We start from the raw sequence: 144179 nt of genomic DNA on the forward strand, positions 1-144179 counted from the left end.
ATTTGTGTACATCCCATTCCATTCTTCTTAAAATGTGCTCACAGTGTTTTTAGAATACCTTGTTCCACCCTCTCCCGGGTTTTCTATTATATTATTTAAAACTATGCTTTTTAATATATTGTATAATAATTCTATTACCTTGAGTTCCTCCGGATCTCATTCTATTTTTTGTTTTATGAGATGACTCACTCACTATGGCTGTTTTATTATGTTTTAATATATTTTATATGGTATTGTATTGTGGCTCATTTCACTATACACTATAAAATACTGAATTGTGAATTTGAAGAAAGAATTTTTTTTGTAGAAATCTAAAGTGGAATAGTTTGAGGATATATTAACTTATTTGTTTGTGATTTTCTAGAGCATAATAAGAGAGTTATTTTAGCTCTAAAACCTGTGTAGGGCTAAATCTTGGAACTTTAGTGTTCTTACATGCTCCTCAACTGATTCTATGGAGAATTATGGAGTAGTTTGAGAGCCACTGCCATAGGACTGAAAAATCCAGTTAATTCAGTAGAAAATATGTCATTCTTAATCCTTAAAAAGTTTGATAAACTCTTTAGAAAGAATAAAAATAAAGCCCAGCATTATTTCATTTTACTCTCACCCATTAATTGCATTAGTTCAATATGTTCCTGTGGAAATTAGCAGAGTCAGCACATTCTTAAGTCAAATAATGGGTGATCCTTGGGAAATCTGTTTTCATGGAGATTAGTCAGTAAGATAGATGTCCTTTTATAGTCTTTCATTGTCATGGGTCAAAAAGTTCTGTTAATAAGAATCTAGCCTATTCTTTGAATAGAGATATAAAATAGGGCTTCTTGGAAAAGGATATACCCATGAAGAAAATCATTTTGAGACAAGAATTTTAACAGAGTAGGCTGGACTGAGTAACAAGAATGGAAGAACAAGTAGCTGGTGGTTCTATATGTGGTGTGAGCTGGGCTTGACTATGGGTTCATTGTGGTTTCAAGCTATCTAAAAGAGCTTGAAATAACAGCAAAAGTATAGTAGACAGGAAGGAGAGCCTGGAGATGAGCAGCATGGATAAAGCAGCAGTGGAGCCATTATCCTACCTTCCTGATTCATATGTCAACAATTCCACTCTTTGTCCTCATCACAGAATTTCATGGTTCTTCCCAGTCATTTTTGGAAGAACTAAATGGTCTGGCTGTTATAGGAAAAGACTGAGCTTCATGCTGCTGAAACAATTAAGATATAATGACATTAAAATCTTGTGGAACATTTTACTCATTAATGAATTAAACCTGGAATATACTGATTAACAACTTGGATCTTGTTAAGGCTTATTCTGAATTTTGGTGTGGTCCCTATGTATATCAAATCTGAAATCACTATCCTTAGGAAATATTAAGGCTGGTCAATACCACCTATTGTGCTCCTTCCCAAATCACAGTTTCTCTACATTTTTACACATTGTCATCTTCTATTCAGCTATTAGATGAGAAGTTTGTTTTTTTCTCCTTTTCAGGAGGATATTCTCTCTTGTCATGCCTTCCCATTTGCCTCTTATGGGACTTTTTCCTATTAATAATTGCCTTTCTCTTGGACATTAAATGTTTCCTTTTTTCTTTGGCAATTCTCTTCTGCTTATAAACATGTTTGAAACTCTAGGTCCTAAAAGCGAACAAAAGACCAAAACTAAGTGCTCATCTACTCACATAGACTCCTCAGTTTCTTGGATACTGATAACTTAGTTAGTTATTCATTCTGCCTATGGTTTTCCTTCTTAAAAGGACTAAGGAGGTACCCATACCAGTGGTAAGCCATGGGATATAGGGAGGGATCTAGAGTGTTCATGCTTTTTATTCACTATTATCACCAAAGCTAAAAGTTGGTACAGAAATTAAGCCAAATGCACACCAGTAGGAAGTCCAATAGACAGGTTCCCAAATCTGAAAGAGCCCATTTTAAATTAGGGAGAAGTTCAAGTAAGTACCTTCCAGAAAGCCCAGATGGTCCTGTGGGGTGAAGCTCAAGGGAAAATACCAGTAATTTTGGAACCAGTGAGGAGCTACTGTACATGATCAGTCACTGGTTTCTGGGGTTTCAGGTGCCGATCCCAGATAATTATGGGTAGAACAAGAGACAGTAAGAAAATACTGGAACTTGAACTTTGAGCTTTTGTTGTTATTTCTATTTTTCTATTAGGGCAGACTCTAACCTAAAGCCTTGGTGGAGGGTTAAAGGTTAATCTGGAGGGTCGATAACTTGTAAATTTGATTTTTTCCCCCCTCAACATTTTAATCTAGATATTCTCTCTAGAATCAAGTAAAATTTTCTTTTACCCTGTCTAGTGGCCTAATGGTTCCATTTTATGGAGTTCCTTCCTTTCTTTCCCATTAGAAGACATGAGCAAAAAGTGCTAATGTAACTGACAAAGATGATGATATCTGTGAAGAGGAAGGAAGTTAAAGACTTAATCTGGTCACTGAAAACTAATATCTTATGAATATCCCTAAAATTAAATACATTTTTAATTTTGCAGGTTAAAACAAACACACAAATAGAAATAGTATTCAAATTCTACTCTGGGTAGTTCTTATGAAGGTATAATTTTAGTTCTCAAGGCTGGCTCAGTCTAGGAAAAACAACCAAATGTACATATCTTCTCTCTTTTTTTTTAATTTTTAAGTGATCATCTCTATTTTTCCCCAGTCAAAATTTCAACAAGCTACCGTTCTTCTAAACATACTTATCTGTCAGCAGTGAGCTTTGATTCCTGTGGTGTTGATCTTCAGCTCAGACACAGGCTTATCTTTGAAAAACAAAATTACCTGCTAGTGCATTATAGCTGTCAAGGTTTCTGCTCATTTTCTCTGAAAGCAGAGATTCACTCACCTCCCTTGACTCGGCATCAGACTCACTCTCAGCAGGCCTTATTATTCAAAAATGCATAATTTCTTTCTACATTACCGGAAACTTGTTTGGAGAAAAACAGACATCTTTAACTTTCTAGTTTCCTTGCAGCCCCACACAGCTTTCTCCATTAATAGTAACTGAAACTTCCTGGAGCTCCAGAGGCCTGAGTCTGTTAGTATAGGTGACAGAGGAGCTCCTTTAAGCACCTGCTGCCAGGTGTGCTCACTATGCCTTTGTGAGGTGATCTGATAACAGTGGCATCTCAACACTTACTCTTCTTTAGTGAGAAGCCAAGAGTATCTCAGGGACTCATGCTGCTTCACAAAAGTTAGCAACATGAGATAGTATGGACTGAAAAGCACAGTGCTTCTGGAGAGAAAATTGTAGGAGCATAAGCAGTATAGAAAAGAATTTTTTTTAAAATGTTAGAAATCACTCTCTCTCTCCTCTCTTCCTCTCTCTCTCATTCTCTTTCTTATTTTCTACCTCCCTCCTCCTCCACCACACCCAACATTATTTCTTTTTCTAAAACCTATCAATCTGTTGTACATAGATGCCAAGAATGGGTCAGAACCCACAATTAAAACTTTTTAAACACCCTCCTTCCTCACAGCAAGATATAAACTTGTTAAAAATCTTCCCACGGATATGCTTTCAATCTCCTCTGGATCTCTGGACCCAGTAATTTGTACGAGAGCCTTTCCCGCTTTTACTCATCCTATCTACCTAATTTTTCTGATTCTCATCATTGCCCATGACCAAATCAAATGATAACCTCTGCTCACCCTAACTTTATGTATGGCTGTGAGTATATGTGTGTGTGTGTGAATTCTGAGGTTTAAAAAAGAAGTACAAATTAGTAGTTGATAGTTGGTCACGGGGATTGGGAGCACGGCAGAGGGAATGCAGTTAGCATTAATACATTGGCTAAGTAGAAGGGCAGAGGAGGAAGTGAGCAATTTGGGGGATTGTTTTATGAACTGTATAGATGTCTAACCAATGTACTGTATACTTGAAACTAATTTAAAGAAATAAATTAAAAAGTACAGAAAAATCTTTATTCCCAGATTTTTTTTCCCTAAGTTTAATGAAGAGTGATTATATGAACTCATTCTTAGAGAGAAGGACCATTATCATGAGAAAATTGAAGCTCAAGCATTATAAGGGATGTGTAGCTACTTATATTTAGAGTCAGAATTTAAGTTTGGTGATGATAAAATGTTTACTTTTTGTCAATTCGAAATAAGAAATAGCTAATGCTATAGAAAAACACTTGATGAAATCCTTGTCTCAACAATTACAAACTCAAGAAACAGAACATTTCCGAATTGGTTAATTTTTCTGATAACAGAGTTGAACCATTCACTTGTTGGGGCTCAGATGTGTACCAGGGGATAACACATCAGACATTGGGACAGAAAGAAAATGGGGGAAAACCAGTTGACCTTCTTGAAACAATTTTCAAGCAAATTACATCAAATTATTAATTATTCAGTTACTGGGTGATACAATAGTCAAAAAGGCAGAGATGGGCTAGAGTAAGTAATGATCTCCCAAAGATATCTATTATCTAAGCCCTTATAATTGTGTTACATTTCATAGAAAAGAGACCTTATAGATATGGTTAAGGGCATGGTAATGGGAATACTCTTTTTGGGCTGCATTAGCAAGATTCCACAGACTTGATGGCTTAAATAACAAAAATTTATTTTTTCACAGTCCTAGAGGTTAGAAATTCAAGATCAAGGTGCCATCTGGTTTGATATCTGGTAAGACCTCTTTTCCTGGCTTGTAAATGGTTGTATTCTTACTGTGTCTTTACATGACCTTCTTATTCTCTGTGTGTGCATATAAAAAGAGAAAGGTCTCTGGTGTCTCCTCTTTTTTTATAAGGACACCAATGCTATCAAATTAGGGTCCCGTACTTATGGCCTCATTTATTACTTTAAAAGCTCTATCTACAAATATAGTCACATTGCTGTTTAGAGCTTCAACATGTGAACTGGTGGAGAAGTGGGCACAAATTAGTTTATATCAAATAGTGTCCTGAAGTAACCAGGTGGGCCCAATCTAATCACATGAGTGCTTAAAAGCAGAGACTCTTCTCTGGTTGAAGTTAGTGAAACAGGATGAAAAAAAGAGGCAGAAGAGATTCAAAGCATCAGAGGGACTCAACCTGATATTGTTGACTTCGAAGATGGAAGGGTTCACAAGCCAGAGAATGCAGGTAGCTTTTAGAAGATAAGAATGTCCTTGGCTGACAGCCAGCAAGTAAACAGGAACTCAGTCCCACAATCACATAAAACTGAATTGTACCAACAACCTGAATAAGCCTGGAAGTGGATTCTTTCTTAGTGCCTTCAAAAAGGAATAGACACCTTGGTTTCAGCTTCTGAAACTCAAGCAGGGAAACCAGCCAAACTCACTGGATTTCTAACAAAGAAAACTGTGAGATAATGAACTTTGTTGTTATAAGCTGCAAAATTTATGGCAATTTGTTATAACATCAATGGAAAACTAATATAGATACAATCCCCTCTTTCCTAGAGCTTATATACTAGTGGGCCAGAAAACAAGACAGCAAACCGAGAAAATAATTTCCAAGTGTAAAATACTTGCTATGTGTGAAATAAACAAACAGATGAAATGAAGAATGTCATAGGGGACCTATGTATTAAAAGTTGTTGGTAAAAGTGATATTTAAGCCGACCAAAAGGAAGAGAAGGAGCTGGTTGCTCAAAGTAGAATAGGAGAATCCCATGCAGAGGGAACAGGCATGCAAAGACCTTGAAGTGGGAAACAGTTCAGGGTACTCAAGAAAATGAAAGATGTTCAGTAAGCCTGAGCATAGCAAAGGGCAGAATTTATAAAAATGAATTTGCAAAGTAGGCTGACTAGAGAGCTTACAGTGGTTTATAAAATGAGATTAGAAATTTGGATTTTATTCTAAGTGCAGTAGAAAATCCTCATAAGCTTTTAAGCAGAAGAGAGCTATGAGGATTGGATTTTGGAAAAGAAAAAGGAAATTTGTAGAAAGACCAAAGAAATTTTAAAAATTTCCTTAGCTTAGTTAATATTATTGTATCAGTGTTAATTTTTTAGTTCTGGTAATTGCACCATTATGTAAGGTACTAGTATTGGAGGAAGCTGGATAAAGGATTTATGGGAACTCTCGGTAGTATCTTTGAAACTCTTCTACGAATCTAAAATTTTTTCAAAGTAAAAAAGTTAGAAAAAAAAGAATGTCACGACCCACTTTCTAATTTAGGGAGATCGTTCTTACTTCTCAACTGGAGTATAGGTTGTTGAGGCAGAAGAAAGAGTGTGAATACCAGTTAGGAAATTTATTAAGTGATCCAAGTGACAGACAGTGGAAAAGAACTTGCTAAGAGGCAAGATCATAATCTGTTTTGAAGTAGAATCATCAAGACTTGGTGATAAGTGAGGGGTGTGTGTATGCGCATGTGCACACACGTATACTCTCAAGTGAGTACAAGTATTCATTTTTGGCATAAGCAATAAAGAAAAGGGAGAAATTAAATTCTACGTTTTTGGCCTGAAAAAATAGGCAGTGGCTTTACTTACTAATTGGAAAATTGCAGAGAGTGGGGAGAAAGGAATATGACTTTTTGAGGTCCATAGTCTTCTAAATGAAGACCTCAAGCATGCTGAAACTCAAAGGTGCAGTCTGGGCTGGAGATGTATGGAATATAGCTGTAAGCAGGAGTAAGGTATCTAAATGTCACTCCCCTGAGGTAGTGAGTAAGAGGCATCTATTCCTAAACAACCAGGAGAGTTAACATCCAAGAAAGAACCTCAGAAAGTCAAACCAGTGTATCTGTGTGAAAGGGTATAAAACTGTTTACTGGAAGGAGAATGCTTTTAAGTTTTCACTGTGGAAAAGAGTGAAAAGAGTTTTCCTCTTTCTTCAGAAAGTTCTTACCAGAAATGCCATTTTACCACAACTGGACTCAGCAGAACCAAGAAAGTTAATTATCTGTTTATGCTTGAGCTGAAGTAAAATAGAGAGAGTAATAACAGATGAATCAAGATTATGAATCACCTATGAAAAGGACTCTGTGGACAGAAATTTGGTCAGTATTTTAAAAGAGTGAGAGGGTAGACTATATGGAATATATAATAATTTACATGTATAATTTTACACACACACACATTTATAGTTATGTGTTCATAAACCAAACCAACTATTTCTTTATACCAGACATATTTTTGGCACAGAATTTTTAGGATCTGAAAATCATTGCTGAGTTTCTTATTAGAAAATCTATAAAGGAACTTCTGGACAGCATATATGAATTTAAAGTGCAAGAAAGTTTATACTATTCCCCTAAATCGAGGATTAAGATTGAATGCTTCTCAATGAATACTTCATTGAGAAGCATTCAATCTTAACTATTCATCTTAACTGAAGTTTCAGTTAAGATGACAGCCTCATGAGAGGACATAAAAATGTCCACACCTAACAGACATATAGTGTATCTGAGCCAAGGGTAAAGGAGAATTTCCCTCATTATCCTTTTAGAATTATTGTATAAAACATTCATTTTATTGGTTTCTAGTCCAGACCTATAGAGTTCAATTTCTATATAATGTGTGGACTGAAGTTTTACTAAGAGTCTAATCCAGAGACCAAAGACAACGTCTGGAGCACGATCTTCATGTATCTTGGATTATTTTGCTAAAATGGATTGCCTGAACTTGGTTAGTATGTTCAATTCATATATCAAAAACACCTTTTCATTAATTTAAAAAAAATTTGAATTTTAGATATAATAAATATCTATAGATATATAACAAAATAATATTATATGTATAACATAATATGCCACAAATAATATCTATTTAAGTATAACAAATCTTTATGTGTGTGTGTGTGTATACACACACACACATATAATGGAAAGAGTAATCTAATTTCATTGGGATAAATCCAATTTTGTTTTTCAAATGACATTTTTTCCAAATAAATTAATATGTATTCAGTTTGATTCAGGAACTTGAAGATAGGATGCTCTTTATTACACAAGTTTCTTAGTTTTCATTTGAATCTCTTGGGGAAAGGAGGAGTAGCCAAGAAAATGTTAGATTACAACCCCTAACCATGTCTCTAAGAGTTGGTCTCTGAATTTTCCAGTACTGCCTTTCAATGGAGCACTATGTTCTGTTGTGTGAAAGCTAGAGATTCTTACATGTTCCAGTTCACTCCAATTGCTACCACTACTGCTCTCTGCTGTAGACCACTCCTCATTTCCCCCAAACAGTATTCTAGCTTTCTATGTGGTCTGGCAGTATACCCAACCCCAGCTATCAACTACTCCAGGCATCAATTCCTTGGCTATTGACTTTATTGCATGGGCAGATAATAGTGCTCAGACATAGACTCCTTTTCACAAGGCAGTTAACTTCAGCATCATTGTCAAAATAGGGGGCAGGAAAGGGAAATAGAAAAACCTCTTTAATAGCTAGGGAGTTGTTGGCGCAACCTGCTGAGTCTATTGAGAGGAGCTTCCAGACCAAGTTGACCTTCAAGGAAAGAGCGAAGATATCCCATGAAGCAATTGTACAAACCTCTAAGTAGAACTCCATTTTTTAAGCAGATCGCCTAGTGGTTAACATCACTTCCTTGCTTAAAAGCATTACCGTTTTCTGTGTTTTAACTTGGTAATCTTTTTGCAGGCTGAATCCCCTGCTGAACTCTTCAGACATACACTACTCACCCCGGCATACCCTCTCTGGCAGTGGGTAAATGGCAAATAAAAAGGTTCTCTCCATCAAGTGATTGAGGAGGGCAGGTGGCAGGGTACCCATGATGCTTTTTACTCTCCACGCTGCTTAATGTCTCCAAGATCAAACACAAAGATCGTGGGAGGAACAGGTGATCAGCGGGTGACAACAGATGACTGTACTAGGTTCTGGATGAGTTGTACAACTCAAACAAAATGGATGGCCCCATTTAAAATGACTTCAGAAATATCAAAGGAGGTCTCTGTAGTTATCGTATATGCCTTCAGACTTGAACATTATTTTCCAGTCGCGCCGGTGCTACTATTGCAGAGTGAGAAGGAAATGTGAAAAATGATTTCTCATCATTCAGACTTCTTCTCGATATGCTTTTTTCCAAAGAGAAGTACAAATTTCATATATGTGTATTGGAATAAGATTGAGACAGTCTATTCCCATTCACAGAAATCTCTGTGGGATACAAGAAAATTTCTGTGGTCAGCAGATTTTTACCAAGAAAAAATAGATAATTTTTGTATTATTCATTATAAACATTGTATTCTTAGAGAAAGGGTAATCATGGGACAACTTATATATTTTTAGTTGTTATATTCACTGACCAAATTTAATTATAAATACTGGAATTGTTTGTCAATTCCTCCTATTCTGTAATAGAAGTATAAGCAGCTCTTTATGCATATATCAAACTTTTATAGTGGTCAAATAAAACCAAAATTTCTAACAAAATTTTATATAGTAAATATGTTTTGTTTTTATTTTTTTAAAGTATTAGTATTTTCAATTAATATTACAAAAACTCAAATAGTATAAGGGACATGACATGAAATGTCTGTTTTCTACTCAACATTCCCAGGTTTCTCATTTTGTCTCTCAGAAATAACCACTATTCCTGATTTCCAGTGTGTCCTTCCAGAGAGAGCCTGCACATTTATGTATGCATACACACACATACATACATATATATATACACACACATACATATATACATATAAATACATACACACACATACATACATATAAATATATACACACATACATATATACATATAAATACATACACACACATACTCATCCCTTTTCATTTTTTACATATTTTTAACTGAGGACCTGTCATCCTTGTTATTCTTTATCTTGTGTTTTTTTCCATTTAACTATTTCTTGGAAATATTTTCTTAAAGGAATATGTATGTATGTTTAATTCATTTTTAATGGCTACATATCATTTGATAATATAAATGCTCCAAAATTTACTTACCTTAGTCTCTATTTATTGGAATTTAGATGGTTTTATCGTTTTTTTAGTATTATAAACAATGCAACAATAATATTCTTATGCAGATTATTTTGTATATATGTTCAAAGCTCTCTGTAACATTAATTTTTCAAATTAAATTCTAAGAAAAAAGTTGTTGATTTTTTTGGACAGATATTACTAATTATCTTTCCAACATTTGGCACCAATCTAAACAATCAATAATGTATTGATTGATATTGCTTATTTCCCCAGAGTTGTCAACATAATATATATTTAAATTTAATTTACTTTGTCCATTTACAAGACTAAAAAAATGATGTCTTCAAACATGCCTTTAATTAATTATAAATGAGGCTGCTCTTTATGATTTTAAATGTCTTTTGTGAATTGCCATCTTTTTCCCATTGATTTGAGATGTGACCTATGTATTATGTTGAGCCATAAGAAATTTCTATTTTCATATAGGTTACCACACAGACAGACAAACAGGATGGACAAATGCGTACCTAGATGGATGGAGGATATATGTTTGTATCAAAATTTAATTAATATGGTTTAAAAATAGATAACAAGATATCTCTTTATTCTTTTTCAGAAATGTCTTAACTTTCCACCTTATTTTCTGTATGAACATATTAAGGTGTCATATTTTTCCAAATAAATTAGTATTTCTTTTTTGGATTTTATTAAGTTTATTGGGGTGACATTCATTAATAAAGTTATATAGGTTTCAAGTGTACAATTCTATAATACATTATGTGTATATTGCATTGTGTGCTCACCACTCAAAGTCAAATCTCCTATTGTCACCATACACCTGACTCCCTTTACTCTTTCCTACCTCCTTCCATCCCCCTTGCTTTCTGGTCACCAGCACTGTTGTCTATGACTATGAGTTTTTGTTTGTTTGTCTTATTTATTTATTGCTTTCAGTTTTGTTTTCCACATATGAGTGAAATCATATGTGGAAATCATATGACTTCTTTTCATCTGACTTATTTTGCTTAGCATGATATTCTCAAGATCCATCCATGTTGTCACAAATGACAATATTTTATATTTTCTTATGGCTGATAGTATTTCATTTTGTGTATGTGTGTATGTATGTATACACACCAAATCTTCATTATTCAATGATCTATCAAAGGGCACTTTGGTTGTTTCCATGCACATAAGTGTATATATGTCTTATAAATAAATATTTTCAAAAGATTTTTTAAATATGTATATCAAATTACATTTATAGCTCAATTTAGACATAAGATTTTTACAATATTGAATTTTCTTATCTTCCTCTTCTGGAATACTAAAATTCAATCTTTTAAAAATATCAAATCCTTGATTTTCCTCAATAAATTTCCTTTTGCATAGCTCCTATATATTTATATTTTGTTTCTGAATATTTTATAAATATTATGACCATTAAAATGAGATTTTTTCTTTGATTATATTTTCTAATTTTAATTATTTAAAGAAAATAATATTTTTGAACATTAATTTTATAATCTAATAGATAATTAAATTATTTCTGATAATAATTTTAGCTAATTTAATTGAGTTCTCAAAAAAATAATCATACCATCTGCATGTAATCATAATTTTGTCTCTCTTGCATTTTTGTATCTTTTTTATTTCATATATCTAATTGCATCAGTATTTACAAAACTAATATGCTGTTGTTAAGCAAGATTCTGGTTTCTGGTTTGAAACATATATTGAAAAAGCATCCATTTAATTCTATGAGCATTGAGTAAGAGTTTTTATACAATATGCCTGTTAAATTTTATTAAATACTATTTTATAATGCTTTTCGCAAACAGTAAAAAATTATATGGCTTCTCTTCTTGATCTCTATTAACAGCAAATTGTATTAGAGTTACTAAACTTGAACCATCCTTGCATTCCTGATGTAATTGCACTTAATTGCAGAACAGTCTTCTTTCATGTGTTGCTGAATTCTATTTGCTAATGTAATGTTTTATTTCAAATTTTATACCAATATTCATAAGTGAAATTGAGTTGAAGTTTTATGGTGCAATATTATTAGTGCAATAACAGCCGTAAAAGAAGAAAATTGAACGTTTTTTACCTTTCTCAATTCTTTGGAATAATTCAGGCAGCATTTGGGCAATTTGACCTCTGAATATTAATAAAATTCTCCTGTGAAGTTATCTGGGTCTTGGGTTTGGGGAGAGAGTAGGTTTTTGGAAAATGTTTTATTTCTTCTGAGATACTTAAAATGTTTTGTTTCCTCTTGAATATTTTATTTTCGTCATTCTTTTTATATAATATTAATATAGCTTATAATTTTTCAAGTTTTTAATAATATAGGTTATTGACAATATAATAGAATGGGTTCAAGTCCCATCAAAAAAAGTCCAAGTCAATGATTAACTACCAACAAAACCTTGTGTTTATGTGTGACCTCTTCAGTTTCTAAACATCAACAATGAGCAGAATTGGAGGATAAAGTAGTTGTATGTGTGTATCTGTTGTGTGCGTAATAAGTCCCTAAGGGAGCTCTGAAAATATTTCTATCCATAAATAATTTGAAGTCACTATTATATAGTTACATGAACCCCTAAAGATAATTAACATGTACATACAAAATTATATATTACAATTTTATTATCTTATAGATGAAGAAATTTTGAAAGGTAGGTAATTTGCCTATTTCAGAAGTGAATGAAAAGTTAAACAAAGACTGAACACCATGCCTCAGAATTCTAAGATTATTTCACTCTACTATATTCCTTCCTTTTCTCAAAAAGAATAAACTGTAGAATGACTAATATCAGTTCTATAATTTTAGTTTAAATGTGTGAAGCATTTTAAATAGTAATAATTTTTTAAATGATAAAATGCTGTCGGTAAGCCAAAGATTTTTTAAAAATTTTTTCTTCAACATATCTATCAGCATAGATAATTACACTTAAAAATAATATGTGTAAATTATAGTTAAGATATAGTTTGTCAAGCATGATTCTAGCCTCTACAATATGCAAAAGAAATGCTTATTAACATCCAAAGGTAGTGTGCGAAACCATAAGAAAATGATTCTAAAATGTCATTTAGAGCTCAGCTGTTCCTTCAAGGGATCTATTAATGAGGATTGGGAGTGGTTCTGGCCAGATTCCTTGGAGAAGGTTGGAGCCTTCTTTAAACACAATAGAGATTGATGAAAAATTTGAAATTCGTAGACAATTTTTCAATTTTAAAGAAACATAGGTGTGGGCATAGATGTCAAAATGACATTTAAATGACGTAGTGATATAAAGAGTCATTTTTCTCTTAACTTATTTAGAATTTTAAGCAAAGAAAAATTTACATTGGAGAGTGCCATTTATATGATTATGTTCAACCAAATGAAATACGAGACTCTGTCTTTAAACATAAATAGAGCTATATGTATTCTGTTGTATTTTTTGACAACTAGGACCATTTCCTTTTTTAACCATTATGTCTGATATAAGTGGTTGGAATTAGGTTATGTAAATTAAGGCATGTACATGTAAGAGTTTTTGGAGGTACAGAAAGCCCAGACTTCTGTGAGAATTGAGGATGATTCACCCAAGCCTAACACAACTTGAGATATTCATTTAAAATGTTACATAAGCCAACCTTCGCAAACATCTTTCTTGGTAACCACTCCATCTTATGACCACTAAGAAACGTTAAGGTAGGGGAGAAGAGATGAAAAAACTTAACCTAAAATATTCTAATCCTATGTTTTGGGGATTCTTCAATCTTTTTAATAGTTTAAATATGCCATAGTGAGATAGCTCTATTCTTTATACCAACCATCAGATATCAGAATCTTCAGAACGAATCACATAAGAGAAATAAACCTTCTTCACTTTCTTCCTTTTACCTACATTCATCTAGGACCATATGTAATACCAGAACAGGAGAACATTATCAGGGATAGACTCACTTTGTTAACTGTAAATGATAAAGGAAGACATACTTGAACTATTTTCTGTCTGTTATTAATCATTTTTTAACTAATATAAATTCTGGTCTGAATATTAGCAGTTCTCAAGAGTGAACTTACCTGACTATGTGAAACTTAGTTATTATATAGCAAAAGATGAAATTAATCTTACCATGATTTTGCACTAAATTTTGGTGGAGGAGGAAGGTCATGAGACATGAGTAATATAAAAGTCACTACATCTTTCCAGGCCTGTCTCCTCATCTGTGAAAAAAAAGAGGTAATCAGATGAACTTGAAGATGCTGGACTTCTCTTGAAACTGAGGAGGTTGTTCTGTTACTTAGAGCTATTCCTGAGTTTGGAATCTTTCCAAGAAATGTAAGTTTTGTTTAAGAAAAAGTAAAGGAATAATAGTCTTTCAAGATAAAGAAATCATTATCAAGTAATCAGTGTATATAGCAGCATCCAGCATTGCATAATAAAGCAAGAATACCCATTATTTTGAGCATAGTTTCAAATATTCACCAATAGTTTTATAGCTTTATTCCCTGATAATAAAAAGTAATTCCCTCCTACTTTGTATACCCCCTTTATTATGAGACAGAAACTACATTTCACTCAGATCAGCGTGATTCCGGAAATTTCTCTTTGCTTTCTTTCTAGAAGTCTAGATATAGGTGTATGTGGTAGGAAAAAAAACTATTTTTTTTCCTTGATAGCCTTCATTTTTAATATTAAATACCCTCTCTTGTTTTAAAACTTTAAATTAAACACTAGTTATAGATTCACTCTAATAAGTGATTAACTAAAAAAATCCACTTACAAGGCAAGAGAGCATATTTCTACATTATAATATTTAGAATTGTGAATGCATTCAGCATTAGGTTCTGAGGTGTTAATTGTTATCCATTTACCAGTTAGACAGTGAATGTCAATGGTAGAGAAATGTGGGGAAAAAAAGAAAAAAGAAGTCAATATTCATGATGCTGCAGGAAATATAAATATAAAATGTGTTTTCCACTACTCTCCACTGGGAGCTATAAGTAAAGATGAGTACAGGAGAAGGACAGCTTGTTCAGGTACATGAGCATGGTACTAAGTTGTATGGGAAGGCGAAGTTTCAGGATTTTATAGTTCTTATCTCTTCTAGCTTTCTAGTGTCACTATCTGTGACTTGGCTACAAGTGGTGACAGCCTGCCTTGTCTTGGTCAAAAGGTTATTGGGAATACTGAAAGGCACATTGTCTCCTACCTACTGCCACAATGCATTGGAAATCTCTGGAACATCATGGCAGACAGACAAATACTTCGGGTGGGTTCAGAATTATTGCCATATGATGAGCTAAAATTGTTGTTTGAATCACATACCAATGTCTTCACTCATCAAGGTAGAAAACAGCTCATTGTTTACACATCCTATAATTATGAGGAAGTTCTGAGGGAAAGTTTGCTGTGGAAACTGCTACTAAATTGTGTCTATGTGATATTAAAGTGCAGAAAGTACTTTACAATAATTAGAAGTGTTTATAAACTAGGTACATGATGAGGGCCTTATACAAATAAAACAAAGAGTTTAAAATTTTCAAATTAAATATTATGGCAGGAGAAAAAGGGGATAAGGCAGATGTCATGTTTTGGAAGAAAAGGTCCTATATCATGCTAAAAATGCTTTTTGGTAGCATTACATTTGCATGATTTTTTAAATAATGGTAAGACTACTCTGCTTTCCTTTTTTTTTGAAACTGTAATTATATTTTGTCTGAAAAGTCCTAAGTATTTAAAAGCCATAAAGGAATGGTGAGTGTGTTTTTAATGCTAAGTAGCATTTTAGAACATTTGACCCATAAGGTTACCTGGAGCTACTCATTAAAGTACAGTCCGTGTTTATGCCTTGCTCAGAGTGACTTATGTGGTAAATAAAGTAGGATTCTGGAGACAGTCATTCTTATAGTATTTGTCACTATAAGGTGAGTGATTCTGGGAAGTATGTTAAATCTTGAGGCACAGAGAATTGGCACAATAATCTCTGTACCACTTCATAAATTGATGGTGAGAATAATGGAAGATAATAGCCATTAAAGTGTTTTCATTGAAATATTGCAGAATAAGTAGAATGATAATAATTTATTTATTCAACAAGTGTTTTTGTTAAATGTGTAAGACATGATGGGCACTACTTGAGGTGCAAGAAATTCAGTGGTTAAATAGTTCTGGCCCTTATAGTCTTACATCTTAGTAGAGAGGAAAACCTATATAAATTAACAAATAAATATATAATATCAAATAGTGATAAATGCTAAGAGAAATAATAAAGCAGAGAAAGAAAATGAGAGTGATATTTTTGAGTATAGAAACACTTCTCATGAAATTATATTTGATTAGAAAGCTTAATTACTGGAGAGATGAACCGTGTGAAGTTCTAGAGCATGAGAATTAGTGATTGAAAAAGCAGCAAATACAAAGAAGTGAGACATGAACATATTCAAGAAACAGCAAGAAGTCCAGTGGACTTGAAGAAGAGAGAAGTAGAGTAGTAATAAATGACATTGGAAAGGCAAGCAATCAGGGCAAATTATGTGAGGGGCCATCATAGTGACTTTCGATGTTATTTCAAGTGTGATGGGAAACTATTGGAAGGTTGTGAGCAATAGAGTCCCATGCTCTGATTTCTTCTTTCCAGGGATTATTTTGCCTGCCAGGCAAAAGTAGAAATGGGAGCTTCTGCAATAGCCCAGTCCACAGATGATGATAGCTTGGACAAAGATAGGTACAGTACAGGTGATAGATTCAGAATGTATTTTGAAGACAGAACCTAATAAATTGTGAGAGAAATTCCTTGCATATTAGTAAAGTTGGCCTTTAAGTGAGACTGTGGCTGCTCCTTGTCTAAAAGTATGAAGAACGGTGAACCATTTGTGTTTCTGGGCTCTTCAGACCTGGTAGATGCTTCAGTTCATTCAGGTTGTTTTGAACTGAACTTAGGATAACTCTGGGAAGAACTTGATATACAATGGGCAGCTGTATCTACTCACTTGCAATCTTGACCCTGTTTATGATTCACAAAATTTGTTTGCTGGTGGGTAATAAACCAAAATGAAAGCAAACTACAATTCAACAGAAAATATAATCTATTTTCTTGGTGAAAAAAGGAAAAGAAACAAGGAAATCGGTTGAGAGTAAGATGCTAGAGAGCCTGTTTTGAACATTTAAAGTGAGAGGATATGTAAAATAGTTATTTTGGAGAATGGGAAAGTAAATTGACAAAGAAAATGTAATGAGGTTAATATGCAGGATAAAGGTCAATATGAAATTAGTAGTGATTATTTAACATTAGACCAGTTAGCATGACTGTTTTTATACCCATATAAAGCTGCTTGCAATCAGAAGTACAGTCATTAGAGAGCTAGCTTCAACCACCTTGGGGGTTTGTCAGGGAAGTATGATGCCATAGAAAGAAAGCTGAAGAGACACAAAATATAAGTTGAGTAAGAAGGCATAAGGATGGTGATGGACACTGAAAAGGTGGTTGGGTCAATGGATGGAAAGACTTTTGGAGTATATTAACCATAAAGAATATTCAAGACAGATAGAAAACGTTCAGAGGTGGAATCCTTGAAATTGGTGCTATTCTTGGCAATGATCAGATTTGGGTATGGCCTTGAACATGGTCAGCTAGATAGACTCAAGTTTATATAGGAAAGGAATTCAGTCAGTATTTTGGGGTCATCATTGATTCTAATAGGGGCTTCCATATCAAATTTGAGGTTCTGAATTCTTTGCAGAACACTTTTATTTGACTATTTGGTCCCTTTACTAATTATATAGGTTAAGTCTAAAGTATCTAGGATATCTTCTCTGAGAAGCTGGGATAATAGGGCAAATAGTTTTCTTTAAAGCTCATAGATAATATAGATTGGGATATTTCCGAGAATTTACTCTTCAAGTATAAAAGCATTGTTTATTAGAAATCAAAATTCCATGCGCTATGACAAAGTATTTCTTACAGACTTTAAATTAAATAATTAATTTCCTCCTTCTCTCCACCTTCCTTCTCTTCCTCCTTCTCTTTCTTTTGCCCTGTTACCTTCTTTGTTTCCAGGTAGACAGAGAGATATAGATAAAAGTAAGTCAATTAATTTGGAAATAGATAAATAAATATCTTTGTAATGGACATTAATTTATCCATTGCTCTCAAATTTACTTGAAATCTATACTGTGAAACAAATTATGTTTCAGGAAAAAAACAAATTATGTTTCAGGAAAAAAAACCTGAATGGCAGCAGGTTTTTAGCATCAAAAGAAATAATATAGCTTTGAAACAATTATATTCTAAGACTTGTAAGGTATCATTCTAGGTCCATAAATCCCAGAAATTTTTGAAATAACACATGGAAAACAGAATATAAAATAAGAAGTCACCCTGTGTAATAGACAAAGACAAACAAACGCAGAAGGTATATGATATGATAATATAATTCAATATTTTTTAACCGAACATACCAGAACTTATATATCAACACTGAGAATTTCTCCCTTCGAAATACCCACCTTGGTAGGTTATATATTACATACATACTCATTCCACTGATGCTAACATTGCTCTAGACATTTTGTGAGATACTCTTCTGTGCTCACCTTTAAAGAGCTCTATTTTCAGTATTTTTAAATTAAGCTGAATCATATTTGTTAAGAAAGATTTGACTATTGGAGCCAACTGAAGGCAGTTTGGAGCTGAGGGAGGCAGTTGGCAGTTTTAAGAGATTGGAATCATGAATAATTAGTGACTTTGTTAAAGACATAGACTAGTTTACTTGTGAGTGTTGTAAAGCAACTCTGAATGTGAAGAGTTTGCAAAGAGAGCTAACTAATGTTTTGAGCTATAACCCCACCATTGGCCTAAATACTTGACCTCTTAAAGTGACCATTTTGCAGTAGAAAGTTCTCCTTTGTGGTTTTTGCTTTCTGACCCAAAGAAGCAAAAAGAGTAAGGATGCCTCACATTAAACATTGTTTTTCTAGTTTACAGTCCTACAGTCCACAGAGTCACAATTAAACATTTTATTCTTCAACAAAATTGAAATAAATAGTTGATACCAGAATAAGGCCATGGTTGAATTCCTCAAGAATCACCTGTGGTCTGTCTTATGAAATGCCAAAAGCAGTTGAGAAAGGTCAATGCATTAGCAGTGTCAGCACAGGTATTTCTCCCACAGAATGAATGCATTTGAAGGACATATTCCTTAGATCATGGCTGGTTCATTCCACAACTGTCTGTTCTTGAAAACACAGAGGCGTAAAGGACAGCCACCTGAGTCACTTAGATAGCAGGAACACTGGATTCGTTAGTGATCAAAGCTTGCACTGTGATAGTCCTGATGTTATTTTTAACATCCTAAGCTCCTTTACCTGTGACTCTTAGTAAAGCCATTATCCGGAATGTTGTTAGAAGTTGATTTGATAAAAGTATGGCTTCCGGAACGTCAGGTGTTCTTGCTCTTTGCTCTCCTGTGGGTCAGGAACCAATTCCCTTTCACAACTCCTCTTATGTACAATTTCTATCAGGTGAGTGACGCTGTTTTCCTCTTCAGTGTCTCTGTTCTAGTCATGCTGCTCTTTGAAAAAAAAATAAAAGTATTTCATATATATTATGCCTACCTAAAGTGTGACAATCCTCTTTTGAATAAAAAAAAATGATATACTTTTTGGTCAAGAAATTTTTTTTTCTCCAAGGTCTTTCTATTATATTATTTTATTTCTAGCTCTCTGAAAACATAAGACTCAATTTTTACATCATTGGGAATAAACTGATGTTCTTGGAGAAGTTTTTTTTTCTAATTATAATATCTATTTATTTTTATTTAGGTAATGGGGGATGATGATGACACTGGCATTGGTGACAACCTTGTCGAGATTTAAAAAGAAGACCTTGGATAGTAATAAACTGGATCAAGAGAAAATTTTTTCAATGTCTAGGCATCTATTATGTCCTAGATAGGGCAGTAGCAGTAATGACAATGACAGCAATGAAAATTGATACCTATTGAGAATTTACCTTGCACTCATTTACATTTTTTGCATCTGTTTTCCTCATTTTGAACTTCACATCATTAAATGGTATGACCGACAAGATTTTACAGATGACAAAAGCAGAGCACAAAGAGCTAAGTGACTGCTCATTGTGACATTTAGAGTATGGCAGAATTGGGATTTGAACCTAAGCAGTCTAACTCTATAGCACCCATGCTTTTCTGTAACACTGCTCTGTCTCCTTAATTTGCCTAATTAAAGCAGGTATTTTCTGTAAGTGTAAAACTCTTCTTGGAAACTAATGATAAGAATGGGGAGAGTGATGGAGGGGGCAGAAATAAAGTACAACAGGAAGATATGTTCAAAACTTTAACCCTGACAGACTCTTTAACCCTACAAAAGCTAAATAAGTTGCCTAATTGTTTCCATGGCACTTACTTACTCCATTACAGCCTTTCGCTCTGTTTCAATTTCCTGTCTACTTGACTATTTCCTTTAGTAGACTGTAAGTTCTCTGAGAGTAAGGACTATGTTTTGTTCAAAATTGTGTCTATAATATCTAGAAAAGTAACCAGAATATTAAAATATACACTTGGTAAGTATTTGTCGAATTAATGAATGATTACAAATGAAATGTGGATTTGTAAAACGTAGAAAAATGATTTAAATCTTGATTCTAGGATGCTGGCAGACACATGGATTTGTCGGTTTTCTTACCTTGTGCAACTGATTTAGCTCTTAGCTTTCTGTTCTTCTCCATAGAACAACAAGGCTGTGTAGGATGGGTATATATATATATATATATATATATATATATATATATATATATACACACACACACACACACACACACACACACACACACACACACACACATACATATGTATATACATAAAATATAAAAAAAGACATTTTAAAAATTGATGTGTTTGGCTCTTTAAATATCTATGCTGTACTAATTCCAGTTAAGAAAATAGTGAAATTTAGGATCCTTGATCACTGGCTAAATGAATTGACTCTAAGTAAAAATAATAGGAACACAAGGATTTTAACTCCCTAGTTTTCCTTGTGAAATGGCTAAGTGAATGTGAAGAAGGCATGGATGTTATGACTCACTGCCAGGTTTGCTGAGTTGTAATGAGTAGGCCATAGACTTGAGGAGTACAGGTCAGCTAAGCTTAGTATTAGTTTCCACTACTTTAGGAGATAACTCAGGATTCCTGACACCCAGCAGACAAATCACTTCCTTCCTCCTACTGGTTCTGGCACCTGCTGCTTGGAGTTCCAATAGAACACCCATCTCCATTCTCTTGTCTGAGGTCCTGAGCCCTGCTGCTGAGCACTTATCATTGTTCCTTGACTGCATCTCTTGGCTGTTTTCCATTCTTGGGATACTTCTGGCTTGGGCCACTTGCCATGCCTTTAGCTCATTCCTTTGCCTTGACTTGAGCACTCTGAATTTTTCAGCTTGCCTTATGTTTGACTCACTTCTCATGCTGACCCTGTTTAGATTTTAGGGACTCTGAATCATCTGTCGCAGTGGATACCTGGACCCATCTTTGTCACTTTCAGCCAAGTTGACTCACCAACCCCATCAGCACTGAGCTTAGGTGGTGGCTGGCTGGTCTCTGTCCTCACATCAGTGGTTGTGCTTTTCTCCACTAAATCTCTGTATGCTGACCTCACACTTCCTGTTGGGAAACTTCCTTTTTTCTTCTAATTTCTTATGCTATTTTAGAAACTTTTTTTTCCCTCCAAATGAATTTCCTTTTTATTATTCCTACCCTCTCTGCACAGGTAGGCTCAGCTTAAAACTAAGTTCGTTGTCTCTGAACTTAGAAAACATTTTCTGCTCCCCAGAATAATTGCTTTCTCATCTATGGCCTCATTACAACTATAAAAATCCTAGAGCAGTGGTTCTTAAGAAATGAAGTTTCTCAGAGGAGTGATATCAGCAAGATGGCTGAATGACATCCTTCACTCATAGTCCCCCCTCAGATAAAACAATTTGCTTTCTACCAGGGACAAACGTGTCTTTGTGGGAGCTGTGAGATCCAGGTAGGATATTATGAAACATTGGCACAGTCCGAGAATGAGAATTTTTTGTGAAAACAGGTCTGCACCCAGTTGGCTGGCTCACCAATCATACAGGCCCAGAGCACCATACCCCTTCATCTAGAGTCCCATTTGGATTTGGTTCTGTCACCAGCACCATATGCCACAGGGCCTGAGAGGAGTCTCAGGCACCCTGTATTGCTACTAGGCATACAGACTTATTTCTTGGCAGTGGACTCTGAAATGGCCCGTGAACTAACTCCAGTCCCTCTTGACCATGGTATGGGAGCCTTGGAAAAACAATGGATTAGACAATCACCCATATATGATAGAATATTTATGGAAGTTTGGGAGTCCAGAGAAGTTTATGCTCATGATTGGAGCAAAGAAACCAGAGACTAAGTGAACTAAAGATGATAAGAGGAACAGTTTGACTTTACCAGCATTACTACATCCCCAAGGCAACATGGCTCTGTGCCAAGTGATCTTCTCAGCCCTTGATTTCTCCCACTGGGGAATGTGATAGTGTATGAGTGACCACCTGGCTTCCCCAGTTGTGTGGGATGCTGCCCCAAAGGACCATTTCTCTCTTGCCTTATCTGGAGCACTGAGTTATAAGCTGCACATCTAGGGGGTGATGAGTGGCTGGGAGAATAACAGCCAGAACTCAGAACAAAATGTTACCAGAGAAAGACAGATCTTATGAAGGAACTCCATCAGAACTCTGTTTTCTCAAATCTGGGAAGAGCTTTTGACATGCGTGTTCATGAAATTTATAGGTGCCTAAACAAACTTACCTTGAGATCTTTTCCAAGACATGTTAAAATAAGACTGTCAAAAATCAGACACACATTAAAATAATATAATATTGAATGTCAATGGTAATTTAAAAATAAAGTAAAAATAAAGATATAACTGCTCCCCCCCCAAAAAATCAAAGACAAAAGCAGAGTCTTATAAAAAGCAAGACAAAAGAAACTTGTAATTCACAAGGGAACTTCCATAAGGCTATCAATAAATCTCAAGAGAAACCTTACAGGCCAAAGAAAATAGAATGATATATTCAAACTACTGAGGAAAAAAAAAAAACTTCCAGCAATGAATATTGTGTCTAGTGATGTTATCCTTCAGAAATAAAAGAGAGGTAAAGACATTCCCAGACAGGGAAAGCTGAGGGAGCTCATCACCACTAGACCTACCTTATAAGAAAGACTGAAAGGAGTTCTTTAAGCTGAAATGAAAGAACACTAATTAGTAACATGAAAATCTGAAAATATACAACACAATAGTAAAGGTAAATATATAGTAAAATTCAGAATACTCTAATATTATAATATGGTGTTATATAACTACTTAACTCTAGTATAAGAGCTAAAGGACAAAAGTATTAAAAACAACTTAGCTATAATAAATTTGTTAATGAATGTACAATATAAAAAGGTAAATTGTAACATCGAAATCATAAAAGGAAGAAGTAAAAGTATAGAAGTTTTCTGTATGCAATCAAATGTGTTATCGTTGTAAAACAGTTACATCAGTAAGATATTTTATGTAAGCTTCATGGTAACCATAATACAAAAGTATACAGTGGATAGACTATTATTAAGAGACAAGAGATAAATGGTGGAGAGTATGTGGAAAAAAGGGAACTCTTGTGCATTACTGGTAGAAATTGAAATTAGTATAGCCACTAAGTATGTAAGTTTTTCAAAAATTTAAAAATAGAACAACTATATGATCTAGCTTCTAGGTATGTATCCAAGAGAAATGAAATCATGATCTTGAAAAGATATCTGCATCCCCATGTTCATTGCAACATTATTCTTAATAGCCAACATATGGAAACATCTATGTGTTCATCTGTGGATGAATGGATAAAAAAGATGTGATATAGATAGATGATATATGACAGATAGATGATATATATATATATATATATATATATATATATATATATATATGAGAAAGGATAGATAGATACACACAATGGAAACTCAGCCATGAGAAAGAAGGATATCCTGTCATTTGCAAAAACGTAAATGGATTATTAGGGCATTATGCTAAGTGAAATAAGTCAGACAAAGACAAATACTTATGATCTTACTTATATGTAGATGCTAAAAAAGCTAAACTCATAGAAACAGGGAGCAGAATGGTGATTGTCAGGGCTGGAGGGTGGGGGGAATGAGGAGATATTGGTCAAAAGTACAAATTGTCAGTTATAAGATGAATATGTTCTGGGAATCCAATGCACAGCATGGTGACTATAATTAATAATATTGTATTATATTTTTCAAAGTTTCTAAGAGAGACGATTTTAATGATCTCACCATGTACACAAAAAGGTAATTATAGGAGGTGATCAAGTTATTAACTAATTCTATTGTGGTAATCATTTTACAATAAATACATGTATAAAATCATCACATTGTAAAACTTAAACTATGTTATTTTTCAATTACATCTCAACACAAATGAGAAGAAAAAAAAGAAATGCAAATTCTCATGTTTTACTTCATATCTATTGAATAAGAGACCTTGAAAGTGAGGCTAACAAATGAGTGTTCTATTAAGCTCACAGATTCATTCCGAAGACATTCTAGTTCAAGGAATTTTCCTTATGCACAGGCCTAATCTGCTTCCTCCTCCTGTATCCTTTTGATCTTAGAGCAGACAAACCTAATTTCTATTTACTTTCTGTTTCTGAATCCTTGCTTCTCTATTTGTAATTACCTGAATTCCAGATTACTAACCTGTCCATTGATTTAAAAACTTCTGCTTGATCAGACCCAGCTTGCCTGCTACAATATTGTCTAAGTCCTATTGAAACTGTGTAAACCAGTGTGTATAGTACATGAGTCACATTCTACCAAGTAACAGGACTGCTGCATGCCTCTTGCTATATCATGACTAATCCTGGGTAGAGTCATCCTGCAAAGCAGAAACTGACCTCACACAGCAATTTGTGTCTTGTCATGCCTCTGAGCAATGGCATCTAAGAGGATGGATATTAAAGAAGTTCTGGGGTAGGTGAAAACCTTTGCTTATTACAACTTCAATCATTCCTATTTCCACCCTAAAGATTCCTAAGCAATTGAGAATCAACTTCAGAAATAAATCAGAGCATTTTCCTGGTAAAATCAATACTAAGAGAGTTTTGAAATCTAGTGAGTGTCTTGTTGAATATAAACTACCTCATCATACTGGTGGTAGATGCTTAGTTGAAGCCAGTGAGAGGTATATAAAACCTAATGGCACCCCTGATATAAACAGATAATATAACTCCAGTCATTTTGCATTTATAATTCTGCATTTGAAATGCCAAGGGGAATTGTGTTCCAGGGCCTGAAGGACATTTGTAAATAACACAAAGCAAGTGTGAACCTCTGTGGAGCATATATGAGGTTAATTATAGACACTGTTAACATTTTTATTGTAAAGCCTAAGTTAACAGTTATTTTTTCATTCACTTTTTTTTTAGTTACCATTGACATTCAATATTACATTATATTATGTTCAGGTGTACAACTATACACAGTTGTTACCATATATTACTATAGTCCCTATGCTGTACTTTACATCTCCATGACTATTTTATAACTATCAATTGATACCTCCTACTCCCCCTTTTTCATCCATCTCCACAACTCCTCTCTCATCTGGCAGTCATTAGTTTGTTCTTTGTAAGTCTGTTTCTATTTTGCTTGTTCATTTATTTTGTTCTTTAGATTTCACATGTAAGTGAAATCATATGGTATATCTTTCTCTGTCTGCCTTATTTTACTTAGCTTAATACCTTCCAAGTCCATCCATGATGTCACGAATGGTAAGACTTCATTACTTTTTATGGGCAAGTATTATTCCATTATATATATATATACATATACATATATATATATATCATTCCTTTATCTAATCATCTATTGATCTATTGATCGGCATTTGGGTTGCTTCCATATTTTGGCTATTGTAAATAATGCTGCAATGAACATAGGGTCACATATATCTTTTTAAACAAGTGGTTTTATATTTCTTTGGATAAATGCCCAGAAGTGGAATTGCTGGGTCACAGGTAAGCCTATTTTTAATTTTTTAAGGAACTTCCATACTGTTTTTCATAGCAGCTGTACCAATTTGTAATCTCACCAAAAATACATGAAGATTCCCTTTTTTTCACATCCTTGCCAACATATGTTGTTTGTTGATATATTGATAATAGCTATTCTAACAGTTGTGAGGTGACATCTCATGGTGGTTTTAATTTGCATTTCTCTAATGATTAGTGATGTTGAGCATCTTTTCATATGTCTATTAGCCATGTGTATGTCCCCTTTGGAGAAATGTACATTCAGATTATTTGCCTATTTTTGTCATTGGATTATTTATCTTTATCTCCATGCATCTTCCAAGTAGTCTCATTTTCCTTTAGTGCATCCTCTTCCCAATCAGCCTAGCAGAATTTATTAGTCTAGAGTTTGGTAAAATGTAAGTTTAAGAAATTATTAAGATGTTGTCGGTGACTGACTTCCTCTTAGTCTTGCCTCTTAGTCCTGCAAACCCACTATGGATAAGGATAAGGAGTGTATTTAGAGGCACTTGCTCATGGTGCCGTTAGATACAGGCACATTCGTGGTATTGTATAACTAGGACAAGGAAGGTCTGTGTTTGCAATATGCATAGGTGCAGCAACAGAGAGAATGAGGTAATTATTCTGACCAGGTAGGGTCAGTATCTAAATATGAGCACTGCCTCTTCGGTCTTACACAGTTACCAATCAGAAAATGCCTTATCTTGAGAGCATGCTCTGTAAATACCTGTGTCTGAGCACATTTGATGGATTAGTGGGCAAGGTGTCAGGAGCCAACATGCAAAAGATCTGGAGGGGTGTGTGTGCGTGCGTGTGTGCGTGTGCGTGTGCGTGTGCGTGTGCGTGTGCGTGTGTGTGTGTGTGTGTGTGTGTGTGTTTTGCATAGAAGATTCTGGGAAATGACTGTAAGTAAAAAGCCAAATAGTGTTTACCTAAGACATTGGATCCCAGCCTGGTCTAATCATATATTTGTTGTCATGAGGCACACAGTAGGGAGATGGAGTTTAAGTGAGAACTAGATTCAGTGGGTGAAAGAGGTGGCATCATGCCCACTTCTACAAGTGGTTTTGACATGGCAAGGACAACAGCATCAGCACAGCTCAGCACAGCACCGGAGACAACACCTCCATTAGAGGCATTAGTATTGTTGTGCTGGCCATATTGGCAACAGAAGTAGCTAGGTGCTGCCCTTCCACAATCAAGGAGAAAAGCAGAGCAAATCACCAGGAGTCCAGGAAGACTCAGAAAGAGTATGGAAGGGTGAGGTTCTGGGGAAGAGAACCAGAATATTTGAAATATTAGCCTTATGTGATGTCATATTTTTATAAATACTGGTCAAGCTTGAGTTACAAAAGAAAACTCAGGTCTATGAAGCCCATTAGGAAACCAGTCTTGCTTCTTTTTTCTCATGTTGTCCTTTTGCTCCAAACCTTCTGGAAATTCCACTCCTAAAGGATAAACTCTAAACAGCATTGTAGCCACATATTGATCTGTACAGTGTCCTTTGGTATGTGTCTTCTCTCTTCCTTTCTGCATATTTCTTGCTCGTCAAAGCCCAGGTCAAGCACTACCTTTCGTTAAAGCTTTTTCTAATCACCTCAGTCTACAGTAATCTTTCATGTTCAAATTCTTTCTTAGTCTCATATTTCCTTCCTAGATCATTAATTTAGCTTTTAGCATACATCACCTATTTGTTTGTTTTCTCTTCATGTAGTATTTTGTTCATCTCCTCAGTTGCACCACAAGCCTGTTTAGCTTACTACTAGGCCTTGCCCATTGTTGGGCATATGAAGTTGAAAAGGATCATTGCATGACTGACATTGGTATCTTGGTGTGATCGTCTCATGCTTCATTTTTGTTAAGATATGGGAGCAATAAATGGCTTCTCAGAACATGAACATATTCAACGTACTTTGGCTCTCACCGATTCTTGCCCCTGACTGAGTTATTAGACTACCCCAGAGAGAGGGTGGTTTGAATTATTCTGAGTATGAGTGTGGTGCTATAAGGCAAGGATAAAGTCACTGGGCTCATTTTCATTTTTGAACATAAATTCCCTAAAACCTAGATTTTTTTTTCTTAAAAAAAAGTCATATAATCATAGAGTGTCAGAGAAAAGAAATAACTTATACGTCACATTTTGATCACTATCATCTTTTTCAATGATCCAGATAAACTTGGATTTGAATCACAGTCTTACATTTATAATTGTGTGACTATGGACAGGTCAGTACCTATCCTAAGGCTGTTTCCTCAACTGCAAATTGAAGGAATATTTTTGACTTAAAAAGTTGTTAGTGGAGTTTAAGTGAGCTAATATATGTGAAGTATTAGGAATAACAACTTACATATAGGAGATGTTTAATAGATGATGGCTATAATATCAATTATCCGTAACAACCAAGTGATTAAATTGAGTATATTCCTTATACTAGATATTAGAAATATAAAAGAATTTTCATACTTTTTTTGTAAATGCTATTAAATTTAGTTAGAAGAACTGAACATAATTATATAAATTTGATAAAAAATTATCAAATTTTTCTTTTGTGGCAGGTACTTGGGCATATTCAAGCAATAATAAAATGACACAAATGCTACTTACTCTCAAGGGGATATCAATGCAACTAGGGAGCCATATGTAATTTGTAGCGACAAAAATAGGGAAATTAAGGTCATATATGTTATGTGGATATTAGAGTTATTTTGTCTACAAGTTGTAACTTTGAAAAAGTTCAAATTGCTTTAAGCATTAAAGGTGATATATTGGATATATTGTTTTTAATATCAATTAAGTTCAGACTAAGGACCTTAAGACCACCAGTCGCATCTTGGTCTATGTAAATTAAGTTGTAAAATGCATAAACTACATGCCTCTGTACAGTTGGCCTGCATTTAGAAGGATCCAAGGCTACTGGATTAGTAGCTCAATGTCATAAAGACTGATATTTTTCTGTCTTTCCTTTCTACTGTCTATGGCCTTGGCTTCATACTTGTGATTGATTGCAGTTTGGTTCATGATGGTCAATTAAAGTTTCATGTTTCCTGTTCAGGAAAATAAATAGATGATGGTGATAGATGATTGATAGATAGATAGATAGATAGATAGATAGATAGATATAGATATAGATAGATGAGAGAGAGAGAGAGAGAGAGAGAGAGAGAGAGAGAGAGAGAGAGAAAGAAAGAAAGAGAGAAAGCACATGAGGGAGGTAGAGAATCAACAATCTTTTAGTTAGATTGGGCCAAGATATTCACTTAGATAAGTAAAAGATCATGTACAGTTTGCTTAAGCTTGGGTTCCTAAACCATTAATGATCACGATTGCTTCAGATTAATCAGGGTACTCCTTTGGAGCTAATATCAGTGCCCTAAACTACATGGCCGCTACACAAAGAGGGAATGAAAAATATGTTGGAAGTAAAGCACAATGTGTAGAACTAGGCTTAAGTACAATATGAGACAAATTAACTTCATGGTTTTATTTATAAATTGTTTCTTTTTATCAATAATCTTCATCACTTGGCAGTTTCATGATTTTTTTAGCGAGCTATTATGTCATAATGTTAAAATGTATTATCTCTCATTACAATTATAATGCCTAAATTATGTAAGTCCTCCAAGAGGAAAGGAGGCAGTGTCAGTAACAGAAATGATGGAGGATTGGGGGTTCGACTGACCTACTAGTTAAAAGAAGTTTTGCTATTTTTATTAATGTTTTTCTAAATATCTTAGTATTTCATTTCAGCATTCTTGTTCAGAATACAAGTAGGGCACCCATTAGATATCTAATCATCAATAATGAGAAATTAATTCTAGCAAAAATTAGTAGATCTTAAAATATAAATAATATTTTACCAGCAAATGGGTGATAATAAGGAGTTCCCAGCAAGAGGAAACATCATAAGCACAGATAAAGAAACAAAATTATGCGATGTAATTGTGAAAAGGTGAATGTTTCAGAACTGTAAAAACATTAAGTTTCTATGGAGGGAAAATGACAAGAACTAAATCTAGAAATAGAATTTGAGGTTTGTGACAGTTTCTTAATTGTAAGCAAGAGATACTGTGATGGGCTGATTTATGCCCCAAAAAGAGATATAGGTTTAAACAGATAAGAAACAGCTCACAGAATCTCCTAAAAGTCTGGAAAACCAGGCTCAGAAAGATAGGGAAGAAAGAGAGAAGCTAGGCAGCTACAGCTACCACCAAAAGTATCCCCAAAATTCATCCTGAGATGACAACATAGTCCCCACAGCTTCTCCCAAAGAAATCATAAATACTAGATACTGGACACTGGGCTCCAGTAGAAGTCGTGTCATTGTTGCTGCTGTCCCAGGGCCAGCACAAATCCTTCACTGTGGCCTCAAGACATTCACTCTCAGTTCAGTCAGGGATGGGCATATCTGAGATTCAATGTCAGTTTCTTGCCTGAAACAAAGGAAGCTGGTAAATTCAGGATCATTATCCATGAAGTCTCTCATGTTTGATAATTTCTCTAACATAAAACGTTTATAATTAATTCTTTAGGCAATGGAGAATGCTACTACTAATGGCAAAAATGATGGGAAGACGAATGATAATAGTGATGTCCCCATTTAATGAATACTTTCTTTATGTTTACTCTCATAACAACTTCATAAAGGTCATCATAATTCCCATTTTACAGATAACTGTCTTAGAGACGTTAACCATTTTAAGTATTTAAAGGGAGAGAGGCATGATAAATATGCTCTAGAAATATCTCTTTTGCTGCTGTGTGGAGGAAGATTAGAAGCGAAGAGATTATAGTCAGAGAGACCCAAGACAGGATGAAAGCCTAAACAGAGGATGAGAGGAAGAATTAGAGCAGTTGTTCTGGAATGTCAGTGTGTATCATAAGCACCTGGAGGGCTCATTAAAGCACAAATCGCTGAGCTCTAACCCCAGAGTTTCTGATTCAGCAGGTCTTGTTGGGGCCCAAGAATTTGCAACTCTAACAAGTTCCAAGTTGATAATGCTACTACTGGTTCAGGGACATTTTAAATTGAATAGATTAAATATATTTAAATGAAATGAGTTTAAAAACTGTTTCTCAAACCTCAGTGATATAATAATCCCTTTTAATTTAATACATTAGACTATCAGTACTTCTTTATTTTTATTATAATATTACTTTAAAATACACAGATATAATTTTAGGTATAAACTCCTTATGCTTATAGCTTAAACAACAATAAAATCTGAATAATATTTAAATTAAATATGAACAAAAGTATAAAATCAATAAAATTCAAAGTAGTATTAACTTTAATGTGACATATCATATTGCTCTGCAAAAATTAAAGGACTATTTTTACATTTAGGAGAAAAAAACATGTAACCACAAAACCAATTTTATTTTTAATCTGCATTTGTATTACTTGTGTAAGGAATGATTTTGCACAAGCATGTTCTACAAAATGATGTTCACAACTTCCAAGCTCTGTTTCTAATCTTATACTTAATCAAAACTCTGCAAGTGAGCACTACTATAATGGCAGTTTTAATAAAATGTCACCCAGTCTACTCCTGAAGATAGTTTCTTGTGCATTCTAAGATAATTGTGACATTATTGAAATCTGGATTAAATAGTTACCTAACGCTGTTATTACTGAATTTAGGAATAATAATTTCTCATTACATATTTACTACTATGCTTTTCATGCTACTGGTGTATTACAAGTTGATATGTGCCATAATCTGATCCATACAAATCTTTAATACAGATATGGCACTGAATTACAAGACATATGTGTCATTAGCACTTTTAGTTCAGCATTTCTTACTACCATATGCTATATGATGATCTGATTTTACTTTTGCAATTTTCTTCTCGAAGCAATGCAAAACTTTTACTCTATATTTCATAGCATCTAACTTTATTTGAGTTCTCCAGCGGCAATCCCTAAGACAAGCATACTAATGAATGGAATTTATTAAGAAGAGTTTGCAGAAAATAACAGTAAAGGAATGAAGAAATGAGACAGGCAAAGGAAGAAAGATAAGTGAGAACCTGATAGCAAAGAAAGTTCTTGCAGAGAATAACTTTGACTTAATCCTGCAGAGGAGCGCTGGAAACAGAGTTGGTCATACCCAGAGTTCTCCTGACTAAAGAGAGGGAAGCCTAAATATTTATACTCATGCACTCATCACACCCATCAGTTATTGGATAAAGGATTTCTGTAGAGAGGCATAAATTACCAACCACTTCTAGAAAGCAAGCTCTGGCAGCCTAAGGGCAACCTTCTGACAGATACACAGGTGCTGACTGTTAGATGTAAAAGTAAGTAATGAATCCACGCATAAAAATGGTGATTGAGAAGATATGGACAGAGCACTGATAGACTCTTCCCTATACCTAGAAAGTTATTCTCTCAGGGATGACCATAGTTTACTTGTTCATTTTCTTTAGGTTGCTGTTCAAATGTTACCTTCTCATTGAGGCCTTCTTTGTCAACCCTATCAAAATACACTCCCCATAATTATGTCTTCTTACATTGATATGTTTTACATCTTCTATTGATCAGCAAATAATATACTGTTTATACGAGTATGTGTTTAATGTATGTATCTTCACATTAGAATATAAGCTCCATAAAAATAAGAACTTTGTTTTGTTTACTGCTGCTATATGCCCAGCAATAGGTAGTTACTTAACACATAGTAGACACTTAATAAATATTATTGAATGAGTGCATGAATGAATTAAATGATTAAGCTGGAGAGTCAGGCAAGGACCAAATCAGACAAAGTCTTGTGGTCCAACGATTAGTCTAAAAGCAAAATTTTTCAGGCGGGTAAGCTAACATGATAAGATTGGTCTGTTAAAAAGTTTATTCTGCTAGGAAGAGGAAATATGGGGTACAGAACAATAAATTAAAAGGCAATTTATAATCCTGGAGAAAGATGATACTAGCTTAGACTTGGATTGTGGCAGTAGAGATAAAGAGATGTGAATATACTGAAGAGGTATCTAAGAGTTGAAATCAATTGTGAAATATTGGATATTGATGGATAATGAGGACATCAGATATAACCACAGAACAGGAAAGATAGATAATACTTGAAATGATCAGATTTTACATGGAAGATCATGAGATCATCTTGGACATATAGAATTTAAAAGTAAGACATCAAGATGCCAGGAGGACATTGGTGTCTGAAGCTCAGAGGAGAACTATGAGCTCAGAGGAGAAATCTTATCTGAAATCTACATACAAAATCAATACTTCAAGGCCTTTGAAAACCAAATTTACATTGGTACAGAAACCTATATATTAAAAAAAAAGTGGACCAGGATGCACAATCCGAAAATAACCAGATTGACTGCTAAAACAAACAAAAAATAATCAACCTGTGTAAATAGTTTAAACAGAAATCAGTCTTATATCATAATATTCAACGTATATATTATAACCAAAAATTTTTAATATACAGGAAAACCCAAACAACTCTCAAGGAAAAAAGACAATCAATATATAACAACTCTGAGATTAAGCAAATATTAGAATGACCATACAACTTTTTAAAGCTACTATTCTAACTATGGTCTAAGAAGTGAGGACAAATACTCTCAAAAACAAGTGAGAAAATAAGAATTGTTAGCAAAGAAATAGAAACTCTAAAATAGAACCAAAAACGAAATGGAAATTTTAAATTAAAAATATAATATCGGAAATTAAAAACAAAATACCAGAGGGAATCAACATTAGAATTGAGAAGAGAGAGGGAAGAGCAGTAAACTTGAAGATCGAGCAATAAAGATTATCTAATCTGAACTGAGAAAAAAAAAAGAATATAAGAAGGTAAAAAAAAGACAAGGATTTGTGGGACAGCACTCAAAGATCTAAGAGTCATAAGAGTCCCAGAATGAGAGAAAACTCTGATGTAGAGAAAATGTTTGAAGAACTAATGGCTGAAAACTGTTCATATTTAGTGAAATACATAAATTTACAGATCCAAGAAATATTGAAAACTCCAAACAACATAAACTTTTAAAAAACTTGCCAAGACACATAATCAAATTTCTGCTGAAAAATAAAGATTTATAAAAATCCTAAAAGCAGCCCGAAGAAAATAACACATTACATATCAGAGGACAGAGATTCAAATGACTGCAAATTTGTCATCAGAGGCCAGCGAGTTCAAAAGACAGTTTAACCCTATTTTTAAAGGGTTAAAAGAAAAGAATTGTCCACCCAGCATTCAATAATAAGTGAAATTATCTTAAAGGAATAAAAGCAAATTTCAGACATTCTCGGATGAAATAAAACAGTCCTACCTTAAAAGAGAAGCAAAAAGGTAGTTCTTCAGGTGGAAGGTAAATGATAGCAAAAGAAATAATGGGGAAAAAATGGTAAGAATATGAATAAAGAGAATAGATTATATTTCATCTCTTAAATTTATTAAAATTATCTATGACTATTGAAAACAAAAATTCTGTCTGATGAGATTTTTAGTATATGTATATGTAATACATATGACAGCAAACTCATGACAGGAAGATGGTGAGACTCATATAGTTGTAAAATTTATATATGTTCCTGGTAAATGTTATTTGTAACTAGAATGTATAAAGTTTAGTGTGTATATTATAATCCTCAGATAAACCACTAAAAAAACTATACAAAGATACAAAATCAAAAACTAATAAATAATTAAAATGAAATCTTGAAAATATTCAAATAATTCAACAAAAGGAGAGGAGAAATCGAGGAATGAAAAAATAGAAGGAACAAACAAAAAATTGACTTAAATCCAACCATAACAACAATTATGTCAAATGTAAATAGTTAAAACAAGCTAATTAAAAGACAGAGATTGTTGAATTGGATGAAAAAAAAAAGACCCAGCTATATACTATCTATAGAAACCCCACTTGAAACATAATGATATAAATAGTTTTAAAAAATAATAGAATGGAAAAACATAATTCATGTAATCACTAACTTTAAAAAACTGGAGTGGCTATTTATAACACACAAAGCTGAAATCAGAATAAGAAAAATTACCAGGAACAAAGGAAGATATTACATAATGATAAAAGTGTTAATTAACCAAAATACATTGTTATCCTAAATGTGTTTACACTAAATACGAAGTTTCAAAATGCATCAAATAAAAGCTTAAAGAATTGAAAAAATAAACAATCTAAATCATACTAGGAGATTTCAATATTTCTCTATCAATAATAAATAGAATAAGCAGAAAATCAGCCGATATAGAAAGAAATGAATGTCATCAACCAACTTGATCTAATTAATATTTACAGAACTATGCACCTACAGCAGCAGAATGTGTATTCTTCTCAAGTACACTTAGAACCTTTACCACGAAGATCATATTCTGGACTGCCAAACAAACCTCATTACATTTAAAAGAATTAAAATTATTTCAGTTTCTCTAACTACATGAAATAAACCTAAAAATTAATCATAGATTATTTGGAAAATTCCTAAGTAACACACCACTAAATAATCAAGGTTGTAAGAGAAACTCTCAAGGAAAATTAGAAAATCTGTTGAAATGAATAAAAATGAAAATGCAATAATGATACAACTAATACAGTGCTTAGAGAGAAATCAGTTGCATTCTCTGTTAACATATAAACAATAAAGTTTTCAAATCAATAATTTAAGCTTCTATTTTAAGAAATTTAAAAAAAATAAAAAGCAGGAAAAAAATAACAAAGATCAGAGCAGAAAGAATGAAATTGAAAATAATAATAAAAAAAAAAAACGATATCTAATTCTTCCCAAAAAAATGAATTAAAAAGACAGATAAACTTCTAACCAAATTGACCGTTTTGTTGGTCACAAAAGGAAAAGACACAATGAAAGATGATATATAACTAGTGACTTCACAGATATTAAAAGGATAATAAGAATATACTATGAAGAACTCTATGCACATACATTTGATATGTTAGATGACATAGACCAATTCCTGGAAATGCACAAATAATTAAAACACACTCAAGAATAAATAAAAAAATAATCCTATTTCTTTTAAGGAAATTGAATTTGTAGTTTTAAACCGTTCTGAAAAGAAAAGGACACCAGACTCAAATGGCAAATCCTACCAAATATTCAAGAAAAATAATACCAATTCTTCCTTCTCTTTTCAATAAATGGAAGGGGAGAGAATACTTCAGAACTCATTTTATGAAACTAGTGTTATCTTTGTATCAAAACCAGTTAAAGACAGTATAAGAAAAGACAACTGCAGGCCAACAACCTTCATGAATGTAGATGAGTAAGTCCTCAACAGTATATTAGCAAATTAAATAAATGTGTAAAAAAATAATATGTCCTGACCAAGTGGATTTTATCCTGGGAATGCAGGTTTGGTTCAACACCCCGAAAATTGTATTAATAAACTTAAAAAGAAAAACCATATGTTAGCATCAATAAACGCAGAAACATGTTTGAAAAAATCCAACATTTACTCATGATAAAGACTTTTAGTAAACTTGGACTAGAAGGGAACTTCTTCAATGTAATAAAGTGCACTAAAAAAAAACAATCACTAACACCATATTTCATGGTAAAAAGCTAAAATTAGGAACTAGGTAGAGATATTCACCACTTATATTCCATGTTATACTAGAAGCCCTAACAAATACAACTAAGGCAAGAACAAGAAATAAAAGGCATGCACATTGGAAACAAGTAAATAAAATTATTCCTATTCACAGAGAGCATAACTGTCTACATAGAAAATCTGGAGGAATCTATAAAGAAAAAAGGTCCTAGAACTAATAAGTGAGTTTTGTAAGGTCACAGGAAACAATATCAATATGCGAATGATTTCTATGCACTAGCAATAATTAGAAATCACAATTTCTAAAAATTAAAATAGTTTAAAATATATGAAATGTTTAGGAATAAATCTAAGAAAATGTATATAGAATCTGTGTGCTGAAAACTATAAAATGCTGATGACAGAGATGGAGAAGACCTCATAAATGGAGAGACATGTAAAAATGGGTTGGAAGTGTCAATATAGTTAAGATATTAATTCAAACAAAGTTAATCTTTAGATTTAATGTAATCTCCACCAAAATTCCAGCAGGATTTCTTATATATACAGAAAATCTGCCTCTAAAATTAAATTGATAGGTAAAGAATCTAAAACAGATAAAACAGTTTTAAAAAAGACAAATTGGAAGACTCACACTACCAATTTTAAGGCTTACTTAAAGCTACAGTAGCTAAAACAATGTTGTAGTAATTGAAAGGATACACATATAGACAATTGGGACAGTTAAGAAAATCCAGAAATATGTCCATACATATCTTCAATTTGCTCTGGTCTCTCAGACTATATCTGCTTTTATAAAGTCTGCAATTGCCTGTCCTGTTCTAGCCCTGCCCTGGACTCTGCACCAGCCCAGGTCTTTATAACCTGGGACACATTGCCTTGAACTCCATAAAAAGGAATCAGATCAAATCACCTAGAGAAAATGGCCTTGGCATATGACTTAGAAGGAAATACTGGGTTTGCTGAACACAAGAATAAAGTCATCCTAAGAAATTAAAAAAGAATATGCAAGGAGTACATGATAAAAGAGAGGTGAGGGGAAAATCTTTGTAGCCTAAATGCTAAAAAGCCCAGCAATGATGTTTGGGAACATGCTGTACAAAAAAAAAAAAAAAAAAAATGTTCAGACCAGACTCATGTGCTATAGCCTCTGTTTCAGTCAGCATATCTAACAATATTTCAAATTTTGGCCTTCCCATGCAGAGACATCAGTTAAATAATGAACTTTCAATAACAGCACAAAATGTCATCAGGTTAATAGACACTTCTATTTTCTCCTGTATGTGTTAAATAAATCCATTTACTATTGATCTCCACAGCTAAGTTTGAGCCTTAATGTAATTCTTACCGTCAAAGTAGAGTAAACAGATAGTTCCTGGAAGCATCTAAACATGTTATTTTTTACTCATCAAATGAATACTCTATAGATTACTAGGCAACCTGATCCATTGGGTGTTTCATTACAAAAGTTACCAGACTGGAGGCTTACCATGTCCAGCTGGAGCTGAGCTACAGGGACTGAATAGCAATGACGATGTAAGAAAATCTAAGGGGGAAAAACGGTACATAGAACACAGTCTAGGTTCTGGCAGATTTATGATTCATGATCACTGCTGCTACATAAAGTTAACAAGAAAGGAAGATTTCTTATCCCAGGTTCTGGCATTTGACCTGGGTATTCTGGTCAAATGTCATTCTATGTGGCATTATTTCCACATGAATACATTGTGGCCAAACTACTGGGCATACTGGCCTGTACCAGGGTAATTTTTCAATGGCTGGAGGTTATGAAGGTATGGAAGGATCAGTTTCATGAATATATCATTGGCTTCACTTGGCTCTGGGTCATTTAACATGTTACCCTCTACCAGGAACACTCCTGGATTCAGTATACTTCCTCAGACTTGAGAAAAAGGGACCCTTTTCCGTCTGCATGCTTAGAGCTATGGCTCTCAAATAGTTCCCAGATTAGCAGCATCAATATCACCCAGGGACTTGTTAAAAATATGGTTTTGGACCACACACCAAACCTACTGAATTACTGAATCAGAAAGTTAGTAAGGTAGATCCAAGATATCTGTGTTTTAATAAATCTTCCAGATGATTCTGATTGATCTAAAAGTTTGAGAACCACTGCTTTCAATGCCCTGGTCTGGCCATCTTCTAGCAATGTCTTTCTTTATAGAAAGGGAATCTGAGAGATCATGCCTTCTCCTTCCAGACCTCATTCTTGGTACTTGAAACCCCTAAATTTTCTGTCTTTGTGGCCTCTAGCTTGCTTCCAAGTTCAGTCTTCTCTGGGTCTGTTCTGAGGGTTGGCCTTACCGCAGGTATGTACATCCCTAGGTCTGAGAGTTCGTTAAGAAGGAGCTAGGCAGGTGGGAATCACGTGGGTGGAGCTGTCCATCCACACATGCTCGCACAAGGCACCACATGGGGCCAAAGGATCTGGGGGTGGGAAGCAAAGGGAGTTTGTCTGTGACCAGAGTGGGGCCAGGGATCATCTATCCCTGTGCTATTCCATTTCAACACAGTACTCAGAGTGTCCAAGAATTCTGATTTTGAACCTGCCCTCCCAGGTTGTTAGAAAGGTATATTTTTCAATGTAGGAAAGATAAATCTTAGTTGATTTAACTGTTTGTTAGTGTGGGTCAAACTTTGAAATATTTAGACCTATGATATGTAGGTTTCTATTTGTACACTTTTCCTGAACCCTGAAAAAATTAGAGACCTCTCTGTTCTATTTGTTTACCTTCTGCTTAACTTTGAGGCATCAGCTTAAATAGTTTTTTCTTTGAAGAAATTTTTTTCTCTTATATGCTAATTTATGCTCTTAATAGAAGCCTCTAATTTGTGCTTTCATATTTCTCTATAACTCCTTGCCCTGTAACTCATAAATTGTACCATCACCTCTCGTTTAATTATATGCCTGTTTCCCCTAATAAATTATAAGGTCCCAGAGGGTATGCATTCTATACCCAGCATATAGCATAGCATAGTGTCTGGTACATAGTATACTCAATAAAAAAATAATGAAAGAAAAAATTTTAATAATAACAAAAATAGTAAACTATATAGCCCTCACTATGTAAAAAACACTATTCCAAACATATTTATATATTAATTCATTTAATCCTCAGAATTACTTTGAGACATATATTACCATTATAATCATTTTAAAAGTATATATATATAAAAAAAAACCTAAGTCTAGAAAGACTATGGAACTTCCCATAGTCACACAAGTGGCAAGACCAAGATTTAAATCTAAGGAGATTGGATTTTCTGGACTCTGAGTGAGTGAACGAATAAATGTATAGAAGAGAATACAAGAATTAATATAAGTAATATTCTAAGAAATGTTTTAAAAAACCATACAAGTGAAATTTATCATCAAAAACAAGAAACAAATCCAACATGTTATAGAGTCATCCAGGGAAGAGCTAAGAGAGAGGTTTAAGGTCATACAAACAACAGGGTCTGATGGATGGTTGTTTTTGTTCACTTCCAGTCACATGGTAATAGTTCAGCAAAGTTTCTGAAACACAGAATCAGGCAAGATATTTAAGTATTCCAAGTTGCCTATGCCCCCACATCTAAATTTTTTTAATAGAGTTCTAGGACCTTCTGATCTTGAAGAGTGTCAACCTTAATTTCATATTCATACTTTAGGGATGGAGGGTGTTTGGTAACAAAATGATCTCCAATTAATGTAATGTCATGACCTAAGCACCAGTAGTAGTAAAAGATATGGCGTAGGAAAGTGCACAGCATTGCAGACAACAGAGCACAGCTCTTCCCTGGCACACAGTTCACCTGACTATTAACTCTAAATAAGGCCATTTCTCATATTCTCAGAAGATGCAGTTTTTCTAAAGATCCAAAGCATCTAGGAAACCGTATTTTATAGTGACTGACATCCACTGGAGTCAGACTGCTTAGATTAGCACCCTGGCTAAAACATTAGCAGCTACTAGATGACCTTGGGCACATTATTTAATGATTCTGAGCTGCAGTTTGCACATTTTATTGTAGTGTGAATAACAACACCTATCTCTCAGGCAGGTCGTTGTGAAGATGAAATTGGAAAATACATGCATTCGACAAATATTTAATGAGTATCAACTATGTTCCAAATACTCTTTTAATCTCTGGATATTGGTTTCACAAAGTAAATGTGACCTATCTCCACAGGGTCTGGTACACAGGAGGCACCCACTATTGTGAAACCAAAAGAGACTTCTTGGAGAGATTTATCCTTTTCTTCATAGACTATCCCATATCACATTACAGGGGACCTCTAAGAAGAAAAATGGAATAGAGGCGTGAGAACTGGTATGTTCTTCACAATTCTGCCAGTGTTTGAGCAGCCTAAGGCAGCATAACTTCAAAGAAGAGTCAAAATCACTATTAAGAAAGAACAAAAGCCTCAGTCTTGCAATGGGCCTGCATCAGGTCCAAAGGAGGTGAAAGGGGAAATGGGAGTAAATAGACTGATAATTGGTAAGGCAAAACAAAGCTAATGATTTGGAAGGCTACTGACACTTTATAGATTATGCTCAACAATCATGATAGTAGATTTAAAAAAAATAGATTAATTTAAACACTTCGCAATCAGGAACCTTGTCTTATTTTCTTTTGCAACATCACCAAGTACAAAAAGCATCACTAAAGTAATAACAATAATAATAATAATAATTATAATGGCACTGCCTTTCATTGAGTGTTCATAATGTGCTAAACCCTATAATAAACACTTCTCAAATCTTACTTGATTTTTAACACACTTATTGGTTAACATTTATTTTGACATTTATTTATTTTATTACTAAAAAACTAACAAAGGCTTACATATTTGAAGTAACTTACACAAAGTCACTTAGCTAATCAATAGTGAAATTGAGATTCAAATTCAGGTTCATAGTCCTTCACAATATGCCAGTGTTTGTGAATAACCAAATGAACCTCTCTAGATCTTAGTTTATTCATGTGTAAAATGGATCTAAACTGAATCTGCCTCAGAAGGAATTCTGCATATTTTATGAGTTAATTCATATATAGTAGTTATTATAGTGATATATAATAAGTACCACAAATGATACCTACTATCATTAGCCCTACCATCCTGGCTTCCAGGTGTTTACTGTTTAAATGAATATATATTTATCTTTGTCATAAAATGTTGATACAGCTTAGTTCAAATAATGAAAACACAATAAAAATAAATTACAACTGGATTATAGTGGTAGAAACTCTCAAATTATTATTATTTTTTTTACCTTAAAGAGATTTAACCAAATTAAATTTAGCTAGGTAAGAAACCACTGCTCAAAACTGCCAACATATTTAAATGAATCAATTTTATACCTTTACACATGAATTAGCTTCCTGATAAACATCCACTTAAACTTGTCTAGTGTTTTATACTTTTAAAAGTTCGTTCACAGGCATCATTTTATTTGATCCTGAACACCACCCTGGGAGTAAGTAACATCTCATTTTCACAAAAGAATCCGAGCCCTCCAAAGGGTGATTGCTGCAGATAGTATGTCAAGCTAATAGATGATCTGAGATTAACTCCAGATCTCTCAGCTCTTCATCTACTCTCCAAACCAGACAGCAGCTCTGAAATCGATAAAAATATTGCTGTCCCAATTGCAACCAGTAAAGATAAGGAAATGGCCAATTAAACCCTTGTTGCATAAGGAAAATTAAAGGTGATTGAAATTACCTAGGTCAACTCAGTTACAATGTTTAAATATTCTAGGGATTTTGTTGTATAAGAAAAATTAAAGGTGATTAAAATTACCTAGGTCAACTCAGTTGCAATGTTTAAATGTGTTAGGAATTCTCTTCCCTCCCTTACTTGTGGCCTGCACCTCTCATGGAGGTGGTTGTCAAGACTGCCCATGGCACAGCCAAGAAGAATAGAATAAAAAGCAAGAGACATGATGATTCTGGACCCAATACTACTTGTCACAACTAGGGAGAGTTTCTTTTTCTGTGAAAAACAAATTAACTCTCAGCTGTTAAAGTAACAACGAAATCCCCTACCAGTTTCCATCTTTTTTTTTCTTTTCTTTCTTTTTTTTTTTTTTAAGTAGCACATCAGTTGTAAACACACAGGCACTCAGCTTGGTTACATTAAAATTAAACCTTGCATTGATGAAAACTTTCTAAGCACTTAGTAGGCTGAAGGTGATGAAATCATGAGAAAGAAAATAATTAGTAAGAGTTCATATTTTCCACATTTGGAGAAAAGTCCTACTTATACTGAGAAGAAAAATAATTTGTGAAGGGGTTTGTTAACATTAATTATTATAATCATATTATAATTGTGTCAGTACAGTTTTTCATTATGAGCATAATTACCAAAAAAACAAAAAAAGTCCAATTGAAAAATTATTCTTTTCAAGAATTAAATTCAACCAAAATAATTTTTTGGACTGTTATTACCCATTATATTTTATTAATAATAACAAAAAAAGTTCCACTATCTTAAAACCAAACAATTATTATTTTCCAATATTCCCTTCTAGTCTTGTCACTCAGTTCACATAATTTGTGTACTGTAAAACTTCAGCTTCCACCTTTTTAACTTATTACTAGATTATCGAGGGTTTCTCATTTCTTTGTTTTTGTATATGCCAACTCTCTCTGTATAGAACATTCCCACCTTTCTTTGTCATGACCCTTTTGCTCCTTAAAGAAAATATAGCTCTTTTTAATTTTCTCCTTTGTCTTAATTCCCCTTAAAAAGTTATTCAACCCTTCTTTGAGATTCCCATGACTTTGCACACACAGTCAAGACATATCAGTTATCCAGCAGCTGCATCACAGGGGTTGCATTTTTTCACCTAGGTTGTGTCTTGGCCAGTCATATTGCCAATTTCACTGCCCTCCAGGCTCTGTTGGAAGGGTTTCTCCCATTCTTTTTTTCTGTACTGTCAGATTCCAACACTTGGCTCTTCAAATGCTGCCTCTTGATCACCGTTATTTTTTTTATGTGACTCACATTTGTTGTGTTTGTTACCCCAAATATCTTGTACTTTTCTATTAATGCAAGATAGAGAATACACGCATATATGGCCAAATTTCAGAGTTATAGAGTAAAGAGTGTCTGACTCTCTCTCTTAAAGCTAGAAGACTACCTTTGCAAGGGCTGCTTACTCTTTATGTGCTCTGTAAACACGTACTGAATGCATGAATAAATGAATTCCTGGGCATTTAATCTTTGAAACATTAGAATCAGATGTGACCATGATAGTGAAGATTGGGAAATTGCCAGCAATTTTGTCTTACCCATAGTAAGATCTCTCTCTATTAGTTCAGACGATGGGCAGTTTGCTAAACACATGTGCTAGTACATACTTCCTCCAAGAAAATAATTATTTTTACCCAAAAGATGACTGATGCAGATAGTGCCCATTCTTTCCAACTTGCCCAGGACAGTATTGTTTTGTTCCTATTGCCTCACCATGCTACTCCATCTGGATTTTCCATTTATTTATGAGATATTATTTAATCAATGATAATCAATTAATGATTATGTTAAAAAAAATTAGGTTAGGTTTGGTAAACTTCCATTCTGTATTTCAGCTTCTTTCATGGTCTCGTCTTGTAGGAGGTGAACAGATTTCTGACTTGGACACGTGCTAAAATCTGCGATAACTAGCCATAACTCATGTTTCATTTCTTGGCCCTTTCAGACATAACATAACTAATACCTCACTTTTAAGGAAATCATTCAGAATGCTCGGTGGTTAAAACAAAGGGTGCTCAAACACTAGCAACTGGGGACAGTTAAAGTTGTGTTGAGAAAGGTATTCAAAACTACAATTAGTGCATCGGCCAGTTATGTCATGGCTTGGGACACAGCCTACAAAACACCTCCAGTCATTTGGGTAATTGAGAAACATGGGAAATTATATGATGTAAAATGATAAGTTTCAAGATGTAAAATTAGTACAGGAAATGGAAGCTGAGCACTCCTGTTCTGAAACACATAGAGAGGGCCTGACGCACTTTTGTTACAATGGTTTTGCCATTTGTTATATGGTAGCATTCTACCATGTTTACTTAATTTTATATTTCCAGTTTTTATTTTTATTTTACAATAAACACTTTTGGCAGCAATGAACTAAAAATGTACATTTTTAAATCCTAAACTAAATTCAGGAAATCAGCCTATCCTCAAAACCTGTTTTATAAGTTGATGATGAATGTATAACTAGCATATAACATTTTGACCTCACCACAATAGAGGGAGGGACAAATAGTGATATCACTGACCACAAGAAAACCAGAAACAAAAGTCTGTGTGAAGCAGCAGCATTTATCTCAAAAGTTTATCGTTGAAGAAGACTGTACCCAAAGGCAACTATTTAACATATGCAGAAGCAGACATGCATTTACATATCACTCCATGAAGCATGACTTTTTATTTAGATTAAATAATTGTTATTCTAAATTAATTTTACTCACTTTCAGTTCCAGATATTCTGTATATATAAAGAGATGGTTCTTTTTGCAAAAAATAACACCAAATAGTTCAATAATATCTGTAATATATCCATGTCATCAGCTGCAATTATTGGTCAATTAATTCCAGTAATGGTTCAATTTATTATTCAATTTTTGAGAATAAAGTAAAGTTTTTGGAAGTGTATTTTATTGAAAGAGTAATATCAGACATTATTGAAAATGCTATTATAACCTGAGTTAAAATGTTCAAACTTGAAGATAAAATTATCATTTTATGGTAGAATAATAAGAATGCGATTTTGATAGAGTACCCTGTTGGAGTAAAAAGTATATTCTTACCAATTTAAAGAATCTATGGAACAAAAAATTGTACTTGTTATTAATTGTGGTGCACAAATAATTCATCATCTCATTCAAACTGTAATATTCTACTAAATTTTGTATGTACCTTATTAGTAACTGAACTGCAAATGTTTGTGATGGAATTAAAATTGAATGTCCCAAACTACTTTAGTACATGCTTTCTCTTTCGCCACCCAACATCAATCAGATTTTAGGAATGTTTGAGGCTTTGCAGAAATACTGTGTAAATAAACCTAAGAGTCCTATAATATTATGGATATTTTGTTAAGAAGTTCTCTAAAGTTTGGTTGTATTTTGTTAAAAATCAATTGGAAATCTTTAATCACATTATTTAACAAACAGAATGCCAAAAAAACTTTCATTTTCAAAATTTTTTGTGAATTGAATTTATTTTTTAAAAACGCCAACAGAAAGACTTATCTCTAGTAATGCAAGAAAGGGACTAAACAAATTACATGATGAAAGTTCAAATGATGAGAAAGACCTACTCTTGAAATTATGTAATTAAATTTGGGAATTTCTCCATGTATATGAGGGGTCTTTTGGTGCAGCTCTTATTTTTAGTTGAAAGGAATGCAATTTTGCAACAGTGAAAGTATTGTGATAAGTTAATTGATGAATTTGGTCTTATAAAAACATTTGTCAAAAAATGTGTCTGTTGAAAGTCTGGATGGAAAAACGGTAGTATCTGTGAATTTATCTGAGCTAAAATATTTACACATTTCAAAACAGTAAAAAAATAGAATTAAGAATATATCTCATTTAGCAGAATTTGTACTGACCTTACTAATTACATTAGCATCCTAGAAAAGTATTTTCTCAAATGAAAATATATTGAAAAATATTCTTCAGAAAAATAGCACTGACACAGTATTAAAAACAAATATAGCTAAGAAACTGATTAAGGTATGGGACTATGCTCCAAAAATAATTATTAAGGTACCCTCAAGACCTTTTAATATCCCACCTTTGTATTTTTTCTAAAACTTCAGCAAAGTTATTTCACTTAAGAAATATTCTTGATATCCCTGGAAGATTGCCCTAAATAAGTAACACATATAATATATGTTCAAAGTTATAAATAAATTCTGCTTAATTTTTTTAACCAGTTCACAACCTACTACTATATTTAGGTCATGCAAAAACTTTTTTATTTAACTTTTAAATATTATAAAATAATATTCTAAAATATTATTAAATATCATAAAATAAAAATAAATATTATTTCCGATCCCTATTTCCAGCCCTCTGTATGTGTGAATCCAACATATAGGCATATGTCATTGTATAAGCATGTTTCCTTGAGAAATGCAAAATGTTGTTTTATGTAAAATGAATCTCATCTGGTTTCTTACTTTTGTTGTTTACTACTGCTTCTAAATGTATTATGTTATTATATGTGCATCTAGTTCACGAAATACTCTTGCAAAATAATCTATTATTTATATTTATTATATTTTATCAATTCATTCCCTTGTTAATGAATACCTGGGTTATCTCCAACTCCCTGCTTCTACCACGAATGCCATAATGAACACTTTCAAATGCATCCTTTCAGGGACCTGTGTGAGTTTCTCTGAATTGGATTGCTGGGTCCTAGACTTTCTACCTACATCCACTTATTGCTGTCATTTTGAACTCCCCAATTACTATATCATTATACCTTCTTACGAGCTTTGTGTGAGAGATCCTGCTGTTTCTCACTTTCTCACAGTATCTGGAATTATCCATATTTCTGATTTTTATAAATTTTATTTATATTCAATTACAGTTGACATTCAACATTATTTTATATTAGTTTCAGGTGTACAGCATAGTGGTTAGAAATTTAGATAATTTATGAAGTGATCTGCACCCTGATTAGTCTAGTATCCATCTGGCGCTAGTCATAGTTATTACAATATTATTGACTATATTCCTTATGCCGTACTTTACATCTCTTTGGCTATTTTGTAACTACCAATTTATACTTCTTAATCCCTTAACCTTTTTGCCCATTCCCACAATTCTGTAGCCATCAGTTTGCTCTGTATCTATGTTTCTGATTTGTTCGTTCATTTATTTTGTTTCTTAGATTCCACATATAAGTGAAATCATATGGTATTTGTCTTTCTCTGTCTGACTTATTTCACTCAGCATAATACCCTCTAGGTCCATCTATGTTGTTGTAAATGGTAAAATTTCATTCTTTTTTATGCTTGAGTAATATTTCATTGTATGTATGTACCACCTCCTCTTTATCCAAAGGTCTATTGATGGGCACTTACGTTGCTTCCATATATATCTTAGCTATTATAAATACTGCTGCAATGAACATAAGAGTGCATATATCTTTTTGAATTAGTAATTAGTACATTTTATTTCTTTGGATAAATACCTAGAAGTGGAATTGCTAGGCCATAATGTAGTTTTATTTTTAATTTTTTGAGGAACCTCTCTACTGTTTTTCATAGCAGCTGTACCGATTTGCAATCCCACCAACAGGGCATGAGAGTACGCTTCTCTCCACATCTGCACCAACTTTCATTGTTTGTTGATTTACTGATGATGGCAATTTTAACAGGTATGAAGTGATATCCCTTTGTAGTTTTAATTTGCATTTTTCTGATGATTAGTGATGTTGAGCATCTCTTCATAAATGTATTGGCCATGAGTGTGTCCTCTTTGGAGAAATATCTACTAAGTTCCACTGCTCATTTTTTAATTGGATTGTTAGTTTTTTTGGTGTTGAGTTGTGTGAGTTCCTCATATATTTTGTGTATTAACCCTTTTTCAGATGTATCATTGATGAATATCACCCATTCAGTAGGTTGTTTTCTCATTTTTTTGATGGTTTCCTTTGTTCTGCAAAAACTTTTTAGTTGATGTAGTAGCATTTGTTTATTTTTACTTGTGTTTCCCTTGCCCAAGGTGACATATCAGAAAAAATATATATTACTAAGAGTAATGTAAGAGAGTTTACTGCCTATATTTTCTTCTAGGAATTTTATGGTTTCAGGTTTTACATGTAAGTCTTTAATCTATTTTGAGTTTATTCTTGTGTATAGTATAAGAAGGTAGTCTAGTTTTATCTTATGTTTTTTTTGCATATCTAGTTTTCTCAACATCACTTATTGAATAGACCATCTTTACCGCATTGATATTCTTGTCTTCTTTGTCACAGATTAATTTACCATATAGACATAGGTTTATTTCTAGGCTCTCTATTCTGTTCCATTGATCTATGTGTCTGTTTTTTATGCCAGTACCATGCTGTTTTTATTACTATCACCTTGTACTATAGTTTAATATCAGGTATTGTGATATCTCCAAATTTGTTCTTTTTTCCCAAAATTGCTGTGGCTATTCAGGGTTTTTAGTTTGTTTGTTTTTTGCTTTTTGTTTTTTTGGATTATTTTGGTTCTATTCAGTAGTTAGGTAGACTTTAGCAACTGAGGAATAAAGGCCCCTCCCAAAGATCTCCCTCAGACCTCCCTGGAACGTCTATTTTATAGTTATAAATTACCCTTACATCCTGAAACACAACAGAGGAGTAAAGAGCAATAAAATGGCCACTGGTTTGGCCTGACCACAAGCACTTGAGCATTCAGTACTATCCTAATTTCCATAACCTTAGCTTCATTGTGCCATAATCTATATATATATATATAGATATATATATATATATATATCTATATATATAGATAGATATATACACATACATATATACACACCCTGAAGTTCATGAATCTAATTGTAACAGACTGAATTCTGGGTACTGCATGCACAGTAGGCAAAGAGTTATACAACAGCCAAGTGTTGTATAACCTTTGTAACCTCCCATCATGGCCCTAATATAATACAGACCTCCCAACTTCTATGAGACTGCAGCTGTCTTTGGCATAGCCTGATTTTTTCTTAAAACATACTTTAATAAATCTTACTTTTTCTAAATCTCACTGATCTGTAATTCTTTATTGCATCAACAAAAAGAACTGAGAATGCCTCAGTGCTACCAGAGCAACAAAAGATTTTAGATAGCCTCAATGGTAATACTTCCGCATAAATTTTAGAATAATTTACTCTAGTTTTGTGAAAAATGCCATTGGTATTTTGATAGGAATTGCATGAAATCTAGAGATTGTTTTGGGTAGTACCACATTTCTGATTTTTAGCAATTCGATGAAGGCAAAGTGGTATTTTGCTTTTTATTTTTACTTGCATGTCTTTGATCGCTAATGTGGTTGAGCATCCATTGGTTTTCATGTTATCACTCCAGATTTCTCTCTCATTAACTCACTGACTCATATGCTATACTTATTTTTTTCTAGTGGGTTTCTCATCTGTTCTTTTATAATTTGCAGCCATTCTTTGATTTCTAGATTTAATTCTGTGTTATTTTCAAATCATGCAAACATCTTCCCCCAGCCTGCTATCCTTCTGTTAACAATGTCCGTGGTGCCTTTGTTAAACAGAAATCTTAATTATTGATATAAGTAAATCTATAAATCTTTCACTTTATGGTTTGTGTGTGGTTTGAGGGTCTCTCCAATATATGGGGAGAATATCTTACATTTTTCTCTTAATTGTATAGTTTTACCTTTCAATTTGGGCTTTAATATCTGTGTTGTTCATCTTAGTATATGGTGTTAGTACTTTTCTATAGTATGGGAGCCCATTTTCCCAGCCCAAATCTTTTGGTATTCTAATCACCAACTTCAATGTGTGGAAGTGAGATTCCCCACATCAATAAGCAGTTCTTGGGGAAGCAGCAGGGTATCCAAGAATTCAACCCCATTCTGACACTATCTACCTAGAGATAGTATCAGATTCCACAGTTTAAGTGCTCAGTCCCACATGTCTGTCCGCCTACTACAGATGCCAGTTGCAAACCCAGGTATCACCTGTGCTTCTGAACACCAGCTACTGATTGGAGGTTTCCATGACCCCCCTCCTTGGAGATCAGATGCCAGTCACAAACCAAAGTATTTCTGACCAACTGACCAAAAATCAGACGTTTCCACAACCTCCCAAGGTTTGATTAATTTGTTAGAGCAGCTGACAGAACTCAAGAAAACATTTTACTTACTAAATCACTCGTTTGTTATAGAAGTATACAACTCAGAAACAACTATATGGATTTGATGCGTAAGGCAAGGTATGGAAAAGGAATGTGGACCTTCTATGTGCCCTCAAGCCCACCACTCTCCCCCAAATCCTCACCTGTTCACCAACCTGGAAGCTCTCCAAATCCAATTCTTTTGGGTTTCGATGAAGGCTTTATTACTTATGCATGATTGATTAAATCATTGACCATTGGCAATTGATTCAACCTTCAGCCCCTCTTCCCTCCCTGAGGTCACAGGTATGTGACCAAAAGTTCTAACCCTTTAATCATACAGTTAGATTGCCTGGCAACCAGCTCCCTTCCTTGGGTGAGTTCCAAAAATCACCTCATTGACATAACAAAAGACAACTTTACCACTCTCAATACTTAGGAATTCAAAGTGTTGTTAGCTGTGAGTCAGCAACTGTGAACAAGACCCAATATAGATGAGAAATATATAAATCACAATATCACACCAACCTACTCCTAATTTTTGGCGCCACATTTATCATACATGAAGCTTCCGGTATATGTGTCTATTGTTATCATCTCTATTTTTTTCATTAATGGATTTTTCTACTTCTGCACTTTTATCACATTGTTTTTATCATAATAACTTATAGTATGCCTATGTGGTATAGCAAGACCTATACTCTGCTCTTCTCTTTCAAAATTGACCTAGCAATTTGTGAACACTATTCTCACACAAAGTTTAGAACATTTATTGGTACTCAAAAATTCTTCCTGGAATTGTAACAGTGAAATACTTCTCACTCTACCTTAATTCCAGCCTGCTTTTTTCCCATGGCCTTCAGGCTCATAGCTCTGACTATAGATATGCTAAGTAACTAGAGAAATTCTCTTCTGAGTCTTGAGTATTTTGTACAAACAGCTCCTTGTCAAAACGAACATCTTCTGAAGAGGTGGGGAAACATATGCAAAATAATGTCTGTTTATCAAAGATTTACAGGAGCCTCAGGACTGGACTCAGATCATCAAACATCAATGAACCAACCAGGAACAAAAATATTTAGAGATTTCGAGATTTCACGCTCTTCCTTGGACCCCTGAGCCTCGCCGTCTATGATCCTCAACCATTCCTTGCCCACTTCTCCTCCATTCCCTTGACATAAAATGTGATGGAATTTGGGGTGTTTTCAAGATAAATTTTCAAAAGCTTTAAGACACCCTCATCTTCTTGAGCTAGTGTCTTCTCTATCAATGAACCTTTCTTTCCTTATTCCAAAATGAATATTTTTAATATTGGACTTTAAAGCATTAGGGACACAAACCTTGAATTGGTAACAGAATTTGTACTGGAATTGCACAGAATTTATAAATTAATTCTGAGAGACAACATCTTTACAAGTTTAAGCCTTTCCATCATAAATTCAGTATAAATCTCCATTTATTCAATCCTTACTAAACACTCTTTAATTATACTCTGCAAAGAAAAATGATGAATCCATGGTTATTGTTGTTTTTGTTCTCTGTTGAGAATGCTATTTTGTGAGTTATTTGGTGAAAATGATGTTTGCTGGAATGAAGAGATGCCATTGATTATTCTTAGTATAGCCTGGATCTGACATTTCAGAATTATTTGTTTTGTACTAGTAATTTCTGTAGAATCTATCGGGTTATCAAAGTAGATAAGTATATCATCTTTAAGGAATAAATTTTGTCTCGTTCCTTCCAATATTTTGTTTTTCCATATATTATTTATTTTCCCATGATTTTTAATGCAATGTTAAATAACAATGTTAGCAACATTCTTGTTTTATCTTTTTTTCTGGTCTTAAAAGCAATATATCATGTTTCTCCATTACATAAGATATTTGTATATAGACTTTGTCAAATTACAGAAATTGCCTTCTGGTCATAGGTTTCTAAGTGTTTTTATCACAAATAAGTGTCAGCTTTTATCAAATGCTGTTTTGTTTTGCAGTTCTTGAGATAATCACATTTTTTTTCTTTAGTCCTTTAATGTAATGAGTTGCACTGATAGATTCTCCTAAGGTTAAAGTTTTCTTACATTACTGAAATCAACATATGTATTTTTAAATATGATGTTGTTCAGGAGTTAGGTAGACATGAGCAACAGGGGGATGAAAGCCCCTATCAAAGACCTCCCTTAGGACCTCCCTGGAACCCCTTTTTAATGGTTATAAATTACACCTACATCCTGAGGCAGGAAGGAGTGAAAAGCCATAAGATAGCACTGGTTTTGTCTGGCTACAAGTGTTAGTACAGTTATTACTACCCTAACCTCTCTGTAACCTTAGCCTCATTGTACCATCATTATAATATCATATATATGCTCGGAAGTTCATGAATCTAATTGTAACAGACTGAATTCTGGGTAACCACATGTATAGCAGGCAAAGGGTAATACAACGGCCAAGTGTCAATCAAAATGACTTCACATGTCAATCATCCAGCACCACTCTTGTAACGTCCCCATCACAGCCCTAAAATAATATAGACCTTTCCACTTCTACGAGGCTGCTGCCTTCTTTGGCATGGCTCATTTCTCTTTTGCGTTGTACTTTTCGGTGGGAAAAAACAAGGACTCCTCAGTGATACCAGGGCCATGACAGATTTTAGATCACTCCAACCGTAACAGCCTTTGATGTCATGACCAGGATCACTCTCAGTAAGATTTAGGTCTCGCCTCTTTTGGCTTGAAGCCCTTCTGCCTACTTTCTTTTCTGTGCTCTGATCACTCTTTCCTCTGAAGCTTCTCAGGGATGTGGGTGTCTCTTTCTTACCACCCTCTCGTGACCTACCTTACAATTATTTTCTACTCCCTAATTGGTTTTTCTGCCTATAATCCCAGTTGGCTCCCTAATTGATTTCTTCACCCATGGTCTTAATTCTCTCTCCCATTCCAGAGAGGGAAGCTGATCCTATACATGAGAGGGCTCTCCCATGCTGGAGATGTGCTTCATTTCCTTTCCTATTTCCCACCTTTCCAATTTTCCAGGCAGTGGTCACACTCATATCCCAGCTTAGCTGGAAGGAGCTACAAGGAAGACAAAGGCAATGCTCAGCCCTAGGCACCAGAGGGCACACACCTCTCAGTGAGTGGAATAGCATACTTTTGACTCAGACAGCACAGAAGAAATTGTGTTCTCTGGTAATAGTTTAGTGGTTAAAGTTCAGTTCTTTTTTTTTTTTTTTTTAACCCAGCCTTCCCAGGTTCAATTCCCAGTCAGGGAAAATTTTTTTCCCTCCTTCCTCCCTAGCAGCAAGCTCATTAACCAGCTTGTGCAGGACAAGTTAGGAACTGCGGCCCCACAGCAGAGCTGTGGGAGAAACAGGTGGCCGCACATCCTCACAGCAAGGATCTGTAGGGGCCCTGCCTCCTCCCAAACCAGCTACGGAAGGAGGACTAAAAAGTCTGGCCTGCAAATAGTTCACTAAACTACAAAACTCTCCTATAATTAGATCTTCTTTGAAAGAAACAGGAAAAGTGAGAAGTCCCTTATGTATACAATTTTCTATGTTCCTTAACCAAGACCCAGACTTATTAGATGGCTCAATGATAGGAGCGCTTCCCTGGAAATCTCTAAATAATCAGGAATTTCCTCCTCCCCGTCACCCTCACACTCTAAAATGGAGGGACTGAGTTCTCTAGAATTCCCACTTATTTCACCACTCCCTGAGGAAACTAGATTTGCACTTTTAGGAAAGTTACAAATGCTGATGATAGAGGAATAATAAAAGTATGTGCATGACCTCCGATATCTATACTGGTCGGTGTTAGATATAATAATGTTTTACCTCTCGGTGGTATTACCAGTTTAAAATACTTAATTGATATGAAAGAACATATCTTTTAGAGTTATTAAAATTAATTATCAGAGGAATCTGAGTTCACTACTTTTGGCTTCTCAATGTAGAAAAGCTAAAAGATAAATTAGAATCTGTTAATGAAAGTCATATACCTTATTAAAATGTTTCTTTAAAATTGTACATATATTGCCAACAAAAGCCTATGCTTCTAGGCGTTACAAAATGGATTCATAAATCTGCCAATCTAAAGACGTTAATTACTTACTTTTTAGCTGCTACTAGAAATTGAGGTTTCTAAGAATTAAAAATTCTAATTATAATAGAAAAGAAAATGTATGTTTTTTGGTAACAGAAGGTATAAAACATGAAGATATATTTCGAAGGAAATTGAAGGAAAGGGATTTGTCCTATAGTTATTTCTGAAAGAGTGAGAGGAAGCAAACTGAAGGAATGAGAAAAGTTGTAGGTTTGTGAAGAGAAATTTTGAAAGAGAAAATTTTATATGTAGTTAATCTAAACAAGATTGGAAATTTAAATATCAAAAGTAAGCTGATGCAAAATTAGAGTTGCGTTTTATGTTTCTTAGACTATTAGTCTGCTGGTGATGTTATAGAAAGGTTTTCTGAGCAAAAAACAAGGATTCTGTGCTTCATCAAAATAATTTTCTGTGTTTTATATTGTATTAACCAATTTTCTGAGGCTTTTAGAAAATATACTAACATTGGTCCAAAGTCTGGTGAGGGCTAGATACTCCTGGCTATGCATTTCATAACTCAGGCTGTGCCAGATATTCAAAGGAAGCTCCGAAAGTTAAAGGCTAGACTTCAACCTCACAGGCTGCTTTAGTGCCAAAGATATTTAAGGTGTTCGACAATCAGAACTGGGAAGAATAGGAAAAAAAAAAGGGGGGGGGTAAATTTTAGCTATCATAATATAGGGACCATCTCGAGGTGACCCTAGGCAATAAAAGTCCTTCAGGCCTGGAGAGCCTCGTCCTTGGTTGACATTGCTGGGACTGGGACATAATCAATGCACAAACTGCTGAAAAGAAGGGCACTGGAAGGGCAAGCGTCTACCCAGCCCTGGGAAGCTAGGGAGGGGTGGGTCTCCTAATCCCTCTTCCCTCATAGCTAGTCTCTCAAATGAAAGAGCTGCTTTCTCCTCCAACAAAGAGGCCCAACCAACTGCTTGCTGGCTCCGGTCCTAAAAAAAATCTATTGCAGTCACAACAGTAGAGCCTCAGGTCACCCTCGACATGGCAGAGAAGAAAAGCTGAATTTTTCCAGATACTAGAGCCACCTACTCTGTCCTGACCCATCCCATGGGCCTCTCTTCAATGCTGACTGTATAGTGATGGTTATAAATAGCCAGTCTAAAGTAAGATAATTTATTTTTCCAAAACCTCCAATGATTTGGGTTCCTAATACTTGAGGGGGGAAATGTTAAGTAGTTAGGTAGACATGAGTAATTGGGGAATAAAAGTCCTTCCCAAAGACTTCCCTTAGGACTTCCCTGGAATCCCCATTTTATGGTTATAAATTACCTATACATCCTAAGGCGCAAAGGATTGAAAAGCCATAAAATAGCTACTGGTTTGGTCCAGGTACAAGTGTTCACACAGTTATTAACACCCTGACTTCTCTGTAACCATAGCCTCATCGTGCCACATTATAATATCATGCATAACCCAGAAGTTCATGAATCTAATTGTAACAGACTGAATTCTGGGTACCCACAAGTATAGTAGGCAAAGGGTTAAATAATAGCCAAATGTCAATCAAAATGACCTCGCACTCATCATCTAGCACCACCCTGTAAGCTTCCATCACGACCCTAATATACTTCCACGAGACTGCAGCTTTCTTTGGCATAGCCCATTTCTCTCTTTAAACATACTTTAATAAATCTTACTTTTTCTAAATCTTACTGATCAGTAATTCTTTACTGTATCAGCAGAAATAATTGATGAGGGCCCCTCAGTGCTACTGGGACAACAACGGATTTTAGATCACCGCAATGGTAACAATGTTAAATTTGGTTAGGCGGTATTTTATTTAGAACTTGGATAGCTTATAAAATATTATATTCTAGTGTACTGAAGGCAAAAAGTAAATACAAAATTCATGTGAGCATATGTGATATAGAAGTTGACCAGTAAGTAGTTATAAGAGCGAATTATGACAGCACAACTAGTTTCCTTTCTTCTATGTGGTATGTTCTGCCACAGGCTCTGCACCTTAAATTTATTCTTAAATATTGAGTAGAGATTGTTGAAAAGAGAATCACATTAGTACCTGCTAGAGAAATAATACATTATTCTAAGCATTAATTCACCAGTCCAGAAGTTAGGGGGAAAAATCTCAAAAGACGATCACATTTGAACAAATGCTGTGATGTTTGCAGGCAATTCTATCAGAAACCTAGTAGTTGGACTGTTTCCACTCCTAATGATCTATTGGCTACAGGATTCAAATATAATGAAACATAGTGTACAAAAAAATTTAAAAAGTAATCTGTTAAGAACACTCTCAGCCCTGTTAAGAACACTCTCAGCCCTACTGCTACCCTCCTCTACAAAGGACATGAATTATTTCTGCCTTTGCAAACAAAAAGAGTGTCTTCAGTCACTGGGAAACAAAACTAAACACATGTACATTGAGTGACTACTGTGTATGGGACACCAGCACACAAGGGATGCTTACGCTATAAAAGGGCACCTAGAAAAGAACCTCAGTATGGGCTGCTGTCAAAATTACAAATAGTATTTGGCTGAGGCCCTGAAATCCTTGCTTTCTTTGAGAAAACTTTTTGTAATATAGTGAGATGAAGATTGGTAAGAAAGGAAAGCCGCAAGCAAGAATTAATTGATAATTTATTTAACACTCATTTTTTGAGCTCCAGCTTAGTACTTGCTGATTACAGACTGCAAAGATGATCACACACTGTTTCTAAGATACCCTCTTAAGAATGTATGGGTATACTTTGTTTTATTGTGCTTTGCTTTGTTGCACTTCGCAGATATTGAATTTTTTGTGAATTGAAGGTTTATGGCAATCCTGCATTGAAAAAGTGTCATTTTCCCAACAGGTTCAGATGATGGTTAGCATTTTTTAACAATAAAGTATTTTTTTTAATTAAGGTATGTACGTTTTTAGACAGAATGCTAGTGTACACTTAATAGACTACAGTACAGTGTAAACATAATTTTTATATGCACTGAGAAACCAAAAAATTCACCACTTGCTTTACATTCACTTTATTGCAGTGGTCTGGAACCAACCCAGAAAATCTCTGAGGTATGCCTGTACAATAGAGTGATAGACCTATAGTAAACAGCTAATAATAATGATGAGAATAATAATGCAATGTGATAATGCTAAGAATACACAGGGTCTTATTGGGGCAGAAGAGGTTTGCAGCCTAGACCAGGAGAATAAGCACCCTATAGAAAAGACACAAGCTTATTCCTAAAGGAAAAGAAAAAGTTAGCTAGGTGAAGGCAGTGCTTGTGTGTATGTGCGTGCGAGTGTGTATGCATGTGTGTGTGCTCATACATGTATGATGGTATAAAAGTAGTGGTGGGGAGGCAGAAAGTTTCAGACAGAAGGAATAACATATTTAAAGTTCCAGAGGAAAGAGAGCCTACAAGTGTTTTAGCAATTGCAAATAAATGAGACTCAAGAATTAAAGAAGTCTCTGTATATCAGGCAAAGGTCATCTTTTACTGAAGGGTAGGAAACCCTTTGAAGATGATTAAGTCTAAGAATGACATTCACGGTGAGAAACTGCCTGCCATGACTGTCAGCTTCTCATAAGAACAATTACCTTAAAAAGCTCCCTACCAGCTCCTTCTTGTTCCAGAATATAGAAAGTCATAGAAATCCTCTGCCCAAACTATTGAGTAGCCCTTCCTCTTTTGAAATGTCCCCAAACCACTTGCTTGTCCCCTTGCCAACACAGACAGCCAAATATACCAAAGAATCAATTAGAAAATCTTCCCCAAAACTCACAACTTAATAGACTATGTGCCAATCAGAGTTTGTCTTGTGTTTCCTGTTTTTACTCTAGAAAATGAACTCTTCTTTCCACACCTTTGAAACTCTGCTGAAACAAAAGTGAAAGCAGATGGGGTCCTCTCTGAAAGGTGATGAATAAACAACCTATGTTACTTTTTCTCAGACAAAAGTATTTTCTTTGATATCAGACAAAAGTTTTTTCTTTGATATCAGAGATGCCTCACAATAGAAAGTAGACTGTGAGTGAAAAAGTGGTTAGATTGAAGGCAAGGATGCTGATGCTCTAGTCCAGGTGAGGAATGAAGAGAGGGAGGAGGAAGGGAGAAAGGGAGGGAACCCTAACCAAAGCATGATAATAGGGATTAAAAGATATGAATAGATTCAAGTCACGAAGAAAGAAGAATCAAACCAAGTTTCTAATTTCCAGAATTAATATTCTCTGAATGAATGTGTTAACCAGAACATGCCTGTCCCAAATAATCAAATTAAGCTTTTTAGAACAATAATTGGAGGAAAGATTGTAAACTACTTTTGAAAACAAAAATACTATGAACTAAAAAATAAACCCACAAGGTTTTTAAAGTAAGCCTTTCAATATTAGAGCAAAAGTAAGAGAAATGTAGGTTTCCTGCTCACAGAGCCTCACATGCAGGGAGCTGTCAGGTTATGCCGCAGGAATGCATCCACTGCCCCAGACACGGCTTGAGGCTCCTGGAGCAGAGGGTTCTTCGAGGAAATGTGAGACTCCTCAGCTAGCACCTCCAGCTTCCAGGCAGAGTTCATGACCAGGTCACATGTTATTACTCCTCAAGATGAGTCAGAGTGATGATACTCGGCTTTGGGTTTTCCCTCTCCTCCATTTCAGGGGTTCTACTACAATTGTGTTCACATACTATTCTGGTTGTCTTTTTTCTGCTCAATTGGTTATTTTTTTTTCATGCTTAGTTTGTGAGCTCCTTTGAGGTAGGGACTGAATTTGAATTTTCTCTCTCCCTCTGACTCTTTCCTTTCCTCTTTTTCTGCTTCTCAGTTTCTCTCTGCACTGTCTTGTTTTCTGCCTTCACATCTGTCTCTCTACATGAGCACCCCAAATTCTCCCTTGGTCCCTCCTATCTTTTTGTTGTTGTTGTTCATGTCTGCCTTTATTGTGAGCTGCATTTAGAGCAGCCGGGACACTTCCAGCAATAGTAAAAAATATAATAATTTACAAAATTATTATATTACTTAACCGCAGGGATTCAGTGAAGCTACTTGGATAAAATACTTGGGAGCTCATACATAGATGCTGACCCAGAGCAACAGGAAGGGGACCCCAAAACCCATGAAAAGTGAGGCCACTAAGAAATTGAGTTGCTCTTTGTAGATGGCTTGAGTGTACTTGGTGGAGGTAATCTCATAAATGAAGAACCAGGGAGTGAAGAACATGCCAATGGCCAACAGCACCACAGTCATATGAGGGAAGACAATTGAGTTCACCTGGCTGGTGTATCTGCTCACGGCCACGAGTTCCATTTTGCTGGGCACTAGATAACTCACTGCTCCCTCTGTCCCTCCTATTTTTACCAGCTCTCCTAGAGGGCATGTAACTATTTGGTGCCATGACAGAAAATGACTTCTTAACTCTTTCCTGAAGACAAGCACATTTGTACAGTTCAGGTTAAGCTCTCCATTAATACTCCAGGCACACATATGACCTATTTACTTATTTAGTTCTTTAAAGAGAACCTTAAGGACAAGAGCTCTGTGATTATATTAGTATCTCTAACACATGCAAGTAAAAACAAAAAGCAAAATAACACCCAGCACAGTGCCTGGTGCCTAGGAGTTACTTAACCGATATTGGTTGAATGAATGTTTACTAAAAAAAGAAAATTCTAAACTAAAGAAGAATATGAGCCAGGCTTCCCTGAAACAAGTAGAATAATTAATTACTAAACTGTGAAAATGATTATTGCAGGAGTAGACTACAAATCAGTACACCACACATCACACATCACAGTGAACACGTGTGATCCGGGAAGCTCCTCATTTGAGTGAGGGAGGGCTAACACAGTCCACTCTCTTGTATATGAGTGTAGTGTCCACATTAAAATATGTCAGCTCGTTTCAAAAATATTTAGCAAACTACAGTACATTCAGAGATTAAGGTAGATGAAGTTAGCATTCACTACCATTTATCCCCGCTAATTAAACTCTCTGAGTTGGGAAGAAAAGAGCTACTGTCTATAAGTGTAATCATGCAAGTAGCCACTGCATGTGTGGGCCTCTCTGCAATATTCGCGCTCCTTACAAAAGCAGAAATGAACTGTCTCCCCTGCCCAAAAAAAATATTCAAGCTTTCCCTAGCTATCCCAGTCTAGGGAAAAACTGTACAGGCTCCCTCACAATTTATTCCCCAAAGCCATGATTTCTTTGAACAATTTGAGAACATGGCACAAACTGGAAAGCTGGCTGATGGATGGAAATGTAAATATAAAATTTTAATGAGGGCTCTCCCTTTTCGCTTAAAAGGAAATGGTAAATATTTCATGATCTTCTCAGTGGGGCTTCAAAGGCCTGGTGCCATTAGTGAGATATTCTTCATCTTCTCCAAAAAGCTAACACTATTTTGAGGTATTTCATAATACCCAAACTTAGTCCAACTCTTCCACTCTACACAGCAAACACCCAAACTTCCAGGGTCAAAAACACCACTTAATTATCTCAAGAATATTATATTTTATCCTTTCTTTGGTCCAGTGTTTTTGGCATGTTCGAACAAAGCTCCAATTAATTGGACTATGTAAAGAACAGAAAGCAACTTTGGATAGAATAGATTGAAAATTAATTGAAAGTTTTATTTCATCCAATGCTCTTGGAAATCTATTTTTCTTATAATGAGCTACTTTGATCATAATGACACTCTAAGGCCAGGATAAGGTTGAAACAGTTGTAAGGAGAAAGTGGGTACAGCAAGACACAGCATAGAAACAGAAGGAAAACTTCAGGAACTTACTTAAGAGTCAACAGGGAGTGAGTAGATCTTTCCCAATGTCAAAACCAGAATCTAGAATGATAGAAATCTCACAACGGCCATGTCAAAAAAATAGATTTGGAGAAGAAAAGCAAAGGGAATAGGAGTATTACATTCCAAGTCAGGTCACCCAAAGAATTCCATTCTTCAGGACAAAAGCAAAGAGTAGCAAGGTCCAGGACAGGACAATGCAGAGTGAACAGGAATAAAATAAGAACATGCTTCAGCTGACTGGTGTAAAGTAGGTTTTAATCCTATACACTAATAGCCTTAAGGGGAATCAAGAATCCCCTGAAACCTAAGAAACTCAAGGAGAAGTGTCCTGTAGTGTCCATGAGCATGCTGCAGAGGACCTGTGGGCCATGTAAGTGACTCTAGAGACATTTAGCAAAGTAAATAACCCCATAATGTCTGGTCTCTAGCAATGCGATCTTGGAGAAATGATTTAACCTTTCTAAATCTCAGTTATAGAAGTTAATAGTACCTAACTCATGTGGTATTAGTCTGAATACCTGCCCAAAGGCGTTCAAAGTGTTTGATACATGACTTTGCTTTCAAATAATTTATAATGTTAGTTCTCCACCCCATATATACAGCTCACAAGAACAAATAAGCAAAAACAATAACTATTTCTGAAACTATTGCTTCTGAAATTATATCTAGTTGCACTACCATCCAATTGATTTTGGCAAAAAGAATGAAACTCAACAGCCACCTAGATATTGAAAGAAAAGCTGAGAATGAATGAGAAAATGAACCAGAGATGAGCCTGCCTCCTTTCTGCAACCTCCTCCAGCCTCCGTCTAGGTGGCACCCTCTCCACTTCCAGGTGTGTCCAATGCCTTCTACTTAATTTACTTTCTCCTCAGCTAAACTAGGAAAAGACCACATAAAGGTTATTTACAGCAGAAAGTACAAGTCTAGAGTTACTTCTTTTATATCAGACCTGTGTTCTACGCTTTATCTCAGGTGAGGAATAGAAGACTTTGTCCAGTTCAAGAGACATTAAACATAGAAGAAATGAAAAAGAGGTATAATACTAGCACCTCGGAAGTCACAGCCAATCACCAAAGATTGCTCTGCCTACTGCTAAAGCTGACCCCAATTCAACCTATGGAAAATACTTCAGCCTTCCTTGAATTAATCGGACTCATTCAGAGTCTCAAATTTATCACTCAGAAAAGCAGAGATTATTATAAAGGGAAATGGAGACTGTGTTCTAATTCTAGATCATAGCCTGGAAGTTCCTCTTTAGAGAAAAACTTCAATATTAAATATTAATCTGTAACGGTCTCATCTGACCTTTTCTCCTAAAACTGATAACAAAACAATTTTGTCAAATGGAGAATCCAGTTAAATGGCGTTTTCCTTAGTTTGGGCCTTTCCTGTGATCCACAGCCAAAAGGGCCTCCACCTATTTCTTATTTACAAAACTTATTACCCAGCAAACCAAAAATGATCTCTAGTGAAAGCTGACCTAAAAATCCTTCAGACTTCAACTTGATAAGAAACACTGAATTAATTAAATACAAGCCCAGTGTCTGAACTGAAACACAGCTCCCTCAGAAAGAACTGCAAATACAACCCAGAAGCCTTTTATGGCAGTAACAAGAGCAGCTCGTCACCTCAGCTGCCTTTCAATTAGTTGGGAAGGTGGAAGATGCCCGCTAACTCAGGTCTGGGATACACAGAGGCTCCTCTGGTGGATGTGGTGTGTGACTAACCAGCCCATTGCCAAGCAATTGGTTCTGTGACACGTAGCTGTGGAAATCAAATACTACAGAGCTCCCACCCCCAGCCACGGCTCCTCTCTTCTTCAGTTTGCTGCATCAAACGCAATTCCAGGCAGCACAGGAAAAATGCATAATGGAAGATGGAAAGTGTGTGCCTGCTTGTCTTTATTCTGCAATTTTGAAAATGAGCTCTCTTAATAGGAAGCCAAGGTAACAGAGAGCCACAGGGAGGTCAAGCAAGTGAAGGCCAGAGGCCTGGGGCCAGAAGGGTTTCCTCCATTAGTGATTGGTGTCAACCTTTGCAGATGACAGCTCTTCTCATTTCATACCTCAGGAGCAGCAGGTGATGGATCGAAGGGTAGTAAGTGACAAGTTGCTGGAAGAATAGCAGTTCAAAGTGGACCATTTGAGCCAGGCTGCTGGTCACAAGGGAGTTGGAGAGGTAAGCCTGAATCTCAGTGTATTTGACACTTAGCTCACACTGATACAGAGATCCTTAACAATGTTGTAGCAAAGATTATATTAGCACCAAGCATATTGAACATCTATTATGTGCCAGATCTTTTAAACATACGTCATGTAGTTGTGATTTAAGTATTTTATTGGATGAAGAAAGGAGGCATGTGAAATAGCTTGCTCGAAGTCACATTGGGAGCAAGAGATAAAGGTGTCCTTAACCCAAGTGGGCCTGCATGTGCCCCAAAGTGTTGGAGTCAACCATCACAATTCTCAGCAAACATAAATTCAAGGCCCCAATGGGCCCAGTGTTCCTGGCAACTCATCCTTGGATTTACTTTTAGGAGATGTGCTTTGCAAAAGGAAAACTAAAAATAGAGAGATGATGGCAGTCCAAGAAAATAGACTCTCTTCTGGGCCTAATTTGCAATTAACACACAAACTTGGCCGCAAATTAAGATACATTTTACACTGGAAATTAAATTCATTAATTGTTATGCAGCTACTACTAAAATCTTAACAGCAATTCCATCCTCTGAATAAAGCATTTTAAAATTAATGACATACTTATTCCTGTTTATTAACAATATAATAGTTATGTGTTAATCATTCTTAATTAAGTGAAAAAGAAAAAGGGTAGCAGAAAAATTGGAAAATAATCAAATCAGCAGCACCTTCGACTTGAGAGCAATACAATTAAAACTTCTAAAGAAAACTGATTTTGTCTTCCTGGGAGTTCAAGCATCAGAAAGATAGTTGAGCCTGTCTTTATTCCAGTACATAAAGTACACTATGTGGTAAGGATAAAAGTGTGAATAGGATGCTAGGGGAACTCGAAGAAGAATTGAGGGAGGTATTCTGGGGGAGACAAGGAAGACTTCCTGGAGGAAGTGGTTGAACCAGTTATTTAAAGATCATAAAAGTTGAGCAGTCCAAGGAGGAGAAGGGAGGAAAAAAGAGATTAGCCCACAGAGGAAGCTGAGCATAAAAATATGCATGTAGGCTAGAAGTAGGATATTGTACACCATGTTGCTCTTACAATCAGTTTAGTAAACTGTGGGTAGACTAATTGGATTGGAAGAAGATTTAACCAGAGAAGACCCTATGGAGGGTTTTACATCAATGAATGTTAATGGATCTGGACTTTGTCTCATTAGACAACATTTTCCCATCATTGTATTTGCCACCCAGGAAACAAATTGATATTTCATAGACAGGAGTAAGATAGTTTATAAGTGAAATATTACTAAAAAAAAAAGTTTAAATAACTAAAGTTTTTGCATGATTACTTTTTATAAAGTACAAATTCTAAGTTAGTCCTATAATGATATCAATAACCCTGTCACTCAATTTTTGATATGTTTCTTTGAGTTGGCTTAAAAGAGGACATTATATAAAACCTGCCAGGAAGTAGTCATAAAAGACAAGATGTTAATGGGAAAGTCTCCCATGTGAATTAGATTTGTCATGTGATTCCCTGTGAAGAAAATGTTGACAATGTCTATGGTCATGGTGAAGTGTGAGGAACTGTTAGCTGAGTTTTATTACCATGCTTTCCTTGGCAAAGTTGTGCTTACTTGAGTTTTACACCTCCCCCTGCATAGCACTTTCTCTCCCCACAGCTGTCATCAATTTTGTTCAAAAGTTAATCTCGGCATCTAGAACAATACTTAAGACTAGAAGGTACTCAATATATATTGACTGTCAAATTAATCAAGGGCTAAATTTTCTAGAACTAGTCATCTGTTATCTGTGTCTTGCTTATTATGTAATACTATTTAATGCCAACAGATAACTAATACTAAAAGTGAGTTCTGCTATAACAATAACCTAAAGTATGGAACTTGTTTTGGAAACAGACAGCAGGTGGCAAGGAAAATGTTATAGGATATTTTATCAACTGAATGTTTTTATTCCCCCAAAATTCATATGTCTAAATCTTAACCCCCAAGTAATGGTATTAGTAGTTGGGGATTTTGAAGTAATGAGATCATGAGGGTAGAGCCCTCACAAAAGGAATTAGCGACCTTATAAAAGAAAACTCAGAGAGTTCTCTCACTCCTTCCAATATATGAGGACACATAGAGAAGATGGTCATCGATGAAGAAAGGAGCAAGTCCTCACCAGAAACCAAATATTGATCTTGAGCTCCATGAACTGTGAAAATTTTCAGTTGTTAATAAGGCACCCAGTCTGTGGTATTTTGTTACAGAAGCTAAACTAAAACAGGAAGCTAGAAAATACTGAAGAAACTGTCTAAAATGTTGGAAAAACCATGAGAAATTGTGAAACAGGGTTGTAAAAAATTTGCTATAAGAAGCTAGAAAAATGGTGATCCATGCCATGGTGTAGTGGAACATTTGGTAACCTCATATGCTTTGACTAAACCATTACCTTTATAAATATACCCAAATACAGAGACAATTCTCATAAGTAGCATCAGTTCTAGAAACAAATATTTTCACAAAACTGTCATCTGTCTTAGTTTAACAAGAATGTCAAAGCCTTTATAAATTTTCTGAAATAGTGTGTTTTGTAGCATAAACTCTGGAATCAAAATCCAGAGTAAACAGTCATCAACTCTTTACCCTGTCACTGATACCACAAACTCAGTCTTACCACCTGACTTCTTTGCCTCAGTTACCTCATCTATAATGTGGGGACTAGGGAAATGAGTGGATAAGGACAGAGATGTGCATATTGCCTATACTAGATGAAGAAAGACTGAATTTAACCTAGAAATAATTTTCTTGAGTGGGATATAACACCAATAGACAAAAGTTCTACTGGGAAGAAAAAATTAACTGTAGGTAAAGGAAAAAATCTTTTTAAATTAACATTGAATCTAGTAAAAAATATGAAACAACTACAGGAAGGAAACAATAAGAAAAGGCATACAAAACCTTCTTCTGGAAAATGAAGAATATCTTAGTCAAATGATTGTTTTGAAATTAAAGAGGATATGAGACTTCATTTAAAATATGAGAGACAACAAAATGAGTGGAAAGGCATATGAAAAACTAAGGAGGAAAATTGAGGAGAAAAATAATATCATTGCAGAAATTTAAACTGAATTGAAGCAAAAGTGTACTTTACACAATGCTAAAAAAAAAGTGTAAGGAGACTATCAAAGATATGTAAGAAAGAATAGAAAAGAGAAACAAAATATAGAAAATTGATGTTTTCTGAAAAGATAATAGGATAAGATAGGACAAGGTAAACAATGGACGATATATTTTAATTATAACTATGTTCAAATAAAAATATTAAAAAGTTAATTTTTATTTCTGGATAGTATAATTTCAGGTGATTTTTATTAGTTTCTTCCTTTTCTACATTTCATAATATTTTTACAAAAAAAAATGCCTCCTTCATAGTTGTAAAAAGCAATGAGAGCTCTTACATGTGGCTTCTTTATGTTGCTCCAAGGCATTCTGAGTGTTCTATCAAAAGCAAAATAGACTATCCCAAAATACAATGACTTCAGTGAAAGTAGTCTGTTCACTTCTGAGATAACTTCCCCCTCTCACCCATGCTATTTCTTCTTTAAAATTTTACAGCATTTGAAAGATTATTGTCAAGATCAGTTTTTCTTCCAAAACAAATGTACCTTATGGCCTTTTACTACCACATACACCAAAAAAAGTGTTCCCAAATTTTCAGATCCCAGATAATGTTAGCATTTAGCACATACCATTTCTTAGTTTTATGTTTCTTCTGTCTAGTACCAGAAACGAACGCTTTAGAATGCAGAGACCTCTCTTGCCTTTCTCACAGTACCTAGAATAATTTTTTAAAAAACAGAGATGGTTCTCTAAATCTTTCAGAAATAGATGCTGAGCTAGTCTGGGAAGCAAATGCCAGTATCAGGACAATTACAAGGGTCTCTGCTTTGAATCTGCACCTAGACACTAAATGCAGGACAACATAGTTCTTTTTCTTTCTAAATGGAGATAAAATTGTTTGTATTATTTAAATCTCTAAAAGCTAGCAGCCTTGCTTTTTCTCTAGTACAAAAGAGGGGAATAACATGGGACACATGAATATGCCATGGTCCAATTTTGTTCCCTTGTGAGCTATAACTAGTAAAGCTCAATGACAACAGAACAGCCTTGCTCTGCAAACCATTTGATGAAATATACTGATGTTATTGGGTATAGTCATTAAGTTTCATACACACAGAAGGTCCATCTCTGATTCTTTTCAAGGAGTTCAGGGGTAATCTGATGCCCCTTCTTTTTCAATTTCAGATAGTTGGGAGTTGGTGGGCTTCATTTGTCAGAGAAAGCATTTTATTTCAGTTCAGAGAAGAAAACAGTTTATTGTTTCAAGAGATAGCCCCATGTAAAATTTATCCAGCTGTCCAAGGTCAAGGTGGAGGCTCTTATCCATGCCAAACAGCAGGAATGACCATGAAATGAAGTGACACAAAGAAAAACTACAGATTAGCTGGTGAATCTTAAGCATGTGACCCCAAACAAAGTAATAAAAATATAATAAAATAATTGAAATAATTTTTAATATGGCTTTTTCTCATGTACCCTCCTCATCCCAAAGTATTCCAGATTAATAAGTGCCTTATACATATCCAGGAAAGTGAATGCATTTCCTCAAGTGGGAAAACAGATCTTTCATGGTCTCAGAATTTATTAACAAGCTATTTTATGCAGTTCGTGTCACTTAGGCCATAGATCTACTGGACCTAGCATCAGAAATAAGTCTATAATATGTCTTGAATAATTAGAATAATGACTAAAACTTTAGTTCTATATTTCTTTCTAACCTAACCTGCCTCCCTCGAATAAACCACATTGTTACCTTCCTTTAAAACTTAGTGCAAGTAGAGAGTCCTCAGGAGGCATTCCACCCTTTTGTTCCCTTCTATAGCCCCCAAATCCCTCAGACACTTATAAAAATAGGGAATAAATTATTGTGACAACATCTGTAATGATTAACAATGGGAAATTTAGAATTCTAATTTCTACTTATACTCGTATTTTGTGGTATCAAATACAAGAGTCAGTAAATGAAAGAGTGACTCAGCATGGGTCTTCACCAGGAAATGGAGGATGAGATAGATGGTCATATATACAGTTGACCCTCCGTATGCATGGGTTCTGAATCTGTAGATTCAACCAGCCTTGAATGAAAAATATTACAAAAAAATAAAAAGTTACATTGTTGCTGATATAAACTACATAGTTAGACTTGTATTGATTGGGTCCATACTGAACATGTACAGACTTATGTTTCTTGCCATTATTCCCTAAATAATACAGTATAACAACTATTTACATAGAATTTACTTTGTATTAGGTATCATAAGTAATCTAGAGATTATTTAAAGTATACAGGAGGCTATACATAGGTTATATGCAAGTAATGTGCTATTTTAAATTTTTGTTATTTTTATTTTTTTAATTACAGTTGACACTCAATATTATATTAGTGTCCGATATACAACACAGTGATTAGACATTTAAAAGTCTAGGAAGTAATCACCTCGATAAATTTACTATGCATCTGACACCATACATAGTTATTACAATCCTACTAACTATATTCCCCAAACTATACTCTACATCCCTGTGACTATTTTGTAACTACTAATTTATAACTCTTCATCCTCCAACCTCCCCCAGTCTGGTAACCATCAAAATGTTCTCTGTATTGTTTCTGTTCTTTGTTTCTTTATCTTATTCTATAGATTCACCTGTAAGTGGCATTTGCCTTTCTCCGTCTGATTTACTTCATTCAGCACAATATCATCTAGGTCCATCCATGGTGTTGCAGATGGCAAGATTTCATTATTTTTTATGGTTGAGTAATATTTCACTATATATATATGTACCACCTCTTTTTATCCATTCATCCATTGATGGACATCCAGGTAAACTTCATATCCTGGATATTGTAAATAATGCTGCAATGAACATATGGATGCATAAGTCCCTTCAGAGTAGTGTTTTGGGTTTCTTTAGATAAAACCCAGAAGTGAGAATACTGGGTCCTTCTTTGTCTTTTGTTATAGCCTTTTTTGTGAAATCTATTTTGTCTGGTATTAGCATGGCTACCTCAACTTTTTGTTTGTGGTTTCCACTTTAATAAAATATCTTTTTCCATGCCTTTACTTTTGGTCTATGCATATCTTTCTATCTAAAGTGAGTCTCTTGTAATCAACCTATGTAAGGTTTTTTGTTTTCTTATCCATTCAGCCACCCCACGTCTTTTAATTGGAGCATTTAATCCATTTACATTTAAACTAATTATTGCTAGATATATAGTTATGGAAATTTTATTTATATTTTTAATATTTTTCTTCTCCTTAAAGACGTTTTTTGAACAACATATTTTAAATACTGGTTTAGTGGTAATAAACTCATTTAGCATTTTTTTTGCCTGTGAAGTTCTTTACCTGTCCTTTGATTTTAAATAATAGCTTTGCTGGATAGAGTAAACTTAGTGGTAGGTTCTGGCTTTTCATTACTTTGAATATTTCATGCCATTCCCTCCTGTCATTTGTGGAGGAGGCTGTCTCGTGCTCCAGCTCAATCCAAAGTGACCACTGAGCATGCTAGCCTCGAAACCTCCTGAGAGTGGCCCCACCATGACAGAACAAATTCAATTGCCACCTGTTCCCTGCTCAGCACTACCTGGTATGAACTACACTGTGATTCACAGATGTCTTCCTCCCACACTGGGGTTGGAGGTGTCTGGGAGGAGCTAAGATGTGAACTAAGGCTGGCTTCTGCCAATGCCAGGCTTCGGGAAACTTAGCAAGAGGTATGGGGCATGCAAAAGTTAGATGCTACTTTTTTGGGGTTTGTGAGCCTTTGAGAGACTTTAGAAAAGTTTGTGACATGAGCCAAGACAGGTAATTTGTATGAAAAAGACTCTGGAAGTGCCTTGGGTGGCCCTGCAAGTTGGTTGGGGGAAGGCCTCAGAGAATCACCAGGGCAGGGAGAAAGTGTTAGCCAGGTTGATGGAAACTTAGATATTATGCCCACCTATTTCTGCACACTGGGACAGGGGAAGGCTCAACAATAGAACAATGTCCTCTGATAGTGATTCTGTTTGGAACAAAGCTACCCCTCCAGCCCTCACCCTGAATTCAGACAGCTCAGTTCCTCCCCCATGTGTCTCTGGTTCCCCTCGAGTGCTGCCCCAGTGCTGGAGCTTAGAATGAGTGAGTCCATCAGCAAGTAAATCTGTGCGAAGGCTTTTTAAGAGAAATCCCTGGGACTCAGGCCACCCTCCATCACACTCAGCCATAAACTCTGCTGATTTTCACAATCGGAAGTTGTGGGGACTTTTCTTCCTGTCTGATGTGGAGCTTGGAGCCTTCGTTCCTTCAGTGGGAGCTCTGTAGCTGAGATATCCTTCTCAATTCTCAACCACCACACATAGGTGTGTGGACCAAACTTTTTCATGTTTCTGCCCTTCCTATCAGTCTCAATGTGGCTTCTTATGTATAGCCTTAATTATAAGACTTCTATTTAGCTAGACTTCAGGTGATTCTTGTTGATGGTTGTTCTGTAGGTTAGTTGTAATTTCAATGTGGTTGTGAGAGGAGGCCATCATAGCATCTACCTACTATACCATCTTTACCAGAATTTTCTCTCACTATGAAATTTTATTTAAAGAGTTTGAGCATCCTCAGAACCAATTCCTCATGTATACAGAGGGACAATTGTAGTTTTAGAAATGCAGACATTTCTTTTACTTACTTATAGGCACTAATACATTTAATAAAAGCATAAGGGCTTAAAATATTTGTTTAACATTCAAAAGCATATTTATTTAACATTTACCTAGTTCACTTATTTATATTTTTCAACACCTATCTTATCTAAGACTCTGTGTAAGTATTGAAAGAATACATCGATAAATAAAACCCAGTCTAGGGACTCACAATGTAAATAGTTTCAATACAACACACAATGAACTCTTTCAGTAAATATGGCTCGAGCATCCATAATTTTCCAGGCACTATGCCAAGTACTGGGATGATAGGGCAGACACGTAAAATATACTGAACTCAAGGGGTTTACTGACTAGCCGAGGAACTCTTAATCCATGCAGAGAGATACAAAGTACTATTGGGCTGAGCTGGGGCTGACAGTAGATTAGTTTTTGTGCAAGGTCAGAGAAATCTTCATTAAAGAAGTTATAATAATAGTATAAAAATAAAAGCATAAAATAATCTCTGTCTCCAATTGGGCATTTTATTCCTCCTTTCTGTAGACATAAGCCCATTTTCAATCTCGGCAGTGATGACTATATCTTTGTTGGCTACGTATTCTTAAGTATGCTTGGCCTATTTCCTGAATCAATCTCTAAGCTCCCATGGTCATATCCACTAAAATATTAATCAAAGCTTTTTTATAAGCAGAGATCCTACTGGGAGATTTTCAATATCAGTAGAGTGAGCAGATTATTAATTAAAATTAAAGTTTGAAAATCCATTTTTGGCAGAGTTGTAGACTACATATTCCAAATAATTATCATAGTAAAACAACTTATCTCAAATAAATATTTTTATTACACTGTTAGGCCTCCAAGAAGAAATGGAAAACTTCAAGGCTCTTACCCTTCCACTAAAGCTGAAAGTGGATCTGAAAGTAGTCAGCAAGTTAAAGATGGAGTCACTCTGAGAGCAAATGTGAACAAGTAACACTGGATTCTAGAGGCTATATCTTGTGACAGCAGCAATGTGGAAGTACTGAGCCTGAAACACTCACAATAAAGCCAGAGACCATCAAAGATACCCAGTATTACCTTAAATTGTGAGAATTCCCAACAGAAGCTAACACAAATCTCTGAAGAAAATCACCTGCCATTTAGATCTGAGGGATTCCCAGAAATTAAAATTCAATTCAATACAATCAAACATTACAAAACAGACAAAAAAATGTATCATAAGACTCACGGAAATAACAAAATTATTTTTGTCTAAGGATTTTGAATTCTGAAATTATCAAATATAGACTATAATACATTTATGAATATAACACATAAAGAATGACAAATTGGACTCATAAAAATGAGGAATATTTAAGAAAATGTTTAAAATGACCAAGCATGTTTGTAATGGCTTCTAGACATAAAAAAAAAAAGTTGTCTAAAGAAACCAAAATTTAGATTAAATATCAGATTATATATATAAAGAGTGAAATTGTGCAGTAAAAGAACTGGCCAAGAACACAACACAGAAAAAGAAACAGGAAATAGAAACGAGAGGTTAAGACATATGGAAGACAGAGCGAGATGGTCTTATAGCCAACTAAACAGATTCCCCCAAAAAAGGAGAAAATAGAGAAAATGGATAAGATGTAATGATTGAAAAGATAATAAATTTTGGTTAACATGCAATATAATGTATCCCAAGCAGAATAAATAAAGAAATCTATACCTAGATATATGTGATGAAAACAAAATATCAAGACATTTAAATAGTGAGGGAGAAAAAGAAAGATCACACAAAACTGTCAGCTAACTTTTCAACAACAGAAGCCAGAAAACAGTGGAATAATATCTTTAAAAGTCTGAGAGAAAAATCACTAAACCTTTAATTGCATGCCCAAACTTCCAATTAAAAGAAAAATTTGTAAAGAAAGGAAGAAAATGATCTGAGACACAAGAAAAAAAAAGGCAAGCAAATAAAATGGTTAACATGCATGTAAATATAATCAAACATTATCTTATTAAATATTAAAAATAATAATAATACCAAATTTGGGGCTTAAAAGAACAGAAATAAAATACTGGACAAAAATAACAAGTTGAGAGTGCCTGCATAATCAGAGTTAAAAATGTTCTGAAGTTCTTGTATCAAAAGAGTTTTAAAAAAGAGATGAATTGAGAAAATTAGGTTATATAATAGTACTTAAGTTGGTTGGTGAGTTATTACTATGTTCATAACATATATTCTATGCCTTCTTTGGAAGTCATATAAAAACTAATTTTAAATAAAAGAGTCTCACTCAAGAAGTATTTTGCTTTTTGGTGCACAACACAAAAGAACAAACCCTTCAGTGTCCCCATTCTCCTTCGAGACTCTTCTAAACTCCTCCACTTAATCTGTTTACCTAAGAACATGTACTAACCTCATGAATAAAAAATGGAGGAGACTCATTTGGTTATACGTTTTTTCTTCTTACCTGATAACAGCATACTCTAGATTAGCAGGGATCAAGAGAGATTTGTGCTTGCAAAATAGGAGATTAGCTACATGAAATGCATTGATAAGCGTCAGCAGACAATTTGACAAATACAGGAATTTAAAACCAGGCTGTATTAGTGTGTGGTCGAAGGATACAGGAGCAGCATTTCGGCTGTTTGTGTTAGTCAAATAGATTGTGTATAACGGTAGTTGTAATATGTGTGGGAATTGTTGAAATACATATTCCAAGGATATAACCCAACATTAACAGGTGAAAGTGAGTGAACTTTATGGGTTATCTATGTTAGTGTATCTGTTGAAAATATGGGTGTGTTTTAGAGGTTTGTGTATCTATGTGTCTGTTCAGGTATGTCTGTTTATACATGGGAGCTGATAGAATATTATATTGAAAATATAATTGCTGCGCAGAATTGTGTATGTTGTAAAGGGTGAAGTATGGGGCTTTATTTGTATAGAAAAGTGTTAGAGTGTGCATATGTGTGTGCGCGCGCGTGTGTGTGTGTTGACTAGTATAATATTTCGTCTCTTCACTTGGTCTATCTCTTTAAATGACCAATGTTTTATCAGGAATTTCGCTGAAGGCAGCCAAGTGTTGATGCCTTTATTCATTCCAATATGAAAGAAATAAAGGTCCTTGTTGGATCAATAAGCGTGTTGAACTTGTCCTCAAATGTTAATGAGAAAAATAATTCATTTAATATTCAGGTAACTGTACTGCCTCAGATAAATAATTTCCAAATCCTATTGTAGGTTTTTTTTTTCTCCTAGCACTTGGACAAGAGGAAATATCCAAAGGCCAATTGTTTGCCCAAGACAACCTAAAATATTAGTAACTTATCTATTACAAAGATGACTTAAACACATACATAATAATAGAGCAAGTGTTCTGTTACTTCACAGAGTGAGGACTGGATCATTGAATATTTGGGTTTAATACATACTATCCATATCATCATATCAAAGCAATTCAAAAACATCACACTTAATATTAATGCTAAAATTATTCCCAACTAATTCCTGTGATATTTTGAAAGAAACTATGTAGCAAAATGAATTGAAACTTAAAAGGTAAATTGGAATTCCTAACTCACTACTCATTAGCAATGTGACTTACATATGTCATTTGAAGTAGATGACTCAGATTGCTCTAAAACTAAGAAGATAATCCTATGTAACTCACAAGGTTTTCTGAAGATCGAATAGAATTAAATACATAACAGTATTTGGAAACTCCAAAGGTCAGTACGAATGTCAATTATTTTTATTAGAGTTACCATAGGTAGTCTGTAGTTGTGCAAAAATGCTAATAATTCTGGGAAACGGTATTTCAATGAACCCATCTTTAGTGTGCATAAGTATTTACCTTTTCAGAATGCCATAGTTTTGACTAATGTCTAGGATAACAGCAAGTTTACTGAGCAGAAAAGCTGTGTATTTCAAAGGGCAATCTCAATATCTATTGTATGAAGCAGAGAAGCTTCATCTTCATCTCAACATAACTCCATCCCAAATGTGGACAAAGTCTAAGAAGTGTATTTCATGACTATTGTAAAAAAAAGTGTTGCAACATGGTTTTATAAAGTCTTTAGCGGGAAAATCTCAACAACAACAACAAAAAAGAATGGGACTATTATCTGGAAATAGATAACCCATTTGCTATAAAATTAAATATCACACTCTTTATATCGCAAAGCAGTAAATTGAGTTTTTTTTTCTCCATTGGTAATGAGAAAAATAGAAGAGTTTGCAATTAACTGTACTTTTAAGTATTGAATAGGATATGTTACACGTTGTGATAAATTCAAGCAAAAATAACCTTTTAAGCTAGGTGGTTATAAAAGGGCCAGTATCTTGTTTTCAAAGCTGTCTTGAACATGGTCTTGTGTAACAAATGAGGACAATAAATCCTTGATTTCTGTCTTCTCAATCATCATGATTTTTGTTTTTTTGTATGTCTCCCTTGATCCATATATCTCCTTCTCTCTCTTACTTTTCTATACATTTAGACTATAGCAGCCGAAATAGATACAATCTGAGGACTTGTGCACTAAGTCCTCTAGCCTGAAACCCAGTGACCATGTTTCTTAAAGAGCTGGCTGAGACCATGTGCACAAGGCCACTTATCATTTATTTCATCACTCAGTGGCTGGAGCGTAAGCCTTCTGGCCGTCTTTCCAGTACGCCACCATCTCCAGTAATGCTCAGGAACTCTTTAATTTCATCTGCTTCCTACTCTTTCTTTACTTCCCATATTCTCTCACTGTGCCCTTGAGTACTGCCTCCAAAGAAGTTGAACGAAGTGCTCAGGGTCACACATGTACCAGATGATAAAATATAAATATGAATCAAACAATCTGATCCTAGACTCTTAAACACAACTCGTTATGGTCTCCATGTATAGCACATTTTCTAGCTCTTCAACAACTTCTCAGAAAAATCTCTCTACCTAACTCATTTTCATTGTAACCTGGCTTTTACTGAAGGTGGACTTCTTCCTGACTAGAGAGCTATTGTTTCTCTTACATCCCAGGTATAAAAATCCACTTTTTCCCCATTGCCTTTTCAAACAATTACCTCTTCTCATCTGAAGTGTAAGATATTTACTTATATGATCCACTTTTATGCCTTACCACTGTCACCTATCAGCTTGCTGAGGCCTGACAAGAAACAGAAAGCAAAGAAATAGAATATTGCATCAAGATTTACTTAAATGGTGCTAAGATGCCAATATTGAAAGCAGATAAATCTAAATTCTGGCCAATTATATATTCATTCTGATCCAGTTGTGGAGGCTACCATGTCTGTATCATACCTCCATGAGAAATTAGGAAGATACAATTTTATTTTCGTAATTTCATTTACACCTTCAATTTCAACATATGCCTTGCCTTGATGATTCAAGAGAAATCAAAGCAAAACCACATTAGTTGTTTCATTCTAGCTAACTTCAAACACATTATCCACTGCACCCTAGCCTAGCTAGTCTACCAACTCAGTGTCTCTCTCTTTCAAGTCCTGACCTTGGGTGACTAAATTATGTGTATAGATAACATATCACCCAAATGTCTCAACTTCTTGACCTCCTCATCATCAATGATCATTTCCTCCATCACTCTTCTACCTCTATTTTCTGTACGCCTTTACTAAAACAGTTGAATGATGCCAGAAATAATAGAATAGATTAGTGTTTTTATAGAGCCATGATTATTAACTTCAAATGGGCTCTCATTCTGTCTGACGATCCAGTTACCCTGCCCTGGTGAACTCACACTTTCACTCTCTTCGATGGCTACTGCGAACCTTCAATTTCCTCAAAACCTCACCCTCACCACTGCACCCTACTTACCCTATCACTCTGAGAAGATAATACTGCCTACCTCATAAAGGCAAAAAAAATTTTCAGAGACAAGCATTTTTAATTCTGTCCATATCTGGTACCCCTTTTCCTCTCAGAGACCAAACCCTCCACTTGCACTTAGCATGCCTACTTTTCTTCTCCAGAACATCCCACTGTTAATCATTCCTTAGTAGGTACTCTTCAGTATTCTAGGTCCTGGGAGATATCAATGAACAAAATAGACAAAAATCTCTGACCTTCAGCATTTCAAATGTGTAGGAGGGGGAGGGGGAGCTATTTTATAAACAAATAGAACAAATATATATCAAGTATAATAGTATTAAATATGAAAATAGCACAAAGGGGATAAATAGTGCCCAGATTAGAAAGAAATATGTAATGCCGTGTTGCATAAAACATGAACAGAGACTTAAAAGAATTAAGGCAGCAAACCACAGATATTTGGGCGGGGGGGGCGGCGAGGGAGGGGAAATGTTGTAGGTAGGGAATTAACAAATACAAAGATACTGAGGCTGGGACATTCGTAGCATGTTCTAAGAACAAAAAATAGAGACAGGCATAGCTGAAGGGTGGTAAGGATTGGGGAGAGCAGTAGCGATTAGGTCAGAGAGTTAGTGGGGGCCAGTTCATATAGGATTTTGTGGGACATGGTAAGAAGTCTGGATTACACTTTCTGAAATAAGGGAACAATTGGAGCAGAGGAATGACATGCACTGACACATATCTTTTTTAAAAAGGATTGTTCTATCTGCTGTTGGGGAGCCAAAATGGAAGAAAATATTCCAGGGAAGAGGAGATAATTTACTGATCAGGGTTAAGGGAATATTGTGAAAAGTTCTGACATTATGTGATAGATTTCCAAGGAAGAGTCAACAAAATTTGCTGGAAGAGTAGTGTAGGGTATGGCAAAAAGAGAAGAAAAAGTCAAGTATTACTTAAGTTATTTGGTCTGAAAACTGAAAGAATAGAAGTGCCATTTATTGAGATGGGGAAGGTTGTAGGTGAACTATTTGCTGAGGGATGGTGAAATCAATTTTGAACAAGTAAATTTAACAAGTGGACAGATTTATCAAATTAATTTAAAATCAAATTTACAAAAACCTGGACTAGATATAAAATCACATAAGTTATCAATGCTTCAATGGTATTTAAAGCCATGGGACTAAATGAGATGATTTCGGGAGTGAATGTAGCTAGAGAAAAAGAGAGTTTCAAGTTACTCCAACATGTACAGGCCAGGAAGACAAGAAAGACACTAAAAATAAGCAGCTGGTTAGGTTGGGAGGACAACCAAAAGAGAGGTGAGTCCCAGAGTAAATGAAGAAAATGTTTCAGAAGGGTAAGTCAAATAAGATGAAAACTAAAAATTTATTTGGATTTGCCAACATGAAAGTCATCTGTAACCTAGACAAGAGCAATTTCAGTGGAGTAATATAGATAAAACGTCATTGGAGCGGGTTCAAAGAGGAGTAAAAGTGATAACGTATAGGAGATAAGGAACCTACAACAAAGACTCTGTCAAATATTTGTTTTTTCATAAAAAAAGAATTTGAAAAATGGGGTAGCTGTAAAGAAATGTGTGTCAAGAAAATGCTTTGCTTTAAAATTTTTTTTTCAATAAGGGCTTTGCTTTTAATAATGGGAAGTATTGCATTAGTCTTGTATGCTTATGAGGAGAAAAAAAAAACAATGATGAGGCAAATAGCAACTTTAGGAGCAAGAACAGACAAGGGGAATAGGATGTGAGGCACAAAGATACTCCCTGCCTATAAAGAGCCTGTATCATTCAAAAACTTCAGCACTTTTAGTGTTTCTCAGAATGGCCTAATGAAAGAAAAGTTCCTAGGAGAAGAAAACCCTACACAGTATTCCTTATTCTGCCACTATCCAACTATATATTTTTAAATATGGTATTTCATCTAGCTGGCTCTTGATTCTCATCTCTGTAAAAGAAGAAGCTGACTCAAAATGGTCTCCACATACCCTTGTAGGTCAGAATCCAACAGGATTTGTCTTCACTGACCAATGAACTGGATAAGCAGAGGAAAGGCTTGTGTCTTGGGACCAGTTGGCTTTGAGCTGGACTGTGAAGAAAAGATTCAGATGAGCTGAGGGAAGAAAAGCACTCTCTAGAAGAAGCACAGAGCTGAGAATGCACATGGTGTTTGGGTAATAATTAGTAACACACCAAGATTGAATTAAAAAACTCTTTTCCACATCATCTCACCTCATTCCTAGCAGAAGCTGTTTTCCAGCTGCCATGATGCCCAGAATTCAGCGAGTTCCTCCAGCTGGAAGTGGCGTCTGGTGACATTCTTTTCAGGACCTAGGGATGCCTTGTTTGCAACAGTTTCCCTTCCATTATCCCCTTATGGATCTCTAGAAAAATGGGAAGGCCTAAGCTGCACATGAATCATAGATGTGTCAATAATGTTGACATCGTGGCCTTGCTGGACAGGAATACAAACAGATACTCAGCAGCCTTAGTCTCCAGGGCCTTGTGGAAAATGCCAGAGATTTTCTTTTTATCCCCCAGCAGGGAAGTCAGGCTCCTCAGAGACTGTTTAATAAGACATTTGTTGACTTCCTTCCTGCTACCTCTGACAATATAACCCTTTCTGATTGTTTCTCTGATTTAACTCTAAAGGAAAAATTATGATCTCGCAGTTGAGGGGTGAGGAGTCTGTGACACCATTGATAATCCACTGATGCTCCAGCATTTGATATGCAGGGATAGAATAAAGGCAGAAAACATATTTCTGGCAAAAATAGTAATTCCTCCCATCTGGGACAGATTGCAGCCTTCTAGAAATAGTTGGGTGAAGCATGGGAAAAAGCAGGGGAGTGAGAAGTTAGTCTTGCTCATTTTATTAAAAAAAAAAATCTGTAAATCCACTTTGATAAATTATAATCTTGAGGCTTAAGATCATTTTAAAGCATCTTTTTTTTTGCATGTTTAGAATTAACTGATGACACTACATCACATCAAACTCAGGAAATTAAATATAATAATGAAATTAGGGGGCAAATGCAAGGTCAATGGTGGATGAGGAAGATGTGTGGGAAGCCAGGGGATGAAAGAGTAAAAGGAACAAGAAGAAATACAGTTTTCTTAGAAGTTTGTTCTTTCTGTCCCTACATTTCCAATTGCCTCTGCATCACTCACAGAGTTGAAAAATAAAGGGATTTTGCAGTTCAGGGAACCACGCGTAACACTCCGCCCTTCACTCCTTGGCATTTTGAGGAGCAGGGTTTTTGCTTGAGTGAGCTTCACTTCCCTTCATTTCACCTCCCAATTCACCAGCCCTCAATGTTATGTAGAGTTAAAGGGAAGGAAGGGAGGAGGTCAGAAGCCTACCTATTAGTTTTATTTACTATGCATTTCCACTAGTCTAATTATAAGGGACACACCAATAAAAAAAGCAAAGATCCTTTCATTCTAGAAGAGAGGGTCGGACATTCAATGATAGATATCAAACAAGTGAATTATATAGTATGTTAAAAGGTGTTCATGAGTCTGAATTACACTGTATGGGGGAAGAGATAGATCAGTTTGAGCAGAGGAATGACATAATTTGACTTACTTTTAAAAAAAAAATTCTGTTTGGGGAACCAAAATAGGAGCTGATATTCCAGGGAGGAGAGAATAACTGTTTGAACCTGTGGATAAGGACAACAGATAATTTATCCTCCAAACTGGGACACTTAAGAATGAGAGAAGGCCCTATAATACTGAAACATCACTTACAAACCAAACGATCTCAAAGGGACATATGAAATGAGTATAAAGTACTTAGCATAGTATTCAGTACATACTAGTGTTCAGTATCTGGGAACATGACAGTCAATAAGTTGTTTACTTAGAAGTGCCAGTTGAAACTGTGTGAATGGATTGGGGGATAGAGAAGATATAAGTGTAAACAGAGGTCTTTTAACAACCTTGGAAAACTCTGGCATTCAAAAAGAGAAGAAAAAAGCAGCACACGAGACAGAGACAAGCACAAAATATGGGACTGCAGTTGACAGCAATGCAGAAAGATGATTTAGAATGGTGCTGTTTCAGAGAAAGTGGCTGGCATCCTCAAATGCAACAGAGAAAAGGAATACTATGAAGGTCACTATTGCCACAGGAAATATGTTACTTAATGGAAAAACTCAACAATTAGTGCCAGACTCAAAGGAGCTAAGGAAATCTATTTTGAAGAATAAATTAAGTCAGTAGTTGCATTTATTCAAAAAGAATGCCAGTAAAAGAAGAAAAAAGAAAAGATACTAGCTATGGTTATAGCATCTGTGTTTAAAGGCAGTGGAGAAGGAGAGATTCAATGAGTTAGAGAAGGAAGAGTTCATTTTGAGAGAAAGAATCTGGAAGACACTGGAAAGGGTGCCCTCTTGGTCTTAAGTGGGAAAGTTACATTTGCCTCAGACCATTTTTGCCTGCTCTACTAACATCTAGAAATAAAATGATTCCAGAGCAGGCCCTAGGAACACTGTAATCCTAGGTAATATTTGTTGAATAAATGTAACAGAATTCATGTTCCTTCTTCAGGAGACCTTGCCCACTCGCTCTCCTGTAGACCCAACTTTCAATGTCCTTCTTTAGAATTCTTCAGGCAGAATAATCCTCCATACTTGCCCCTGGCCTCTCCCAGATTTGGACACTTTACTCAGGCCAGGTTGGTCTTTCAGACAACAAGCTTATGATAAGCTTGCCCACCCTACGCCTTGGCCCAGATCAGTCTCCTGACCGGGATGCTCTGTTGATCTTGTGCCAGACAAAATCCTTCAGCACTTAGCTCAAATCTCACCTGCTCTGACAGGCTTCTTCAAGTGTCCCAGCCTAAAGCCATCTTGTCTCCTCTGAATGCCCTTGGAAGGTATTGCCTTGTGTTAACAATGATATTTTCACATGTGCAAGCCCAATATCACACACTGTTGATATTCCTGGGGGTCTTATGAAAACAGCCATTTCTAAATGGTCCTTAGAAGGGTATCAAAAATTGTATGTCTTCTTTGGCTCATTTAAGACTTTGTGCCTGAGCCAGCATAAAAAAAAAAAGACACCCAAATAGATATTCAGATCTCATAGACTTAGTTCTGAAATATCTGCTTCGGCAATTACTTCAGCAATTACTATGACTGTGTAATAAATTACCCCCAAATTTAGTGGCTTAAACAATGACAACATTTATTTTGTTCAGAAATCTGAAAATTGGACAGGACTCAGCAGGAATAATTTGTTCCGCTCTACCCTATAACAGATGGGGCAGTTTCGAAGCAGTAGCTCAAATGATCTTTTGAAAGCTTGCTTTTTCACATGTGTGGTGTCTGGGTTGGAGAAATTCAAATAGCAGGAGGCTAAAATGGCTGGAACTTTTTAACACTTTCTATCTCTGTGTGCTCTCTCCATGAGGTCTCTTCAGCAAGGTGACTTCAGGGTAGTCAGACTTCTTACTTATTGGTTCAGGGCTCCCATGGTACATGTTCCAAGAATGAATGAGCCAGAGTTCAAGGGGAGGGAAGTAGATCCTACCTCTTGATGGTGAAGATCAAGAAGAAGAGCAAGTGGAATGGGATAGATGTATACTATAGCTGTCTTTAAGAAATTCAGGGTTCTGGGAACCATGGCAGAGTGAAAGACATCCTCAGATCTCTCCTCTTGAAACAACAATAAGCTGAACATTTAAAACTCAACAAAAAAATACCCAAACCGCACACCAGCATGTCTAAGTGTGGGATCTGCAACTAAAAGCTACCACAGATCAGAAACTCGGGTGTCAGGTGGTGGACGGGGAGAAATAAAGAAGCTGCCCCTCACAGCCTCTGGAGGAGGAGGGGATAAGTTGTGGTGACTTCCCTGAATAGCCCTTCCTGGAAGTCCTGCAAGTTCCACAAAGCCAAGGCACGGCTCAGTCAACAGAGCAGAAAGCAGAGAAGCAGAACAGGACTACAGAGAAACAACAGTTGATTTTTACTGCCCGCAGTTGCAAAACCAAGGCTGAGCCATAGTCCCCAACTCCCAACCCAGAGGGCCCATCCACCATGCCCTCTGAGACTTAACACCACAGAGCCCCCAGGAAAATCTGAGGAAACCTGCTGGGGTTGTTGCTGACACTGAAGGACAGAAACTGAAGGTAGCGAGTGTGATTAAATATCTATAAGAAAATAAAAAAAATATTATTAGGCTTTATATAAAGCAGGGTTTCAGGAGGCTTAGACACCACCTACTGGAAACCAAAAGAAAAGTGCATTCTTTGCAGCAGACTAAAGAGAAATCTTTATATAATAAATCTTTCTGAAGAAACAGCAGAATACACTTCCATTAAAGCCCAGGCGAATAAATAGTCCATGAAACACCATGAACAACCAAACAACAAGGCATCTCAGAAAGAAATAGAAAAATCTCGAGAAAATAAGCTTACAGACATAGAAATATGAGACTTGAATGACAGAGAATTCAGGATGGCACTTCTGAAAAAAACTCAGCGAGCTCTGAAATGAGTCATTGCAACAATTTCAGGAATTGAAAAAACAACTAGATGAGCAGATCAAGGAGATTGAAATCCTCAAAAACAGAATAGAACTTCTGGAGATGAAGAACACAGTGTGAGAGTTGGAAAATGAAATAGGAGGCTTGGGAAATAGAGTTGACCAAAAGGAGAAAAGGATCAGTGATATTGAAGACAGAAATAAAGAAATAAATTAGAAGAAAGAAGAAAAAAATGAAGAATAAAAAATAATGAAAGAGAAATTCAAGAACTAGCTGATACTATCAAGAGAGGAAATGTAAGAATAATGGACATTATTGAAGGTGAGGAAAAGGAGCAGGGACTAGAGGGCATTTTCAGGCAAATGGTGGATGAGAATGTCTCAAATCTAAGGAACGAGCTGGAGCTTGGAATTCAAGAAGTCAACAGAACGCCCAGTTACCTCAACCCAAAAAGGCCTTCACCAAGACACATTGTATTAAAATTATCAAAAATCAATGACAAAAATAGAATTCTCAGGGCAGCCAGGGAGAAGAAAAAGGTAAATTATAAAGGAAAACCCATTAGATTATTCTCGAACTTCTTAGCACAAACCTTAAAAGCCAGAAAGAAATGGAATCAAATATTTCAACTATTAAGTGAAAGGAACTACCAGCCTAAAATAATGTATCCAGCTAAGCTCTCCTATAGATACGAAGGAGAAATTAAGACTTGTCCATACATACAAAAATTGAAGAAGTTTTCCACTATGAGGCCTGCACTACAGAAAATACTGAAAAGTGTAAGCTCACCTAAAACAAAATGAAAAAAAAACATAATTAGGAATAAAGTGACTATCAGGCAAATGGAAGCAGAGGAGTGCAACCCTTACTAAGAACAGGGCATTATAATCTTAAATAATGAGAGGATTGCTATAGAAAGATAGTAATTAACATTCAGCATAAATAGGGACAAACTGAGATAAAAATGACTGAAATGGGGAGGATTCAAAGATACAAATTCACAAAGGAGAATGGAGATAAGGCATATGCAGAAGAAAAGAGATGACTATATATATATATATTTATTCTTTTCATATTCATAATGATAACCACACACCAAAGATTCAGAACTGAAGTATATAACATAAAACAAGAAGAACTAGAGGGAAAACACACAAAAACCAACATAAATAGAGAAAACAAAAACACAAGGACAAAGAAGCAATGGAAACACTGAACTATGAGAAAGCAAAAGATAAAATGGCTATAAAAAGACCTCATATTTCAATAATCACACTAAATGTAAATGAACTGAACTCACCAACAAAAAGGCACAGAGTTGAAGATTGGTTTAAAAAACAAAACCCAACTATGTGCTGACTCCAGGATATACATCTCAGTTCCAAAGACAAATACAGATTCAAAGCGAAAGGATGGAAAATGATATTTCAGGCAAATGGCATTCAGAGAAAAATGGGAGTAGCCATAGTAATATCAGGCGAAATAGACTTCAAAATAAAAAAGGCAAAGAAAGGTACTGAGGGACACTTTACAATGATAAAGGAAATCATATACCAAGAAAACATAACACTTATTAATAGCTATGCTCTTAGTCACATAGCCCAAAATATATAAAGCAATTACTAACAGACCCAAAGGAAAAAACATACCAAAACACTATCATACTAAGGGATCTAAATACCCCACTGTCAGATATGGACAGATCATCCAGCAGAAAACCAATAAGGAAATAACATCCTTGAATGACACATTAGACCAACTGGACATAATTGACATTTACAGAGCCTTTCATCCCAAAACAGCTACTTATACACTATTCTCTGGTGCACATGGAAGATTCTCAAGAATTGACCACATACTGGGACACAGGGATAGCCTCAAAAAATATGAAAGGGTTGAAATCATATCAACCATATTCTCTGATCTTAATGCTTTGAAACTAGATATCAACTGTAAAAGGAAGCAGAAAAAAAACACAAATACATGGAGATTAAACAATATGCTACTGAAGAATAACTGAGTCAAAGAAATAAGAAGAGAGATCAAGAAATACATAGACATGAATGATAATGATAGTACAACATATCAAACTTTTGAGACATAGCAAAAGTGGTCATAAGAGAAAAGTTCATATAATTACAGGCCTAACTCCAAAAACAAAAATGAACCCAAATAAACAACCTAATACATCACCTTAAAAAACTGGAAAAGGAAGAACAAATGAAGTCTAAAGTCAGCAGACAGAAAGAAATAATCAAAATTAGAGCAGAAATAAATGAAATTGAAAACAAATAATAAATAGACAAAATAAAATAAAACGTAGAGCTGGTTCTTTGAGAAGGTTAATAAAATTAACAAACCTCTAGCTAGACTCACTAAAGAAAAAAGAGAAAGGACACAAATTAAAAAAATCAGGGATGAAAGATGGGAAATTATGACTGACATCACAGAAATACAAAGGATCATGCAAGAATACTATTTAAAGCATATAACACCAAATTTAATAACCTAGAAGAAATGGACTAGTACTTAGAAAAATTAAATCTTCCTAGACTGAATCTAGAAGATCTGGAAAATATAAATAGACCAATCAGCAATATAGAAATTGAAACAATCATCAAAAACCTACCAAAAAGTAAAAGTCCAGGACCAGATGACTTCACCAGTGAATTCTACCAAACATTCAAAGAATATTTAATACCTATTCTCCTCAAACTCTTCCAAAAATTCTAAGAGGCAATACTTCCCAACTCATTTTATGAGGCCAATATTACTCTGATACCAAAACCTGGTAAGGATAATGCAAAAAAAAGAAAACTACAGACCAATATCTCTCATGAATGCAAATGCAAAAATTCTAAATAAAATACTAGCAAACTGAATACAGCAACCTATTAAAAAGATTATACACCACAATCAAGTGGACTTCATTCCAAGGACACAGGGATGGTTCAACATACACAAATGTGTTACACCATATAAACAAATTAAAAATTAAGAATTATGTGATCATATCAATAGATGCAGAAAAAGCCTTTGACAAGATACAGCATCCATTATGATCAAAACACTTAACAAAACTTGTATAGAAGGAAAGTACCTTAACATAATAAAGGCCATCTATGACAAACCCTTAGCCAACATTATGTTTAATGGGAAAAAAACTAAAAACTTTCCCTCTAAGATCAGGAAAAAGGCAAGGCTATTCACTATTGCCACTATTATTCAATATGACATTGGAGGTCCTAGCGAGTGCAATCAGGCAAGAGAAAGATAGAAAAGGCATCCAAATAGGAAATGAAGAAGTCAAACTGTCACTATTTACAGATGACATGATTCTCCATATAGAAAACCCTAAAGACTCCATAGGAACACTACTAGAAACGATAAGCAAATAAAAAATCAACATTTAAAAATCCACAGCATACCTATATTCTAATAATGAAATGTCATAAAAAGAAGTAGTAAAACTAATTCCCTCACAACTGCAACAAAAAGAATAAAATACCTAGGAATAAATTTAATTAAATATGTGAAGGACCTATATAATGAAATCTATAAGACCCTATAAAGAAATCAAACAAGATACAAAGAAATGGAAAGATAGTCTATGTCTTGGATTGGAAGAATCCAATGACCATATTACCTAAAGCATTATACAGATTTAATGCAATCCCCATCAAAATCCCATCAGCATTCTTTAAAAAATAATCAGATTTGTATGAGAGCACAAACGTCTCCAAATTGCCAACACCATTCTGAGAAAAAAAAGAACAAGTCTGGAGGCATCACTTTGCCTGACTTCAAATTATACTATAAAGTGACTGTCATCAAAACGGCATGATATTGGCAGCAAAACAGATATACAGACCAGTGCAACAGAATCGAGGGTCCAGAAGTAAACCCATATTTATATGGACAAATAATTTTTGACAAAAATGCCAAAAACATACAGTGAAGAATGGAAAGCCTCTTCAATCAACGGCACTGGGAAAATTGGAAAGCCACCTGCAAAGCAATGAAACTAGACTGTTGTCTATCACTATACCCCAATAATAACTCAAAATGGATTAAGAACCTGAATAGAAGACCTGAAACAATAAATGCATAGAAAAAATCATGGCACTAAGCTCAAGCACCTTATACTTAAAGAGGAATTTATGAATTTGACCTCAAAAGCAAGGGAAGTAAAACAAAAATAAATGAATAGGACCACATCAAACTAAAAAACTTCTTCTCAGCAAAAGAAACCATCGATAAGGTAGAGACAACCATCCGAATGGGAAAATATATTTGCAAGCAATGCCTCCAATAAGGGCTTACTATCCAAAATATACATAGAACTCATACAACTCACTAACAACAAAAAACACACTATCCAATCAAAAAATGCGAGGAGGACCTGAACAGATACTTCTCCCTAGAGGATATACAAATGGCCAACAAATATATGAAAAGATGCTCAACATCACTAGCTATCAGGGAAATGCAAATCAAAACCACAATGAGATACCATCTCATGCCTGTTAGAATAGCTATAATCAATAGGACAATAACAAATGTTGGAGAGGATGTGGAGAAAAAGGAACCCTCATACACTGCTGGTGGGACTGCACATTGGTACAGCCACTATGAAAAACAGTATGGAGGTTCCTCAAAAACTAAGAATTGATCTACCATATGATCCAACAATCCCTCTACCGGATATATACTCCAAAGACTTGAAAAAGACTATATTCAAAAAGATATTTGCACACAGATATTCATAGCAACATTATTCACAATGACCAGTACATGGGAGCAACCGGAATGTCCCACCATAGATGATTGACTAAAGAAGCCAATTGTACAATGGAATATTACCCAACCATAAGAAGAGATGAAATACTGCCATTTACGACAATGTGGATGGACCTCGAGATTATCATGCTAAGCAAAATAAGCCATACAGAAAAAGTTGAAAATAACATGATATCACTTATATGTGGGATATAAACCTAAAAGCAACAAATGAACAGGAAAAACAGAGACTCATGGACATAGACAATGGACTGTGGTTACCAGAGGGTAGGAGTTGGAGAGGAGGGGGAATGTAGATGGAATAAAGAGGGTCAAATATAGGGAGGTAGGGGAAGGGTGAAGTGGGTAAAGGGGATCAAATATATGATAGCTGAAGGAAACTGGACTTTTGGTGGTAAACATACAATAGAATACATGATGTCAAATTATAATGTACACCTGAAAATTATATAATTGTATTAACTGATGTTACCCCAATAAACTTAAAAAAAAAAAAAGAGCGATGCAATCTGTCATCTCTACCTCTTTCCTTTGGTAAGCATTTTAAAAACTCTTCTTCTGGTTCCACCTCCATTTTCATGACATTATGTTTACTCCCAAGTCTTGATTTTTGTCTCAATCTCTCTCCAATAGCCTTAAGGTATAACAGCCTGAACATGGGATCAGACCAAAGCAAAATGCTATCTCTTACTTCCTACTTATATAACCTTAGGCAAATAATTTTACTTTCTGATTTTTAGCTCTCACCTGGACAAAAATGTATTGTTCTTAAATGATACTGTCATTCTGACCCCTATTGTTCCACTATCTGGCCTCATACAGACCTGAGACCTCCCTCTTGTGCTTGCCCTTGTGGACAGCTCCTCGCCCAAGCTCTCCAGAGAAAAATAGAACAAAGTCAGGCCTCATATAAATCCAAATAAGTGCATTCACTCCACAAGCACTGCCTTCACATGATAAACTACTTAATCATGTGCTAATGATGTACAGTTGACTTTCCCGATGCCGGACGTTGAAGGCTGAGTGTGCCCTCTGTGCCCCAGTGTTAATTACTTTCTTGACTAACTTCAAGAGACACTTATTAAATTTTGAAACTCTCTGCTTATTAAGAGCCTACACCAGTACAACTGATGTCTCTTTCACTTTCTGAATTAAGAAACAAAAATGCTAGTCAAAGAAGAAAGGAAGAATCTTTCTAAGGTGGAAAAAGCAGATGGAAATATGTTAAGTTAGGGCCCATTATTCAAGGAGCAGCAGAAGCTGTGGAATACAGAAGCTCCGCATAACACAAGAGCCGAACAGACCTGGATCTAATGAATCCTCGCTCTGACACTTGTAACAATGTGGTCTCAGGCTACTTACTTAGCTTCCCTGAGCCTGAGTTTCATCTGTAAAATGGGATTGTGATATCCATGTTATAGACTTGCTGTCAGCAATCGTGATAATCTTCCTATTATATAGTACCTGATCCAGAAAGCATGAGCAATAAATGGCAGATACTACTACTAGTACTGGTTTTACTCCTACTATTATCATTATTCAAGCTAAAGTGTCCATCTGATTGATAATACCTCATTATATTTATTACCCAAGACAGCCAACATCAAATCAAGCCAAAGGTAAATAATGCAATAACAGAAGGCGGTGACTTTCAAAAGTTTGTTTAATGCTCCTAGTAGTGATGTCAAGGCTTTGCTGTCAACATTCTCTGGTTATTCAGATATCTTTGCTAAGGTTTGTCACTTGAGACGTTATCCAGATCAAGTCAAACCATGATATAAATTTGAATCCCAGCTCTACTACTTCTCATCTGTCTGGTTTTAGCTTTTTGTTCTATACAATAGGGATAATAATACCTACACCACCTGTTTGTTTGACAAACTACACATAATATGTCTAAAATGCTGGTTTGCAGTAGGGGCACTGCAAACATTAAGATACATTGTATCTTTAAACTTGAAATATTCAAGCCTCTTCAACCCACAGCAGATGCACTGCCTGTGATCTGCACCTTCCACACATTGCTATTGTCCACTCCACACATACACATGTGCACACCCACATGCATGCACACACATTTGTACATATGCATATATACAAAAACATGCTCATACACACATTCACATTCTCACAAGTACATATAAACACTCACATACTCATACATGTACACATATTATCACATGCACTCACATTCAAGTGCATGGCCTTCTCCTAGAATAGGTGCCCATTCTGCCACCACTACCCCTTAGGTCATCCCCATAAATAATCTTGGGGGAGAAAGCAACTTGCACCAGGATGTAACTCAGAGGAGATTATTCTGACTCTGTCTCTTTGGTCATAATATATTTCATACAAGACCAGAAAAATTATGGAACATTTTCTCAAGTTGTTGAAGGATTAAAAATCCAGGCTGATTGTCACATTTTTCCTGGGGACTGTTATAAGAACACATACTTGGGTCCTACTTCAGACCTACTGAATCAAAATATCCAGAACAAGAGTTCTGGGATCTATATATTTTTAAAGATCTCTTTATGATTCTAGTCATCAATCAAATTCAAGAACCATTCATTTGATTCTTACAGTCACTCTGTGTGCTGGCTTCATGTTGAATAATCAATCTCTTTTATAGATCAGGAAAGTGAACATAAGTGATATTTGACCAAATGGAAAACCAGTGAGTGGGAGAGACAGGTTCCAGTAGTTTTTTGACCCCTCGTCTGCCTCTGCTGATAACTAGTTGTGTCACTGTAGGGAAGTCATTTAGATTCTCTGAGCTTTGATTTCCCTGTATGAAAATGGATATAGAGTTCCAGTCTCTTTAGCTCTTTGGAAGCATGGTAAGAATGATAAGAGGTGATATGTGAGAAAATAACTGTATACTTCAAGTACAAATGGAAGATGCTGTCATGGTTTATATTTAGGACCTAGAAGTTCTCCAGAAGTTCTATAGGGTCTCATTTGTCTATACAGATTAGCAGGCAGAGCACTTCTCTTTCTTTTTATCTAGTGTACCAGAATGGACACTTGATCCACTTGATCCAGAGTTCTTCCAGCGAAAATTGGAACTGGGATGAAGAGCAATTAACAGTCCCTTTGGGTGACTAGAATTTGTAATATGGTTATCGAGTTGGCCACTTTCCTCCACCTTGTGGACTGAGGAGCTGAAAGTGTCAGTCTGCTAAGAAAGAAGATGCAGCTTCATAGTGAGACAAGCAGGGAAAACAGGAGCTAAATTAAATTACTTTCTATAGCTATTAATGTTCTGCTGGTCCCAGTCCATACCTAAGGCTTTTGCACATTTCTTAAAACACATTATCTTATAATAAATTTCTATTTTGTGTCTAAGCTAGTTCGAATGAGTTTCTGTTACTATTACTCAAAAATAGCTTGGAAACAATCACTTCTCAACCTTTTGGCTAAGATCAAAAACAGTTCAGAAACATACAGGTACCTAATCACTTTAATAAATGTTTTTGCTGATGTTGGAGACAATGTATAAGACAGCAGTCATATCTCTTTGCTCTTTGTCAGTTCCACAGAGGCCAGGGCCCTCTCCTTCTATCTAGTTGCTTCTCTTGAAATATTTCCCAGACCCTCAGAGGTAGAGAGGCAGAATATTCTTCTGTCTTTATTCACCTTTTCATCTGCAGTGATGAGAACCATTATGTTCTGGAATCTTCTTTAAAAGAGATTTAGAATGATTTCTTGGCATCCTGCAGCTGTCTGACCAATCTAAAACCAGAAACAAACTAGGAAATAACTTAGGAGTTTATGTGACTTCACGAAAGGCAAATCTATTTGGACTTCTGTTTGGAGCTTAAAAGTCATTATTTTCCAGATGCCTGTTAAAAAAGCTAAGAGCTACATATCTAGTGGCTCTGTGTTGAATATACTGTACTATGTAGTAGCTTTTTTGTATTGGTCTCACTCCAGTATCTATTTTATGTCTTTACTCTTGTTTTGTTTTGTTTTTTTCTTTCTTATTTCTACAATGTTATTTTGCTGCATTTTAAGCCTCCTTAAATCCTTTCTAAAACAAGAAATGATATAACAAAATAAAAAAAAGATTTCCCCTTTGTTACCAGAAGAATTCTTTCATTTTTATGTTACACACAGGCACATAAAATGATGGATAGTCAAAAATAAAATATTTAGGTGCGATGTTCCATCAGTCACCACAAGGCATTTATTGTGCACTTCTTATATACAAGAAACTAAAAGGACTATGGATAAGTCCAAGAAACAGCAAGAAGCTTCCAGTATAGCCCAAAGACAGAGGCCTTTCACACAGGAAAGAGAAAACAACCAACAATACAAGGACAACAATGGAGGTCATCCTTGTGGGCTGTGGGGAAGAGAAAGAGATATGAAGACCTAAAGACTTAAACTTGGTTTTGAGGAATATAGAAAAATCTAATATGTGGGGAAATGATACAAGAGAAAAGCTAGAAATAACTTAGAGCACAGAAAAAAGAAAATACAGACTTGGGAGCATTGCAGAAACCTGGGTCCTCAAATTTGAGCATTCGGGTTCCCCGAAGGGCGTGTGAAGGCACAGATAACTGATCTTCATCCTCAGGTTTTGAGTCAGCAGGCCTGGCTGGAGTGGGGCCCAAGAAGCGGCATTCCTGATAAGTCCCTAGGTGTCTCTATTGTTACTGGTTAGGGACTCACACTCTAAAGAACACTGAGGTAAATGAAGAGAGTTCTCCACACAGAATTTCAGACAAGAGGTGAAATGGTAGTTCCTGTTTTGAAGGAGTAGGAGGGAAGAGGGAAGTTCTGCTGGGAGTCAGATGCTCCCTCTGCACTGAGAATGCCCATGTTTCTGTGTCACCTTCCTGCAAGCTGCTCAGAGTTTCTCCCTCCTATGTACCTTCATCATTAACTAAAATGTCTACAGCTTGCAGGGTTATGAAAGACTTAAAGTATGTTGGCTTTTTCTTTCCTGAACTTTGCCACTTGGGAGAAAATTCTCCCAAAGCCCAAACTAAACTATGTCCTCAGATGGTTTTCTTCAGCCCTGCCCCACCTGATCTCCTCCTGTGCAAGTCCACCATCTTTATAAAATCCACACTCAACATTCATGTTCTGTAGAGTCCCCTTCTGACTATAACCACTGCACTGCCTCTGCTCTCAAAGCCGTTGGGCAATACAGACACAATTTTGTGTAGTATGTGATAGTGGGCTACAGGGTAAGGCTTCCTGAGTCCCTCTGGTACTTTCTCTCCAAGTAAGTCTGAGGAGAATAGGATAGACTTAGGAGTCACACATGGGCTTAAGTCGGCTCAGTTTCTCACCACTTACTACTTGAATGATTTTAGAAAGCCACTATATATCTCAGCCTCAATTTTGCCATCATGTAAAGAAGTTAAAACATACCATCCTTATTATAAGGATTTGAGGTAGATAATGGGACCTGACTTAACACAGGCCCAATAAATAAAATAAACTTCTATAATAATTCCACTATTCAATGCCATGTCTTCATTATCTAAAAAGTATTTATGAACTAGCCTCACTGTGTCAGGTGCTAAATGTCTATTTTATTTAGGAAGATAGGATAAATATGCAAATAATTATGATACTACACATTATCTAAAGGGAGCACTGTAAGAAGGTAGGACAATAATAACAAAGTTTATAAGACGTTTAGGTTGAGCTTCCCATGGAAATTTTCAGATAGAAGGCTTGAACTTCAAACATGCATAAGAAGACTTTCAGTAGTCAACAACTGAAGGTAGCATTCCAGATAGATGGAATGAAAAGATCAGTGGCCCTGAGGGAAGAATGTAAAATGTTATGTGACATTTGGTAGTACTTCAGAGGTCACCTAGAGGACTCTTGGGAGAAAGTCTAACCATGAGTCTTAAACAAAGCCTCATTATCAAACTCATTGCCATTTAGTTTTGCATTCTCTCACGCTCACAAGCACGTGTGCTTGTGCGCGCGCGCGCGCACACACACACACACACACACATACACTTAGAGCTTTTACATAGGGCTTAGCAAATATCAGCTGATGAAAAAATAAAAAGGGTGGGAGTCTTGGAGACAAAAACTCAAGGTCAATATTACAAATTAATTGAGCAGGAAACATTACGTGGAGCTGAGCACAGCAGAAGAGCTATACGTGATATAATTGGACAAGCCTATAGGCCCCTGGGGATAAGTCTCTCTCTCCAAATAACATGTAATAGCTCCTGAAATTCTATCTTTTGGTTAAGACAATGAAGGTCCTTATTGAAATATAAGTGTTGTCACATGTTGGGTTCCCTAAGAAGCAAAAATGAAGATTTACATGCAAGTAGTTCATTAGGCAGCCCTCTCAGGTTCCACACCAGTGGAAGGAAATAAAGGAAGCAAGATAAGTCAGAGAGAGAAGTTGGGCTGCAATGCAGATGAAAAAAGCCTCAGACAATCCCTTAGGATCTCTGATGCTGGAATGACTTTTCAGAGTTGTTCCTCATTGAGATAAGGGAGTCAAATCTTCATATGTCCATGTTGACCAGTCAATACGTGTCAGGAAATGGGGCATGAACTTGGACCAGGTCACTCCCATTAGCCAAGATATTTCCCAAGAATTGCTAAGGTCTGTCTGCTAGTGGCTCTTCCAACAATTTGAGGATTAAATCCTCACTCCTTGTTCCTTACTCCTGAGGAACACATTTCAACATCTACTGCATGTACATGTGCAACTGTACTATGTCTTAAATTATTGAATCTACTTAGCAAGAGCAAGGCCAGGTAAGGGGACACTGGTTGGGAGAGCAAAAGGGACAACATCAGTAGCAGGGACTCCTAACCAGGAAGGGCCCACCTATATCAGGAACCATGGGGGATCTCAGACCACCAGGAGGAAAACTAAGAACAATAGGGCCCTACCAGAGGAGCAGGCACAAAGTAAAAAGAAAAGAACACCTCATGTAACCTTTATTCATAGTGACAATTTTGTCAAGGATCATTATTATAAATAATAATAATAATAATAATATATCTATAATTGTTTGAGTACCTACTATAGACCAAAAACTGTGCTTTCATAAACAAACACTACTTCATGACAGCTCGGCATGGTCAGTAAAGAAACTGAGATTTAGAAGGAAAATTCCAAGGTCACAGAGCCTAGGAGTAGCAGGTTCATGATCAGGTCTGTGTGTGACTTCGAATCCATACTGTTTCCACCTCATGGCACTTTGACTTTCTAGAGTCCAATTTTTCCACAAAGATATGTCAGGACTCACCACATGAAACAAAGGGAAAGCCCAGTCCCAACCCCTGCTTCAGCCAAGATGGCCGATAATATCTATTCTATAAAAAAGAAAAAGTAATGATTCTATCATGGGCTAGAAAGACAGATTTAAATCCTTCACTCTGCTTCTCATGACATATTGCCAGGACATTTGAAGAGTCCTCCTAGTATAGGCCAAGTTCTTTTAGTCTAAGAATGCAACATGACACAGTGCTTAAGATTATGACCTCTGAAGTCAGAAGACATGGGTTCAAATCTCTGTGCTAGAAGCCGTGTGATCTTGAGCAACTAATTAACCACCCTATGCCTCAGTTTCTTCATCTGTAAAATGGAGGTAATAACAGAATTACCTTCATAGACTTGTGAAAATTAATCAATATATTTAAATGCTTAGAACATTCATCAAATAGTAAGCACTAGATAATCACTAGCTATTATAATTACTATCTGTGAATCAGTGCTAATCTAAAAGGCTGCCTCTGAATCACCCATATCGACCTACTTACTCAGTCCCAGAAATGATGATCAAAAAGAATACAACAAGTATGTTACCTCATTTTCTATCAACTCAGCCTACTGAAATTAAATACTCATTAATCCTCTCATTCATTAATTATATTATTTATATTATTTATTCATTCGGTCAAGATTTTTTGAGCATCTCCTATATGTCAAGCAAAGTGTTAAGTGCCAAGATCATAGGAATGAATAAGAGAAAATTTCTCATTTCATGGAGCTTATATCTTACTGGGTGAGAGAGAGACAATAAAAAATAAATAATTTTTTTTCCCACATGTGAATGATTAGTGTGGGGGGGACAAAAGCAAGATAAGTAGATTGAAAGACATAGGGGTGGTATCACAAAAGGCCTTTTCAATTAGGTGAAACTGGAGCACAGACCTGAATGAAATTAAAGAGCGAGCCACACACATATATTGAAAGTGCGTTTCAGAGAGAGTAAGCATCCAGTGCAAAACCCTTGCAGGTTCTTGGAACCTTGGCAGGTTTAAGGAACATTAGAGATGAAATCAGGGATGCAACCAGAGGACAGATAATACAGAGCTTTATTGGGCATAGTATGGTAGTAGATTTTTTTCTAAGAGTAATGGGAAGTTATTAGAAGGTTCTAGGCAAGAGAGTGGCATGACTTTATTTACCTTTTAAAAGATTACTTGGGCAGCCATGGAAGGATAGACCAGAGGGAAATAGAGTGGAAACAGGAAAACCAGGAAGGAGATCCAAGTGAGGAATGAAGATGAAGCAAGCCAAATGGTCAAGGTAATAGGAATAAGAAGTGCTCAGGTTCTAAAAATATGTCAAAGGGTAGGAACCATAAGGATTTGCTGATGGATCTGGATGTGGGGGTGAGTGAATGAGAAAAAGAGAAGTCAGTAATGACTCCAAAGTTTGGAGGAATCTTCGATGTATGGTCTTTAACACATGGAATGGGATATGTCCACCCTAGGGAATGGGAAGAGATGAAGAAAATGATGGGTTAAGCCCTAGGATCTCCTCACCTTTAAAGATTGAAAAGGGGAGTAGGTCCTCTACAAAGATGTAAGGAGAGTCAATGGGACATAAAGAGATCTAGGAAAAGAGATGTCCTAGAAGCTGTGAGAAAAAAATATATTTTAAAAAGGAAGTCGTGAATGACTATTTTAAATGATGCTACAAAACTGGTTAAATAAGATAAGGGGGGGGGGGGGAAATTGAGCATTGCATTTGGGAAAGTATGAGCATCAGTGACCTTGACAAGAGCAGCTCACTGTAATATCAGGGACAAAAGCCTGCTGTGAGTTATTTTATGAAAAAGGAGGAGCTGAGGAAGTATTAATTATACTTTGAAAACAAAATGGAATGGAAGCTGGAAGAGATTGGAAGGGATATTAAAGCAGAATTTAGGCTTGTGGGAATAATCTAGAAGAAGAAAAAAATTGACAGAGCAGAAGAGAGAGGGAATGATCTCTGGAAAGAGGCCCTTGTGTATGCAAGAGTAGATGGGATCTGGAGAACAAGGAGAGAGGCCAGTTTATCTGTACTAGAGGCAGAAGGAAGAAGACAGGTACAATAGGTGACAAATATGGCGTCAGGGACCTTTCTGATAGGAGATTATCCCTTCTGATAAAAGATTTCCTAATCACACAACTAGTTAATGGCAAAACCACTTCCAATCGCCCATAAAATCATATCACCACATCTCAACCCCCTAGAAAATATTTAGTCTTCTTCCTGCGCCCCATTGTATTGTTCCTTTAAAATTTATGGTAGTCCTTTTGTTGTTGCTGTTGTTGTTTTAATGATCCTGAATTTCTCTTGAACTCTTTGGTCATCTGCCAAACACTAATGTAATGAGAAGTTCGGAATTGTGCCATGAATGTCCACTTACAGAGATTTTAAAATCCCTCAATGACCATTTGAAAAGAAAAAAATATATGAATTGTTAAAAAATCCATTGGATACAAGTAATATTTCTTCACAATGGGGCTAAAGAACCCTTGACTTCAGGCTGCAGTGCCCAGCAGAGTGTCCTGCCCACAATGAATGTGAGTTGAAATCCATTGACTATGTCAGTGAACCATTTATATTACAAGTTTTGGAACTTCTGAAACTGAGTCAATCTTTTCTCAAGCCTGATATTAATTTTACCATTTTCACTGTGAAATCAGCATACCTAAGGATAGGCTGAAAATAGAACAATATCTTGTGACTGTCCATAAATGCACAGACAAATAATTGTAAACTACTTAGGAGCAATTATTGATACCCAGCTCTAGGAACAGAGGTTAATTGCTATGTTATCATCATAAAATAATCATTTTAACCCCAGGATTAGTTAAACCAGAATATCACAAAGATCCAGGGCAAGAGTTCTAAAATAAGTAAACCTTACACGGCACCTGAGGGACTTGCTTGGCACAGCAGAGACCAGCTAGATAGGGAAGTCATCTGTTCACATTCCAAACTCTATCCCACTAACAAGTTTCTGAGCCATTTTTTTTCTTATAATTTTTATTTTTCAATTAGAGTGTACATTCAATATTATTTTATATTAGTTTGAGGTGTACAGTATAATGGTTAGACATTTAAATAATTTACAAAATGATCTCACTGATTAGTCTAGTACTCACCTGTACTATACATAGTTATTACAATATAATTGACTATATTCCCTATGTTGTACCTTACATGCCTGTGACTATTTTATAACTGCCAATTTGTACTTCTTAATTCCTTCAATTCTTTCACCTTTTTCACCCAGGTCCTCAACCTCCCTTTCCATCTGGCAATTACCATTTGTTCTCTGTATCTATGATTCTGTTTTTGTTTTGCTTGTTTGTTTATTTTGTTCCTTAGATTCCACATATAATGGAAACAATATGATATTTGTCTTTCTCTGTCTGACTTATTTCATTTAACATAATACTCTCTAGGTCCACCTATGTTGTTGTAAATGATAAGATTTCTTTTTTTTTTATGGCCAAGTAAAATTCCATTGCATATATGTACCTCCTCTTCTTTAATCATTTGTTTTTTATTTTTTTAAATGTATTTTATTATTAGTTTCAAGTATACAGTACATTGGTTATACATTTATATAGTTTATAAAATGATCCCTGTAATTGTTCTTTCTCCCCTCTGGTTCTCCATCTAGCCATTGCATTAACGCTAACTTCGTTACCTATGCCGTACTCCCCATCCCCGTGACCGTCTATCAACTACTAATTTGTACTTCTTTATCTCTTCACTCCATTCTCCCAGGCCCCCAATCCCACTCCCCTGTGTCTGTCACAAGATTTTCCTTTATATTTGTGAGTCTGTTTTTGATAACTTGTTCTTTTTGTTCTTTAGATTCTACATATAAGTGAAATCATATGGAATTTATCTTTCTCTGTTTGACTTATTTCACTCAGCATAATAACCTCTAGGTCCATCTATGTCATTGCAAATGGTAGAATTTCATTTTTTTAATGGCTGAGTAATAGTTCATTATATATATGAACCATAACTTCTTTATCTAATCATCTGTTGATAGGCATTTAGATTGCTACCATATCTTGGTTATTGTAAATTGTGCTGCCATGAACATAGAGGTACATATATCTTTTCAAATTAGTGTTTTGGTTTTCTTCAGATAAATATCCAGAAGTGGAACTGCTGGATCATTAGCTCTATTTTTAATTTTTTGAGGAACCTCTGATCTGTTTTCCATAGTGGCTGCACAAATTTTCAATCCCACCAATAGTACACAAGGTTTCCTTTTCTCCACATCCTCACCAACACTTGTTTTTTGATTTATTGATGATAGGCATTCTGACAGGTGTGAGGTGATATCTTCCTGAGGCATTGTTAATTCAGATGGATACCCACCAATCCTTGCTACTGTTCTAATTGATTATCAAGCTGTGAATTCTCTGCCAGCCTTTCCTACCTTCAATCCTTCCACACAGCATGGGGCAATGTCCAAGGGAAAAGATAGATTCTCACTTGCTCTTTTTTCTTACTCCAGCTTTATTGAGATATAATTGACATATAGTATTGTGCATGTTTATGGTATTGAATGTAATGATTTGATACATATACGTATATAATGAAATAATTACCACATAGAGCTGGTTACTACATGCATTATCTTACATAGTTACCATTTTATTTTTGTGGTGAGAGTCTTTAATATCTTTAATATCTACCTTCTTAGCAACTTTACAGTTTCCAATCCCCAGAATTTATTCACCTTATAACTGTTAGTTTGTATTCTCTGTTTCTATGAGTTCAGTTTTTCAGATTATACATATAGGCGAGATCATGCAGTATTTGTCTTTCTCTGCCTGATTTATTTCACTTAGCATAATGCTCTCAAATACTATCTATGTTGTCACAAATGGAACAATTTCCTTCTATTTATTGTTGAATATTTCTGTGTGTTTGTGTAGCATATTTTCTTTATTCATTCATCCTTTAACAGACATTTAGGTTGTTTACATGTCTTGGCTATTATAAATAATGTTGCATTGAGCATGGAGTCAGATATCTCTTCTGCATTGTGATTTCATTTCCTTTGGATATACACCCAGAAATGGGATTACTAGTTCATATAATACTCCTATTTTTAATTTTTGAGGAACTTCCATAATGTTTTCCATAGTGGCTACATCAATTTATATTTCCAGCAACGGTATACATGTTTTTTTTCCTCTACATCCTTTCCAACACTTGTTACCTGTTGTCTTTTTTTTACCATAGCCATTCTAAAAAGTGTGAGATGACATTTCATTGCAATTTGATTTGCATTTCTCAGTTAATGAGTAATATTGAGCATCATTTCGTGTACCTCCTGGTCATTTGTACATCTTCTTTGGGAAAATGTCTATTTATGACCTTTACCCATTTTTATTGAGGTTATTTGGTTTTATCTATTGAGTTATATTTATGAGTTTCTTGTATAGTTTGGATATTAACTCATTATCAGATATATGCTTTATAAATATTTTCTCCCATTCTGTGGGTTGTCTTTTTATTTTGTTAATGATTTTCTTTGCTGTGAAGAAGTTTTTAGTTTGATGTAGTTTCACTTATTTATTTTTGCTTTATTGCTTTTGGTGTCATATTCAAAAAACCATTGCCAAGATCAATGTCAAGGAGTTTTGTTCCTACGTTTTCTTCTAGAACTTTTATGATTTCGTGTCTTATATTTAAATCTTTAATTCATGTCAAGTTAATTTTTGTAAGTGATATAAGCTACGGGTCCGATTTTATTTTATTTTACTTATTTTTTTTTGCATGTGAATATTCAGTTTTACCAACACCATTTATAGAAGAGACTATCTTTTCTCCATTGAATATGCTTGGTGCTCTTGTCAAATATTAACTGCCCATTTATGCACAGGTTTATTTCTGTGCTCTAATTTTGTTTCACTGATATATTTTTATGACTGCCCCATACTATTTTGGTTACTACAGCTTTGTAATATAAATTAAAATCAGGAAGTCTAACACCTCCAACTTTGTTCCTTCTCAAGATTGTTTTGCTATTCAGAGTTTTTGTGTTCTATACTAACTTTAGTTTTGTTTTGATTTTTTCCTATTCCTGTATAGAAATGTCATTTAAATCTTGATAGAAATTACATTGAATCTATAAATGGCTTTAGGTAGTATGGACATTTTAATAATATTAATTCTTCATCCATGAACACAAATTCTTTTCAATTATTTATGTTTTTTTCATTAATGTCTTATAATTTTCAGTGTACAGATTTTTCACCTGCTTGATTAAATTAATTCCTAAGTATTTTATTTTTAAAATTCTATTGTAAATGGAATTATTTTATTTCTCTTTCAGATATTTCATTGTTAGAGCATAGAAATACAACTAATTTTTGTTTCTAAGTTTTGTATCCTACAACTTTACTGAATTTGTTTATTAGTTCTAACAGATTTTAGTGGAGCCTAAAAATTTTCTATATAATATTATACCATCTGCAAACAGAGATAACTGTTGTTCTTTCTTTCCAGTTTGGATGGATTTTATTTCTTTTCTTGCCTATTTGCTCTGGCTGTTACAGTCAATATTATGTTGACTAGGAAGGGTGAAAATGGGCACTCTTGTCTAGATCCTGATTTTAAAGGAAAACCTTTCAGTCTTTTACCATTGAGTATAATGTTAGTTGTGGGACTGTTACACATGGCCTTGATAACGTTAGGCACATTCCTTCTGTACAAATTTTTGGGATAATAAAGTCCTCAATTATTATTATATTGATGTTTATTTTTCCTTTCAGTTTTCTTAGTATTTGCTTTATATATTTAGGTGCTCTGATATTGGATGCATAAACACTTACAATTATAACTTCTTAATGAATTTATTCCTTTATCCTTGTATAACACCTTCTTTGCCTCTTGTGACCATTTTTAGCTTAAAATCTATTTTGTCCTATATAAGTGTACCTACTCTTGCTTTCTTTTGGTTATCATTTACTTGAAATATATTTTTCCACCTCTTCACTCTCAGCCTATATGGGTTTGTAAAGCTAAAGTGAGTCTTTTGTAGATCGATGTTGTTCGATGTTGTTTTTTTCCTTTATTCATTAAACATCCTATGTCTTTTGATTAGAAACCATAATCTACTTATATTTAAAGTAATTATTGATAGGTAAGGACTTACAATTGCAATTTTGTTAATAATCTTGACCATTTTATAGATCCTTTGTTTTTACTACCTCTCTTGCTATCTTCCTCTGTGATTTAATGACTTTTTGTAGCGGTATGCTTTGACTCTTTTTTTATAATCTTTTGTGTATCAATACAGGATTTTTCTTTATCATTATCATGGGGCTTATAAAATATCTTATAGTTGTAAAATCTAATTTTAATTGATAAAAGTGACTTTGATAGCATATGCAAACTTTATACTTTTACTTCTCCCCTCATTCACATTTTAGGTTATTAATGTTGCAATTTACATATTTTTATACTGTGTATTTAATAACAAATTACAGTACTTATAATTATTTTTAATATGTTTGTTTTAACTTTTAAATTAGAGATGTAAGCGATTTATGCACTATCATTATAATATTAGAGAATCTTACATTGACTTATATTTACTTTTACTGATGAGTTTTACACATTTATATGTTTTACGATGTTAATTAGCATCCTTTTATTTCAGTTTAAAGAATCCCCTTGCATTTCTTGTAAAGGTGGTCTAGTGATGATGAACTCCTTCAACTTTTATTTATCTTGTTAATTCTTTTTCATTTCTGAAGGATAACTTTGCCTGGTATAGTATTCTTGGTTGACAGGTGTTTTGTTTCATTTTGTCTTTCCACATATTTTAAATATATCATCCCACTCTCCTGGTCTGCAAAGTTTCTACTGAGAAATTCATTTATAGTTTTATGGGGTTTCCCTTGTAAGAGATGACTGACCTTTCTTTTGACTTTTGACAATTTAATTATCATATGTCTCAGTGTTCCTCTTTGAGGATTCAGCTATTTGAGTCTTTTGACTTCATAAATCTAGATGTTCATTTGTCTCCCAATATTTGGGAAGTTTTCTACCCTTATGGCTTTATACTGTCTGTTTCTCTTTTTCTTCTCCTAAGATTACACACACACACACACACACACACACACACACACACACACACACCCCTTCCAGACTTTACAGGTTCACATCATTAGGGAAAGACTTCATCATTCAGTTCAACTTGGGGTACTGGGAAAGTCATTTGGTAGTGTCCATGGGTATATGGGGCTTAGGAAAAGCTATTATACATGCTCTAAGGTTAGGGGGAGAGTGCTGTTGGCTGGATTCCACATTCAGGAGGACCCACAGGTCAGGCCAGACCTCAAGCTGTACTCTATCATCAAGCCACAGGCTGGACTTTGTGATCAGGCAAGCCACTGGTGAAGCTCCACTGTCGGGATTCTCTCCAATTGAGGGGGATGGTATTCAGCTGTATTCTGCAGTGGGGTGGGGATGAAGATTGTGCCCTTTTTTTTGAGCAGAGTTGCTATTAGGCTTCCTGGTAAAGTGAAGACATAGGCTATATGCTCTCTAGTTAGGCAGATCACTGGCTGGGCTCACTGCCTTGACAAGGTTTCAGTCTCTGTTCAGCAGTCAGGCAGGACCTTAGGATAGGTTTCAAAGCTTCCGGAGTCACTTTTCAGGCTATGTGAGGCCATAGGCTAAGTTCACCAGTTGGGCAGAGCTTGAGGCTTAGCTTCCTTCTTAAATGGGACTGTAGGATAGATTCCATGGTTGTTCAGTTTCTCTGGTTAGACTTCCTGGTTGAGCAGGACTGAGCTTTGGTCATTTGTTAGAAAAGGCTATGAATTTGCTTCCTTTCCTAGGCAGGGCTGTAGAAAGTGCTCCACAGCCAGTACAGCCCATTGACTAAGGGCCCAAATCATATAAAACTGCAAATCAATCTCCCTGTATAGAAAGGACCAATAGATCAGCTCTGCAGATGTTCACAACTTCTAGCTAGGATCTCTCCTCAGGAACCACTACAAACAAAAATGTAGTCTGCCAAGATTTGGTCACTAGTTGATTAAGCCCTGTCCCTTCTCTCTATCTCTATGTGATCCCCAATCATCAAACCTTGCATATTTTCCCAGTAATCTTCATGAGGCAAAACTAAGTGGGCCTCCTGGGACATACTCCATTACACTGGGAGAGCTAGATATCTGCCTTGGGCTCACTTTTCCTACTGGAAAAGCTGTAGGTGCATGAGAGCCGTATTGATGTAACACTGTGCCAGCCTGGGGGAGAAGCAATGCAGTCAAATTTCACTTTGATATCACTGCTCCTCATACCCTTCTAAAGTGGTCCTTCTCATTCTCTGTGGTCCAAGGGGGTGCTTCAGCCCCATCCATATATTTTGGAATTTTCCAAATGGTGTACTGGAAATGGATAGTTACTAGTTAGTCTTCTTATAAGGGGTACAAAGCTAGGAACAACCAATGTTGCTATCTTCTCCCCTGCTCCTAAAAATGGGTAGAAATGGAGATTCAATTTCCAATATCAGATTTAAATGAAAATCTTTTTTCTATAAAACTCCATCAATTTATTTTCTATTACTTGAACAAGAAAATATTTAATGAAAATCTTAATGAAAATGCCACAGTTGCCAAGTGTTTAACAAAACAATAAGTAAAAGCAAGAAGAGTAATCTTGATGTCTTGCCTCTAAAAAAGAAGTAATATAAATGAATAACTAATGAAAGTAATTAATGGAATGTTGTAACAGTAATAGAATATTTGACTCTGAATGGCCTGTGTTGTCCACAATAGACAGTGCATGGCTCTGGAACCACACAAGACTTCTAATCACAATCACACTTTTCCAGTTGTGAGATTTTAAGCCAGTCATATAACCTCTCTGGGCTTCAGAGTCCTTGACTGTAAAATAGTACCTATTGTCTGGAGTAGATGAGATTAAATGACATCAAATGTGCAAAGTTTTGTTCCTGTTCTCTGCCTGGGCTTCTGGACTCTCACTGATATTGAATTCCTTCCTCTACAGTGAAACATCTGCCTATTCTTAACAGGTTTTAAGGAAATTACAGGACCTTCTAAATCACCTACTATGCATGCGTACGTGGCCAGCACTACAAATGGTGCATTTACAAATAAGTGGATTTTTCTAGCATTTATTTTTCACTCCCTTAATTCTTGATCTGACATTTCAGCTTAACAGAGAAAGGTAATACAACAGCTGATTGAGACATACATAAAAATTATGAATTTTATTTTTGATGCATAAATGTTAAAGAGAAAAAATATTTTAGACACATTTTACTTTTTCCTAGCTAAGATATTGAGTAAAATCAGTGGCTAATGTTGGAGCATCAATTGCCCTGGGAATACTTGCTAATTTAAAATGAAGAGAAGCAGAGAGGGGCAAGTGATGTGAAAACACTCAAACATTTGGACCTAGTAAAATATTTCAAATATGACTGTTTGCATTGTAAGCCCTTAGGGCAGGAATTATGTCTTTTTGAATCTGTACAGCCTCAAGGATACTGTTGTTTCTCCATAAACATGAAAGAAAATAGTAATATCCATAGTGTGCTATATACATTTCGTCAAACCTCCTGGGTGTGATACATCCATTTGGGAATACTCTTAGGAGCTACACAGAAATTAATTTCTATAAAGATGACAGAAAATTCTTTCTTTCTTTTGAGAGCTTGTCATTTTAGTCATCCTCTAGAAATAAAGAAATCACCGATCATCCAGAGAGGTTTCCTGAATTCATCAGAGTTGCTGTCTGGCAATGCCTCCATCCCCACTCTCTCTGGCCATGAACCTCCCTTGGTTGCTCTTCCAGAAATCCATGCAAATTGAAGGTTTACATTTGTCTCTCATCCTCATGAAATAATAATTACTAAAAGCAACGTATCTTATTATATAGTTCAACCAAGTTAATATGCAGTATCCAATTACTAGATAATCTATAACCTTAATCAAACGACCCATGTTTAAATCCCAGCTCTTTCATTTATTAATTGTATGTCTTCTAACCCTTGGTACCTCATTTCTTTATGTATAAAATTGGGGTGATAATATTACCTACTACACTGGGTGGTTAGAAAGAGTAAATAAATTAATGATGTAAAGTGTTTAGAACAGTGCCTGGCACACCACAAGGACTATATAAGTATCCGGAATTTTTACATAAGCCACAAAAGTCTGGCTGGCTAATGTCTAGTGCAAAGCAAAATACTTAATACCCTTTGTAACAGAAATAGTTTAGTTAACCACATCAGTCACAGAAAATCCAGCAATATAATCTTTCCATTTACTTCCTCATCTACCCAAAACAATAAATAGTCTACACAACTACCGTCTAAAATAAACCCCAATGACAGGTGTCAATTCTAACATACAAACTATCCATTCAGACACCTGCTAAGTTTTGGGGGTTTTTTTTTGGGGGGGGTTGGTTTTTGTTTTGATGAGGAGGTGAATAAAATAAAAAGAATAGCTGTGGCACTAACCTCTGATGTCACTTTATTTTGGTGAAACAAAATTATGTCCTCAGAATATTCTATAAGAGGGACATCATGGATGCTCTGGTTTCTCTACTTCACTCTTATCCTTGTACTTCAGTCACACCTGACTATTCACTGTCCCCTAGTGTTTTGTGTCTAAGGCCCTCCTAAGTAATGCTCCATCCACCTCAAACAGCCCTATCTTTCCTCACCACCCTTTCCTCACAGTAAATTCTGTTCAATTTGACTTGACAAACTTCTCTCTGAAACAGTCCCAGATCCTCAGGTAAATTCTGCAGCCCTCTTTATAGTTCACACAAAGCAATCACTTAACTTTCTTACAATTCACTCATTTGCCTCTCATTGCTATTAAATGCTGAATATTTGAAGAATTAGCCCTGATGTTTCTCTATATCTCTATATCACCTTTTAAAAAATAAAACATATGTAATAAAAGAACAATAACTATACTTCCAATAAAGTAATAAATTTAGTAATTAAATTATTAAATTAAATTTAATTAACTCAAATATTGATCAGGCTGGGGAACTTAAAAAAATACTGAAATTTAAACACACCTCCATGCTTAAAACATAGGTCACCCCTCAACAATTTCCTGTGGTTTAACCCTGCAAAGTGATTTTCCCAAATTCTTGAATCACTTTACAAATAAAAAAGGTAAAAGAAGTCAGAGTCTTAGAATCCCAATAGATTGAAATTTATTCTGATTCTGCCTTAGAAATTCCTTTCAGAACATCAGAGATATCAGTTCAACATTGTTTTTGATTCCCTCATTAGTGTCCTGGTAAAGAAAATCTGCTGCTTGGACGTGAACGCTTACATATGAAGGCCTCACGTGATCAGAGGTTTTCCTTGACAGTGGGAAGGGGGGAAAAGGAGGCATGAAAACATTAATTTCTTGGAAACTACTAATCTAAGAGTATTGAGGCAAAACTTAAGGAATAATTTCCATATTTCCTTCCACTCTGCATCTATATGTCTTTGTCCAAAGCGAAGTCAATTAGTTCAATTAGTTGATTTAATTGCACCAAGGAAATCAGATTTAAGTACTATGCTCATATCAGGAAAAAAATTTTTTGCAAGAGTTAGTCAAAAGCACTATATAAAATTCATCCCGGAAGCCCTTTCTCAGATTCTGATCTGGGTAGAGTTTATTTCAGTAATGTATCTCAACAGTGACACCTATAGATGCATTAAGAAATGTGTTTGACATCTAACTGACAGAGAAGTCAACTAAGTTATTTTTCAATCCCTAAAGAAATACTCCTGTAGTACTTTTCTTGTTTAAAGTATTTATCATTTATTTGATCTTATTTAATCTGAATGAATTTTTGTTTGTTTTGAGTTGTGTTGTGTTTTGTTGTTTTTCTGAAGCTGAAGTTTAAAGTATTCCAGGAAGACAAAGGCACATAATAGAGTTACGTTTGGGTCAAACTCACCTTCATAACTAAAATTAGTAGCAGAAAATAAATCACTGTTCATTTTAACACAGTAAAAGTAAAATATCTGACCAAAGTTAATCTGCCTTAAGACAAACACAGCAAAGAAAATTGAGAATGAAACAAATTAATCAATCTAGTGAGAACTGTGAGGTGTTAGCAAAAATGGAACTAGCTGACATTCATCCTCTCTAAAGTCAAAATCTTTAATAAGGATAAAGCAAGGTGAAGATGTCAACTGCTTACACATTGTCACTCAAATCACAAAGACCTATTCAATTGGATTACAACATTGAAAATTGGTTAATTATATTTATATTAGCCCTCTTCTCGGTTACTCTAAAAACAAAATCTGGGGATCTTATATCCTTTGTATAGATTTGATTGTTTTTCCTTCCTGGTCAGATCTCCTTTGTGACTTAGAGTAGCTGATATTCACTCACCATATTACACAATGTCACATTCAATCCCATAATGAAATCAACATCAGAGTTTTTCACATAAATAGTATCTACACAATCACATAATTAATTGAAAATGTAAAATTCAAACAACAGTTTCTACGATGTGACACATATCTATAATTCTGAATAACTTTTCCACTGAACTGATAGAAATAAACTTTTGTTTTTAAAAATAAACACAAAACCCCAGCCTTCACTGAAAGTGATCAAAATTGAAGCTCAAAAAGAAAACTATTACTATTATGTGTTAACCTCAAGTGAAAAGAAAGAAAGAGAAATTCATTTTCCAAGATTAACCACCTAAGTTCATGCATGAGCATGCAAAAACATTAAAGCCTAAAAAGGCTGGAACAAACTCACCGAAAACTAATTAATGCAGTTTCTGGCAGGCAAAGGAACATTAACAATAATATAATAATAATAGCTTGGGGTAGTGGAGAGAGAAATTAACTAGAAATCTGAAGACCTGTATTCTGGTTCATTTCCATCTGTGGTGAATGAAACTTAAAAATTGAATATCTTTGAATAAACCTCTAAATTTTTATTTTCTTATCTACGAAAGAGAATTCATCGCTAACCCCATTTAAATCTTCAAGGATCAGCAGCCTTTTGAAGTCATCATTTTCATCACCATTGTCATCATATCCACCATCACCACCACCATTAGAGAAGTCGTGGTGTGAGCCTTTTTCCATAGTTTCATTAAATGTTACTTAATTGAACATGAATGTCAAAGACTTAAGGTCTACTTTCATATTTTAAAAGTAATCTATGAAAATATTATCAACATTAAACATTTTCATTGACTTGAGTTACAATTCTTCAAGACCAGATACATTGAATTTTTTAGTTGATCTCTGTACCAAATTTATATTAAGTAAGATTCATTTATCTTTTTGTCTGATAATTAAAGTGCTAAGAAATGTTCACTGCTAGCAAGTCAGAAAACTTCTGAAAAATGTAAGAAGAAAATTCTCCCCATTTCATCTGCTAGCACTGCTTCAGGAAAAAAAAAAGTACTATTAGCAAATCAATGTTTTTGTTAATAGATTTTATTTTATTTTTGTGCAGCTTGGGTTTCTGTTACTTAGGGTTTTATTTTGTTTTGCTTTGCTTTGTGGTAAGACATACTTTTTTTTAAAGCTAGTTTTATTTAAATTAATTTTGTCTATTGTTATTTTATATTTCAATAAATTGTGTTCAAATGGCTATTTAAAAAATAAGTGACCTGAAACATCTTAATAAAACCTTTAACAATGCAAAATATATTTATTTCAAAATAAGAAGAGGTAAAGAGGCAAAGTACTCCAAATGACTGAATTTGATTTCATTTTTCATCTTGATAACAACAACCCAAAAAAGCTGCATGGTATTAATAAAAAGGTATCCTAAGGCATCATATATGTGTCCCAATAAGATTTAAGACAAAGCTCTATCCATGCTGTTATCATGAAGTTCCTTGAAACAAAGTTCAAGAGGGACGCAAAACATTAAAGATTTTTCCCTTTTTCCCTTTTTTTTTTTTTAGGACACAAAGTTTTCTTTAAATATTTCTTTGGGAGAAAGGACACCGTACTTCTACTCAATTAAGAGAGAAATATGTTTAACAGTTCAGAAGGTTTTTTTATTTTTTTACACATATTCCAGGAAATCACAGGGAATGAGTTCCAGCAGCTCATGCTCCCTTCCATTTGTTCTCATAAAGTGAGCTTCTCTGGGTGGAGCAAGCTGGAGCTTTAGTTGAACCTAAGTAGCTTTTTCTTTGGCTTCCTTCTTTTTCTTCCTTCTTTTCTGATTATGTTCCTTCACACATTTCAGGAAGCTATCTATCTTGGCTCTTAGAATGCTTACTATACTCAATATCTACATTAATTCTCTTGGCAAGAACTTGCCCTTAACTTGTTTGTTTACAACAATGCCAACCACATGCTGGGTGACATTGTAGGTTCTTCCAATTTTGCCATGGTAACATTTGTGGGACATTTTTTTTTTGAACAGTGCCCAGTCCCTTGATGTCTACAATATCACCTTTCTTGTAGATTTGCATGTATGCAGCCAAAGGAACAATTCCATGTTTTCTAAAAGGCCTAGAGAACATATAGGGGGTGCCTCTTCTCTTTCCCTTTGTGTTGGTCTTTTTGGCAAATTATTGGAAGATGGCAGTTCCAGACGGAAGGCTTACTTTTATTTCTTGATAAAACTCACCATCTCCCATCAGTAGAGGAAGTAATAGAAAGTTTGAGCATCAAGCCCTCACAGGATGTGAGGAGGAACCAGGACAGTAAGAGAAACTTCTGCAGCCAATTGGAAACAGCCAAGCATAAACTCTTGTAAATCTCAAGCCGATTGACCCTTCAGAATTGTCATGGCCCAGGAACTCCTCTGTGAAATCTACTCTAATTGTCCACATAAAGATATGACTTCTTCGTGTCTCTTTTTCTCCTTGTGCTCGCTTCCATCTAAGCACCTATTATAAGGAATTGTGTTTATTTGTTTACAAGTCCACAGAATTGACTATAAACCCTTTAGCAGCACAGTCTATACCCATCTTCTCTGTATCTCTAATAAACACCTAGCACTTAAGAAAATTATATAATTGAATTAATGAACAAATAAAATTTGACAATTTCATGGCCACATGACAGCCATTCAATAAAACTTGCTTTACATCCAAAAAAAAAAAAATCATTTAGATCTTCAAAGAAGCCCCTGGAAGAGATGAAAAGGATAACTGCGTTGCAGGTCTCCTCATTTGCTTGACTCTCCCAAAGGCCCAGCTATCACAATAGCCCCTCTCAATTCCTCTTCTTTCTCTCCTCAAGCTTCTCCTTTGCTCTCTCAAAACACCAATCACCCTGCTGGTCCTGTTTAAGAGTTGTAGGAGCTGCACCCCCCCCCCGCCCCCTCCTAAGGAAAGTCGATTTACCTTTGCTCAGCACCAATCCAAAGTTACACTGATACTCAGGTCAGCACAACAAAAATCTAGGTGTGGTAGCCTCCAGAGAGCAAAGTATTCATCCTCCTCCCCAGATGCAGGCTTGAGGGAAGGCTATAAATAACTTCAAAATTAATGTTATCATTCTTGTCACAGGAAAAAATGAATTAATGATTTCCTGGACCCTCTCTAGGGATGGCATCACTGACTCCATCCCTTGATCCTTTCATCTGATTACCATTTCAGCCTTAATGTCTTCCCTCCTTAGAGTCAGAACTGTCATCTGTAAGAAATGGTCCATGTACACAGATCTGGTCCCTGAGATGAACAGAGCTGGGGGAATATCTCTACCCCACACTATGTCTCCACAGGGTACTCGATGCCTGTGTGTCATCCCTGAGCAATTTTCATCAACTCGCTCAGAACTTGCCTGAGGAGAAGGGGGAGCTGGAGCGGAACCAGTCTCTTTAATGGGATTTTAATGTGATCTTCAGCAAACTAATCTCGTTTAGATATCATAGGAAGCCATGTAATCTCATCTGAGCACTCTTATTTCCTACAGAAAAGTGAAGTCTTTGTAATTCATTTTCAGCAACAGGAACACTTTAATAAAATCTGCTTCCAAAGGTTAAATGATCAGACAAACAGCTGCAGCCTAAAGACCCTATATCCATCTCATTGATTGGGGCAACCATGACAACAAAATGGTCACTACAAAGGTTGTTTAAATAAGAGCCATATTAAGATCTGTTCATTGTCATATGCCTCATTTTTTGTCTGCATTTTAGAGTAGAGTACTTAAATGTTCAAATGAGCTGCGGCCTGAGAATATTGGCTCCCTGGCATGGTTCTGCCACATACCAACCAGTCGTAACCCTGACTTTTGCTAAGCCTTGGCTTGTTTACTGAAAAATATGCTGTAATGGCCTATATTAAGACATGTGGGCACCCATGGTAGGCTTGTAAGTAGATGTCCCTTCAAAACTATATTTTTTAAATGTCTATCTAAGACATGGGAAGAGGATAGCCTGGAGACCACCATGAAGCAGAAGCACAGAGGAGGACTGGGGTGACAATGCTCATTCTCTCCATTATCAATCCCAGCAATTCAGCTCTGGCCTCTAATATGTGTAGCCCACTCTCCCCAGGATGAATTCCAGGAAACGCACTCTTCTCCATCTTGCCCAGGGATGTTTTAATACCTTGCAGATTGGATCCCTGGAAAACCCATCTAAATACCAGAAACTTAATCCAGCCCTGCCTATTTCAAAAAAATTATTGGAAGATCTAGAGCATTACTATCTATCAAGTTGAACAAACTACTATAGACTGAATATTTATGTTCCCCCAAAACTTGCATGTTGAAACCTAATCCCCAATACGATAGTATTTGTAAGAGCAGAGTTCTCATGAATAGGATTAATGTTTTTATTGAAAGAGACCCTAGAAAGCTCCCTTCTTCCTTACAGGTGGGGATACAGCAAGAAGACAGCCATCTGTGAACTAGGAAGCAAATTCTGACCAGACACCAAACATGTTGGCACATTGATCTTGGACTTCCAAGCCTCCAGAACTATGAGAAATAAATTTCTGTTGTTTATAAGACACTCAGCCTATAGTATCCTGTTACAGCAGCTCGAATGGACTAAGATAATATTTTATACAACTCTTCTTCTTTACATCCATATCCTTACTCCGAGGTATGAGTTCCTTTAGAATAGGGGCTATGCTGTTCATCTGTCTCCCCAAGTTCCTAGCATAGGACTTGACACATAATAAATGTGTGTTACTTAATAAAGATTTGTGCTAAATAAATATTTGTTAAGCAAAACGAAGAGTCTTTGTGTCGTGCATAAAATCTAAGACCTAGGGACTCATTAGACATTATCTTCTTTAATTCTCACTAAAATACCATGAGTGTCATTCTCTTTTTAGAGATTCACAAAACTAAAGCTCATAAAATGGTTTGTACAACACACATCTTATAAATGACCAGTTGGAATTTAAATCCTGGCTTCTCAAACATCAGTCATTTTTAAAAAATTTTATCATGATTTCTCATCTTTTTTATATAATCTATGAATTAGAATTATTATTGACTCCAAGCACAATTAATATTAATTGACTCAAAGTCATAGGTTTTGTTAAAATAAACATTAATTATTAGACCCCTCAGTTTGATTAGATGCCACAAAGTAAACAAATACTCATTAAGATATTACCCACTTGCTGAGGAATTAAATCAGTCATATCTACTGAGGTGTCTTCACCCCTAGAACTTTATTTTCATTCTTCTAAAGAAAGACTTTTCTTAAGGGAGGGCCAACCCTGTGTGAGGCAAAGAGGTGCTGACACCCACATACATGATAAGATTTGAAGGAAACTTCTACTTGTCCTTAAAATATCTCTACTACTCTGTCGTAGCTCATGTGCCCAGAAACAGGTTCTGAGGTAAAAATTTATATGTAGGCGGTTTTGGGGGAATACTTGTAAAGGAATGAGGGATAGTCTGAGCAGAAGGAGTAGTTTAGTTTAACCGTGATGCAGTTTTGAGAGAGGACTTGGCTGATTCTACAGGGAGTTCTGGAGCTGTATAGACCTTTAGAGTTGTCTCCAGTTGAGGTAAAAAGGTTAGACCTTTGTACCCCTGCATCGATCAATATTAGATGTAGGTAGCATGCCACAAGGGGCACAAATTTGGTTGAGGAAGTTCCAAAAGGTTGAAGACAATGCCAGAAGAATACACCTGAGAGCCATCAATAGCCAACATTTTTAGCAGCTGAGAAATGAGTGTGTCCAACATGGGGCAAGGGGTGGGGGAGGGCAGGGTCTGGGTACTATAGTTTCCACTACATTGCTATGTTTGGATCTACTTACTTTTCCTTGTAAGTTTACCCCACTTGGGAATATCTCTTCCAGGATTCTGGCTGGCCTTTTTTTCCTGGGGAAAGTTGAGAGGAAAGTTTGCGGGATAAACTATATCTCCTGCAGTAATACCTACTCTTAAGGCCACAGGTGAATAATCATTGTCTGTATTTCCACTACTCATCCTAGATTTCCATCTCCATTGGTTAGCATCTCACTGAACTAAATGGTTTATATAGTAGAATGACTGAGATCCTCATTCACTGGGAGGTCTGAGCTCCTAGCCATTATGCCCTTTTCAAAATCTACATGTATCTATTTAAGTCATGTTAAGCAAGAGATTACAAAGAGATGCTCCAGTGAATCACCTGGGTGACACTCTCTTTCCCTGTCCCCATTGTGCAACAATGGGCTTGCTTCCACCTAATCAACAATCAATGATCCTTGCTTTGTAATGATTATTTTACTTGCCTACTTGCCTCTTAATATGAATTGCCCAAAGTAGGTAGGTAGCAACCTTAGACTACAGCTTAATGGGACTCTGTATATTCTGCTGGAGGCATTTTTTTACTGGGAACCAAAACCAATAGACTTATAGACTAAAACAAGAAAGCATAAACTCTCCAAGTGAGTCATCATTCCACTTCTACACCTTATAATCTAGCTAACTAAAAGTTGTTGATTTAGCATATAAACTGAATCCTCTGAGCGGATGATCAGCAACATCTTTCAAAGGCCATTTCATCATTTTATCAAGCTATCAAGTCTGGATGATATGCTATGTGATGTGACCAAAGGATCCCATGATCATGCGCCCACTGTCTGACTTTTTTTCCTGTAATGTGGATCTTTGCATCTTGGAAAACATTACACGGAATCCATTGTCAGTAGATTACACACAGTAAATCTTTGGATGCTAGTTCTTGCTGAGGCTGGACACAGGGAAAGAAAAACCATACCCACTATATATGTTGATCCCACTCAAGACAAATCAACTTACCACCAAATGGCTAGTTGCTCTCTTGGAGGAATGGTGTTACAGCAGGGGCTCAGGATCTATCTCTATTGCAGAAAGTTTGAATACTCAGCAGCAGCACAGTTAGATCAGCCTTGATAAAAGGAAGCCCATGCTGCTGACCTTACATATATAGTCGCTAACCCTATCATCATGAGATCCATTTATGAGCCCATCATACCTGCATTAGAATGGCTAATGACAGAGACTAATGACATGAATTGGCTGAGACTATCTCATTCTTTGGCCATTTAGAGCTCCTTCCCTGCTGGATATTCACTGATGGATATTAACATGGATTAGAAAGATCACATTTTGTGCCCACTCACAGAAGTTCATCCAAATACCTTCATGCTCCCAATCTTTCTGTCATTCTCATTCCTGACCCCTAACCAACTAGTCAGGACATTCACCAATGTCTGAGAGTATGTTCCTATCTACGGTCAATTCTATTTCCAAAGTGGATAATTAGGTGCAGCATCCAACTCTTTGACCCTGAAAAGTTTTTCTTCATCTTTCCCTGAAAGACATCAGCAATGTCTTTCGGGGAAAGCCTTGAATTGGGCTGAAGTGTAGAATTAGTTCATTTTCAGTTTGCACCTCTTGCCCCTAGGAACACCACGCTCTATTAACCACCTATAGAACTGTCTGTGGGTTGTACCCTCAGTTCCCATTCCAATCTTGCCACTCATTACAATTTTACCCACTTGGCTTGATTAAGTGTCAACACCCAGCCTCTATTATTTTGGGATCTGATTATTCCCATTGCCATCAGGGAGCCCAGTTTTTGACAGCACCTCCTACTGTCATACTGTCAGCCCCAGTCTGATCTCAGTGCTAACTGGTTCCCCTCTTACCAGAATGTTTCTAATTGCTATGGTAAATGGAGTGTCCTGCAGGCTTTCCTAAAAAAAAAAAAAAGTGAGCTTTCCTCCTTTTCATAGCATATTGTGTTAATATGCCCATGTTTTCTGAGACTTTTGATCCTTTCTTCTATTGTCTGCCACAGCAATTCTGACATTTCTACTTCCCATTGCTTTCTCTAAGCTTCTAAGAGTCATGCCGACAGCTTGTTAGCACAGTTTCCCAGGGTTCTTTTCTATATCGTGGGAGAGTTAAATCTTGTATCACAGAAGAGTGCTCTCATTTTGATCAATTCTTCCTTATCCAACTTTATGTTTTATCACCCCTTGATTTAGCACCCTCAGGATCCAATCTCATAAATGCTATCGTAGTTCTGCAGGTATTCAATGGCTAGGTCCTGCAGGGCCTTTGGCATAGTCCCCTTTTTCTCTCAGCAGACCCAGCATCTCACTGGTCAACTTATATTGATATTTGACACTATATATCGATCTGGTGGATAAGGGGGGAGTGGAGTTTTATCATGAGGCCAGCACATGGTACCTTGTGTTGTCCTCAAGAAAGAGAGGGAACACTAATCTTCGAAAGGAAGGAGTGTTTCATTTCTGCAAGCCTGAGGGTGAAAGGAGAGAGACTGTTTCAAGCTTCTTGAATGCATTGATACATATGCCACTGTCCTAAGTCTCAAGATCTCACTCCGTTCAAACCACAATCCTGATTTTGGCACAGAAGACTTGCTGAGGCTCAGAATTTAACCTTCTCTGGGGTTCCACTATCCTAGTCCTGATTTCCAGCTTTGCCTGCTCTCCAGCTACAAATGACATATTTATTTTATTCTACTAAGGAGGCTTTCTCACTGTTATACTTTGCCCTAAATTGGTAATTAATCACCTTCAGTTTTTTGTTTGTTTGTTTGTTTGTTTTTCTCCAATACATTAATAGCACTTAACAATAGGCATATGCTTCCATATTCCTTAGATTCACTACTTCCTTTATGCCTTGCAAACATCTGAGATATTGCACCAACTAGTGCAGTCCCTTCCACTGATATACCATCCCAGTTTTGATGATTGTTACTTACTGCCTACCATGGGGTCCTCTCTACCAGCCAACAAGTGGGTAATCTGGTTCCAAAATCCCATTTGAGAGACTGCTTTCTTGAACCACTTCTGATATCATCTTAGGTCAAAGATTTGCATGCAGTAGTTTTATTGAGGAGTGTGCCCAACAACAAAACCTCTGAGGGAATAGAGAAAGCCAGGTGAGCAGGGAGAAGTGGAACGATAATGTATAAGTAACACAAACCTCAGCCAAGAGGGCCTTTCAGAGTTTTCCTAAATATGGCAAGGGGGATAGGCCTTTGTGCTTCTGCATTACTAGTCATTAATGTGATTGGGGCACATACTTGGGCAAGGCAGTCTCTGTGACTCTCAGAGAGGGATGCATCTGTGAGCCATCAGCAGCCAACACTGAGCAGCTGGGGGAATGAGCTCCTGGGTGAAAAAAGGGGGCTCTGGGTGGTGCACCGCACCTTCCTTTGCATTAAGGCATTAAAGGATATTTTACAAATGCAAATAATGATAAAATAGAGAGACTTGCTGATTGTTAACCATCAACACCCTGGATCACAATGTTTTATCAGATTAAGCCCAGCAAAGAGCAAAGAACTAAGAGATAGAAGACAGATCTGGCAAATTGTGATGAGAAGAAAAATAAGAAACATTATGGACATTAAAGTGTTGTCCTGTAGTCAAGAGATAGTATAGGAGCTCAAGATCCCCAGAAAGGAGAAGGCAAGGAGGAATGAGAAAGGGGGAAGGAGGCGGGGAGAGGAGAGAAAGAAGAGGAAGGCAAGCTGTCCAATATGGCAAGCTTTATAATAATCTTTAAGTTTTTTTATCATATATTACATATTCTCATTTTATTTGTGGCAAAAAAAAAAAAATCAAGATGAATATACATGAATCCAATCCTCAACCTGGGGGGAGTCAAAGAAAAGAAAGTACATGTTTCTTGCAGTACTTATATGACCTATCCCCTGATTTCCTGGAGCCAAACTTACTCCAGATAAACACTTCTTTAACTTTAATGTTCTTATGTGGTTCTTTCTTTCTGTCTATCTATTCATAAATCTTCTTTGAGATACCAGGAAATGCCAGACTCACTACTGGTACCAGGGATGCAAGGACAGAGTTGCTGCCCACCTTTTCCCAAGGGCTTCACAGCTGGTAGGAAAGACTGTATGTGAACAAATAAGCTACAGGATGGCATGGTAAGTGCTAGAGTGGTGAACACATAGAGAGGAGGAAGAGCCTGGATATTTGCACAAGGTGATTAAAGAGTGTCACTGAGCAACCTTGAATGTGTCAACTGAACAGTAAAGTTCACAGAATAGCTTTATCGCCTTCTGTTTTATTTTCCAGTCTGTTGCTTTGAGTTACTTCAAGAACAGTGCTATGCTTTGCTTCAAATGCCTTCTCTAATTCATTATTCCTCATATGCAAGCGAAAACTCTTGAAACGTATCATAATCTTTGCCAAATATGAATACTCTTTACATAAAATTCTGATATAAATGGCTTACATCTATGTATATTTCTACATGACAATAATTTTGATTTGGTTCAACTCAAATTTCAGATATCTCAAATTAGAAAAGTGAGAGAAAGTGACACACACACACACACGTACACACACATACACACAGAGAAAGAGAGAAGGATGGAGGCTAGAAATGTGAAATGAAAATTGAGGGAGGAAAAATGAGTAGGTAGGCATATAAAGTAGAAATTTTTGTATTATAGCCTTAGAAGAATCTGAAGATATTAAACTTGAATCATAGAGTTTCACTTTTGCACTTTTTAGATTGGATAGAGTTAAAATATATATCAAGGCCTAACAGAGTCAGATCCCCATGTTCTAGCTTATTTGAATGCATTCTGGAATGAAACTTGAGAAAAACTCTATGAAAACTTGTAAATGTGTTATTCAAAGGATAATTTTTCTTTCTCAGCAGGAAGCCAATCAGCTGCAAGTAACAGAAACTGGGCCACAATAATTTTAACAATAAAAGTTTCTTTTTCTCTTAGCTTGTGGATATAAGGTAATTGCTATAGCCCCTGCCAACAGGTTCTTACTCACAGCATCAAAAGAAGAATAAAGGGTTCTACTAGCCAACCCATTATTTTTTATTAGAAAAGTGAATGATTCCCCAGAAGTGCCCACAGCAGAATTATGTGTAAGTTTGTGGCCAAAAGTGGGTCCCACAGCCACCACAGCTGCAAAAAAGGTTTGGGCAAAAAAAATAGTTTAATGCCCAGCCTCTTTCCTGAGAAGTACCAAGAGAGAATAGAATAGATAATGAGTTGGATTGAGCCAATTAACAATATTAGCCAGTTTTCATGGGTGAAGTTAAGACATATAACATTAGAGCAAAATTTTGAGAAACACCTATTCAACCATGGTCAGCTACAGTGTATAATTACAGATTACAAAATGTTTTCTATATCAAACATTCAAGTTACTAAACACCTCTGGGAACACAGTAGGATTTTGGAATGTGAAATTTGCAGGAAAAAACATACATAAGGGAAAAATTTGTCAACTTATGGATGTATATATTGTTCCTACAACAAAAATTAAGTAGGTTCATGCTGACGTTTCCAAAGAGGAGGATCCTAAGAAGTTTATACAGAAAAGGGAAAAGCAAATGGAATTAATTGCACATTAACAAGTAATGTCACTTGTACACTTGTACAAGACTTTCTGGTTATTAGACTCTATTCTAACTTAATTGAGCCTACAGGTATTAATTTAAGCATTATAAGATAAATATATATGAGTTGTAGTTAAAATTTAACTACAAAGAAAATGTTTTAGTTGTTAGAAGGGTAATTGGGTTTTAGTAATATACAATGAAAAGACTGATGAGTTAACATGTGCAAAGGCTGCCCCAACTCCTAAATGATGTTTTTGGTGAGATACACAACTACACTCAGGAAGGATGAAGGCACATGCTCCAGCCTACCCAATTGTGGTCACATCCGCTAGAGTCTCCAGCCAGATCTATTGTTCTCTGAGTGAATGGGGCTGACTAACCCATAGTAACTCAGGGTCTCATGGAGGCCTAAACAATCCCAACCCATTTCCTTCATCCTCAGGATTTAAAATACACTGTCTGGATTTGCGAGAATCATAACCCTGGCAGTTCACTGAACTAAAGGCACCATTTCCCTCCCTTATCTACCTCTGCAGAGGTAGTAAGCAACATTTAGGCTTCCTTTTGTTTATAGAGTAATGTCTACCCTGTCCCTTATTTAAAGCACTTGCTTCTCATACTCTCTGTTCATAAGGACCAATTTTTGTTTCGAATCTACCTTGGTCTGACACAAAGTCCTACTAAACATTACTAGACGCACAACACAATGTGAACCCAACAACATCCAAACTGATGTATATCTTATACACTGAGGCAAGTCCACTGGGTCATATACTTGGATGTTGCAGCAACATCAAATAATCATGACAGTTTCTAAATATTCTCAAATTCTGTATTCATTTTGTGCAAACAAAGAGTTCACACAATATTCCATGGACTCATTTTGAATCACACTGGTTTAGAGAAAAGGAATCTGCTCTTAGTTTCTCTTTGGAACTGACATTTAGTCTTTAATCACATTAATCATCATCATCATCATCATCATCATCATCATCATCATCATTGACATTCTCTTAATTTTGTCAAATGGATCCGTTCTTTCATTTTATGAGCAATAAAATATTTATGAAGCTTTCTTTTTATGACCAACCTCTTAAAATCTCTAAATTCTCCAGCTTCTAATTCTCTTACTCAAATATAACCCTTCAAGGTGATGAAAGAATTCTCTAGTTTTATCTCTACAGAGAATATTCTAGAATCACAATTAAGCACCAGTCTGCTGGGGATCCCTAATAGTTAACTACTTCCAAACAGGAAAAGAATCTACATTTGATAACTTTTGATACAAGCCAAGGCTGAATTTTATGGGGATAAGAATGAATTCATGTAGCTGTAAAATTTTTCTAATGTATGTTCTGTGGATTATTTGCAATTGAAAATCCATTAACAGCATAAATGGAGATGAATAATGCTAAAATAGACTGACCAATTATGCCAAAATTAGAACGTGAAATGCGTTCTAGAAGTAGGTAAAATGCTTTCCGTAAAGCTGTCCAATTTTTTTCCTCTCCTCTACTAAAAGAAGATAATCTAGATTGTTCTGAGACAAATCTGTTGACAGGGATACTAACAAGATGAATGAAAGTGGAGAAAGAAGTATTTGGCACAACAACAGGAGCTTAATAAAAGAAGTGTGAATTTGCAGGCTGCAAAAAAATATCCAATACACTTCAGTGCAATTTCAACAAGGATTCAAATATTGGTAGAAACAAAGTGAAATGCCGATGTTGCAAAAACAAGCTATGTAAGAAGAATAAACAAGAATAATAGTGTTGCAGTACCAGAATCAGAATTCGTTTAGAAATATATTAAGCTAAAATTTGTTTTCCCTCCAAACTGCCTGATATAATTAGAATGAGGGCATGTTCACCATGTCTGTAGGCATGATTGTTCTCTGGTGCTTCGATATGGGGGAAAAAAGACTCTGAATATAACTACAGTATTGTGCATTAGTGAAGTGACATTCATACCACCATGTTCATTTCAATTCCTTCTGTGAGACTTACTGTTCTAGGGATCTGATTTTCACATCATAATATGAATATTCAAAATGCTACTTTACATATCACATATGGTTTGGCTCTGACTGATTTCTCCCCAGACCAGAAGAATTTCTCTCAAGCAAATCTATGTGTGTTTTTAGATATTTGCACTTAAAAAAAAAAGTTTAGAAAGAATTTTTAAGTAACCCAAGAAAAAAATCTGAGCTAGATTTTTTCACTTTTTAGATTTTTTAAATAGCAAAATTAATTTTTTCCAAACTTTGGACACTAATTCCCTTAAATGCCAAAATCATTTAAAGAAAAATAAAATTCATATTTTAAATTATGACTTAGAGATGAAAAATCACAAAATGAATGAAAATAAAAGTGAAAATGACCAAAAAAACCATTAGTACAAAGCCTATAGCCAAGATATAATATGTTATTGAAATAATGTTAAATATTCAGGTAATTAACTGGAATGCTCAGGGCCTAAGAGATTCTGGTTAACTTAATTTTTTAGATAATTGAAACTTTACCTAAAAATCTCTTCCCTTTCTTTGTGCCCATGTCTTAAAGTACCTTAAAATCATTACTGAATATTAACTCAAATTATATAGAGATAGAGAAGTACAAGAATATTTGGATTGAGCATGACATTTTTCCATACAGTAATACCTGTGTAAATTTAAATATAATCACATTACGTATTATGAAATTATACCAGGAAGGTCAGAGTAGAGAAGAACCGACCATTCATTTGGTGCTTATGATGTGCCAAGTACCCTGAAAGGTGCTTTCATACTTTAACTCATTTACCATCTCAGAAAATCTTTGTGATAAATTATCACCACTTTACCAATAAGAAAATCAGAGCTCAGAAATGTTAATAAATTTTATCCCAAATCACAGAGTCAGTAATTAGCAAAACTGAGATGTTAACTCAGGTCTGTCTGACTCCAAACTCATGCTCTTTCCATCATACCACTGTGATCTAGGCTCTGTGACAAGCTCCATACCACTGGGCTGTAATGCCTAAGACCATATATTTTATCTCTATCAGCCTTAGATTCTGAATATACAAAATTATAATATTGCTATCTATAGCAGAAACTAGGTATTTCTCACTTTTTTTTCCCATCATGTTAGAACTCCAATTATCCGCTAGGCACATGACATGAGTTTATATTCCCCTTGTCCCCTTGAACCTAGACATGCCGTATGACTAAGACACATAACTAATTACCAATGGGATGTGAGCAGATATAATAGATACAACTTCTGGTTGCATGCTTACAGAAACTGGTCATGCCCTTCTTAACTCCTTTACTCTTTCTTGATTGCTGGAATGCAGAGATAATGACAAGAAATACTGGACTGCACAAACAAATACAATATGGTAGAATTAGTGGAGCAGTAAAATAGGAGGAGTTTGGGTGCCTGGAAGCATAGAATGTCAAACTTGTCTATGTTGCTTATTTTGGGCACAATATGTGAGAGAGAAACTAATCGCTGCCTGGTTTAAGCCATTGCTTTTGCTCTCCATCACATCTGACTAATCTTAAACAATGACGCTCTCGTCCAACTGCAGATTTCATAATTGCAAATTTGTGGTAGAAGTTTTATTATGAAGTGGAAATGTGGTATGTTTGATAGATAATAAGATAAAGGAATAAATAAGAAATAATTATTTTTGTTGGTGTGGGGAGGTCATTTGATTCTTCCCCTAAAGGTAGCAAATAGAAATAGAATTTCATAATTTACTTTCACTTAATCAAAATTTTACTCTACTAATTTTATACAATTTTCTATGAAGTAAGAACAATCAATTTCCTCTTGTCTGTAGGGGTGCTTTTTAAAAGTATTAAGTGATCTAATTATTCAAAGCTTTCATATGGGATATTTATAACAAGGCTCAGAAAGGACAAGGGTTTTAGATACTGTCATATAACCCATTGGAGCCAGAACCAGTATAAAAATGTAAAGCACACATTTTGAACTACATCTAACTTTATATCTAAGTACAAAAATCCATGTTCTAGCTGTTTGTGTGTGAATTTAAGATAAACATAAACTCACATACCATAAGGAAATAAAATGTCTATAACCAGAACTCTAATATGGATCTAACTGGAAAGCAAATCAATCTTCTATAATAGAGCTGAAAAAATAAAAACAGGATGCAGTTGGGGGTGCATGGTTAAATTACAAATCAATCTTCTATAATAGAGCTGAAAAAATAAAAACAGGATGCAGTTGGGGGTGCATGGTTAAATTACAAGTGCAGCATTTGCTTTGACCAAGATGAGGTTTGGAATGGTTGTATGGTTACAATTGAGTTCTCAGTGACAGAAGAGGTGAGAGTGAAGCCAGATAATAAAAGACATTGAAGGCTCAAGGTAAAGACTTGGATCCATTTTGATAAGAAGAAATTGGTGGGTTTCGAACAGAGAAAAGATGTGAACCACTTACTTTCTACTAAGGATCACTTTGGCTATTGAGTGGAGAATAAATTAGGTGGACAAGGTTGGAATGAGGAAGACCAATTAGGGGCTATTATAATCCAAGTGGGAGATAACGACAAATGAAACAGTAAAAATATGAGTTGAAGGTGTGAGCAGTGGTGGGATACAGGATGTATTTCTTAAACAAAGCTCATTCTACATTCCAGGTATGAGAGAAAGAAAACTACAAGGTTCTTGGTCTGAAGACCCAATAAATATAGAGTTGTCATTTACTGAGATGGGGAAGTTGGTGAGGGAAAATAGTTTAAAGGTGAGAATCATATGTTCACTTTTAGGTATGTTGTGTTTGAGATAGTTATTGGACATCTAGGCGGAGACATAAAGCAGATAACCAAATATTTGATTTTATAGTTAAAAGTAGAGATTAGAACTGGAGAGATAATTTGGGGAATCAGGATTATATATCTAGTGGATGAGAACATGTAGGGAGCTAGTATAGATAAAGAGAAACAGTTTAAAGACTCAGATTTAGAGATCGTAATAAAGATGAATGCGGCAGAGACTCCTAGCTGTCTCCCCAGTACCACTTTACCCTTTTCTCTAATAAAAGAATTTTGATATTATGGAAAAGTCGCAATTTTCCAAGCTTAAGAAAAAAAAATACTAGATTCCTCATCTCCCCTTATAGAAAGAATGGTACAGTGTATGATTAATGAATGACAGTCATTCAGTGGGAATTTTAAGTCATGTTGCAAAAGAGGTTACCTTAGCTTGAAAGTGCACCATTTTGCACTTCTCCTTTCCTTTCCTTTCCGACTATAAGTGGTTATGATGAACAGAGCTACAATAGCCATTTTAAATCCATGAGGAAATTGGAGAATAGAAGCCATATACTAGGGAATGTAGAGCCAATAGAAGGAAGCTAGGCCACTGATGATGCATAAAACCACTTTACTAGCCCTTAGACTGTCTGCCTGTGACTCGTGTTATATGAGAGAGAAAAACACATACCTTCTTTAAGCCACCATATTTATGAACTCTCTTATTAACAACCAAACCTAACCCTTGACACAAAGATGGACCAGCAAAAGGATGAGGATTGGCCATGCATAGCAGAATATAAAGAAGATGGGGTCCTAGAGTCTCAGTGGAAAACAAAAGTGTTTTCAAGAGGGAAACTGGATCAAATCCTGCTAATTGACTCAGTAAGAAAAGAACTGAGAAATGACATTGGATTTGGTGACACAAAGGCCATTGGTGAGCTTGACAAGGATGACTTTGTTAAAAAGTGATAGTAAAAGTCTGATTAGAATAGGTTTGAGAAGTAATAAGAGTAGGAGAAGTGGGCACAGACAACTCTTGAAATTGTTCATAAAGGAAGGAAGGAAAATAAGGTGTTAGCTGGAGGAAGGATGTGGGAATCATGGGTAAATTTTAGGATTACAATGATGATGATGATGATAAGAATGATTCAGTAGAAATGTACAAGAGGTAACACAGGAAGGGAGCTAGGACAAATGTCAGAGTGGTATCGCTAAGGAGATGAAAAGGGTATAGCCCAAGTCCATGCTTGTTAATGAGGCATATCCTCCTTTCTCTTTATGCTTCAGTTGCTAAGTTCTATACCTCTGACGGCACAGGCCAAGCCTCCTGCACATTCTTTGGTCACTTTTCAGAACATCTTTTGTGCCAAAAATTACACCCAAAATCCACATAGCTTAGCATATAAAGTGATACAGAAAATAGAATTTGGACTCTGAGTCTGACATATGTATGTTTGAAGTCCTGCTCTGCCACTAACTGGCTGCGTCTTTAGATTAGTTCTTAACCTCCCCAAGCCTTTTCAGCTGTATAACTCAGCCCCTTGAGGTTGCCACGAGAAAGAAACGATACATGTGCTAAAGCCCTGCAAGGTTAACTGCTGCAGTCATTAATTACTCTTCATATACTTTTTTAACTCTGTGCCTTCTAGGTGCAGTGCACGATGAGACAGGAGCAAAAGTGGGAAAGAGTATTGCTGTCTGTGAACTCAGAAAATTTCCATGTACCGAAGAGATTTTTTTTTATGGTTTCATGATTTTTTAAAATGGATTTGTTAAGATAAAGATAACTTTGATTCTTTCCTTGTTTGATTTTAAAGGAAACTAGATCATGGACTTTGCCCTTGTAAAGGCTTCATTAAGCAAAATGTGTGCCTGCCCTACACAACCTCTGTTAACAGCTGCTGTGGCACGTGCAACGACAAAGATCTCACACTACCTGAGTACTTGAATCTATGTTCTTTCCCAGGGTAAAGACCTGCCTTATACATTCATCACCTGAACCTGTGGCAAATGATTTTCCCTGCCTTTATTGTGTCATCTCCCAGCCCTGTGCCAGCATATGCTCTATTATGTGCAAATGATTAAACAGATTTTCTGCCACAGGTAAAAAATATATGTCCCGCTGGATATAGCAAAGGTTCTGTAACTTTATTTTAGAAGAGTGAGCCTAGAATACTAAGTGACTCAATGGAATAAGTGGAAGAAAAAGTCATTGAGCTGATGGGTTCATAACTTGCAATTTGTATTGGCATAAAGGAATGTATATTCAGTATACTACTTCTCCTGGACAAAACTGAGGTCAGAGGACTATATTCAAAATAATCTTAGACATCAGAGATGCACACATTGTCCCTCTCCCTGGGGTGCCCTCCCTCACCTGTTCACCTTGATATCTTGAACTCTTGCTGTAATACTGTGCTCATATGTCACCTACTCCAGATACTGAAGACATCACCTTTCCCTTGGCCAAGTAAACAGTGTCTCTTATGATTTCCACAACTCTCAGAGCTTATCACCATCAAGGTATTTATCATACTGAATTATAACTTTGCATTTATTTGTTTATTTCACACACTCACTCCCTCATATTTTTCCTGAGTGTTAGTTTTATCTCTGAAACTTCATATGCCTAGCACACACTAAGTATTCATTAAATAGATGATGAATTAATCTCTAATTCGCTGGTTACCTTTTAAGAAAAAACAATATGATACCGCCAACATTCAAGAATTGTTTTAATTATTAAATAAGTTTGAAACAAGTATACATTATATATTACACGTGCACACACACACACACACTATAATACACCAAATGGTACTGAAAATACATCAAAATGTACAGTATTTCTTGGAGGTAGAGTTATTTCCTTCTTTGATTTTGTCAAATTTACCAAAAGTTCAACAATAAATACACTACTTTCAAATTTTTAAAATAATGATAAATTTAAGATATTTATTCTATTTGATGATGATGACAGGCTACTAACTAACTGACTACTAGTAGGAGGACTGGTTGGCAACATATCATCTAGTAACAGTATGGTTTTTTGAAATTTTCTCAACCTCTTGGAAATTCAGTTTTATCTATAAAATATGTGGAATAAATAGGTTGTTGTATGGATAAAATAAACCATTACAAAAATGCCTTTTGTAATACTTGATCAACAGTAGGTATTTAATTAAATAAGACATTTGTGTTGGTCATGCTGCTTCTAGAAATGCAATTTATAGTCAGGGAACAAAAATCTTTAGTAAAAATAGAGAAACAACTACTGTAAGCCACCTTAACGTATTTAATTTCTCAGTGGACCATGGGGCTGCCCCAGACCAGCTTCCATAGAAAATGTCAAGAGGCAGATAATGACATTCCCTGGGAACTTAGGTTTCACCACACCCAGAGCCCAGCAAAGCTGAGATGTATAGAAACAGCTAAGGACAAGGAAGAAAAACAGCAGCTACCAGTAGTAGCCACACAGCAGGAACAATTATGGTTCCTAGTGGTCTGCTCTGAAGACAAATCCAGCACTTTTCGCCACTGAATGAACCAAGGGACAGCACAGATATTGTAAATCTTCTGCATATTTCACTGACTCTGCCCCACAAGTAATGCAATTGCTAACGCCAACTACCTGGGGCTTTCTCTACCCCCTCTGCCATCCATCCTGGCTAGGGCCCGAGAACCATTAGCAGCCATTTCAGTCCTCTGTATCTAGGTGAGTACAAAACACCAGCCTAAACATCTTCAGCTGACCCCCACTGCTGTGTGCATGTTCAGGGCTAGCAACACACTTGCATGCCACCAGCCTGATGCTTTTCATCAGTATCCACCAGCCACAGTAGTGCATGCTGACAGCCAGGGCCACAATAGCTGCCAGATCTCCTGCAATTGGTCTCACCACTATGTGTGCATTTTCAAGCAGTCTGCCACTGCACAGGAATCTGCAGCTGACTTCTATGGCCAAGTATATACATGCCACTGTCTCTAATCGCTATGTCTGTTTTCTTTGGTACCTAGCTGCTGAACCTGAAGACACTGATGAAGAACCCAATAGCCCTTGAAGCCTCTGAGTATCCTCCTACAGTACTTGCCAAGGACCATGTACTCAGTGATGCTGTGAACCCTGATAACCCGAGTCAATGAAACACTAATCCCCCCAGATGTGGTATTTCCATACGCCCCCACATTTGGCACCCTTCACCACTAGACTCAAGGTCACAGCATGACTCCACCTACAGGTGAAGTCAGTCCAAACAGTCTAGAAAAGGTAAAAACTTTTTTCAAATGCAGACATCTACACAAGTCTACAGGTATTACAAAGAATTAGGGAAACATAGCTCCACAAGGAATACAGTAAACTTTGAGTAACTGATTCAAAGACATGAAGATATAGGGAATTGGCTAACAGAATATTCAAAATCATTGTTAAAAAAAAAACATGCAGGAGAAGGAATTAGTGAACTGAAAGATAGATCTTTTCAAATTATTCAATCAAAGGAGCAAAAAAGTAAACAAAATGAAAAGCAATAAAGAAATCTTACAGGTATTATGTGTCATGATTAAAAGAAACACACAATGTATACATCCTTGGATTCCAAGAAAGAGGAGAGAGAAAGAAAAGGATAGAAAGCTTATTTTAAAAAACAATGACTGCGAACTTCAGAAATCTGCGAGAGACTTAGACATCTAAGTTGATGAAGCAAATAGGTCACCCAGTATCTCAATTTGAAGCACTCTTCTCAAAGACACATCATAATAAAATTGCTTAAAAATTAAAGACGAAGAAAGAATTTTAAGATCAGTATAAGAAAAAAAAATGTTATCATACAAGGGAACCCCCATAGGGCTATCATCGATTTCTCAGCACAAACCTTGCAGGTCAAGAGAGAATGGGATGATATATTCAAAGTGCTGAAAGAAAAAAATTGCCAACTAAAAATATTTTACTCAGCAAAGTTTTTCTTCAAAGACAAATGTGAAATAAAGACTTTCCCAACAAAAGCTGAAGTTTATCACCAATATAATTATAAGAAACACTAAAAGTTCTTCAAGTTCAAATGAAAGCAAACCTACAAGTAATATGAAAAAAATATGAATAAACAACACACTGGTAAAGGCAAGTATATAGTCAGGTTTAACATTAATAGTGTGATATGAAGGTGTGTTAACCATTTAACTCTAATATAATGGAAAAAGGACAAATATATTAAAATAACTATAGCCACAACAATTTGTTAATGGGTACACAATATAAAAAATGTAAAATATGATTACAAAAACATAAATTGCAGGTGAGAAAAAATAAAAGGGTTCAATTTTTATATGTATGTAATTGAAGTTATTAACCTAAAATAAACTGTGATATTTACAAATTTGTTTTTAATAAGCTTCAAGGTAACCACAAAACAAAAACTTATAGTATATATACAAAAGATAAAAAGAAAGAAATCAAAATCTACCACCATGGAAAATTATCAATTCCCAAAGAAGACAGCAAGAGAGAATGAAAGGAACAGAGGAACTACAAAACAGCCAGGAAACAATTAACAAGATGCCAAGTCTTTCTTTATTAATATTTACTTTAAACATAAATAGATTAAATGCTGCCTATGAAACCCACTTTACCTTCAAGAATACACATAGGTTCAAATAGAAGGGATGGAAAAAGATATTCCACCAAAATGGAAAGCAAAAGACGTTAGGGATAGCTGTACTTCTCTCAGACCTAAAACAAAACAAAACAAAACAAACAACAGCAACAAAAAATTTTAATTTAGAAACTGTAACATGAGACAGAAAAAAATCATTATATAATGATAAAAGAGTCAATTCATTAACAAATTATCACAATGGTAAATATATACACACTCAACATCAGAGCAGCTAAATGTAAATAGCAAATAAGAACAGATGTAAAAAGAGAAATAGACAATAAAATAATAGTAGTAGAATTCAATACCTCACTTTCAACAATGAATAGATCATCCAGAGAGAAAAATCAATAAAGAAATATTGAACTTTAACTATACTTTAGAGCAGATAGACATAACTAATGTACACAGAACATTTCATTGACAGCAGCAGAATATGCATTCTTCTCAGGCACACAGGGAGCATTCTCTAAGATACATCTCATGTCACAAAATAAATCTTAACAAATTTTAAAATATTGAAATTACACAACATATTTTTTCCAACCAAATGGTATGAAACTAAAAATCAATGCCAGAAGGAAAACTGGAAAATTCACACATACGTGAAATTAAACAACACAGTTAAGAACAACCAATGGGTCAAAAAAAAAATCAAAAGAGAAATTTAAAAAATATATTAAAACAAACATAATTAAAACACTATATGCCAAAACTTATAGGGTACAGCAAAAGTAATAATATGAGGGAAATTTGTAGGGATAAATACCTACATTAAGAAAAAAACTCAAATAAATAACTTTACACCTTAAAGAATTAGAAAAATAGAAACAAACTAAGCTCAAAATGAGCAGAAGGAAGAAAATAACAAAGATCAGAGCAGAAATAAGTGAAATGGAGACCAGAAAAACAATAAAAAAGATTAATGAAACTAAGAGTTGTTTTTCTGAACAGATAAAATTGAAAAACCACTAGTTAAACTTGCCAAGATAAAAAAAAACTCAATTAAATAAAATTATAAATTTAAAAGAAGAGATTACAACTGATATCACGAAATATGAAGAATTATAAGGGACTACTATCAACAATTACACACCAACAAATTGAACAACCAAGGAGAAATGGAAGAATTTCTAGAAATACACAACCTATTAAGTCTGCAGTATGAAGAAACAGAAAATCTAACAGACCAAAAACTAGTAAGGAGAGTTAATGAGTAATCATAAACCTCCCAACAAAGAAAAGTTCAGGACCAGATGTCTTCACCTGTGAATTCTACTAAATATGTAAAGAAGTATAAACACCAATTCTCCTCAAACTCTTCTAGAAAACTTTAGAGGAGAGAACACTTCTGAACTTATTTTATGAAGCCAGCATTACCCCGCTACCAAAGTCAGGATACTACAAAAAGAAAAAACAAAGAAGGGAAGAAAGAAGGAAAGGAAGGAAAGGAAGGAAAAGAAGGAAGGAAAAAAAGAAAGAAAAAAAAAGTTGATAGTATGAATATAGATGCAAAAATGCTTCAACAAAATACTATCAAACTGACTTCAACAGCACACGAAAAGTATCATAAATCATGATCAAGTGGTATTTATCCCTGGTACACAAGGATGGTTCAACATATGCAAAAAAGACCATAATCTTATAATTATCTCAATAGATACAAAAAAAAAATAGCATTTGGAAAAAATTCAACATTCCCATGTGAAAAAAGATTCTTGAAATATTGGGTCTGGAAGGAACATACCTCAACATAATAAAGGTAATATATGATAAACCCACAGCTAATATTATATTCGACAATGAAAAGTTGAAGGTTTTTTCTCTAAGATCTGAAACAAGACAAGAGTGTCCACTCTTAGGCTCCTCACAAGATGTGGTAGAAGGTAGAGGCTGGGCATACCTCCTCTAGCTATCACACCAAAATTATAACAAAACTACAGAGCAACCAGACACAGAGCTACCTGAGGTCTGGCTGAACAGAAGCCCTACAACTAGGGACAAAAATAACAGGTCACCTCAAAATGTTAAGAGGGATGGAGACGCAAAATGGCCCAGTCTCACAACCACGTGTGGCTATTGAGAATCGGGAGGGATATCAGAACACCCTTTCCCACCTGAGGAGCTAGGGCCCTGAATGCACACTGGGCACCCCAGCCCAGGGTTCCAGCACTGGGAAGAAAAGTCTCCCAAACTCTGGCCATGAAAACCAGTGGAGGTCGCAGCTGAGTGAGACAGCAAGCTGCAGGGAAACAGACCTTCCTCTTAAAGGGTCCACACCTGGCCTTACTCGCTCATGGACTTGCTCGCTCTGGCTCTAGCACTGGGGCAGCTGCTTGAGGGGAGCCAGGGACATACAGGGAGGCGCTGAGTTGTCAGGCTTCAGGGAGAAGGCTGGAGGGTTGGCTTTCTCCTGGACAGAGGTGCAGGCAGAAGCCATTGTTCCTTTCTTGAGCCCTCCCCCTTCCCAACCTGCAGATGTAGGCACCACCATATATGAGGTGTCATCAACCTGGGTAACACAGGTTGCTCCACCCAGGGGATTCCCTGAGGCTCCACCTCTCCCAACTTTTGGGTCCACTCAAGCTGCTTGCAGTGATTTATTCTATACAAACAAGCTGTATTGGCTTCTGCTGCTAACTTTCATAAATCTGGCCTCAGCGTACCTTGTATATACCCTGTATCTCTTCCTAAGCAACTCCAAACTCCACACTAGTGGCAGCCAGCCTCAGTTTCAGACTTGGCTCCTCAAAGCACCTATAAATCCAGAATTGGTGGCAGCTTTATGTGGATTGCATGGTGACTCAACCGATGGTCCCAGAGGTGCACAGGCTGCAGCAGAATTTGGCTTCCAGCTGAACCCCTCCCAGGACTGTGTCACTGGGCGCCACAGCACACCTACTACACAAAGCCACTCTACAAAGCCTGGGAGACTCTATTATGCACCTAATATATAAAAACAGACGCAAGGAAGCAACCAAAATGGGGAGACAAAGAAGCATGTCCCACATGAAAGAACAGAACAAAGCCCCAGGAAAAGAATTCACCAAAATGGAGACAAGCAATATACTGGATGCAGAGTTCAAAACACTGGTTATAAGGATGTTCAAGGAATTTAGGGGAAGAGTAGATGAACTCAGTGAGAACTTTAACAAAGAGGTTTTTAAAAAACATAAAAATGGAGATAGAAAACAATAGGGAACAGTCAGAAATGAAGAATACAATATCTGAGATGAAGAGTATATTAGAGAGAATCAACATAGTGGATGAAACAAAGTATTGAATCAGCAACATAAAGGATATGGTAGCAGAGGACACCCAATAAGAACAGCAACAAGAAAAAATAATCCAAAAAACTGAAGATAGTTTAAGAAGCCTCTATGACAACGTCAAGTATACCAACATTGGCATCATAGGAGTAACCAGAAAGAGAAAAGAGAGAACAAAGAATTGAAAATCTACTCGAAGAAATAATAACAAAGAACTTCCCTAACCTGGTAAAGGAAATAGACACACAACACTTGGAAGTTCAGAGTCCCAAACAGGATGAACCCTAAGAGCCCCACACTAAGACACATCATCATCAAAATGTCAAAAGTTAAAGACAAAAAGAGAATCTTAACAGCAACAAGAGAAAAGCAATTAGTTACCTACAAGGAAGCTCCCATAAGGCTGTCAGCCGATCTCTCAACAGAATCTTTGCAGGCCAGAAGGGGTTGACACAAAATATTCAAAGTGGTGAAAAGCAAGGACCTACAACCAAAATCACTGCATCCAGCAAAGCTATCATTTAGAATCAAAGAACAGACAAGGAGCTCCCCAGACAAGAAAAAGCTAAGCACCACCAAGCCAGCATTACGGGAAACGTTGGAAGGACTTCTTTAAGAAGAAGAAAAAAATATATATCAAAAAAATGAATAAAAATGGCAATAACTACATATCTATCAATAAGTGCTTCAAATGGAAAGGGATTAAATGCTCCAATTAAAAGATAGGGTGGCGATTTGGATAAGAAAACAAGATCCTTACATAGGCCACCTATGAGAGCTATACACAGACTGAAAGTAAAGGGATGGGAAAATAGATTTCATGATGGACCTAGAGGGTAGTGTATTGAGTGGAGTAAGTCAGATACAGAAAGACAAATGCCACGTGAATTCATATACATGTGGAATCTAAAGAACAACATAAACAAACAAAAAAATAGAAATAAATTCATAGATACAGAGAGCATTTTGAGGGTTATCAGAGGGGAGGGGTTGGGGAGGGTCATTGAATAAGGAGCAAGGGATTAAGAAGTACAAATTGGTAGTTACAAAATAGTCATGGAGATATAAAGTATAGCATAAAGAATATAGCCAATAATATTGTAATAATTACAGTGTCAGAGGAGTAGTAGATTCATTAGGATGATCACCGTGAGTTATATAGATGTTTGATCACTACATTGTACATCCGAAACTAATATAATACTGTATGCCAACTATAACTGAAAACTAAAAATTATTATTAATAAAAAAAGTGCTCACTCTTGCCACTCCTATTCAACATAGTACTGAAAGTGCTAGGCAGAGTAAATAGTTAAGAAAAAGAAATAATAGCCATCTAAATTGGAAAGAAATAAGTAAAATCATATTTGCTGATGACATAATCATATATAAAGAAAATGTTAAAGACTCCACAAAAAATCTTTTATACCTAATAAATAAATTCAGCAGTTTCAGAATATAAAATCAATGTACAAAAATTAGTTGCATTTCAATACTCTAAAATAAATTATCTGAAAAAGAAATAAAGAAAACAGTCCCATTTGCAGAAGAATTAATAACAATAAAATACTTAGGAATAAATTTAACCAAGGAGGTGAAACATTTATACTAAGAACTATAGGATATTTAGGGGAAAAAATCAGAGACCAAAAAAAAAAAAAAAAGAAAAATAAAAATATTCTATGTCATTGATCCGAAGAGATAATACTTTTAGACTGTCCATACTACCCAAAACCACCTATAGATTCAAGGTAATATCTATCAAAATTCCAATGGCATTTTTCACAGAAACAGAAAAGGCAATCCTAAAATTTGTGTGGAGTCAAAAATGACTCCAAAGACTCAAAGCAATCCTGAGAAAGAACAAAGTGGGAGGCATCATACCTCCTCGTTTCAACTAATGTAATAAAGCTATAGTATTTAAAACAGTACAGTACTGGCATAAAAACAGACACATAGCCCAATGGAACAGAATTGAGAGCCCAAAAATTAACCTACACAAATACAGTCGGCTAACATTTGACAAGGGATATGACACTGAAAGCACAAGCAATAAAAGCAAAAATAAATAAGTGAGACGGTATTGCTGCAGAGTCGCAATTTCTAAATAAGGAATATGAGATTCAGGCAGCTGGAAGAAAATTTGGGGAGCCTTAGAGAACTGTGACATAGCTCTTTATTCCAGCAAGGGCACAGCCCGCCTCGCAGGGTGGCAGTTCTCCAGCGAGGACATGACACCCCCTCCCATGGCTGTGGCACCTTTTATTCACAAACTAAATAACTGTGGTACAGTGCCAAGTTGGAAGCCCACATATGTGAACCAGGCACATGGTTACATAAGGGAAGAAGTGCTGAAGTGCTGAGTTTTCTTCCTCTGGAAGTTAGCTACAGATATGGGAGGAAGCCTGACTACAGTTGTCTTTCTTTTTTGATGTAATCCACACAGGGATTACATCAAAGTAAAAAGCTTCTGCACAACAAAAGAAACCATCAGCCAAGTGAATAGACAACCTATAAAATGGGCAAAAATATTTGCAAACCATATATCTGATAAAGGGTTACTGTTCAAAATATACAAAGAACTCATACAACTCAATAGCATAAAATAAAAAATCCAAACAAAAAAAAATGGACAAAGGACACGAATAGATATTTTTCCAAAGAAGATATACAAATGACCAACAGGTACATGAAGAGACACTCAACGTCACCATACATTAGGGGAATGCATATTAAACCTCAAACCTGTTGGAGTGGCCATCATCAAAAGATAAGAGATAACAAATACTGGAATGAAAGTAGAGAAAAGACAACAATTGTGCACTATTGGTGGTATTGTAATTTGGTACAATCACTGTGGAAAACAGTATCGAACTTCCTCAAAAAGTTAAAAACAGAGCTACCTTATAATCCAGCTATTCTACTCCTGAGAATGTATCCAAAGGAAATAAAAACACTAACTCAGAAAGATATCTGCACCATCATGTTCATAGCAGCATTATTTACAGAAGCCAAGTCATGGACACAACCTAATTTTCCACTGATGAATAAATCGATGAAAATGTTGTGTACACACACACACACACACACACACACACACACACGCATATTATGGAATATTATTCAGCCAAAATGAGAAAGTCCTGCCATTTTTGACAACATGGATAGACCTTTAAAATATTTTGCTAAGTAAATCAAACAGAAAAAGACAAATACTGTATGACCTCACAAGTAAAATCTTAAAACAAACAAACAATCAAACTCAGAAAAAGAGATCAGGTTTGTGCTTATCAGAAGTAGCAGAAGGGAGAGAAGAGAAAGTGAAGGAAGGTAGTCTAAATGTACAAACTTCCAGTTTTAAGACACGTAAGTCCTAGGGACATAATGTACAACATGGTGACTATAGTTACCACTGCTGTATAAGAGAGTTGTTAAGAAAATAGATCCTAAGAGTTCTCATCACAAAGAGATATCTTTTTATTTTATTTTTATTGTATCTCTGTGAGATGACAGATGTTAACTAAATCTATTGTGGTAATCATTTCACAAGCAAATCAAATCATCATGCTATACACCTCATATTTATACAATGATGTATGTCAGTTATTTCTCAATAAAACTGGGAGAAAAAAAGGAAAGGCAGAAATCTTGATTTTATGTAGATTCTCTTAGTTTTTAATTCAATTTTTAAAATGAAAAAACATTGTGTAGGTCAAATAATTCCCATGTGTGGGCCAGAATTGATTCATGTACTGCCAGCTTGCAAACTCTGATTTAATCTCTAGCTGGAAAGATTTAGATAAAACTAAACATCCTAACTAAAACTAAATTGTACTAGACTGACTGGAAATGTTCTGTTCTAGGTGGTTCTTTTGGGCCCTTGGTCAACTGCTGGTCCCCCACTTCCTCTGAGACTTCCTTAGACCCCGCATAGACATGCAGCAAAAAGACAATGTGCCTTAGGAAAGGCTGAGTCATCCACCATAGCTAATTTCCCTAGTGGCCATAGAAAGCTAGAATCCTTTGTAGATATCGCCCTTCTTATTTAGCAAAGTTTCCCAACAATAGTTATATTTTATAATCACCTAGAGAGCTTTTTAAAAATTACTATTTTCCCAGGCCCTCCAGTGCCAATTTAATTAGAATATCTGAGGATGAGGTCTCCAGGCTCCAGGAGTTTGTTAAAGCTCTCTAGCCAATTCTAATGTGCAGCCACGGTTAAGAGCTACTCTATCAAAGCTTTGTAGTCCTAAAAATTCTCCTGCTAAAATTTGAAACTTTTGAGCAAAAGTGAAAAATAAAACAATTACCAATCATCATCTTTAGATGATTTCAAACCTGGCTGGTTAATTAGGGAAGGCAGGGGACTTCAGAGTATTAAGATACTGTCCACAGAAGACTAAAAGTGAAAAGATAGAGAACTGGGGAGTGAGGTGGGTGGTGGATATCAGGAACAGTATGAGGGATTCACAGGACCATAGTTCTGTCCAAGTTCATGCCTGAAGCTAGCTCATCCACAGGCCAGGAGGCTCTGTCTCTCAGAATGAAGGAGAAATTTACCTGCTCACCCACTTTCAGCTACACAGAGAGCTGAAATCAAAAGGTGACAGACACCACTATAGAGAAACCCCATCCTGATGTGGTGGCAAGGAGACATTAATCTGAAACAATACAGTTGTAAAGGAGACCCACACATCTGCTTCAAAACAAAGAAAGCATTGCCTTACTAGCAATGACACCTTCTCTTCAGACCTACACAGTCAAAGGACTAAGAATTGACACTTGGCTTCCAGCCTCTCTTACTTTACTCAGTAACCAGATGCCCTTGAATTAAGTCCTTTAATTTCACTGTCTTTGGTAGAAGAAGAGTCATATTCTGATCCTGAAGGCATCTTCTAGTTCTGGCATTCCATTGCTCTCAGGAAGACAAGTCGTGTTCAAGAGAAATGGGTCAGTCCACTCACTCCTCAGCATACCCTCCTTCTGACTGTACATAGAAGGAGGCCCTCAAGCCAATTCCTTAGCCTCATCCTTCCAGATGAAAATTTTACTTCCGAAGCATCTCAATTATGTCCTTTAACTTCTCTTTTGTCAGGGGTTGCCTCCAGTTTTATTTCAGCTGTGTGACTTGCAATCATTGTGAAATAGTGATAAAAAAAAATACAAACAAAAGTAGCCAGGCTTTCAAGAAACAATGTGTGTGTGTGTGTGCACGCGCGCGCGCGTGTGCATGCACGCATGAGTGCACACACCAGAGAGAGAGGAGAAGTTAGGTCCTGTTGCACAGATGTTCTTAACCGAGAGCTCCCTGCTTTCAGAAAATAAGCAAAGTCTAACTATGATCTTTAGCCTATCCCATTCCACTTTGCTGTTGCACTTAAATTGTCTAATGCCTCTCACCTGGTGGGGTCCCCACTAGGGGATGGAGGCAGTGTAGCCTTCATATGAGGAAGGATGGGTGAGTTGAGAGGCAAAAGCACCTGTCACTCACAGCTGTGCAGGGACCAACGCACAGTTTCATAATCATTTTCTGGGACAATGTGAGGGGAACAGACAGGCAAGCAAGGCCAAATGGTCAAAGTGAGGAGATCCTCATTTTGGGTATCAGAAGCTTATGGACTGAGTAAAAAGATTGGGGACCCAGGAAGAAGAGAGAAAGGGACTCTAAGTCAAATAGATAAGCAGAAGCATGGTGTAGATAGACAAAGATAAATGCAGACAGCTGAACTCTGAAGTGCCAATGATTGCTTGCAATGTGGGTAGGTCACATCCAATTAAGAGCCTAGATGAAACAGGCACAAATGACCAGCAGCTCTCGATAAATTTAAAAAAAAAATTCTTTCTTTAAAATCTTTATTAAATCAAATGAAGCTGGGGTCTGGTGGTTGTGATTTATTACACTGGAGAAAGCCAGAACAATCAAATGACACATTTTCTTTTACTTCTGGCAAGTAATTAGCCTCTGTATTGCTAAAGGGCTTGTCAGCAACCTTGTCATGGAAAAAGAAAACCCAACTACTTAGAAGTGCCAGGCTTTTTGCATTACTCACTTTCTCCTTTGCCCTTAAAGACATAGTTGTTTTCTTCTTTTCTACCATCTCTTTGTAAAACAGACAGGAAAAGAAAGCCTGGATGTGGCAACATGGCAGTCACTAACTACAAGATGGGAACTGGTATGTTAAGGGAAAAAGAAAGGGCACATCCCCTCCCATGAACAAGTTCTGCATAATAATCACTGGTAATACATGCAAAAAATCACATCTGTTAATTCTTGCAACCACCCTGAAAGATTAGCTCTAGTTTACAGGTGAAAAAAAAAAACACATAAGCATGAGAGATTAAGGAATCCACTCACGGCTGGGCAGATCCTGGGGACCAGAATTTGAACCCAGTTCTGCCTGTCTCTCCAGTCCATTCTGGTGCAGTCTCACAGTGCCTTAGAGTAGACAAAGGTTAGGTGACATCTGATACTGTGTCTGGACTAGAACAGATGTTTCACAAGTTTTAGATTCCTCCTTCTTTCTCAGTAATGATAATTTCTCTAGCATCATGTGTATAATAATTGAATACACCTATGATTCTCAACTGAGAGCAAACCCCAGGGGACATTTGGAAATATCTGGAGACATTTTTGGTTTTCAAAACTGGAAAGGAGGCAGGGACATGCAACTGTCATCTAGTGGGTAGTTGTTCAGTATCCCACAGTGCACAGGACAGCTCCCACAGTAAATAATTGAGTAATACAAAACGTCAATGGTGCCAAAAAGAAAGAATAAGCAAAGTAAATATATGATAATATATTTGGAATAAGCAAAGTAAATATATGATAATATAAAGCCATTAAAAATATTCCTACAGTGGTAATTAATTCTCAAGAGCATAAAAACATTTAGTTAAATTTATATTCTTCTTCTTTTATTACCTAATGCAGACATTCCTCTCACTGTCTAAATGAAAGCAACCACCCTAAGGAAGATAGTGGCTCATCTCAGGTTGGGACATCTGAAAAGGAGTTGAGTCAACAGTGTTTGCATGTTTTAACCACATCTCCCCAAGCCCTTCCCTCTCCAGATACTAGGCTCTTGCTGAGTTACTCGGTTTTCCCAACCACTGCTCCCTAACCTCTACCTTAAGAGGTTGAAAGAATCCAGGCTCCATGTGCTAGGGTTCTGGAGACACATGTGTGATATTTGGGAGGCAGGAAAGACACAAATATTTTCTTCTGGCCAGAGTCAAGAGATGTGGGGTTTTTCTGAAGCATTCTATGGATGAACCATAGGAGCTTGATGCCCTGAACTCGGAAAAGTGCAGAGTGAGAATTAGCAGGATGTTGAGCAGGATGTGACCTGGAAACTGTCTAGAGGTAAAGCATAAATTTATTCAACAACTTTTATCATGTGCCCAGCCCCTGGAATCTTTGATGCAAGAGATAAAATAGTAAACAATGTGGACTTGGTCCTTGACTCTAAGGGCTTAGATTCTATTAGGGAAGACTGACAAACAAGTGAGAAATACACGAAGTGCAAGTGCAAAGCTGTGAGTTACAAAATATGTAGATTTATAGCATTTTGAAGGAAGAATTTGCTAAACAAGTTCATACCTATGCAGAGGCAGGGAAGAGGGAATGGATAATCCTCCCATGAAAACACTTTAGAATTTGTCAGTTATGACAACACTGATGTTCTTTTTAAATCATTTTTTTCTACTCATTATCATGGCTCTCCCAAGGATCTGCCCTAAGCAACAGATTTTCAACTTGATGTTTAATTCCATATGAGGTTTGAAATAATAAAATTTCATTTTTCTAAGCAGAATCTACGATGAAAACTTAGCTTTTCCCATTCATCTAAATTGGTAAAATCTGATTACATTATAAATATATCTAGGCATATCCCCCTTAATGTCAGGGATCTGTTCCTGAAATGTGGACTTCTGGCAATAAAATGCTAGATGAAAACTAACCCCAAATCCCCAATCTACTCACTAAAGCACAGTAAAATGCCTATTGTCTACAAATGATAAATTGTAGAGCTTTAGTGTTAAATACTTACGACACTGCTTCTAGATGACTGGACAATTAATATGGTGTTAATCAAAGCTGCTTTGTATGTAATTACTACTCATCCCTCTAATGATATACAGCATACTTTGCAAAACATCAACATGAGGGTCTACTAACTGAATCAGAATACACTACGAATTGAGACTTAACAGCACATAATGTTGAAAGTGTATTGAGTGTGGGGGACACAAATATAAAATCATTCTATGTAAACATTGGCCAAAATCATTATACTGAGAGATATGCAGATTATGTGAAGTTTGAGTATCAAAAATCAAGAAGTGGGCTACTGAGAAGATGTTTGTGAGATGTGGCATGTGTATACACACACTCATTCTGTCCTACCTAAATGTATAATTCCCATTACTCCCTGTGCTAGTTTGTCTCTGAATTACTCTCCAGCTCTACTCCATGCCATGCTACACCTGATCTGCCCAGCAGACTAACCTTGAAATGGACTGCTTTACCTAGATTCATTGCCTAATGGCTTTTATGTAGGTCTAGCCAGTAGAAGGCACAAGGAGAAGGTTGGAGAGTGGGAAGAAAGAAAGGTTTAAGTGTGTATTTCCCATCTTCTCACTGGGCTACCATTTTGACAATGGCCAAGAGTTTCTACAGCCATCATGCTTTGGGTGACCTCCCCTCTATAGCCACAGTTCTCACAGAGTTCTGTAACTCTATCTCCTTGAGGCCCAGGGATGCAATAATAGCTTCCCACTATCACTGGTCCTTGACTATATCACCATGTCATGTTGCTCTTTTTACTCTTGTTCACTTGCTCAAAAAGTTCTTTCATTGGGTTATCTCCAATTAAACCCTTTGCCTGTGCTTTCTGCTTCATATCAGGACCCTGACTGATATTCCACCTTGCCACTTCCGAATACACTCTAAATCCTCTGCATGGGCAAAGTAATCAATCTTAGTTTTATATATTTTAGCTATTTTTTTATTCACATAGATCCAGAGAAAGTTTGGGGAGCTTATAGAGATGCCTGGGACACAAGACCTGAATAATCAAATCCTTACTTATTATAACAGTACTAGTAGTAAATGATAGTAAAAACAATAATAATAGCTAAAACATTAGTGCCTACTATGTGCAAATAACTATGCTAGGTACTTTATATTCACTATCTTACTAAATTTATACAACCCTACAAAATATTTATCTTCAACCAATCACCGATAAGAAAATTGAGTTATAAGTAAAAACCCCATAAGTAGCAGATGGCAAAAACTATTTCTGGACCAGGTCTGATACAAAAGCCATTAATCTTTCCATTACAACTCTTATTTATACATCTGAAATAGACAGAACATTTTTAGTTGCAAGTGGCAGAAACCCAACTGGATCTTGCTTAAGATTAAAAGGAAGTTATAAAGATGCTACAGAAGCATACAGAATAAAAAAAAAAAAACAAAAAACGCAACAATGCGGGTTTGGAAATCATGGGACATGAACATCTGAATCCCCATCTCAGCTCCATTACAGTTCCAACCCCTCTCAGCCCCTAGAGCAATGTCTGTCTCTACTTCTCTCTGAGACCATCTTTCTCCTCTCTGCTGATCTTTTCCATGAAGCTTAATATATGAGATAAAAAATCTGGCACCAATCTAGAATTCATAATACAGTTTGGCCAGTATCTCAGATTCATCTTACCAGTTTGCCACCAGGCAAAAAAGGGCTTTTCTCTAGTTTTTCAAGTTCAAAAATATCCCAGAGAAGATCTATGATTGTCCCACCTTGGGTCACATACCCACTTCTTGAAAAATTAGTACAGCCAGGGGGATAATTCAATTTGGGTAACATGCTCATCTCTGTGGATGGGAGAGAGGCGATGCTTTGATTGGCAGGCTGCTTGAGAAACACAAGAATGAAGTGCACTAAACCAAAAGAAGGAAAAGGCACACTAGGCAAACAATCACAACAAATATATACTATGAAGTCCATACAAGTCTCGTTTGTTAATGCATCTATCTCATTTTAGAGATTTTAAAAAATGATGTCTC

General features: G+C 35.7%; 1 protein-coding gene and 1 long non-coding RNA gene across 2 annotated transcripts; both read right to left on the reverse strand.

Moving 5' to 3' along the window:
- Positions 1 to 23020: 23020 nt before the first annotated feature.
- Positions 23021 to 79484, reverse strand: LOC107520457. Its single transcript, XR_001599322.2, has 3 exons — positions 79286 to 79484; positions 79042 to 79142; positions 23021 to 23152 (listed from the first exon to the last, which is right to left on the reverse strand). It is a non-coding gene; the product is annotated as an uncharacterized LOC107520457 (long non-coding RNA).
- On the reverse strand, positions 59588 to 59827 carry LOC107520456 (transmembrane protein 258-like). The gene has a single exon (XM_036237969.1). It carries the CDS (start codon positions 59825 to 59827, stop codon positions 59588 to 59590), a length of 240 nt encoding a protein of 79 aa, XP_036093862.1.
- Positions 79485 to 144179: the final 64695 nt, after the last annotated feature.

Source organism: Rousettus aegyptiacus, unplaced genomic scaffold (genome assembly GCF_014176215.1).
Source record: "Rousettus aegyptiacus isolate mRouAeg1 unplaced genomic scaffold, mRouAeg1.p scaffold_m13_p_2, whole genome shotgun sequence".
In the NCBI taxonomy this organism is placed as follows: Eukaryota; Metazoa; Chordata; class Mammalia; order Chiroptera; family Pteropodidae; genus Rousettus; species Rousettus aegyptiacus.

Bases quoted from the DNA above. Each gene is read 5' to 3' on its own strand.
- LOC107520456 (XM_036237969.1), bottom strand. From the start codon at position 59,827: ATGGAACTCGTGGCCGTGAGCAGATACACCAGCCAGGTGAACTCAATT.